A 124,462-nucleotide genomic window follows, 5' to 3' on the forward strand; every position below is an offset into this window, starting at 1 on the left:
ATGGAGTTTTCAGGACTCTTTCCCCATTGTACACCCACCAGGGTAACCCTTGTTTCCTTTCTGAACTGAGCGGTTTATGATATTTCAGGCCTGTTTCCAGAACAAAATGATTAGGTGTGGATCAGAAATTTTTGAGGATAATCTCTCCCTGTATAGCCTACTTCTCTTTCCTTGGGAGAATGGCTGCCAAACTATGTCTTTAATGTTATATATTAATATGTCGAAACATACTTCATTAGGGCTACAAGTGAGCTTGTCAAATACTAAAAAAATGTCGATGGGGGGAACAGTTAAGTAAAAACTAACCAAATCCACTTTACACTTTTTCCAAGTGTCACTATTATAGAATATATCATTTTTCCAGTAGTAAAAAAGGCACCAGTCTATGGTCTGTGACCTCTTTCTACCTACATTTTGATACCAAGATTCATAGCTGGAAGGTAAAATTTTGCATGAGTTAGTGCTGTGTAGCTGACCTGGCACTTCTACTCCATGTCTGCATGGGTTCTCTCCAGGTACTTCAGCTTCCTGCCACACAGTCCTCAGACATCGAATTAGGTTGAATGGTGATTCTGTTAGGCCCGTGGCATATTGGCAACCTGTCCAGAGTGCACCCTGCCTCTCACAGCTTATGCTGTGACCCTGAGTTGGATGAATGGATCGATGGATCGATCTGCTAAATAATGTAAAACTATACTTGAGACTGAATTGTGTTTTGTTGTTTACTGGATATTGTTGTTTATTTTGTTATATCCTGGCCTGCAGGATAGGATCAATTAAGCTGAACTTCCACACAGTTGATAGTGAAATGGCTCCCCCTAGTGCATATCACTGTATATATGACACAGGATTCTCCACAGCATTACATATACAAACATTTCAGATGCAGTGCATGATGTGACTAAATTAGCTTTCAGTGTGTACTGTTTTAAAAGTTTAACAGCTAAGCTGAGGTTTCATGCACTAGTGAAACAATCTGTAACTCTGTGGTGTCTCACTGCGACTCAGAATATATCCCTTAAAACAGCTTCTAAATGGAAATGAAGAGAGTCACATTTAAGTCTTGCTTGCTTATACACTCAAATCCCTCTGAAGCTATGATGATACCTTAGCATTCTGAAACTGATGGAAATCATTCAAAGTTAGTTTAAGGAGAAAGAAAGAAAGAAAGAAAGCAACTGGACTTCTTTAAGTTTCTTGAAAACGTTTCACCTCTCATCCATGAAGCTTCTTCAGTTTTAAAACCAAAATGTGGAGAGTCCCAAGTATTTAATCCCTGGTGGGAGTTGTCCCTTAAGAGGGTCGTAGACCCACTATTGATCATCTGGCTCACCACATGAGCCACGGTGTGAAAAAAGGCGTCGGTCATTATCAACAGAAGTTTCGGGTGAGAGTCCCCGGGAAGGGATCTCAAAACTGCATTATAGGTGGCAGACAGTTGGTGTTGCAAAGTCTGTTCAAAGATTTTTCATTCAGTGGACACAGATGGCCCCTTTCGCTTCTCTTTCAAACCATCTGTCTTCTCTGTCCAAAGTGTGAACATCAGCATCCTTAAAAGAGTGACCTTTATCCTTTAGATGATGCAGCTAAGTCTTGTTGCTCTCCATAAAATCAGCTCAGCTCTATGTCCCCTGACTGTGGATCCAAGGCACAAACTCTTGGGAACTAGTTGGCTTTGTCTGCAACTTAGGTTAAAGTGGAGGTAGTTTCTATAGTCCGTTGGTTTTCTTGATTCCCTTTCATATTAAAGCAACAGTTGCAGTGTTTTCCTCCCAAAGTACGAGGCAATATTTCTGTGTAAGTTCTCAGTCATCCAGGTCATTGTAGTCCAAAGAGCTTAGAAAGAAGGTGTGTGAACTTTTTTGAAGACATTTCACACCTTGGTTGTGGTGAGGCACATGTGGGTCAACAACCCTCTCCAAGGGACAACTCTCACTAGAGATTAAATAGTTGGAATTCTCTTTTTTTTCTTTTAGAACTGAAGAAGCCGCCCAGTCTTCTAGAAACTTAGGTAGAAGAAGAAACCAGTCACTATCTTTCTAAGCTCCTTAGGCTACCATAACCTGGATGACTGAGATTCTACACAGACATTCAAAATTTGTTATTTTAGAGTTTTCCTCATTATGCTTCACTGGATTGTGACAGAATAAGAAATAGGAAATTTGGTACTAAAAAGTATAACTCTGAGAAACTTTAACACCTTCTAATAATATACTAGCTGTTTATAAATATCATTAGAGTTAGGATTTTCCCATCCATCGTCCATTTTTATTTAACCATTTGGGAGTCCATCTCAGGTCCCACAGAGAGAGAGGCAGGGTCCACCCTGGATAGGTTGATGGCCCATGACAGTGTTGACAAATAGATGTCTGTCTCTACGTCCAATTCAGAATCACCAGTTAAGCTAAAATATGTTTGGACTAAAACTATTAAAAAAAATTAACTAAAAGATTCACTCTGCAAACTAAGTTTAGGTAACCTGAACTGAAAATAAAATAAAAACCAAGAAGAAAAGATGAAACTAAACTCTGGACCAAATCTTCTGGGATACGAGATGATAGGAGCAGCAGAGCAATGTGTTGGGGAATTCTTAGAACCCTGCTTTCACTTGCTCCGTGTAGTTCAAGGATGTTCAAAACCTCAACTTTCTGCCGCTGCTATGTTATCATCATTGGGACGACACAGTGGTGCAGAGGTTAACACAGTGGCCTCACATCTGATTATCTAAAAAAATTATTATTATCATTATTCGGTGGATTTGTATGAAAAATTTACTAACACAGGGCTTGGCCCAACATAGTGATTAACTTGTGGAGTTGGTGTGGATTCAAAAGTTTTGAAAGAACTTTATCACCATAAAACAGACCAATGTTAAAAATACACTGGGAAAAAATGAGAGACAGCAAGAAAATATTAAAAACTGATCCTGATACAGATATGCTTCTGGATCCAGGAACTCAATTTGAGCATCCAGGGGACTTCTCTTGTATTGTTTCTTTCTATTCTTTTGGACCAACAGGGGTCACTAAATACACTATAAACTGAAGTATAAACCCGTTGAATACATCTCTGTGCAGGTTAACTTTTAAGTTTTAGCTTAATTATTTTCTTTCAAGACCCGAGCTGTCAGTGTTTATACCAAAGGCAGGTTCTTAAAAGTATAGTGATGATATTTAGCAAAACAAGCCTTTAATTTTGATTTTCCTTAATACTTCAAGGCCCAATTGTCAACATCGAATTAAAGTCTTGACACTCAAAAGTCTGACTAAAAGGCACATCTTTTTCTTCCACTATAAAATGACTGAATGTTTTTCTTTCTTTTGGGCTTTTTAGCCTTTATTTGATACACTCAAAAGAAGTCAGAAAAGCTTGGAGGAAGAGCAAGGTAGAGACATACAGTAAATTAACTTGGGCAGATTCATACCCAGCCCTCACCAATAGCCTGACAGCACAGGACAGATATTTTTTAGAGCCTGGCTTTTATCCAGTAGTTTGCTTGAAAACAACAACAACAACAACAAACCCCAACCCATTTCAACTCAATTTTATTAATAGTACCAACTGATGATGATAGCCACCTCAAGGATCTTTATATTTTAATTACAGATCCTGCAGTATTAGAACAAGAATACCAACAATCAATCAATGTGAGACAGAGTAGACAAAAGTTAGTAATATGTAGTAGGGACATATGGAACAAGTGGAGAAGAAATGCTCAGTCCATCATGGATTAACACTTCTGTTAGAGATTGGTCACATGATCAAGTCCTTTATCATAAAGAGAAATAATATACAGGTCTTCAGATGCAGGTTAACCTGCCAACACCACACTATCGTGGTGACTCCCAATGAAAATCTCCAATTTTACCAACTCCAGTTTGGCATCCTGGTTCTCTGTCAGTGCCATCGTCTCCAAACCATAAATCATAGCAGGTCTCACTATCATCTCATAAACTTTAGTTTTACTTTTGCTGTTTGTTGCTTACACTGTTTGTTGCTTTGGATGGTCAACCCCAAATTTAAACTTATCTGCTTTCACTATTTCTCCTCCTTGCAGCTTCACTGTTACTCCTGTCTCCTTCTCATTCACATATGTATTGTGTCTTGCTTCTACTGTCTTTCATTCTTCTCTCCAGAGAATATCTCCACCTTTCCAGGCTCTCGTCCACCTGCTCCCTACTCTCACCACAGATCACTCATCTGCGAACATCGTAGGTAATTCCTAGGAGACTCCTGTCTGACCTCATCTGTCAGTCTGTCCATAACCACTGTAAACAAGAAAGGGGCTCAGAGATGATCTCTGATGTAATCCCACCCCCACGATGAACTCATCTGTCATTCCTACCACACACTTCACCACTGTCTAACTGCCTTTATACATATTCTACACCACCCTGACAAACTTCTCTGCCAGTCTTAACTTCCCCATGCAGTACCACGGTTCCTCTCTTGATACCTTATCATATGCTTTCTCTAGATCCACAAAGACAGACTGAATCTCCTTCTGCCCTTCTTTATACTTCTCCATCAACACTCAAAACAAAAATCTTATCTGCAGTTCTCTTTCTCAGCATGAAACCATACTGCTGCTCACTGATCTTTACGTCTCTTCTTAACCTTTTATTTTTAACAAGTTTCTTATATCTTCAATGTATGGCTCATCAACCTTATCTCTCTGTAATTACCACGGCTCCGCACATCAACCTTGTTCTTGAAAATTAGGAAACAGTACACTTGCTTTCTATTCCTCAGGTCTCCAAACAGTCTGGTTAAAAAGTACACTGCCCTCTCCCCTAGAAACGTCCATACCTCCACAGGTATGTCATCTAAACCAAGCGCCTTTCACTATTCATCATCTTCCTAGCAGCGCTTGCTTCCTCTATGCTAATTCTCTGCACATCACTAACTTTCTTCCTTCTCTCCTCCTCTCTCTCTCTCTCTCTCTCTCTCTCATTTTTATCATTCATCAGCTTCTCGAAGTACTCCTTCGATCTTCTCAGCACACTCTCTTCACTCCTTAGTACACTTCCATCTCCATCCAATCATCCTAACCAGCTGCACATCCTTTCAGCTCGATCTCTGCCTTTTCTCCTTCCTTAGTGTCCAGGCTCACATTAAACTCATTATATGCCTTTGCCACCACCCCTGTCTACTCCCTTCGTCTCATTTTGTCTTTGCTGAGCTCTTCCTTTGAAAACTTTACTGAGTTTCCTTGTTCTACAACCAAATCTCCTTGTCCTCTGTCTTCTGTCCAAAATACCTTCTGGACACTGAGTGTAGTATAACTTCTGTTGGTATTAGCTTACCAAAAACGCACAGACACACACCCTCAAGACAGTTGCTTTAGCAAGCAAAATAAATTAAAGAAATGATGTCTCATTATGCTAGCTGAGCTCCTACCTGCAACACCTGATTGAACCTACACAAAGGACAAGTGCTTGTTTTTGCCAAAATAAAAGCATGTCACAATTCACAGCAGTTGTTCTTCACTAAAAATGGCTACCAGAGTTTCTTACTGGGAAGGTGAACTGCAGCAGATGCCAGCTGTCTGTATTAATTTAAGGATTGAGAGAAGAGGTAGTTGCTGTATGAAGATCAGGTATTAATGAAACAGCACATTCCCATAATGCTTAGAGGAGGAAGGAGGGTTTACACAGAGGAGGCTGGGATTTGTTTTAAAACACTCCCTCCCTCATCAGCTCCATTTTTTTCCTTCTTATTTGTGCACTTGTTCCTTCGGAGACATCCTCTCTGTTTGTTGTTTTTAGCGGGCGCTGCTGACAGATAAGATTGATCTCGCTTACCTTTACCTGGAAATAACAGAAAACCTGTCTTCTCGTTCTTTCGGCTTCATTTCAATAGCAGGTAAGATGAAACCGTTCTCGGAGTTAACTATTATTGTTTAGCATATGAGCATCAAGTGGATAGAAGTAGTTAACAAGCATGAAGGGATTGCGTTAGCAAGCTAAATTAGCTTACTAACCCCGTAAAACGCAACGCTGCGTCGCGAACGCGGAAAGTTTTAAGAAGACGTGAGCAGGAAAACTGACTCGACTTGAATGTCTTGAATTTGGTCGCTAAATTAGCATAAGTAGTGGGAAAAACAGGAGTCATAAACTTTATAAACAAGGCTGGGATACGTGTTCAGTCACCTGTTGGCGCTCCCTTCTCTCTTGACTCTCCTGGCTTTACACCTGTTTCTGTTCCTTTCGGTGAAAGCAGATTCACTATGACAGGTTCTTCAATAACATACGCACTGAATTAAAGTTACCTTGTCATTCCTCACATTCACATTAGAATGTAGTCGGAGTTTAGTTCGAGAGTTTATAATTATCATGTTTAACTATCCTATGAAATTAAGAGTATTCTCTGAACTTTCCTTTTGGGGTGTCAAGTCACTAGCTACGCAGTGACATCAATCCATAACCGTTAAAAACGGACAAAAATACTGTTATTCCATACGCGGAGTGATATTCATATACAACATCGAACCACTTAAACGCACAGGAATGGAACGTTTTTCCTTTGGCAGAGTGATACGTAGAGCTCTGCCGTTAAAGCTGCACATATATTAAAATTAGGACGTGTCGACCAAAATAACATAAAATAAAAATAAGTAAATTTACAAAAGAAATGTATCTGAAATGACTGAAATCCATAAATTTAATCTTATACAACTGAAAAACCTCAAGTGTCCGCTAAATTACAATTGCTGATAAATCTTGGTGTCCCCTGAAATGTAGGCTAGTCATAAAAGTTTTTAAACCTTGGCTGATTTAAAAAAAAAAAAAAAAGAAAACAAAAAAATACAGAGCATTAAGAAGCTAGTTGTGTATGTAAGCATATAAGTTGTAACAGTAAAAATAAAAACAATGTATGTGTGGTTTTTAAATAATGCCTCTGAAAAATATGCCTGATAGACGTGTTTATGCAGGTCTGAAACCATTAAAACTTTAGATGTAAGTTTGAACTAAGAATTTTAGACAAACCAAACATAATCAGAAAAGGAAAAATCTAAATCTGCTTTACAAAGCTTAACAGTTCTAGTTGGAAGTATAGACTGTATACAAAAGATGGAAGTAGCCATTGCAACGTCATTACACCATTTGTTTTGGTATTTGCAGCCTCAGGTTTAGCGTTTTATTGGCTACCATTTTGGGTTTTGAAGTCAGAAGTGGCCATATTTAGATGAGGGCAAAATGCTAAATTATTACCTAACACCAAAGAGCAAAATAAAATCATATTAAGATCTGAAAGAGTTCAGATGTAGCAGGAAAATTACAGAAGTGGCATATTAAGTTTATTATCCGAGTAAAATTGAAGCACTTGAAATTGGATTAAATGATAGAAGTCACAAATTTACCCGCAAGTTTAAGTTCAGTGAAAGGTTAATCTTTCAAAGTTTTCGTGTACATAAAGCTTAGAGCTGAAGACAATTTTTGTTGGTTTTAAAAGTGAAGATTTGAGAATTTGAAGGACTGGGCTGTAGTTACGTGCTGCAGATAATTAGTGGTAATAAAAGCCCAGAGAGGCAGACAGTAATCACTGACTTTGTAAGGGGCTTGTTCAGATTAAATAGAACTAGATACAAAGCATTAAAATATGTTAAAAATACAACAGCCTTAATAAAAACAGAGTAGTTTGGACCTGGAAGCAGGGTTCATACGCCATCACTTGACAACTGGATGGATGTCTGTGCAGGATTTGATTATTATTTATTTAGGTTTTAAAGAGGACATGAAACATTAATCATATAAAGGCAAATTTAGATCATGGAGCCCTGCTCTTGAAGACTGACATAGATGTAAAACTGTCTGTGAAGCTGGATTTAAGAAATAAATACTTAAAGTTTAAGTTTTAAAAACATGTTTATCACCATTTCTGTCAATATTGAACTACGTCATGTGGTTGGTTGTGACTAATAGACTTAGTTTATGTTGGCTAACTAGTGACAGAATCGGTAACTCAGAGGAAAATGAGGACAATAAAACTAAAAATCTGTTTAAGCGAACCATTTTTGATCTGCACATGGCTGCATCAATGAGTTTTATGTTAAATAACCAAAAATATATTGTCCACTTTCACTCTGTGTCTTTTTAGTAATAAAAAGCACTATGTTGTTTGGCTAGCTGCACTCAAACTGAAAAATGCAGCTATTAGCGGCGATGTTTGGGTTTGTAAAGCACTTTCCATGGTTAAATCAGATGAAGAAAAAATATCCTGGGTAAGTTAACGTGCTTTTTAAGGTCTTTGTACCGTATCATTAATACATCTTTACGTGATATAAAGCTCACATCATCATGTGTTTATATATCCCAGTATGCACTGTAGGTAGGTGGATAGAGCCAAATATTGATATTATCAAATTAATATCGGCACGATAAGATCGATACTTTGTTTCTATCCTCTACCTTTAGTATGTAGCACACTGAATTGTGTTAACATCTTATTATTATTTTTTAATGAAAATATATACCTCAAATTGTGGAAAGTAAAAAACTGATTTAGTTGTCATTAAAATGTTTTCAAAATTTGCAAACTGATTATTCATCTCATAAATCATGACACACTGCTCTCGCCTACATAAGCTGACTTTATAAGAAAAAGTACTGGTATAGGCAGTACTAGCCATTGTATCAGATAACAGCCTAAATTTACAGTAGTGCACAACAATGAAAAAAGCTCGGGCGTGTCTGATAGCAAGAGTTGTGTGTTGCCCTGCGATGACGTTTTAGTATCTAAAAAGGGAGCTACTTCAGCAATTTCCGATAAAGCACAGAACTTTGCAAAGTATGTAAGAAATCCATTCCTGATGAAGACTGGAAACAACAAACTTGTTTGGCAAAAACACACCGTACACCGAGTCTACAAAGGAGGCGATACTATCAACTGGTGATGTGTAGGAATGGGTACCGGTAATGGCACTGGTTCTGACATAAACGGTAGTAACCAGACCGAAAAGCAGCGCACATTTCGGTGCTTTATTTCAGTGCTTTTTTTCCTGAGACGTCATACACTTTGGATTCTAGCCAATCATTTTACCTTTCCGAGGATAGTAGGCGGGCCCAGGTACGTCCGTTCTTTTAGAGCAGAGCTACAGAATAAAAAGTCTGGCTGTACTTCACAGCAAAAGATGCAAACTCAGCAGCCTGCAACAAGTGCTTTAAGGTGATACTGTGCAAAGGAGGTAACACCTCGAATCTGATGAAACACCTGGCGACGCATAGCGTTTTTTTAAAAGCCGAGAAATGTGCCGTATTTGATAGCTTGCTGCGAGACCTCACACCGAGCACATCTACTGCGGGAGTGGTGTCTGTTACCGGACCCGGAGTTAGCAACATCCCCCAAAAACCCGAAGAGGAGAGTCCTGGCCCCTAGCCCTGCCAGTGTAGCAGAAATGATGACGGATGATGATGGCAGCAGCAGCCGTTCTTCTCTGCGTGAGTAGCTTAATGTTGTTCGTGTGTAATTTACGTTTAGTAGGCTAACCACGTTATTACATTAATGCACGTAAGGTGAACTAGCAAACACCGTCATAGTTACATGCGGCTGTCTTCTTGTTTGATGGCAGGTACTCCCTTCACCCTGGCCAAAAAGGCTAAAATGACCAAAGAAAAAGTGGAAAACAGCTAAACATGAGAGGTTTTTAGACAAAATTGGTGTTTTTTCCATTGATTAAGCACTGCTTCCAGCCAAGAGTGATACCATATATGCCCTATAGCTGCAGAAAAAGCTAACATTGTTATCTTTTTACAAAAAAACAGCTGAACATGAGAGGTTTTTGGACAAAGTGTGTGTTCTCCATTCTTTAAGCACCGGTTCGAGCACCGGTTTGAGCACCGTTTAAGCACCGACACCGTTTCAAAAGTACCGGTTTGGTACTGGTATCAGATAAAACCTAAATGATACCCATCCCTAGTGATGTGTGGCCTAAATGTAAACAAATGAATCTGCTGAGCATTACAAGTTGCATTCAACTAGCTGCACTTCATAATGACAGGAAGTGCAAACAGTGGATGATGCGCTTACATGTTGGAAAAGCAGGGCTTTAAGCAGCTGGTTTAAAAAATAAAAGAAAATAATAATCCAAGGAAGTGAATATTTTTTCAATCTTATTGTGTGACATCAAGCAGCACATTTTGTCATGTTTACAGCCGTATTCCAAAATGGAATAAATTAAATGGACCTTTGCTCAATATTTTATTGAAGCACCTTTTGGCAGCAATTACAGCCTCAAGTCTTTTTGAGTGGGATGCTACAAGTTTGGCACACCTATTTTTGCAAAGTTTCTCCCATTCTTTTTGGCAGAACCTCTAAAGGTCCATTTTCAGATCTCTCCAGAGATGTTCAGTCTGGTTCAAGTTTGGGCTCTGGCTGGGCGACCCGGGGGTATTTAGAGTGGTCCTGAAGCCACTCCTTACTGGTGCGCATAACTTTTTTTTTTTCTTAGGTCCGCTAGCCGTAATGCTCCAACAATCCATCAAGCAGTGTGGCTTCATAGCTTACCAAAGTCGTACTAAAACATTTTGACAGATTTTTGAGCGCCGTGTACCACATAAAATCAGTTCGCGGTCAGTAAGCGTAACCAGAATTCATACATAAGGTACACTTTTGAGGAAATGAAAGGATTTTAAGTGCGCCTTATAGTCCGAAAAATACGGTACTGAAAAGGTTCTTGTGCTTAAAGTGCTTCACTGAGCTGAAATTTAAACTTAAAATATCTCAAGATATATAAAATAAAAAGAAAGTCAAAATTAAAAGTGCCTCAAAGGCTTCGAACTGAACATCTCAATATCTGAACATCTTATCTTGAGCATGGGCATCTGAGAGGTTCCTCCCTTGATTATCTCTGATTGGTTTAGACCAAGATATGGGCATAATGTGTGTCTGTTGTTGACCACACAGAGGCATTCAGAGTTGCGGCTGGTCGTACCGGTGCAACCTAGGATTTTTTTGGCGGAACATTAGCACATTGGCGGAATGTGCAGGTGTCGCCGTGCACTATTGGATTATCTTGGGAATTCCCTGCGTTATTTCCCCTTTCTGCGCATCTATGCAGAGATGCGCGTGACACACAAATTGATCGAACAGTAGCAGCACGGAGTCAGTGCTGCGATGCTTCAGTGGCGTGTTAACTCTAAGCAGTACCTTCATGATTGGTTTAGGCCACGACATGGGCATAATGTTGTCTGCTGTTGGCCACATACACTTTCAGAGTTGTGGAGACTGTTTTATATACTGTTGGAAGATGAACAGGTTTTCGTCAAGGACGTCTCTGTACGTTGCTACATTAATCTTTCTTTTGAAAAACATCCCCCCCAACATGATGCTGCCATCACCATGCTTCACTGTAGAGATGGCATAGGCCAGGTGACGAGCGCTGCCTGGTTTCCTCCGCACATGAATTGAAGGTCAGATTGAATTGACCTACTGTTGCATTGTAATGCTGCTGCTATTTCAGTAGGTTCACACCTAAAATTAGGTATTAGGTGAGTCATCAATGACAGTAGCTCATTGAAGAATAGAAAAGGCCTTTCATTTACTTGCACTGATAATGTTGAGTATTTTTGTTTCCATATCGTTAATATTATCTTTATCACAGATTTCCTTGAAATATGATGGGATGATTAGCGGCTGTATTGCCCACCAGTCATTTGTACTACAGGTCCCACTACAGGCTCGAGATTTAGTGAAGGAAGGGCATCCGGAGTAAAGTCTATTCAATCAATTATAGTAATCCCTTTATATGTTATAAAAAATAATGGAGCGGCTAAAAGGGCCTTTTGTTGACATTTAAGGGAGCTGCAGATGAGTGTTGGAAAGGCGTTAAAGCAGCATAATCGGTCTAATGTTTTTTTAAATTGTTTTACAGTACATTCAAGTATTAAAAATTGCACATAAAATACTTTAAGGTTTCTAAGGTTTATTAATCAGTCTCACACACTTTCATGAATTCAGGTGAACCAATGGCAGCTTGAAATGGTGAGAAAATACAGTAAACGGCTGTAATCTTATAAATTTAGACCACAAATGGAGCTGAAGGCATTGAGGTTGGTGTAACATTTAAAGGTTTAGCCGTGCTCTGGGTTATCCGGGACTCTCACTCCACGATGCAGACGCATGCTCGTGCTCCAGCCTCACATTGAGGACTCGGTAAAGGTCGGATTCACCTCTTCATACTGACAGAAACACATTGGCATGCGATTACAGCACACTGCAGTGGAGTTAAAAACACCCTGTTTCTAGTCAATAAGTAAACTGTGTCAAGGCTGCACGAGAGAGCAAGCACTGCAGTATTTCTCTCTCTGATCATATTTTCTACTGTAGTTATGTGTGAAATGTACGTTTTTTGGGTTTTATGAGTGCCAAGAGCAAATGGATCACTGGATTTGTGGCCTCTTCAGGCTCTGAGCTGTGGGTGGCCTTGTTGGGGTTGTCTTGCCAGGAGAAGTCCTCCTGTTGCTATGCTGCTGTACGTCTGAGTAGAGCTACTCTTCAAACACGTCATTCACCAGTATTTTCCCGTCTCTGTCCTCTGCAGAATACTCGGCAGACTTGCCAGTCTTGTTTTTTTTTTTTTCCTTGCAGAGAACGACCTGTATTTCACGCTGCTCTGCTCCCTCTCCGCCCCATGTGGGTGAATCATTTGAGGTGTGGCTTCTGCCTTCAACGAGCTGTTGAATGATACAGCCACTACATAGATAACCATATGCCATGCAGCTTAAAAGCTGGTCTTTAAAGAAAGTGCTGTAACATGATACAGTAAGGCATGATGCTGTCTTTGTATTCTCACTTTAGTTTGTTTATTTGTAACCATTTTGATTTATGTGGACATCATACAAAATATCTCGCCCTTATCTGGTCTTAAAATTGAGTAAATATTTGCTATTTATTACATAAAACTCAGAACTAGGCATCAGTTATGTTACATGTTTGTGCAGTTATATATGTTTTTGGTTTGAGATCAACAACAACTGATTACATCTTATGTACATCCAATTAATTAATCAAAAAATAAACAAATATGCAGATGCAGTGTGTGATTCAGTTGCTGGTAGAGCCACCTTCAGCAGCAGTAACCTGAAGTAATGGTATCAGCCTCTCACATCACTGCAGAGGAATTTTGGCCCACTCCTCTTTATAATGTTGCTTCAGTTCATTGAGGTTTGCAGACATTCGTTTATGCACAGCTCTCTTAAAGTCCCACCACAGCATTTCAATAGGGTTGAGCTCTGGATTCTGAAAATAAAACATAGGAATCAGTGTGAGTGACTCTGTCAGTCATTCATGACCCACTTTCAGTCAGGCTTTAGCTGTTGGGCAGATGTCCTCACTCTTTGATGCTAAAATACTTTGGTATACATCATGGTGCACTCAGTGACTGCAAGGTGCCCAAATCCTCAGCTCTCTACTGATGTGCTGTGTTTGGGTTTGTTTTTTGTTTTGTTTTTTACAGCCAAACATCTCTGCTGTCCAAAGGACATCTGTTCAGATGCAGTTTTGCAAACCTCAGCTGTGCACTTACTCTCTTGGCAAACCTGACAAACAAGCCAAATGTATTCAGTCTTTTTTTTTTTCAATTACTCTGTCATGAACTTTTATGAACTTTAACATTTAACATGCTAACTGAGACTTCCAGAGTCTGAGAGAGAGCTCTTGGGTTTTTTTGCAGTTTCTCTGAGCATTGCACTGTCTGACCTTAAGATTATTATTATTATTCACATTATTACATGTGAATAATCTTTTGCACTGCAGAAAGATGCAGTTCGATTGTTTGGAAATGTCCTTATAGCCTTTCCCAGATTGATGGGCAGCAGCAATTGGTTCTTTAAGATTGCTAGCAAAAACATCTTTTTAGAGGTGCTAACATCTGCTTATTATCAATGAGTTGCTTTTTATTAGCAGATCTACGTCTCACACTCTTAATTTCTGTGGAAGAAATAAGGGGTTACTGAGTTTTTCACACAATGCTTCTGTGTTTTGACTTTTTGTGAAATAAGTCCAATATGCCGCATTTTGTAGTTCATCCGAGGTTGTATTTCTGTCTTAAGACCTGTTTAGCACCAGATTATTTTTGTTAAACATACTTGTGTCCTGATATATAAAATGTTAGAAGTTAAAGGCAGTGTACCTACCTATCTTTTTACTTTGACTGTCTCTAACTTGCTTTTCTCATGCTGTAGCTCTGTATCCTAAAGATCACTTCTGGTTCTACAAATAAATAACATGATGGCAGCCAAAAGAATAATGTTGAGGCTCCAAAACTGCGTCTTTGAAGAGTGTGCTGCAAGTATAAGTTTAGATTTCTTCTTGTTTTACCAAAAAAGAGACAGACGTTTGCAGGCGAGAGCTGTGTGTGTTTATGAGTTGTGTCATAGTAACGTGTGTGTGTGCTTTAGGTGTGTCTGGCTTTGAACAGCTACTGCCTTTCCTCCTTAAACTGTCGGGTGAAATGATGAAGCTTGGGTGTGGTGGGAAACCAGTAAAATTCAGATCTTTGCTGCTAAAATTGTGACCGTTTTCGATGTTTACTCCCATCATCCTTTCAGATTTAAACATTTTCTTCATTGCGTTGTTCATTCTTTTGTCAGACCTCCAGCAGGCTTTGCTGCTGCTGCTGATTAAACACATGTAGGTGTGTGCAAAGACCAGTGGATTGTTGTCGCTGACACTTAAGCACCCATTAGCATGCGCAGGCCACTATATACTTTTTTTTCCTCCTTTGTTTCTGTGCACTGGTTTAAGTCTTTTCTCTGTTGCCCCCCCCCCCCCCCCCCCCCCCCTCCTTATCTCAGGGAAACAGTGACGCGCTTAAGTTGGAAAACGAGCAAGGCAGAAGTATTAGAAGCAGATGAGTCACTCAGGTTCACAGAAAAGAATATGATAAAAAGTCATTTGAGGGACGAGGAAAAGCTGAGTGTAAAAGGATGTGTCCGTAGTTATCTCCCTGCAGAGATGCAGATCTCTGAGTCGGGAGGAAAATGCTGAGCGAAATGACCCTTCAAAGAATAAAAGGAAATGTTGATCTGTGTTTGTGCAAGCAGCTGCTGTACCTGTGTTAATTGAATAAATGACATCATTTGTGCAGCTCCACTTGTCTTGCATCATTTTTTTTTTCTTTTAGTTAGCCTGAAAGCTTGTCTGACTTGAGCTGTGTTGTCATAGTTTGCTAAACCTGTTCCCTCTACACAAGACTAGATTCGTTTTGTAACCGCTTGTTTGCCATTATTGTTCTTTTTCTTTGGTAGGAAGTCTTTCTGTGTAAGTGTCTGAGGACAGAGAGATTTCAGAGCCGAATAATAAAGTTATATTTTACTTTATTTCCCTTAAAATGATAAACTTGTGTTTGAGTTTAAGTTGTGGCTTCACACCTGGCAATAAGCAATCCCGTTGTGACCTTCAGAGGTATCATCTTGCCCTGATTCTACATAAAGTTTCTGTCTAAATTGATATTCTAGTAGTTTGCTTTAATCTCCAGTCACACAGACCTGGAGACCGGTTGATTGGACGGTTGCTTGAGGTTTAATTGCTGTTGCTACGTGAAATAACTGGCCGAGAATTACCACTACATCGAAAGCCTCCTTCCATTGGGTTATCTGCAATGAAGAATAGAGTGAATGGAGTAAACGAAGAATGTTTGCCTTCAGTTGCACACTTCTACGTTGAGGCAGCTCAGAGAGTAGTTGGCGACTGTTTGCAGACAGGAATGAAGTCTTCCAAACAAGTTGTGGGTAACCGCAGCAATCCGCTAGTGACAAAGCAGCAGCAGGGGGACATTTTTGATGCAGCAAATTTGCTAGAGATTCAGTGTTTTAACCACCTGTCACTTTAGTCTGTTAACAGTCCTCATCTTTCTGCTCATGTTTCTCACAGACTGTTTTTTGCTCTCTCACACAGTCCTGGGGAGAGTATTTCTCCCCCAGCCCACAATGGCCTTTCAGCCAACTTCCTCGGTCCACGCATGACTGCCACTCCCCCCCAAAAACACCAAAATCAACCCCTCTCTTCTTACAGCAACACAAGCCCCAGGTGTGTACGTCCCCAGGTTTAGTTTTACTCCTGATACAATAAATAGGCTGTTTTCTAGTGAAGAAACTCAAACCTAACCACACATTCCAAGTTGTGTGATGTTTGTGTTATTCTTTGTGACGTTGTTCCTTTGTGGGATTTTTTCTTTCTTTTCACTCCGTAGAAATTGACAAATTAGCACAGATGGAGGAGACCGATAGCCGGAGAGATCGGTTGAAGCTCTCCAGTGAGGACTTGACTGATCCCATCAACCTCGAAGGTCAGTCGGTCAAGCACGACCTGGAGCTGCTGACAGCTCCTCACTTCTGTCACAGTCGGAAAATAATGGTGGAAACTTCCTGGGTGAAAATACCTTTTATAGTCTTTGTTGTTCTTGTCCATAAATATATTTAACACAGTCCAGTGCTGCTTAGTTTTACTCACTTTTAATATTTTTGTATGCAGTTGTATATAAATAAGGAAAAGACCTAAATATGTTGCTATATAAAGAAAAGTTATTAAAAGCAGATTGAAAAAAAACCTGTGTAACCAGCAGTGAATCACTGACACACACTCATATGACCACAAAGCACAAGCCTTGTTTCATGTAACGTGTGTGTGTGTGTGTATCATCCAGACTCCCATTATACCCTGCTGCAACTCGAGCTTGAAGCCGATGCCCAGAATTTGGTGGCAGACTCCTGGAGTCTGACTGTGGATCAGAACTACCTAAAGAACCTGAGCAAAGAGGAAATAAAAAGACAAGACATCATCTATGGTACGCTGAGCTATACTGAATCAAGTTGAGGCCTAAATGTTGAATGCTGTTTTGCTCTTTATGGGTATTTTTCTATATCCTGTCAAAATATATCCACGCATAAATTCCTGTGTTTATCAGCGTGTCAGAATCTTCTCATGTCAGTCACCCATTGAAGTGAGAGCTCTTTCTAATGCCTATAATTATGATTACGACAGCGGTGGTAGATTCTCTTTACCTCATAGGACCTTTTGCTGAGACACACTTCTGCTGTGACAATAAGTACGATGACATTAGTAATTCTCTTGTCTGCCTTTGAACGCTGCTTTGACCTGCTGAACCTGTCTTTTACGCTGCATTGGGGAAACATTTAGAGTCACAGTGGTTGGTGCTGAGAAAGAAGAATATTTTATCAAGAGTTTTTCTCTTCATGTACTTCCTAGAATTGATCAAGACCGAGGTGCACCTCGTGCACACCTTAAAAATCCTTCTCAGGGTCTTCATGCATGAGCTGAGGCAGTCCCAGCTGATAGAAGAGGGTCGGCTGAAGAGGCTCTTCCTGGGCATTGAATCCCTACTCGTCGTCCACGAGCACTTCCTCAAATGCCTGAAAATGTGCCGAAACCAGAGTCAGGAGGAAGGAAACCCGATTAGCTACCAAATATCACAGATAACAGATGTCCTCATCTTTCAGGTAAGGTGGGAAAGCAGTGCGCCGTATCTGCTTACATGTTCATCATTTACTCATCCTGAGGGTAAAATGCTTTAAGAGTTTTTATGGTAACACAACGCAAACTGATGCGTTAAGGTCAGCTTCCACAAAATACTTTCAGGAATCTGGAAGCTGTTTGTTAGAGGTCCAAAAGGGGAAAAAGGTCTTGAAATTGGAGAATAAACAGGTTGTTCAACATCCTGTAAGGATCAGACTTTTCCTGATTTAAATTCCAATTCCAAAAACAAGCCTATCATCAGAGAGCAAAAACTTGAGGAGTGGCTAAACCAACAGTCTGGATCATTCTTGAAAAAGGAATGCACTGACCAGCTCAGCTACTGAAAAAAGCCCTAACAACCACAGACCACAGACAGACCTTGATAGTCACAGTAGGAGTGATTATCAAGGTCTACAAACAAGAGAAGGCTTTATGAATGGAGGTATAAAGTAGGGCTGTTCGATATAACGATATATATCGGATGGCGATATAAGAACGTCTGTATCGTTTCATTTTACGCTATCGTTTGTTTCGTGGTGTCGCAACATAAACTGTTTACGGCAATATTTTTTCAGGGTTTTGATGGTCACTGTAGTGGCTATATTAATTTCTTAAAGTTCTCTCTTTCTCTTATATTTTATATAACCACACTACAGACAGACAAACGCTTGTTTTTATGCATTGTGGTTAGCAACAACGACGGTAACACCATCGCGTGTCCGCTTGTTTATGTTCCACATAAACCTTTCACAATAAAGCTCAAGATCCTGTTGAGACTTTTCAAAATAAACTGAATCACATGAAAGATGCAGATTATTTACGGATGAGAATTAAAAAAGAGCCGCCAGGTGCTAAGAAATAAACCTTAGACTCAAACGTTAGAACAGGCTTTTCCCCTGCAGCACGCCGTGTAATAAATACTCACAAAGAAAACAGCGGCCTTTACAACTTATGTCTAAAAATGTATAGTTTCATGCATCGGTTAAAACACTTGACTCCAGGTAAAGGACGCGAAACTGGAAACACTTCCCGCAAGACGAGCTGCCCAAGATTCACAGAATTTACAGAAAATGTTACATTTTTGTGATTTATATCGTTATCAGACGATAGAATGCTTTTATCGGGATATGAGATTTTGGTCATATCACACAGCCCTAGTATAAAGGGATTATAACAGGGTAAAAACCACAAGAACTTTTTCCAGTGTAACTCGATGCTAACACAGAGGGTCCATGTTTATTAAAACGCCTACACCTGTTGTTGTTTTCTAGGTAAACTCACAGATCTGTGAAATCTTAACGCAAGTCAGCACATCAGCATATATCAATGTCCTTTTTAAAAAAAAATCTTTTATTTCCAGCATCCACACACCAGGAAAATGTTGTTGCATGAATTCAGCACATCATTGTTAGTATTAACGCCTTCATATCCATTTTTCCCCCCTGAATTATTTCAGTTTTCAGGTTCAATAGGAGATCAGATGGTGGATTATTACGGGATGTTTTGTGGCCATCGCTTAGAAGCCGACCGCATCTACAAAGATCTGATCCAGAACAACAAGCGGCTGCAGGCCCTCGACAGAGTAAGAAATCCACACTCGCTGTTCGCATCAAGTCGAAATGATTTCCTTCAAGTTTTAGCTGAAGAACAAGAGCAGGTCCCCCTTGTTTATCCTTAAATTTAGATCAAGTGTTTACAGTATCGGGTCACAGGAACCATTGTGTCAGCTGCGTTCTTTTATTCCACTTATACAATGTTTAAATAAATAAAGGAACACTTTTTATAGTATAAGTATATACTAGGTATAAGAACAAGTCAGTTGAAATTGTGGGACATCGATCTGGCCAGTAAAGTAGCAGAGAGGGTTTGCAGTGTCCCATGAGCATTAATGACTTTCCAAGCGATAAACAGTTACTGTGGGAGAGCTGGACAGGGCTGAAGAAGGTCTTTAACTCATCAACAGGACCAGTATCTGCTCCTTTGTGCAAGGAGGGACAGGATGAACACTGGTGAGGAGGGGCTGAGTGCCTGATATGCTCTAGTGGGCCCTTTCCTCACTGCTCAGCACCGTGGAGCCTGATTGACATTTGCCATAAAGTACCAGAATTTCACTGTTTCAGTGTTCACAAACATGAAAGGATCTTGAGAAGCTGTGGAGAGCATTATGTTGACTGTTACACTGTTCAACATGATCTTTTGGTGGTGGGTCAGTGATGGTTGGGGAGGCATATCCATGGAGAGACGCGCAGACTTCTACAGTCCTGATGCCATAGGTAACAGGATGAAATCCTTGGACCTCCCAGACCCCTACACTGGTGCTGTAGGTCTTGGGTTCCTCCTGGTGCACGACAGTGCCCGGCCTCATGTGGCAAAATTACGCAGACAGTTTCCAGAGGATGAAGGAATTGATACCAATAACTGATCCACATGCTCGCCTGACCTAAATCCAAAAGGACACCCCTGGGATGTGATCTGTCAGTCACCAGGTTGCACCTCAGATTTTCCAGGAGTTCACGGATGCCCTGGTCCAGATGTTAGAGGAGATCCTCCAGCACACCATCCGTCATCTCATTAGGAGCACTCTCCAATGTTATCGGGCATGCATACAAGCATGTGGGGACCATACAAATTACTAAGTACGGGTGTTCAGGTACTGCAATGGAACTTTGCTTTTTCAGGCTGTCTTTGAATTCAGCCCCTCTGCAGGTTGATCATTTTCATTCCTATCAAACGATGTGGCATAGATATAGATATCCAGTACGATTATTTATTTACTTCTGATGTATTTTCAGTGTTTTTGACCAGTGTATTTCTTTGTAACCACACAAAGCGGCATGTTTTTTCTTATTCTTGAACATGTTCAGAATCAGAATCAGAAAGGGTTTTATTGCCAAATGTTGAGCAGGTTTACAACATTAGGAAATTGCTGCGGTACTTAGTGCAAACATACTGTCATATAACGCTTATATAGACATAAAAATAAGAAAATAAAATAAAATAAAAATAATGTTGTGTGTATCACTTTCTCTGTCTTGCTGTCTACTGTCAAACAGTGTTTGAGACTTTCTCTTCAAATGAATAATACAGGGCAGTCACACATCTGGTACTCTAATGTAATCTCTTGAACAAGCAAATACAGTAACACATTTGATCAAGTTTCTAAAATGTATGAAACTTGTTTTTTTTTTTCTTTTTTTATAAATAAGAAAATACGTCAGCTGCCTCTGGTGCGGAGGTTGGGAATCTCCGACTGTTTACTGTTGGTGACTCAGCGCATCACAAAGTATCCCGTGCTGGTGGAGCGACTCCTACAAAACATCGACGGTAAAATCTCAACAGCCACCTTAAAGAGACTTTCAGTGTTTAACTCAGCAACATGTCTACAAGCTGAAATGACTGAAATCTGCTCACCTTGCTGGCTGCAGGGTTTTAAAAAGAAATGAATGTGGTTGGATCGTTTATTACTCGCTCTTACAGCTGACACGGACGACCACAGGTCTCTCAGCGAAGCATTGGAGTGCATCAAAAACACCATCGCCCAGGTGAACGCTCAGGTCAAAGACTATGAGAAAGCCGCTCGTGTGAGAGAGATCGGTTATCGCCTGGAGCCAAAATCTGTGGGGCGGCTGAACGGAGGCGAGGTCATCCGCAGGGAGGATCTGATCCAGGGCAACAGGAAGCTGGTGCATGAAGGCGCGGTCACCTGGAAGTCATCTGGTAAACAGAAAGGTGTGTGACGAGCTCTAATGACTGTGGCCGTGCGTCTGTGTATGTCTGCGTTTTACTAAATATCCAAAGTATAAACAGTGACTGACGGTCTGGTCATTTTTCCTGAGTCCCGACCTGAAAAGGATAAAAGTTCTCAATGAAAATGTTAGTTTTCAATGTTGATTTGTTGCGATAAATTCTTCATTTTTATTTTTCTTAGTTACACATTTATATGTTATAAATTTATGTTTTATATTTTGTAGACTGTGCAGAGAGACAATAGTTTAAGACATTTTGATCTTCGAGCCGAGCTGCTGAGCTTGTAATATGAAATGACAAACCAGCAGGTCTCACGTTAAACAAGCCTGAAACCTGAGCTTTATTCTTTTATTCTTTCTGCTTCTCTTGGTTCAGCATGATATTCGTGTTTATGTTTATATAAATAAGATTTAGCCACACAGATTCATTTTCAACTGCAGTCCTCAGCAAGTTGATGGTATTTAAATGAATGAACAAAACCAAATGCACAGAAGCACATGAAAATTGTAATGTTAAATAAAACACACACGCATGTAATATATCAAAGATCAAACTTAAACTCATACAGACAAAAGGTGTCACAATCAAACACTTTGATCTAGTAATGGCTGTTTTATCTGTGTTCTGTCTTAAGCACGTTTAATTATATGTAAACTCAACGTGCTTATGACGGAACCTGTGTAGGTTTTTACAAGGCCTTGAGCCATTGAGAGCAGCAAAATAAAACAAACAAAAAAAAGAACGTAAATGCTCAGTATAAGAGGATTGTTTTGAACTGTGAGTCATGCAAAGCTGCTCTGAGCATAATAGAGACTTTAAATCCTGCTGCTTACAGTTCAAACAGAGTGTGTCCTGCTTTGTGAAACAGTTTTACTTCCTCGTGCTGACAGCAACATCCATTAGTGTCGTATTCACTTTGTGCGGCTCTTGCCTTTGAGATATTGCCACAGAGTTAAATTCAGACGGGGGGGGGGAGAATGTGACAAAGAGCATGTCACACGTCTCAGCCAAGTGTGACACACATGAAGATTCCCACAGATTTCCACTCATGTGTCCATATTTATACTTATGCTTTACACATAACTTGGACCCGCCTTGTTTTCAAAATGCAGTGGTGGCTGTGAAGCGATCAGCAGAGGTCAGACGGTAAACTGAGGTGAGCGTGTGTGTACTCTAGTGTGATTTTAAGGATTGAGTGCTCAGTGGATTTACCACTTTGACTTCTCAGTGTGGCTTTTGTGAAAATCCTAAACAATCCGACAACCGGCAAAACTACTTTTATGTCATTAAGCGATGATGAGCAGTCCTGTTGAGTCACAGCATTAAGTGCTTGTGTTGTTTTGATGCTGAGCAGCTTTAATCTCCCCCTGCAGACGTCCATGCTGTGCTGCTGTCAGATGTGCTGCTCCTCTTACAAGAGAAAGACCAGAAGTTCGTATTTGCTGCTGTTGTGAGTTCTCCTCAAACGTTAACGGCTGACACCGTTTACACACCATTTACTGTATCATTTATACATAAAAGGTTTCACTGCATTTAATAATAAGATCAGTGTTTATGATTGTGCCTCGTGCAGGATAACAAACCTCCAGTCATCTCCCTTGAAAGACTGATAATCAGACAAGTGGCCATGGAGGAGAAGGCTATTTTCCTCATTTGTGCACGCACCGTCGGCTTGCCGGAGATGTATGAGATCCACATGGGCTCTCGAGAGGAGCGCATCACGTGGGAAGCCATCCTACGAGAAGCGTTGGAACGGTAAGCCGAGTGCTTCTAGGAAAAACATTCAAACGATGGACGTAGTTTCTGGAAAAAGGAAGCCAGTGCAGTCTTTGGTATGAGGTCATCTTACTAAAATGACCATAGTGTAGAATCAATAGTTCTCCATGTACCCCAGGTCCTCCTTGATGGGTGGACCAGTCTGAACAAAAGTTTGCATCATCATCAAACGTACAGCAAAAACATTTATTATAAATTTTGATTTTATCATCTGCCTGCGAAAGCACCGTTACATTCTGTTTGCTTCTGTTTACATGTGTCGCATTCAACATATGTCACCAGGTGTAAACGTGTAACCAAAATTTAGTCTCTGGGACTGAGTTTTGCTCGAGTCACCTCTAAATATTAGAATGAAGATTTAGAAAAATTGTTGCAGGCTCAGTATCAATGTGTTCAATTAAAGATCAATTCTACTTTGGTTATTGGAGTCACACAGGAGGCTTATCCAGGGGAAACTCATTGGCTAATGATTAGTGTTGGGATTGAATAATTTGCAGTGCCTTAATAATGCTATGCTTTTTATTAATAAGTGCTAAAAAGTTGTATAGTATAGTATTAAGTGGACACAGCCCTGAAAAATAAAAGCATTAGACCATGTGTCCTTGGGGAGTAGAACGCTGTAGACTCTCGCTCACGCTTGCCTGGGAAAATGTAGCGTTCAGTCAGATTCACCCTTCGTTCCACCCATCGATCCTTTCTGGCTTCCTTCCAGTTAGCAAGTTAGTCAGTATAAATGTTACATTTCATTCAGAATTTGGTAACATCACTGATTAAATAGCCTCATAAGTGAGATGTTTTGGGCGTGTCCTTCCAGGAGATCAGGATGGAATCATTGCTGGAGACAGTGATTCATTTTAATTCACTTTTATTTATATATAGCTCCAAATTACAACTGTCACCTCAAGGCGCTTTATAGCGTAAATACCCTACAGTAATATACAGAACACACCAACAATCACACAATCCCCTTTGAGATGGCTCTTGGCGGCTGTGGGAAGAAAAGAAACCCTTTTAACAGGAAGAAACCTCCAGTTTCTCCAGGGAGAAGTTGATCTCTGTTTAGACTGACCCTGACCAGGATAAGGTATAGATGGATTTTATTTGATGCATTTTATTTCTAAATGAAACAAATTCCTTTTCTTAAATCATGGTGAGTGAAAGCCTGCCTATTAAATGAAAAACAAGTCAATTATTTAAATTGTTTTTAAATCTGGCCATCGGTTAACATCTCCCTGATCAAAGTGTGGTGTCTCTTTACTAAAGACTTGAACGTTAAAGCATTAAAGCAGCCAACAGCCAGCTTTTGTTGTCTTTGTGAGATCATACCCATTTATTTCTTAGTGTTTATATTGTGCATGTGTTAAAGTGGCATGTTTCACATCACATTCTCGTCCCTGTACAAATAAAAATGTATAAATTATAATTAAAAATGATACATAAAAGTGGATACTGAGTAGGTTGTCTGTGTTTTTCAGTCATCAGCAAGAGGTGCAGTACAATGAAATGATCACTACTCTGCAAAGGTTTCAAGGTAAGACGGCTGAGAACATCGGCCACTTTTGTGCTCGGCAAATCCTCCAGTGTGACATTTTTGCAGTAATTAATTTGAGGGAAACTTTACCTGATTTTACTGCATACATCTTCATAAAGGAAAGGGATTTAAAGGATTTAAAAATTGCATTTTTGGAAATTGTTTTGGAGATTTGCGAGTTTTTAACTGATTTTGGGTTTGTCCTCACCCACCTTCTTTACTTAAGTTTTTTTTTTTTTTAATGCATTTTCAACCTGTCCCAGCCGGAAGATCAAAGAGTGTGGAAAACGACCTTCTTCCTTCCTCTCCTTGTCATAATGTTAGGTGTACAAAACGAGAGTCACTGTGTGCTAAGCAGTGTTGGGCAAGTTACTTTGAAAAAGTAATTAATTATAGTTACAAGTTACTTCTTCAAAAAGGTAACTGAGTTACAATATTCTAAAAGTAATTAATTACTTGAAAAGTAACTATTGCGTTACTCTAAAAGAAAAAAACTAAAAAAAACGTTTAACCCTCTGGGGTCCAGGGTATAATTGGCCATTTAACTACTTTTGATGTTTCCTCTACATTTCACCTTTAAAAACTATTTACTTTGCCGTGTTTGGTATCATCATTTTCAGCACAACCTCACGTGTTTGAATTTACAGTTATGTTTTCATTTTGACATACTGTATTAACACAATTGATCTAAAATCAGACAAAAAGCATAAAATCAGAGTAAAAAAAGTTATATTTTTTTATTGTAACAAACAAACATGTTTAATGAATCATATTTCATAACTTTAAATGCAAATATAAATGTCAATTTTAAAATCCTATGCACAAGTTTTGCAAACAAAGTTATTTGCATCCATTTACCTTTTACCTCGATTTTTTAAATAACCACTTCAAACTATTTACAGAACCATCAGCTGTTCTGCATTCAATAAGATGCCACACAAATTATTTGTGCCACTCCAAAAAAATAATTTCTGTCTACTATGAAGGAAAACATCACAGCCTGATACCTGCAGGCCTGACAGCAGGTGTATCACTCCTGTTTTCTACCTGGAGACAGCAGTCACCTCATTGTTCTGACACACAACACAAAACTATCCACAACACTACACACTAAGTACACAAGACAACACATTAACTACACACTCCAAACACGCTAAACGTCACAAATCTCTCACATCTCAAAACTTGCTCTCCCTCTCTCACTCCTAAAACTTCCCCTGTTTTTTTTATTTTTATTTTATTTTTTGGTCATAAGCAGAGTGCTTGCTAGCGTGACGAAACTATTGAGGAAAAAACGCCGCGTATATATAGTTTATCATGACTCTGGTTTTACGTAGCCTATCAACACAATTTAAAAACTGGTATCTATCACCTTGTTGCTTTGTCTTTAAGTGGTCATGTGATTGGCTTACCACGACTACTTTATTTTTCCTCAGTCAAACAGCAGCACTCATGCGATTGTTTTGCCCCCTTAGCTCCAGGTGTTGTGCTAGACAGCGATCGTGATTACCGTCCGCGGGAGCGCGCGCAGCTGCTTAAAGCTGTAGCGTCCAGATTACTTACAGCTACTTCCGTGTAACTGATATAAGATGCGGTAAGCTGAACACAGCTTCAACCGTCTGTTTGTTGAAAAATAGTAACGGACCGCGTTGTCTTGTTAGTAACTGTAACGGCGTTGTAACGATAGGAATAGTAATTAGTTAGATTACTCGTTACTGAAAAAAGTAACGCCATTATTCCCATCACTGGTGCTAAGTCTATTTTTCTCTGAATAAAAGGTTTCCACTGATTTATTTATTTATTTTAATGGCGCAAAAAAAGTGCTTTTGTTGTGTTCTGCTGCTCTTCAGTTCATCTTAAGGAGAGGGACGACCGCATAAAGGACAGTCTGACAGAGAAGCAGCAGCTCTTTGCTGCTCTCTATAAACATGTGACTGGGCAGGAAACCCCCTGTGATGGACTGCATCTCGTAAGCGCCAACGACCTCCAGCAGCGGGAGATGCTGTTGAACACAGCCATCGGCGAAGGTGAGGGAGCGACTGAGATGGAGGTGGACTCAGTTTTGTTGTAGTTTCCGGTTGTTTTGTGTGGTGTTGCTGGAAAACAGCTGCGTTTTTAAGGTAGAAGACGTATGCTGAAGGAAAAGTGAAATTCACGTCTCACACTGTTGAATCATGAGTCAGCAGTGATCTTATCTTTTAAGGAAGAGATTAAAGAATTGTTTCTTTTTCTTTTGCCAGTGGAAATCCTGCAGAGCCTGCTTGCCTTGAAGACAAGCAACACAAACGCTCTCGTGGATGAGAGTAACGCACGGGGAGGAGTGGCAGATAGTAAATCTGCAGCTAGCACTTGGAAATGTAAGACTGATGTGCTGTCCTGCTTTGTGTGTGGATCTTATAGCACATGTATACTAAAGTAACACAGCTAATGCAGAATCAAAGCTGTGACATGTTTAACTTGTGGTGACATCAGTGAATGTAAAGTTGCCTTGTACTTTTCTCAGTTACCTGATGGAGGTATCGGTGGAAGTGTGTGGTGCCATCTTTAATCTGTCAGCTCCCTGCTACATAGTTTTTGATTGTACCGATTAGAGCTGATGTGAGCATGACACAACTGGTCTCACATCCAAAGATCGGCAATACGCTTCTTTCAAACGTACCATAACCACTACTCATGATCTGCTAAAAACAAAGACATCCAAAACCTGTAGTGACATCGAATGTGAATGATGAGAGGATTTGTTTTTCTCAGATGGCAAAGAAGCTGATGACCTTGAAAATTTCAGTCCCCCGAATATGAGCCACAGCTTTAGTGACCAGCCGCTGCAGCAGCACTCCTCCGAAGGCCCAGAACAGTCTGTGAGTGATGTGAGACTATGTGAGAACCTGACGTCCATCCTGTGGTGAAACATGAACATTTACACCGTTTGTGCTTTTTCTTTTTTGCTTCCAGGCTGATGAAGAACCCCACGATGCCTCGCTGCTACATTTAACCGAGGCTGAGGTCAAAATCTCATATCTATAGTCTTAGTTACTGCAGTCGTTTCCTCTGTTTTATTCATGAATAAATGTTACTTTTTTGCCCCCCCCCCCCCTCCCTTTTTTTCTCTTTACAGGTTTATGATAGGGTGATAATGCTCGGGCAGATGCTCTATAGCTTAAAAGTAAAGCAGTTTATCTTAAATTCGGATGTTTCTCTGTTTGGTATCAGCCGACTAAATTAAACTTTCCATTGTGCAGGCAATCGTTGCTCAACAGGATAGCCAGAACGCGCTGCAGCACGCTTTCCAGTCGCAGAACCAGCGGGCCGCTACCTTCAGCAATGCTTTGTATGAGTACGAGAAGCAGCGCAGCTTGGAAAAGCAGAGGGAGGAACTCAACAGCTTGAGCAAGCAGCAGGCGCAGCTTCGAGAGGAGCAGCAGCACTGGGAGAAGGAGAAGGAGCGGCTCAGGCGCCAGATGGAAGTTCAGGAGGCTCAGCTGAAGCAGAAGGAGGAGGAGTGCAGGAAGTTGGAGGAGAAGCTCAGTGAGGAGAAGGCCGAACTCGACGTGCTGAAAAAAGAATACCAGCAGGACCTGGAGAGACTGAGGGAGACCACAAGATCACTGGGAAAAGAAAAGGAGCGCCTGGAACACGACAAGGAGCGATTGGATAAATTTAAGAAGAAGTTCATGCCAAGCTACGACGATCCCACACAGGTGAGGAAGGGGATTGGAATTAGATGAATGCAACATTTATCACCATTAACGATGTTATTGTGTATTCATGTGGCCATTTTTTTTGTGTCCACTGAGCTAAACAAAAGGAAATACAATCTCCAAGTATGATCTAGTGAGGAAACATTACACCAAGGCAAATTCAAATGTGAAAGAAAATTTAAATTGGTTTAAATTGCATATTTATTTTTTTTCCCTCCGAAGTGTTTGATGTACTCGTCATTCAGGGGAAGCACCGTGAACGGAGGCACTCTGACCTCACCGCTTCAACTCTACACAAAACCGCTCGATTCTCTGGAAATCCCCCCAAAAGTTCCACCGCGCAGGGAGAGCATCTGCATGCACCCGGCCAAACCCAGCCTGCTCTCCAACCTGGTCAGCACCACCAACCAGGCGCTCAAACCTGTACCCGTGCAGCAGCAGATCCCCACAAAACTGGCCAAGGAGAAGGACAAAGTCTCCAAGAAGAAAACCCACAAGAGGGCCCAGAGCGCAGGTCAGGAAATAGGTTAACGTTTAAAACCTGAAGTTTAATATCAGGAAGAAATGCTGAACTGAAACCATTTCTCACTGTGTTTCTAATTCCAGCCTCTATAGACCTGAGCGAGGTGGCGCCCATCCAGGTGACGGTGAAAGAAGGAGGAAGTCTGAGGTTCCAGAGAAAAACCAGTCCTCAAAGGATCATAAATACAGGTACGACCGGAGAAAAATAAAAATAAAAAAAAATTTTTTTTTTACTTGGTTGGCTAAGAAATAAGTAAAATAGATCTCAGTATGTGCTAAACGTGCACAGTCATGGCTGGAAAAAGCTGCAGGAGACACAATGAGCAAATCAGACTCGAATCCCAGAGAGTATAAACAAGTTTTAAGTTAAGATTTAAAAGACTGGATGGAGGGAGCAGATTTGACTCTTCAGTATTTCACTTGTCAGTATTTTTTTAACTAGAATTATTGTGACTGTGTGCACTAAAGTTGTGAACTCGTTGCCTTTGAAATGAGACTGAGACCAGGTCTGCGACCACTAGCACTTTTTTGTGTTAACACAGCAGTAAAATTGCAATAAGACAGGAGACATGTTCATTTTGTGTGTGTGCTCAGTTTGGCAGTTACTCCTGTAACTTCTGTAATCTGGTTGTGATGGCGAATAGCTGTGAAGAATCAGCCGTCCACATCACATTAAGTAGTTGTATTCAGAGTCCAGCCAAAAGCGCAAAGATCTGAAACAAAACTTCCTCCACAAATAGTGATGTAGTTCCTGCAGGACAGCAGTTTACCTGCAATATGTTGCGGGCCACCTTGCATTTATACAGAAATGTATCCAGAGTAAAAGCAACTAGTGGAAACGCCCATGATTGTATTTGTAGTCTTCATCCTTAGTTCACGAATGACTGAGCAGCACCCTCTTGTGGAGAGTTTGTAGCTTTTCAGTTTGGTGGCACAGAACGGACATGACTGAGGTCCTAATAATGAGATCCTGCTCTCATGTCTCATAAACAGGAGGGACATAAAATTAGAAATGTGGTCATTGCAGTGGGTTGCAGTGCTACACCTGTATAAACTGCCGCTTCAGTAATAAACATCACTGAATTTGAGCTTTTATTTCCCTGGAGTGCTGGATTTGTCTTCTTTCTTCCTTCAGATACTTTCAGTCCTCCAGCATTTGTCCAGAACGTGAAGAACCTCAGACGGAGGAGCAGCGACACTACTCCACCAGCTCCACCTCCTTTCCCCAAGGACATTGCCAAACAGAAAAAAGAGAAGGAAATCTTTCTTTAACCCTAAACTTCAGACCATCGGGCGAGTCTGGAATTATAGATGGAGCTGTGAGAAGACTCCAGGATGACTGTGTGTGTGTGTGTGTGTGTGTGTGTGTGTAAAGAAATAATTGTAAACAAAGCAGATGTTTGATGAATGTATACACCGTCCTGCTAGAGCATGTTGAAAGCGTGAAGACGTTTGGCCACGTTTGTATATTTGAGAAAGATCTTATTTTGTACTTTTATGGCCAAAAAAAAGTGTTCTTTTTTTTTTTTTTTTTTTTTTTTTTTATCATTTTTGTTTTAAAGTACGATCTGTAGCCATGTAACACTCGTGCCTTAAGCTCTTGCTTTTATATAGTCAACGATGGTGTGTGAGTGAGTGAGCAGTATATCTGACAGATTTACCTATTTAAAACTGAACTGTAAAGCATTTTATTTTACTTTTGTTTGAATCAGATATCAATGATTTTAATTTTTTTTTTCTTTTTTTTAACCTGCTGAGCATGTGTACAAATTAAAAGTGTGTGTGGAAGTAGTGTGAGCGCATCGTTAAATGAACATGAACAAAGGCTCAGCAGGTTGCATCCACAACACTTACAACTCTGTTAAAATAATGTTCTGGGGATGTGAAATATTTAACCTCATGTGCCTAATTTTCTCTGGTAGAAACACTCTCACTCCTCTTTGTTTCATGTAAAATATTTGACATGTCGTGGAATAAAAGCAGGCTGATTTTACAGTTGTGTAAATTTTTTGTTGATGTTGTTTGTTTAATGACCTTTGCTCAGGGTTAAACCTCTGAAAATAAAACTAGATGTGAAAATCATTTTAGGCAGGTGGAAGTTATAATTACTTCACTTTTTACTTGGGTAAAGAGTACAAAGAACACAAACACTCATCACACAATCCACTACGAGCAAGCAATGGGTGATGGTGGGGAGGAAGAACTGCTTTCTAACAGGAAGATGCCTAAAAATTGATTATCTTAAAATTCAGTTTTTCTCTTTGGTAATTTTAAGTTAAAATGTGGACTTTTTTCAGCGAGGGAGAAAAGCTAAAACAACCAAGGATCAGTAAAAGTTAATTGAGGATTATTTTGAACAGCAAAGCATGAGTTAGACTCCAAGAATAAAAGTTATCTTTGGGGTGCAAGATGAGGGGATTAAAAACACCAACCTGGCTCCAGAATTTGAGGGTGTTATTAAAATATATAGCAGCACATACGTCACTAAAGGGTCTTTTGCAAAACCACTAATAGTGTCCTGGTTGATCAGATAAGTGACCCAGAGTAAATGGACACTCTCTCCATCCTCCACTGATGAGGTGACAGAGGCTCTTTGTGCTTGCTGTTCATCTCTGCAGGGACTTCTCACAGCTGGAAGGCCACAAAGAAAAGACTCATTCAGAGTCTGGAAGGAAATGTGAACATAAATCACCCCGAGATCAGCTCCTGGGGCGGGGGTCCAGCTAAGCCGAGAAGGTTCCTGGCTCAAGTCTGCTGATCCTGGCTTTCTCCTACAGCCCAAAGGCCAATTTAGACCATAACAAAAGCAGAGTCCCACCTGTCAACACATGGGAGGTGTGGCAGGGCGTACAAGACTTTATAAGCCACAGAGGGTCTGAAAACAGAAAACCTGAGTGCTCACAGAGGAGATAAATTGCTTCTTCGCCCACTTGGAAACACCACAACAGCACCCCTCATCTGCTTCAGCCCTGCTCCCATCCTCATCCTCACCTCGTTCCTGCACCGCTCCACTCACTTTACGGAATATAATGTCAGACGTGTATTCTTAGCAGTGAACCCCAGGAAGGCTTCCTGGCAAGACGCTAACAGCGTGTGGCCACCAGCTCACCCTCATCTTTACCAGAATATTCAACCTCTCACTAGACTGGGCAGCCATCCCACCCTGTCTAAAATCAGCCACAATCATCCCAGTGCCGAAGAAGTCTCCCGTCACTAGCCTGAACAACTACCACCCTGTGGCCCTCACTCTGGTAATCATGAAATGCTTCGAGAGACTAGTCCTTCAGCACATCAAGGACTACCTCCCCCAAGACCTCGACCCCTACCAGTCTGCATATCATGCGAACAGATCCACAGAAGACAGCATCACCATAGCCCTCCACTCTGAGCTGAGCCACCAGGACTATCGGCAAAGCTGAGTCCGCATGTTCTTTGTGGATTACAGCTCAATTTTCAATATAATCATCCCGGATATCCTCATCACTAAACTGGTCACTCTTGCCCTCCCCCCTCTCACATGTGCCTGGATAAAGGACTTTCTCACCAACCGGCCCCAGACTGTAAGTCTCGGCTCCCCACAGGGCTGTGCGCTGAGCCCCCTCCTGTATTGTGTCTACACCGACGACTGCAGTTCCACCTACAACAACCACCTCATCAAGTTTGCTGATGACACCATGGTAGTCAGATTCATCTCAAAGGGAGATGAGGCAGCCTACTGAGAGGAAGTCCTGAAATTGGCAGCATAGTGTTCAGAGAACAACCTGGCACTGAACACCAACTTGTGGACTTCAGGAGGCACAGCACTGACTTAGCACCCCTGTACATCAAAGGGGAGTGTGTGGAGAGGGTCCACACCTTCTGGTTTCTCAGCGTCCTCATCTCCGCTGACATCTCCTGGACAGACAACATCACAGCAGTCGTCAAGAAGGCCAGCAGCGGCTGCACTCCCTGAGGCTGCTGCTGAACTTCTACCGCTCATCCATTGAGAGCCTGTTGACATATTGCATCACAGTATGGTACGAGAGATAAAGTGAGGCTTCAGAGAGAAGTCAAAGCAGCACAGAAGATCATCGGCTGCCCTTTTTTTTTTTTTTTTTTTAAATACTGCTCATATGTATATAGTGCAGCAGAACTGAGCAGCTCACGCCCGTTTCTTTTACCACATGTTTGCACTGCATAGGAGATGCTCTGTATCTCATTGTACATGTGTATAGTGACAAAAGGCATTTTATTCTATTCTATTTTAGATTCAGCAGTGTGTGGATATAGAGTATAGATCAAGTGTATAGAGTAGATCAGTCTTGAAAAGTGTGATATAAGAAACACAGCAGGCCTAATATTAAATACAATGGTTCTTTATTATACATATGCCTGTTTGGAGGCATTAAAAACCACTGAGTGACACCAAACTATCCTGGCGAATGAATAATGTCGTCCAGAAAACTGTTCAATCACATTCGGACACCGAGGCCGGACTTACTCGCAGCACGCTGCTGTCCAACATGATGCCCTCGGGTCAGACAAACAAAAGCAGAACAAATATGGGACAAGTAGGTCGTTACCATGGTTTCCGTATCTTTAAACCCTTATAATTATGCATAAACATACACGTACACACACATAAGCCGACAACAGGCCGTTTCACGAGTTAAAATGCTGTGCAAATGTTTAAATACAAACTAAAAACAACCAGAACCACATACTCTCCAGTTCACACATGAAACTGCAGCACTTTGAGTGCAGCACACGGTTTTCAGAGAGCCTCCCCCCACCCCCCCACTCCAGACGTGGACACGGTAAGGCCAAAAACCCAACTCTTAATATAACACGAGCGCCTCCCGGGGGATGCAGACTGCAGCGCTCAGCAACATTTACAAAGTTATATATCTGGGCTAAAATCAAAATAAAAAAAAGCATGCAAACACAAAATTTAACAAAAGCTTGATGAGAAAATAACAAAAGTGCTTTGGTTCAGTCAACAACCAGGTTAGCACCACATTTTAAGGGGTATGAAAGTTTTCAGCTGCTTCATGCTCTGACTCTGGGACACACGCTTCCAAAGGGCTTTTTAAGGGGATTTAAGTCTCCGTGCGTTTCAAATTAAGTGCTTGAAAACTGATGGGCTTGCAGAGCTGCTGCCATCGCTTTCTTGTGTTATGACCCAAGTCATGATGCTGTGTGTTGTTTGTGCTTATGTAAGTTCCAGGTGGAGGCGGATAATTGGCTAAGCATGGAATGAGGCTGGCTATATAGTGGGACCTATCAAGACTGCCTGCCCCGCTCACTTTCTATTTCCAAACAAGCTGTGCATTTAGCCATGTGTCTTGTGTTTAGTGGTGAGCTGTGTGACCAAGTTACTGTGATGAGAAGAGCTTGGTTGTCTTGTATCGATTGTAAATAGACTTTTCCTTGGTGATCTGGTTGCTGTAGGGGTTTTCTTTTAAAACCTTTTTCTCCTGTTTAGCTTAGTGATACAGGTAAGAGGCCTGTATTTTGTTTTGGGTTTCTCGTCATAGGTAAATCAGTTCTGTTTCATTTCTAGAGTGTTTTGTTTGTTGTTTTGGCCATTCCCTCCCTGATGCTTGCTATCTTTGGAGATTAATAAAATATCTGGTTGTTGTGAAACCGCAATCCTGTGGTAGCGTTGGTCTTTCCTTGGGAGCAGGCAGCATGGGCATTACGTTTCCTTTTCTTTTTGTTTTTTTTGCACTCCAGTTTCCCCTTGGCTGGGTTGTAGCCAGGAACTTTAAAGCCCGGTCACACCAGAAAGACAAACAGCTAAATATTTGGGTCCGAGGCTTGGTGACTGTGGCAACAAACTAGATCAGAGTATCTTTCCACACCTCTCTGTCATCAGAGAAGTTTTAGCACTTTATTCTGAAGACTGAGCAAAATTTTATAATCGTTCGCTAACAGGAGCACCTTGAGGTCAAACACATCTGAGATTTTTACTAGATGCACCTGTGCTATCAATTTGACAATTCTGCATCGCTTCGCTCTCAAGTTATCGTGTTCACAAAGATATGTTTCCACACTGCCTGCCCGGCGGGGTGACACCAATACCCTATCAAAAAATGGCTCCATTTCCTGAACAGTTGATGCTAACTTTTTGTCAAATCCCTTGAATTAAATTTGAAAGTCTGCTCTTCACTCACATAGTAATTGTTTGATTTAGGATCCACTGTGGTGCACAGAGGCAAAAACTACAAAATAAATGTGCCTTTCTCCAACAAATTATGAACCTGGCACTACCTTTAACTGCTAGATAAAAAAAAACAACTGATTGCTATTTAGAATTTTTTCTTTTGTCCAAAAGCAGAAAACAATGTTCGAGATGCCTTATTTTACAAGTTTTGTTTGTGTGATCAACATTTCAAAATCCAAATATACTCTGTTTCTTACACATATATGAGAAGCTGGAGCAAGAATGAATATTTAAATCTTTAATTGTCTGTTTGCCACCTAATATTTTACCATTTCTCTTTTTTTGCCTCATCAGGTTAGTTGGATCCTGGAGTTATTTGTATGAGACTGATCAGGCACTAAATACATTCTTTGATTGCTTAAAGTTCATTAAAGTTGGTTTTCAGGGGTGCAAAACATGCAGCTCACGGCTCACTAATTAATTCATTACCACTATTCCTTTAATAGCGATGCCAGTATTTCTACACAGCAACTACTACTATCGCTTATTTTTTTCTGCTCTAGACATGCCGTTTGAATCGTGAAGCACTAAAACCTCCACATGTGAAGTTTTTTCCCCCTTTTCTCTGATCTGTAACACGTCAGGGTGCTCATTATAAATGGACGATTTATTAAATAATTAAATAGGTCAAAAATATTTTTTTACTCAGGTTTAGATCTCAGCTTTTAAAAGGTCTTTTTTTTTCCTCCATAAACCACTTCTTAAATGTAAAGAAAACCAAAAATCAGGCAGGGTATTTTTTTTAATCTGCCATTTAGCTCTTGTGTTACTGGTCAAGTTATACATTGCACTGTTATTTGCTGGCGTGACGGGGTCTTTAGGTTGGCACAGAGCTGAGCAGAGTGGAAATATTTATTGTTTTCTCAATGGAGTAGTGTAGATTGACTTTTCACTCCCCTTTCGGGTGGTGCAGATTGTATGTTAGTAGGATGGGACTGCTTCTGTTTGTCTGTGCCCGGCTGAGCCCGACATTCAGAAAACACAGATTCGTACTTGGCACTGAGTGCAAACAAGCATCACTATGTGAAATGTCCACTGACTCGGACACACTGTAGAAAGAAAATGAACAAAGTAAACACGGTGAAATGGAAAAGTGCCGTACTAGACGTTATTTCAGTTGGGTTTTTTTTCCTCTTCATTGCTCTCCACCGGGGGAGTTTTCTGAGGCGGGTCCTGGGGGGAGTCTTCACTCTGACTGGCTTGCTCCTCTGCGGTTGGTGACTCTGGTTTAGTTGAGGGCTCCTTGGTCGGCGGCGCGGCGGTTTGTGTGCAGTTGATCGGTGCGAGCACTATGGCAGGCTGCAAGGGACAGAAAACAAAAGCCTGCATGAGTGAAGGGGGCCAGGCTGAACACAAAATTTAATGACAGGAGCTACAGGAGAGCAGAAGGCAAACAGAACCAAACTACAAGCTACACAGGCACAAATTTAACCCCAGCTAAAGTAGCTTTGTGCCCTCAGAGGTATTTGCAGGAATAAAAACGTCCCACTGAGGTTTTTAGCCCCATCAAGCTACACAGAAATAATCTACATCAACATCAGCCCCACTAATGGAGTCAGAGTTTCCCATGTGATCACTACTTTATCATCAATGCAAAAATGAAGCAAGGTTAAGAGAGCAGAGGGAGGTACTACGAAGCAAGTTCATAAAGCCAGGCTTACTTTGTGTTAGCTGGCTCAACAACACCTAAAACCCCAGTCAGAGGTAACAGGTATCTCAACAGTGGTTTTCAGCTTCCTGTGTTAGCTCAGGTTTTCTGCTTCAGGCTCTGAGCATGCTCACAATAAAGAGCAGGCATCTGATGAAAGTTATTTTACAGATTTAATATTCTGTTTGTAGTCCTGATAAATGGACAACAAACAAACAGACCGACTTTCTAATCTGTGTTTTTTAAGCTGGAATTTCAGCAGGCTTGGCAGCAGATTTAAATAAAATACAAAAACAATCGTTTTCTGCATTAGAAAATAAATGCTAACATATTCCTGCCTCTCTTTCGGAGGTTATAGTGAAACACAGCTCTACCATGTATGTAATCACTTATGTATATACATTTTGTTTTTTATTCCTGTCCTAATTTTATTCTTTTTATACAGATGCTGTAACAATAATTTCCCTTGTGGGAACATGAATGTATATATCTGCACATGGCATGTATAAAACCTATTGCTCCAGCAGAGAATCTGAATCTATCTAGAATCAGTGAAAACGTGGCACTTCCAGACAGTTTTAAATAGCTTCAGTTACCATGGTGATCAAGAAAGCCACCCCCGGGACACTGAAAACTCTGACTTAAGGCTCACTAAGCCATGAATTTCACTTCGTAGTACGCCCGTCGGGGTATTTGATGGTAGAATGAAGCCCGGTTTGAATACCTGCAGTGACATTCTGAGCCCTCAGCAGCAGACTAGAGCACACCCACAGTAAAATAAAGGGTGAGGAGTAGTGATGGAGGGGGACAGTGAAAACAGAAAGAAGCAGTTGGAATGGATGGAATTATTTAAAGGGGTTACTCAACTTGAAATTCTACTTTAGTCTGCATGTTATTTAAGCCTAGATTTTTTTCTCCTTTTTTTTTTTTTTAAAGTCTTTTTGTTCTTCCGTAGTAGGCAGTCATATCAAACTGGTATTCACCACAAATCCACTTCCAGTCCAGAACTGGGGCAACTCCCTGCGCCACAGCGCAAGACAGAGGCTGGTGAGCAGAGTGCAAGGCACCAGGTAGAGTAACGCCGGCTGACCCATCTGCATCACGGCCAGCGCCACGAAGGTGATCAGCAGGCCGATGCCGTAAGCTGACGGGAGAGAGACAAAGACAGATGTCACTTTAGCTCCTGCAGGTGTTCTGCAAGCTGGTCCGCTGCTATATTCTTATTTACAGGTCGTCCTTGGCCTGCTTCTACCTTACTCACTGAGCTACAACCATCAGAAAAGTTACTGAAGTCTTTTGTTCCCAGACTTGTTCCTTGCACCCGTTCCTAAAGCCTGTACCAGATCTGGCAGGAAAATGAAATCCTCTCTTTTTTTGCTCTAAAACTGAAGTCCTCAGGAGAGGAAGTGCTGATGTTTTCTACTGGCTAGTCTTAACAATCTGTTTATTACATTACAAGCACCACGGTCATTTTTCTCGGGGTAAAACGATGAGTTGAACTACAGAGCAGAACCTCCCCTTATCAATGTCATTCCCACCTGAATGAGGCTCATCATAACATCAGCATTTCACAGAGTACAGCCCACCTCCATCCCCTCCTCCAGCCCACGTACGTACCGATTGTACAGGCCATGAAGTAGATCCTGTAGGATTGTGTTAAAATGTCAAATCTGTGACAGTACACAACCAGCAGACCTGAGAAAAGAAAACCAAAGAGGCATTCAGAACAAAGGGAAAGACTAACAGCAGTGTTTCACAAAGCTTTCTTAGCAGACTTCCATTTTAAGTATTTTTTTTAATTCTTTGATGAATTTGATGAAGCATGTGAACTGTGTCATCATAAAACATTTGATTTGCATACCTGGTACTAAGATATCTCCGAAGCCAAGCAGGGAGAAGGGGCGGTCACAAAGAGCCAGGGGGGAGGAGTTTAACCGTGGCACTTTAAGCACCATGGGAAGCTGGAGAAAACACAAAAATTAACATTACCATCAACTACTGAGCTGAGAGGGGTGTTTGGAGGACTTAACCGAGGTGTACCACGTAGGCTCACCTTTTCATGTGTGGAGGAGTCAGAGGGACCAGCTGCTACCTCCACCATTATACTTTGCCCACTCTGGAGAAAAGGTAAGGAGTAAAAACACAAAAACAAAGAACACAGCAGACAACAACTAAACTAAAGAGACGTGTGTGACAACCTGACATACCTTTGTGAAGGAAGGTGTAATAAATACGAAGAAAACATCATAGACAAACAGGACGGTCATTAGTAAAGTGCAAGCCTGCATCAGGGAGCAAAAGCAAAGTTTCAGACAAAACTTTTATTAAAACAATCAAACACAGTTAAAAACCTTTCAAAAAATTGTTGCTGTGGTTCAGATCTGTCACCTTAAATGTGGGCAGCCTGACTGTTTTGAGCATGTAGAGACAGAAGGCGATCCCCAGGGCGTCCTGTAACACCCACGCCCACCTGGAAGACACGTAACACATTAGTCAGCCAGCACCATCACCATATCATGTACCTCAAAGGCGTCATTACACACAGACTTTACGCCACCCGACACACACACCCACAATAATTCTGCCCTCTAACCAAAATTCTTGGGAGTGTGCAGCACAGCCTGTAGGAAACCAACAGCTTCAGCTCTTTTGATACTTCAGCAAAAGCATCTTTCCAAGTGAAAGTGAAAATTTCCCCCCCTCAAATATAGCACCTACGGGGTCACTCTGAATTTTAAACCAGAAGATATGGACTTCTGGAGAAGCCCACAATAATAATTCCTTTCTCAAAAAGCTGAAATAGCCCGAGTGGTGACACTTCTGGATTATGTGATAAGGTATCTACTATTAGAGCTGGGCCATATCATACCGTTCACTGTAATACCGGTATAATGTTAGGAAATGATAAGATAAGTGCCTTTGTTTTCATACGCACATGGTGGAAAAAGCATGGCGCCGACGGATAATGAGAAGGGCGAAAGCGGATCGCTGAATAAAACTGATGAAGCAGAATTGGTTTGTAAAAATGCTGCAACTTCACTGGTGTGGAACTGGTTTGGCTTTCGTGCCCTCAGATACACACCAAAGCACATTTTTTGGTAGAGCATGTAAGCGGGCCGTCGTTATTACCGAACCGATTTAATGTGGTATACGCCGCTAAAAAATCTGTCAAAAAAATGTTTTAGTACGACTTTGCTAAGCTACGAAGCCGCACCGCTTGATGGATTGTCGGAGCATTATGGTTAGCGTAGTCGGGAGCCTCGCAGAGTGATACGTACTGTGCTTCAACATAATATTACCGCACTGAGTGTGTCTAACCTCTTTTTAAGTTTTGTGGATATTATACACGGTTATGCTGAGGACATGTCGGCTAATTTCCACTGGAAATGCCTTTTGGTTAAACTGTCAGCAAGGAATTTGCATTTGCACTGTTAAATTTTTATATAACTTTAATGCACATAAAAAATAGCTGCTTGTTTAAGTGAAATGGTAAATGGCCTGTATTTGTATAGCGCTTTACTAGTCCCTAAGGACCCCGAAGCGCTTCACACATCCAGTCATCCACCCATTCACACACACATTCACACACTGGTGATGGCAAGCTACATTGTAGCCACAGCCACCCTGGCTATTTCCCACCGCTGCACATGTCAACCAATAGTATTCCTTACTCCCATTCACCTCAAGTTAAACTTCGTACCTGACCTCATTTTTTGCCTCTCATGATTATTCCCCCATTAATCGCTACAAGCTGGTGAATTTGACCTTTTCTTCTATGACTGTGAAGCCCTGCAGTGCCTTTGTCTGTAGCTGTAGTGGAATGAATTCAATTGTTTTTTAAATTTTGTGTTGTGCACTCACTGGTCTTCGTTGCGAAACACCATCCAGATGATGCTGACACCAATGCAGAGGGCCAACAGCAGCAGCATGCGGATCTGCGGCCGCTTGTTCAGGTACGGCAGGTTGTTCTCCGGGATCCTTTTTTTCCAAAACATAGGTCAGATGTCAGCCACTACACCACAGCCCTTTCTCTCAGAGAAATACAGTCACTGTTAAGCATGAAATGCAACTAAAAAGTGTTTTTATTAGCATTAATCTGCAGATAATCATGTTAACCATGTATCATTTGGTCTACAAACACAAGAAAAAAGGGTGTACAGAAGAAACAGGAAACAACTGCTCAATCCACATTGCTGAAGAAAAAAAAAAGTTCCTAAACCGTTTACTCATCATGCTGTAAGTATAATGAGTATTTAAGTATTTATATGAGCTTTTCTGTTTCCAGGGTGGAGTGATTGTACAGCAGACATCTTTATTGAATTTAATAAATAAGAACTGGGCGAACAAGTTTGAATTTATTTTAGATTTGAGAAGCTCAAACATATATACAACATATATAATATTTGGTTGAATGTAAATCATCAAGTTGCACCTCGAACAGACATAGAAAACATACATGTATGGAGAGAAAAAAACAAAAACAAATGTCATGCTGTTTAAAGCATCATCGCACCTGCTAATATGACCCGAAGACTCACCTGCACTTGCAGAAAGGAAGCCTCCTGACGAACGGCCACAGGCAGCTGTACAGTCCGACAGAGGAGGCCAAACAGAAGATCCTGATGACCCAAATGGCTAAACGGTAAAGAAACAGCAGACAGAAGCTGAGTAGATATTATCGTGTGAGGAAACCCGCTTCTTTGGCATCCCCCCTCCTTAAACGCCTGAATAGTGGTATTGCTTTCCCTTTTGTACACTATTGCCATCCGCAGCTTTCAGCAGCTTTTTAATCTGTTTAAAGGGGAAATGTTATCTCAGCCATTGAGCTCTTTATCAGTGCAGCCATTCTTTACACTCAGCAGGGTTTGACTCTGCTGCAGCTTAATGGCGGACACCAGGCAGCTCTGCGAGAGGAAATGATCTCTGAAGAATCTCAGTTTACCCTGGAGCTAAATGGAGAGGGGATTATTAATTTAATAAGATTAGTTTAGAAGCTTGGACCTTTTAACCAGAAATCCTGTTTTATTCATTTTGTGTATTTTCTTGTTGCACCTGTGTGTGATGTGCATTTTTTTTTTTAATTTCTTCACCCTTCTTTTTTTATTCACAACCTATTCTACTGTATTGCATTTTAATCTTTACTTATTTTGCTCATTTAATTGATTTTATTTAATTGAGCTCCTTTCTATTATTTGGTTTTTACCTTAAGTAAAACACTTAAATACTTGCTTTGTCGTATTGTCTTTTTATTTTGTTAGCAAAATATTTATTCTACTTATTTAAGCTAGTTTTTAAAGGAGGAAAGAGGCAGCAATGTTAAAGGCTTAAGACACTGATGGTGAGCCTTCTATCATCACGGACAAAGTGAGACTGCACAACAACAGGATTAACAAGCCAGCGGACTTTATGAGAACTCACTGGGGAGTTCCACCTCAGCAAGAAATCTACATCTATGCCTGTTCAGTGCCAGTGATTCCTCCTGTGCATTTTTGTCTAAATTTGTTTGGGGATTCTGGGTAATGGAGTCTAATAGACTAAGTTTCATCATCCGAGCGACATACAATGTGCTACCTTCCCCAATAAATCTGCAGCAGTGGTTTGGAAAGGACCCAGCGTACCCCCTCTGTACAGTCCCAGCCACACTCAAGCACATCTTGGTTGGTTGTAGGACTAGCCTTACTCAGAGCAGATACACATGGAGACACAACCAGGTCCTCAGGTGTCTGGCTGAGAAAGTTGAGCACAAAAGGAAATTCATCAACGCTCAACCCTTCACAAAGCAAGAGGAACGTCAGTCAGTCAGGGTAAAACATAACATTAGAAGTTTTGCTGGTTGACTGCTACAGCTGTCTCAGGGCCTCCTGACGACTGTGCGGTTAACCTCATGGTAGTAAAACTAAAAAGAATGAAAAATGTTCCGCTCTTCTTCCCTTTTCTGGGAGGCAGTGGGGAGGTAGAGTGGGCGCTGTCCTCTCTGCTCTCTCCTATCTTATCTTACTTACTTACTTGTCTTGCTCCTCTCTATCACTTTTTCTGTCCCTTTGAAGAAAAAAAGCTCCATAAATGTTAAAGAGGTACGCATTTCTCAGCTGCAGTGAATAGATAGAATAAACTGTAGAAAACTAAACAGGAGAAAGAAGAAAACAATTTTAACATAAACCACTGACACACTCCAGGGCCTGATCAACCCTGGCAGGGCCTCCTTGGATGAGGGTGTCTAGTGATAATGGCCGAAACACCCGATGAATTCAAGGTCCACCACTGACGACGTGTCTAAATTTTAATAATTTAGATCAGATCTCTAATCCCTAAACCTAACCAAGGAAAAATGGCAGATTAGCTTGTGTAAAAGAACAAAAGTTGAGGTACACAACGATGTGTGCCGCTGGTAAAGTTTCTGGGCTGCTTTTCCTCATAACACCCATCCCCCGAGATTTTCTCCATTAAAAGCAATGCATTGTCAGGAATTGTGACATCTAGTCCTTTACTAAATCAACTTGGCTTTTAAATTTATCAGCAAGAGAGCAACAATATAGGAAATAATAACCGTTCTTAATATAAGGACCTTCAAATATCAGTAAATTCCTGGAGGGAGATAGCTGAAAGTATCAGAAGTGAGATTCAGAAACGTGTAAATATGTTTATAAAAATATGTTTTCGGAGGGGGAAAAGTGCCAGCATTTTACTTGTTTCTATCTGCTGGCTCTGCATATAAAACACTGAGACACAACAAACCTCAGCTGCCGAAAACTATGCTGCACAAACATGTAAATGAGCTGTTATCAAGGATGTACTCAGGATGGGCCTGAGTGTGTTTAACCACTGAAGTCCAGCTTGTTTGACTAACATAATTAACGTGCTGTGCCCGGGCGCGGTTCAGTTAGACTCGGTACAGTATGCATGTATCGCATTCCCCTGCACTTCCCTCTTTAAAAATAACTCTGAAAGGAAAGCGTTGCACCGCTTTCATAATCAAGTCCCAAAATCCACAAACTCATAAAACTCATCGGGCTCTGCAACAGTGTTTTAGTAAATCAGAGAGTGACTGTGAGAGAGGAGCTGCTGCCAAGATAAATGTAAGCATCCTCTGGCACAGTGTGAGCACTGGGCAGCAGGAGGACAAGTGTCCCTAATCTGAGTAAGCTACTGCATACTGTAGATAAAAAGAATATAAACTTGCCAAGTGGTGAGGAGAAATTTGACGTTTAAATTAGTTAAAAATTTTGACAATGAATGCCTAGTAAGTCCAGGAATTATCCATACAGGTGTTTCAGTCAAGAAAAACAAGGAAACCTGTAAGATCCAGTTAAAAGCTGCAGGCTTGAACTAAATCAGCTGCTCTGGAACCATTTTTCTGATTCTGACAGACTGTAAAAGTAAACACATCCTAAATTATCACTTCATTTGATTCTAAACTACAAACGCTTATTGCAAAAGCACCGTTCTGTGTTTTTTTTGCACTTCTGGAGGGTTTTTTTCAAATATGTTTTGCTCTATGGTTTTTGTGCACATAGCAAATGCTGTTTTTTTTTTAGGTTTTGTCACATCTTTTGCACAACCTCAATCCAGAGAAAATCCCTACTGAGTGACGCCAAGCCACAGTGAGTAAGGACAAATTAAAAGCTTTGAGAGGCTAACCGCCCCCAACACACTAATGAATACTGGGCAGAAGGAACTGAAACCACCATCATTTACTGGTCCCATAAACGTGCTTCTGATCTAACGGATTTACTTATCTTTTAAATGTTTTCTTCAGCGCGACTAGTATAGCAGCGGTTATATTCTGTGTACGCTTCGTGTGTATCTGCATCGTACCCAGGTGGTCGTAGAAAAAGTAGAGTAGCACCAGCATGTTGCAGCACATGACGACGAACACACAAATCATGATCGGGGTTACGTCTACGGTCTCCTCCTCTTGCTTCTCGGCACTGTCGTCCCGCTTGTGCTTCATGTACCGTCTGCAGGAGGACAAGCAACAGTGAGTAACTCTAAAGACAAAGAGTATATATGCACACATATTTGCTCTGGGGTTTTGTCTTTCACATTGCAGATTATGGTCCAGTGTTTGGTGATTTACCAAAACACACGGGATAACCATATTGCCATTAAAAGTCTATATTTATGGTCATTTGGTCAGCTGGCTGGCGTTCACTTCCATCCTGAGTTGAAAACACGCACTCATGATTCCAGATGTTTTTTTCTCTGCGGTGCTGTGCGTCAGCGACCCCATCTCACTCTGCCCTCCTTCACCTCAGAAAACTCAAAAAAAATGGACTCAGATTGGGTTAAGCCAATGAGTCACCCATACTCAAATAAACAGTGCTGCCCTTTACTGGAGTCGCAGCGGTAAGATGCAGATTGCTTGGTTTGAAAAGAAGAGAAGCACTCATAGTCACCCAAAAGGAAAGTCTTTTGCAATCATGCACTTGTATTTTGTTGCCAGGAAAACTCTGACCAATGTTCTCTGGAGCCTCTCCTGATGAAATATGTCTAATGTAAATTTAGCAGCTGTGACTAAATGCGTCGTTTGCACTCGCTGAAGGAATTTCTTTGATACCCAATACTTGCATCATTGTATTTTTGTATCACTTAATGCAGTTTTGTTCAACCCAGACTAAAATCACTTTTTAACTTTAATTTTTTCAAAACGTCTGAAGACTCTGGCTGTCATACTGCAGTACAGCTGAAACTCTGACACTATGGGATTTTCCACTGAATCACTTCCACAGTAGCACTTTCACGGGACCAGTAAACTTACTTCTTGCTGTCTCTGCTGCCGGCCCAGTAGCCTCCAATAGCCACCGTTCCTACTGCCATCAAGAAGATGATCACCATGTTATAGTCTAACACTGGCTCATTGGGTGCGTACATGGCAACCAGCTGTCCTTTACCAAAGGTCTGCAGAAGTAAGAAACAGCATTAGATTTGCCAGATGTCAACCTTCAAAATTAAATAAAACATGCCAAAATAAGGAAGTGCTACTTAATTTATATTAAATAAACCCTCATTTAGCCTACTTCAAAGTAGATTAACTCTGATGTTGTGACTAATAAGCCTAATTCAGTGCATAACACTGGACTGAAGTCATGAATCGCAACAAGAGTCTCTGTCATGGTGCTCAGTTTTAGATACACTTTTCCACTTAGATACATTTACCACTCCACTGGAAAAACAAATCTGTCTGAAAAGGAGGATTTAACCAGTTGCTTCTAGCTGGATAGACGTGCTATGTGCCGTTTATTGTGTATCAAAGCTTAAACCATCTCTAAGTAGTTCCCTGAACATGTCAATCAGTTCACTGTACTCAAATGGACTCTGCAGTCACCAGATCTCAATCCAGCACAGCACCTTTAGGATGTGGTACAATGAGAGATTCTCATCGTGGACATGGAGTTAACAAATCTGCAGGAACTGTGTGACACTATCATGTCAATAGGGAGCAAAATCTCTTCCAGCACTTTCTTGAATCTGTACCATGAAGAATTACAGATGAAAGGTAGTTTACCCTGATACAAACAAGGTACACATATTAACGCATCCAGTGACACAAAATTAGAAAAGGGATAATAAGGCTAGGTGTAGAGCTTCTAAAGTGAGAAGAGAAATATTGGTTGGTAGCTGACTTCTCACCTTGCTTATATCCAACATATCAGAGTAGCTGAGCAGTGCCACAGGAATGTCAATCTCTTCATACTGAGTCTTGTTTCCTGCTGGTGGTGTCTGTAGGGAAAAAACAAAAACAAAGCACATTTGTCAGGGACCAAAAAACCCTGTTTAATTCTGACACAGAATAGCCGTGAACAGCTGTCTCACCAGTCTGTCCTTGCTGACGATGAGCAGGCCCTTGGCACCATTAATTTGGGCCAGGCGAACTTTTTCATAGAAAGTGCAGTTCCCCCTCATCACCATGGGGATGCGGTTCGGGAAGCCTCCCTCTGGGACCTCAGAGGGTGAGCACAGGACCGATGTTGTCAAGTCATGGATCTGGAGACGTGACTTTGAAACAAAAGGTTTGGAAATACTCTCAGAGGTTTCAAAATACAGTAATTAGAGATGTTGTTTGTTTTAATTAATTACTCATTACGTACTGTTTATTATTCTTTAATGGAACAAAGAAGCTTCCTCATTTAGTGTAAAAAGGGGCAGGCTTGTCATAAAAATCCATGTACTTCTAAAAGACTAGTTTTTGTTTCTCATTATACACCTATATCCAAAAATAAAACCCTCGTGTGAGTATGATCTAAAAACTGTAATTCTTGTATTTATTTCTTGTTGCGTGTATTACTACAGCCTAATATATTCTGATATTCATAAAAGCTCTCCAGTGATTGCGCTTGGTTCAGAAAATAGCAGCTTGACTGGGGCGATTGTGGCTCAAGAGTTGGGAGTTCGCCTTGTAATCGGAAGGTTGCCAGTTCGAGCCCCGGCTCGGACAGTCTCGGTCGTTGTGTCCTTGGGCAAGACACTTCACCTACCGCCTACTGGTGTTGGCCAGAAGGGCCGATGGCGCAATATGGCAGCCTCGCTTCTGTCAGTCTGCCCCAGGGCAGCTGTGGCTACAACTTGGCTCCACCAGTGTGAGAGTGAATGGGTGGATGACTGGACGTGTAAAGCGCTTTGGGGTCCCTAGGCGGGACTAGTAAAAGCGCTATACAAATACAGGCCATTTACCATTTACCATTTTGACTCGTAACAGGCAATAAAAGTAGAGATTATATTTCAGCATCCTGTCTTCCTAAGAAAAGATGTTGTACACTGAGGCTTAGCCTCATTGCACTGTGTGGCCTTGAAGCAATTTGAATTTTTACAATTTTTGGTTAACCCCCTTTGTTAGTGACTTACTGCCTTATTGAGATCCTGAGGTAAATGTGCCCACTCGGAGTTGAAGAATATGCAGTAATCCTTTCCTTTGCTCTTGCCCTTGTCACTGAAATGGGCCATACCATACTCTCCCACCACCTGTCAACATAAAAACAATGGCTGGATCATCTCACATGTCCAAGAAAAAGTAAATTTTTATACCACAGAGTTGAGCTTTAATTCTAGCAGCCCTATAAATGTTGATGTTTCGCTGTCTGCATCAATTTGAGACGGTATAAGCCTATAAGCCTTTTTGAAGCTATGATTAAACTATTCGTACCCCTTTTAGTTGGTTTTTGTATACCCTTCTTCATATAAACGGTGCACACAATATGATAAACCCTTGTATGTATAATAAAGCTCAGCAGCACTACAAACTACAGCCTTCAGTGTATAAAAAGGCTCAGTAACAGCTCCTACAATCAGGGTTTCTGCAATGTACTTGAAGTTAGATTTAAGGCTTTTAAACACATTTCTCAAATACCTCTTCTTTCTTTCTCTTTCCACATGACAATCTTTAGCTAGATTAATAGTTTTTTCACTGAACACAAAACAGATAAACCTGTTCAAATTTTAGTTTGGCTCACTCAGTTATATTGTTTCTGTTAGTGACAAGAAATACTTCACTCTTAAACTCTAATTTCAGACGCGTTCTATATTTTACAGCACTACCGCAGTCTAAGTTGTCAGTGGTTAACATCAGATTCACTGTCGTAATCACTGTGAAGATAAACCCAGTGTCGGTTTCAGGTGAGGTGAATCGGCAATAATCGCCTTTCATTAATGCTGCATCAAAAGGTGAGTAATGTGTGGGTTTCCAGGGCCCAGAAATCTCCGCAAGCTAACAGACATAGCATCTATGCTAACGTTCCCGGAAAACCGCAGGGAAATAAAAACCCAAATCCTTGTTTGTTAACCGCAGGCTGCTACCCGACAAAGACGCACTGAGGGACAGTTTTCGAAGAAACAGACGCGGTCTCTCTCACCTTCGGGATGAGAAAAGCGACCCAAATCAGTGTTTCGGGGACCCTCATGGTGTCTAGCTTGTTGTTGTCTCCCCCATCGACCAACCAACCAAACGCTTGGCTCGCCTCGAACTCCCTGCACGAGAGCCCCCAACGCCGGGTCTAACAGGCCGCGCCCATTTCGTTCGGCTAGGCTTTTTAATTGGATGATATTGTCATGTGCCACTTAACGCGTTGCTGTTTGGATAAAAACAGACTGCCAAAAAACGATAAAAAATAGTAGGGGTCACTGACAGCACGAAAAGCCTAACATGCTTTACAGCTAAACATAATTTTTAAAAAACCCCAACAACAAATAAAAGATGAGTTTTAGAGTTTGGTTAAAAGTTTTTCAATTCATTAGCATGAATACATAAAAATAAATAAATAAAAGGCAACAATTTTTCTTCAGCGCAAAAAATGCAAAACTCTTAGCATGTTTAACCCAAATTTTCTAAAAAAAAAAAAAAAATACAAAAAACCCCATTTGTATGCAGGTGATTAATTCCAATATCTTGGAGGTAAGTGGGGCGGCTGCTCCAGGTACAACTTCTGCCCCTGCTGAGCTCATCACTGGACCCAGTTCAGTTTGCCTACCAACCTGCTGTGGCACCGGAGTCGATGACCGTCATTCACCTCCTACATCGTTCGAAAATCATCTTCAGTGATTTATCCAGTGCCTTTAGAACCATTCTTCCCACAGTCCTGAAGGACAAGCTGGAGAACATAGAAGTGGACCATCACCTCACAACATAGATACTGGACTATCTGACCTACCACAGTATGTGAGAACTCAGGCTGTGTGTCGGACAGGGTCATCTGTAGTACGGGGGCCTCACATGGAACAGTTCTGACTCCGTTCCTCTTCACCATCTACACTGCAGACCTCTCCCACAACTCCACCCAGTGCTTCCTGCAGAAGTTCTCTGACGACTCTGCAATAATCGGCTTCATCACTGATGCGGACGGACAGTGTAGTTTGCTGGGGCAGCAGCATCACTGCTGGGGACAGAACGAGCCTGAACAGGCTGATCCAAAGGAACAGCTCTGTTCTAGGATGCCATCTGGACCCAGTGGAGGTGGTCAGTGACATGATGGCTAAACTGTCATCCCTACTGAACAACAAGATAAGATAAACTAGGTTTATCTTATCGTATCTTACTTCAGTCACTTTAATTTTAAAACTGTGTAATTTTAAAACTGTATATACTGTATATTCGGTGTATTTATTATTTCAATCATATTGCCTGTTCTTATTGTCCTTATCTTCAACGTTATGCTGCTCTGTTGTTTGTTAATACATCCCCACTCAAGTGAGGGTTTCCCATCACCTCGCCGTCCCTGGTGGTCTAGTGGTTAGGATTCGGCGCTCTCACCGCCGCGGCCCGGGTTCGATTCCCGGTCAGGGAACTAACTTTTCAAACAATGTCAACTCTGCACACCTTTGAGCACATATCAAAGTCTAACTATGAACTCCTTGGCTCTTTTAACCGGATTTACGCACAAAACTGAATATCCTACTGTCAAAACCCTAGCATCATAAGACATGGACCTTATGGATACTGTCGTCCTTACTTAAACTTCAATCATAATTTCCAAGAGCAGAGTGTGGAGGATTGCATGGGAAGATCCGAGAAGACATGAGGGTCTACTCGGATGTCTACATACTGTGTATTTTTTATGATCAGTACTTGTCCACAGAAACAAATAAATGTTATTATTAGAGCATGTTTCTACCAGCAATTCCTTACATTTTTGATCTTTTAACCATGTACACTCTCAGAACAGCATTCAGGTCAGATGACCAGATGCGTCCGGTCGCACAGAGTAGCAGATTAAAGCACTGATGAGATCTTATCTCTGCTGTACCTGCACCTAAACTTTGGAACAAACGAGAAGCTCATAGTCAGGCTCATATTCAACACATGTTCAAAACATGCTCACTCTCAGCCTCCATCTGACGATATCAACATTATATGCAGGATTCTGAAGGCGCAGAAATGAATGCCCACAGTCCCTGGTGGTCTAGTGGTTAGGATTCGGCGCTCTCACCGCCGCGGCCCGGGTTCGATTCCCGGTCAGGGAACTAATTTTGAAAATGTAAGGTCGATGAAAGTTCTGTTCATTCCTACCCTGCATCAACCCTCCTGCTAAAACCCCAGCCTATTGCACTAACCAGATGTTAATTTCCAGAAATGTCTCTCTGTCATAGCTTTGAAAACATACTCGTATTGTGTCTAATTACAGTATTTTAATAAATTAGTCGTTATTAGAAAACACGTTGTTATGCGTTCATGTGTATCACTGTCTAATAGTGCGCCTCTTCCCTGCTCTGGCCTCTCTTTAATCTTCGCTGCTGCATGCTCGGTCTTGTTGCTCACTGACGTACTGCAGCAGGCTGATTCACTCAACATGATGTCATTCCATATGTCCTCCCTTCTGTCCGGTGTTTACCTGCGTCAAGATGCGCAACGACAACGGAGCTTAAACTACTTCAACTTTCACAATAAAGGTTTTCTTACAAAATCAAGGCTAAATATTTCTATTTGCCTGATAAGATCTCTGGTTGATGGTTGATATTGTAAACAAACAAACAAACAAAAAGATTGCTAAAGAAAAACAACTGTGAAGCCAAACGAGAGCCTAGCTATGGTTTTGTGGGGCCTTAAATAGAATTTGACATCACCCAAGCTGACCACATCTTGATTGAATTGAAGGTTTGTTTGATGATTCTGTTGATCTTATATTACTGATAAGTATTTATGGAAACATTACTTCACGTTTCTCTTTTTTCTTTTTAGCCCCAGAGGGATAAATCCTTTTGGTATAGAATAGAATAAAATAGATCTTTATAATCACTGTTACAAGAAAAATGAAACATAGTTTGGCATTCTCTGTTGGCACCATGTAGATTTACATTCAGATTGTTTTAGCATAGGAGAAGAAGATAAAAATAGACATAAGCTTAAGGGCACCTTCTCAGGGAATGTGTGTAACACACAATAACGTTAGTATCTACACAGTAACACACACACACACACACAAAATAAAATAAAAAATCTACTTGCAAGTACAGTGTGCATGAATGTGATTTCAGGTCTGACAGTGAAAATTATAACATCAGTAGCATTAAGTTGTCGGTCTATTAACACACTTATGATTAATATTTTGAAAATATTATAATATAATAATATGCTGACAAAAATACAGGCGCTGGAGGTGGCGGAATTGAAGATGTTAACACGTTAATTGGGCGTGACCAGGATGGACAAGATTATAAATGAGTACATCAGAGGAAGAGTTCGAATTGAGTGGTTTGGAGACTGCATTGATTGGCGCTGAAGGTTAATGCTTTTACTTTTGAAGGGCACCGGAAGCTATGTGTTCCGCCGCAGTTAGCCTGATGTTTCTCAGTCGGGGAGTTCACACACAACTACTTGGCAGAGGAATGCAGCACTCGTAGCCAGCCGTACTGTAAGTATCTGTAGTAGAAATCCCTTCACTTTTATGTGACTAAATATATGCGTTGTTGTCAGTATTTGAGTTACTATGAATCCTTTTCTTTGTCTTTATTAAGCGCTGTGTTTCTACGGGACGCTAATGTTAGCTTCACAGCTAAGCTAGCTGGTTTCTGTCGTCGGGATTCCCTTTATTTCTTTCCTTAAATTCTTTAAACGGTCTTCAGATTCTAATAAGTTAACACGACTATCCCGTTTCACGAGTTTTCCTTTGTGTTTGCTTTAAATAGGTCTTCCTTTGTGCCGTTTTTGCCGCTGGCAGATAATGACTTTTTAAAGTCATTATCTGTGTATTGTCAGTTAAACATTGATTCATTTGGCTCGTAGTTTGTTATCTAGCCATTGAAAGGTAACATAGTTGGTTGTGTAGTCCCTTTAATTGAGTCGGAGAGCTGATCCCGGGAAGGACATGATGTAGTAGGACTGGTATGCAGAGGTCTGACATCAGCTAAAAAGTCTCCAAAGCAGTGTTGACTCCAAATAAGGAGGGAAGAAGCCCTAAAGTGCTAACACTGTCTTATCACTTCCTCCATACTCTGTACTCTGTGGTGTCTGTGGCCTCTGTGTCACATATCCACGTTTAAGTTATTTTATTTTTATTTTTTGACTGCAGGAAATCTGAAGGCGTTACTCCCATCATCATCATAAGAGTCAGCACACCATGGCTGGCTTCAGGCAAGAGGATGTTGAGTTATACTACGAGATGGGAGAGGAGCTGGGGAGGTAAGCTTTGTGGGCCTGTTTTAAAACGTTTAATTGAAAGCATTATATGTGAAAACCCTGCTTTCTTCTTCATTGCTGTCCTATCCAGCTGTTGTGCTGTGTGCTTCAGTTCATCTGAAAGTGTAAGAACACTTTTTGCAGTAGTGCTTTGATGGCAAAGTTTGGTTAATTTGTAAGACACATTTTTAATTTCCTCTTTTTAAGATGTGTAAGCGCTGATTTTTCAGCTTATCAATGCTTTCCATAAATAAAAACAGATCTAAATGTGAAATGCTGCTTGAGATGGATTTTAATGCCAGGTTGGGACTGATGTGAACAGGGTTAGATATTTGATATGTGTGAGCAGCACTGTATTAAATGTCATCTTTAATTCTTTTCTGCTGTGCTGGATAGTTTGTGAATGAGTCATCACATTTTTGGAGATGAAACACAACTTTCTGGCTTACCTTTTCTTTCTGCAGTAATGCAGCAAAAGTGTGACGTCACTGCCTCTCAATGTGCCTTTGCACCTCTGCTGTAGTGTAAGAGAGGGGACGGACTGTGTGTGTGTGTGTGTGTGTGTGTGCGTGCAGATACTAAATGGATCTAAACCACACTGTTTTATTTATAAGTCTGTTTTATTCTATGTGGAATAAAACAGAATTTTCTTGTTTTTAGTTGTGTTAATAATTGTTTTGTTGTGCTGACAACACACTTTTGCTTTCTTGAGCTTCAGTCAGAGATTTTAACTTCTGTTTGGATAACAGACATTTAATTTAATTCTGGATGGAGCACTTTTAGTGGCAGAAACCTTTTGTCACTCATCCAAGTAACTTCTTCAGTTCAGTCTCTGCTGACTGCAGATTGCAGCACCACTGATAAACAATGGGCTGTGAGGTCAGTTTCATGATCATTCATATGCAAATTGTCATGACCATTGATCAATGCCCAAGACTACCTTTGTGAGGACGGTGTTCTCTCTGTGTTGTAGTGTCCTGATGACACATTTGTGCTCTAGTGGATGATGAGAGTCAAAACATTAAATACTGATCCGTGTGCGTTGGTTTACGGTACACGTCGACTTTTAAGTGTGCCCCGTTACTGATGGAAATTTCACAGTCTAAGAAGGCTAGCACAGCACAGTTGGATCAGGCTTAAGCAGTATTTACACTTGTAGGCCAGTGGCCAGTGACTCTTTCAATGATGACGATGTACACATCCTGGACAGGGAGCATTTATGTGAAAATGGAAAGACCATCTCGGAATTGAGGAAGGAGCTCAGGGTACATCTTTCACCATGTTACAATGCTATGATTGCAGGCCATTGATCAGTGGCCATGATAATTTGCATGTCAATGATCATGAAACAATTGTTAATCAGTGGTGCTAGTTTTGATCATCATCATTTGCGGTTTGTTGGTGAATTTTGGCTCATGCTTCTTCACTATGTTCATTCTTTTTCTTTTTCAGTCTATTCTGTTGGAGATTTGTTGCTGTGCTTGGGGTCATGTGCTCCATGACCCAGTTTCAGCCAAGCTTTAGCTGTTGGACAGATGGCCTCACATTTGACTGTAGAATACGTTGGTATACAGAGGAGTTTGCGGTTAAGTCAGTGACTGCAAGGTGCCCGTGTCCTGTGGCTGCATTACAAGGCTGGATCATCACCCCTCCACCACAGTGTCTGACAGTTGATGTGTTGTGTTTGATTTTGCTATATGTTGGTGTGCATTATGGCCAGATATCTCCACTTTGGTCTCGTATATCCAAAGCAGATTGTTTCTGAAGTCCTGTGGTTTGTTCAGATGCAATTTTGCAAACCTAAGTTTTGCTGCCATTTTTTTTTCTTTCCAAAAATTTAACAAACTTTAACATTTAACATGTTAACTGAGCTCTCTGGAGTCTGAGATGTAGTTCTTGGGTGTGTTTTGCAGTTTACCTGAGCGTTGAATGGTCTGATGTTAGGGTGAATTTGCTAGGATCTAAATTTATGGGATGACTTAATCCTAAAGATCAGCAAACTCCCAAAATGTCTGCTTTTATAGAGGTCCTCACACTTACTGTTGATTGGTTGATCAAATACATGTGATGACTTGCAGCAGCTAGTTACCCTCTTAATTCCTATGGAAGCAGAAAGGGTGTGCTTTGTTTGCCATAGGACTGTAAATGTGCTTGACTTGGTTTTTTTGTTTGTTTGTTTTTCTCCTCTGGTTAATTGTGAGTTGTATATGTGAAGGGAGTGAAGAAGTTAAACGAAAATAAGCAAATAAAATATTGAAACAAGATAAGACATGACTGCTTTTGACACTACAGAATTTTACTTGAATTTGATCAAAGTTCATTGTCTATACAGGATTTTATTTACAAGATCGGAAATCAAGAAAGGGCAAAAGCAGGAAAAAAAATGACACTAGATACAACTGAGGTTATTAGCTAACAGCATTTAGAGGTCTTTCCTGATAAATATCTATGATGATAGACAGAGATGCAGTGCCTTCTGCTTAAGAAACATCTTTTTTTTTCCCCATCACAACATGAGGTAGGAGAACATTGCATTGACATCTCTCTGATCTTTCCTCTCTGCAGCGGACAGTTTGCCATCGTCCGTAAGTGCAAGGAGAAGAGCACGGGCGTCGAGTACGCAGCCAAGTTTATCAAGAAGCGGCGGCTGTCGTCCAGCCGGCGGGGGGTGAGCCGCGAAGAGATCGAGCGCGAGGTCAACATCCTGCGCGAGATCCAGCACAGCAACATCATCACCCTGCATGACATCTTTGAAAACAAGACGGATGTGATCCTGATCTTGGAGCTGGTGTCTGGAGGAGAGCTGTTCGACTTCCTGGCAGAGAAAGAATCTCTGAGTGAGGAGGAGGCCACGCAGTTTCTCAAGCAGATCTTGGATGGCGTTCAGTATCTCCACTCCAAACGCATCGCTCACTTCGACCTCAAGGTCAGCACTGAGGGGAAACTTGAGGGGCTCTTATACAGTGGTGGTAGATGACATGTTGGTGAGAGCAGACAAACATGGCTGCCCTGATTCTTTTGGGCTAAAAACATGCTAAAATATATTTTGGGCTAAATATCTTAACATTAATGAAATCATATTTTCAGGGAGGACTACTCTCAATGGGGTTAATGTACTGATCTTATTTTTGATAGCTAAAAGTTAGACATAAGCTTCTAATAAAGGAAAAGACTACTAATCTTTATCAATAAAGATATGGTGACCAAAACATTTAAACTGTACTGCAGCATTTAAGTTCACGAGGATAGAATAAAAATCATATAATAGGATTATTTCTGTATTATTTTAGTTGGTGGATGATGGCATGTATAGGAGCAAAGCTTATTTGGACTTGTATGCAAGCTCTTGACAGTGGTGATAAAATGCAAGTGTCACGGTTCAAAAGCTCAAGTAGAAAATGCTGCTTTGTCAGTGTCTAATGTCATCGACTCGCCCTCCTCCTCCTTTCAGAGATATACAGGTTTTTTTTTTTCTCCATTTGTTTTTATTTTTTTTTATCTTTCAGCCTGAGAATATCATGCTGCTGGACAAGAATGTCCCCAACCCCAGGATCAAGCTGATAGATTTTGGGATCGCTCATCAGATCAAAGCAGGAAACGAGTTCAAGAACATCTTTGGAACACCAGAGTTTGTTGGTGAGAGCCTGTGGCCTCCTAAATATTCACTTCCAGCCTTGTGCCAGATTGTTTCCATGCAGTGAGTCAGACCCTGTGAGAGGGTAATCGTGGCTTCAGATTACATCTGCTTTGAATTAAAGGGCTCATTCCTGTGTTTTACAGCACCAGAAATAGTCAACTATGAGCCACTTGGACTGGAGGCAGACATGTGGTAAGATACCAACCTGTTTTTTTGTTGTTTTCCCCCCCACTTTCTGAAGCTGTGGTTTAACCTATCTAACAGTTTTTACTGATCTTTATTTATCCTCTCGTCTTTGCAGGAGCATTGGTGTCATCACGTATATTCTGTGAGTGAAGCTTATAGTTTGTAAAAAAAAAAACAGAAACCACCCGATTCTTCAAAACGGGCTCTAAAGTAAAGTTTCTGACTGGTTACAGGTTGAGCGGTGCCTCGCCGTTTCTGGGCGAGACCAAACAAGAGACGCTGACCAACATCTCAGCTGTCAACTACGACTTCGATGAGGAGTATTTCAGCAACACCAGCGAGCTGGCGAAGGACTTCATACGCCGTTTGCTAGTAAAGGATCCTAAGTAAGAATATCTTTATGATTGTTATCCAATGCTTGTTGATGTCACAATTCCAGAAATGTATTAGCTATAGCTATGGCACATTGTTGTTGTCTGCTGTGATGAGCTTTTTTCTAGACTTGCAGAATTTTAACTTTTGCTTATTTACCTTGATCAATCAATCAGTGGTCGCTCAGCTGCAGTGGGAAGATAAAATAATTCTTAAATACGTAGTGTAATGACTGTAGAACATGCAGAAACTAAAAAATGCAGCACACTAAATCAACAAACACGCACATGGTTAATATCTATATATCTCTCTATATAGGTAGATATATCTATCTATATGAATGTGCAATTTGCATAGAATATTTGTATACTTCATGCAGATGCTGGCACTCACAGTGCCCTGGTCTTCAGCATTTAACCAACACTAATGGATTTTCTTTTGCAGGAAAAGAATGACCATTGATGACAGTCTTGAGCACCCCTGGATTAAGGTTTGCAGTTTAAGTCTTTTTTTACATCTTTATAGATTAAACATTCAGTGAAGTGGGGAAAAAATTGAAGAACTTTCTGTGAAATTTCACATCTGATAATTAGAGGCCAACTGAAAATTTTACTTTTTATTCCCATCTTTTGGTTCTTGTCATCAAATTCTTGCTCGTTTTTCAGACCTGTACCTTTTTACCTCTTCAGGTCATTAAGAGGCGGAACGTACGCCAGGAGGACAGAGATCACAAGACTGAGCGCCGGCGCCTGAAGACTACTCGTCTCAAGGAGTATACCATCAAGTCCCACTCCAGCATGCCTCCGAACAACACCTACGCCAACTTTGAGCGCTTCTCCCAGGTGCTCGAGGAGATTGCGGTGGCTGAGGAAGGCCTGAAGGAGTTGGAGCGCAACCAGCGCTCTTGCCGCGAGGACGTGGCAGCGCTGCTATCGATATATGAGGAGAAGGAGGGATGGTACAAGGAAGAGAACCAGAGCATCTCTGGCGACCTGAACCACATCCGCCAAGAGCTGCAGCGCACGCAGACGCAGCGCAAGAAGTGCCAGGAGGACGCGCGGGTCACTATGCAGTCGGCCAACATCCTCAAGCGCAAGTTCGGGCGCCTGGAGAACCGCTACGAGGTCCTGGCCGAGCAGGTGGCCTCCGAGGTCCGCTGGGTGGAGGAGCTGGTGAAGTCAATATCGGCAGAGAAGGACGGCCTCAGCTCTGGCAGCACGCCGTGAACGGCGCTGACATCCAGCAGTGAGGGTTTCATCATCAAGCTTTCGTCTTGCCTGTCGTCTCTGCTCGTCCACCACACAGCGGAGTTTGAGAGGGTCAGTCGTCATCATAAGCTACGCCGCCGCTGTCGCCCATCAGAAAGGGAAAAAATAAATAAATAAAAATCCTACTTTTATGTCACGTTTGAGAGAACAAGAAGCAGAGAGGCAACATGTGGAAGCCATTCCTCTTTGAAAAATCATTCCTGTGTCAATGAATTTATTTATATTTTTACTCATTTCATGTACTGTAATTCAGCTGTTTGGTTGTTTTGGGGTTGTTTTTGTTTTTTACACATAGAAATGAATTCATTTGTTTACTTGGTTATTATTATACCTGGTTATTATTTTAAAAACTGGTCTTAACTTCCTGTTGCTTTAAAAGCCTTCACTCTCCAGTCATCTGTTCCCGCCTCAGGTCACATGAGAAAGCTTCACAATATTCGGTGTATAGTTTCAGGTTTGTGAGGCATTAGGTGGTATTTATTTTTTGCCTTTTTACATTTCAAATGACTTTAAAATTCATATTTGGGAAGTGTAACTATAAATTATGCAAACCCTCAGCACAAAATAAAGAAAGTTTTAGGGTTTTATTTTAATGTCTGATTATTTTTTATTTTAGAAGTTTATTGAACATTTCTGAGAAAAATAAACTGATTACAGATCAAACAGAGGCAGTTTTTAGACTTTAGGGTTAGTTTTTCATAAGTTACATTAACAAAGGGTTTTTTTTTTTTGTGCACCTCAAAGACATTTTAATGCAAAAGAAATCACCAGCAAAGTAGAGCAATAATTATTTTTAACCAGTTTTATTTCAATCAGAGACTTTGTGGAAATGTTGCAAACGTTATTTCTTATCTTTTACTTTATTTTGCTTAAAGTCAAAATAGTCTGGAAGAGAGTCTCTGTTTTACCTGTAATTGGTATCAAATTACATGCTTTTTCCCCAGTAAGTGTCCCTGGAAACAATTTGTAAGTTGTTCTTGTTTCTTGGATGAAATGGAGCAGTGGGAAAACCAGATCTGGGAATGTATATACTCGTCTTTGCAGTGCCTGTAATCTGATTGACCTTATTGCCTCTGTGAGCACTCATCCGTCACCCAGTGAACATCATCTGCTCAGTGTCTTAAAACGTAGTGACTTTTGCACAAGCAGCTTTGTAAACCAAATAGTGTGCATGGAAACTTCGTACGTATGCTCTAAATCCCTGCGCACCTTAAATGCTCCATCGATGAGTTCCACATTCAGCCGACACATTCCACATGTACAGCATAGAAGGCATTGTTGTATAATCTGTAGTATTTTTCTGTAGAGAAATGTATCCATTTGCACTTATATGAGTGTAGAGGAATTTTAATGTATTTTAATCTGTCTGTTGATGTAAGAAAGAGCTGTAAAGCATCTGTCCAGACTCGTTTCAAGCAAATAAAACTGACACTTCAACCAAAGCTTACCTGTGTGTAGATTATTCATTTTATCACGCTAGCACAACACCATGATCCATACAACATTACAGAAGTGAGTTAAATCGCTTAAAGTGAATGTACTTTGAGAAACTTAAAAATTATGACCCACCAGGTTGCTGTGGATTGTTATCTATCTGTACTGGAAGGTTTAGCCCTGTACACTTCAGCATTCGACCCATCATCAATAAACACCAGCAGTCATGCATGCCCATACCATAATACCACCATGTCTGAAACTTGTCTGAGCCCCTCTCTGTTTATGCTCCAGGAAAAACCACGAGGTCTAGCTCAAACTTAATGCTATCCATCCCATGGTCTCGTGGTGATAGAGCCTTTTCTGTGGCAGGTCCCAGACTTTGGAATAGTCTTCCCCTAAATATTATATTAATATAAAATAGATCTGCACAAACACTTGATCTATTTAAATCACTACTAACGACACATTTTTATGCCCTGGCTTTTAACACACTATGACCCAAGCATTTTGGTCTTATTTAATAGTCTTAGTTATTGTTTTAATTATTTTATTGTCCTATCGTTGCTTTATATTGTTATTATTGTTTTACATTGTTTCTTTTTAATGGCATTTTTATATTGTTAAGCACTTTGTGCAGCATCGTCTGTCTGGAAATGTGCTACATAAATCAATTTGACCTTAAATCAAATTTCCTGTTCTCCAGTGTAACCGGTGGCTTGCACCTTGTTGTAAGCACTCTGTATTTACATCTGTGAAGTCATCTTTTGATTGTAGACCTTAACGGTGATACTAATACCTCCTAAAGAAAGTTCTTGACTTTGTTAGGTGTTGGAAGGCTGCTTTTGTTAACAGTGAAACAATTCTGTCATCATCCACTTTAGCGGTCTCCTGTGGTCTTTCTGGTCTTTGCATTCCTTCCTTTTAAAAAATGAACCAGATGGTTGTTGTGGCCACTTTAAGGTTTTGCTGTCTCTCTCTGATAGGTTTATTTTAGCCCAATCATGACATAAACATTTCTTTGGCTCTCACATTGCGAGTTTGGGTGACTCCAGATCTCTTATGTGCTTAATTTGTCATGAAATAATCAGAGAACAGCTCTCACCTGGCCATTAAACAAACCACTTGTCTGTCAGTTGTCTAATTATTTATTTTGTTCACAAAGTGTCTATTTATTTGTCGTGAGGTTCAATAAACACTATCGCTTCAAAAAACGTTGCTTTAACGCAGCAAATCTCAGTTAGCGAGTAAGCGCTTATTGCCCCGTGCGTGGAGCAGCCCCTTGCAGTTATGCCGTTAACGTCATTTTAATGAGATCAACGCTGACAACACCAGTTTAAGCAAAAAAGTGAAAAAGACAAAGAATGAATTTTAGATAAAGAAATAGACCCTAAATCTCAGGAAAAAAAATTACACAAAGAAAAAAACACTACTGTTTTCTAACTGTTTTATTTGTATATTAATTATGACAACAATAAATAACAATAAATAACCTTGTAGTCAGTAAAACTTTCATAAGTCAGCACAACCGTTTGCTGATGGTGAACGTATCAAATTCCATCTTGAAGACAGGAGGCAATAATCTGCTTTGTAAACAGTGAGATTGTACCGCGTTTGTCGAATGTAATGATGATCATTTGTTCTCTTTGTCTACAAATGGTACAAAAAAACCCATGTAAAAACCATTTTGAAACAAATGGATAACTCGAGTCAGAACTGCTACGATCACTACAGCGAAATGACAAGCGGTGAGAGAAAGAACTGCTCATCTTTGTTGCTTTGGCTCACTTCTCATCTCAAAAATAAATGAAATCTGACCATCTCAGTGTCTGTTAACATCTTTAACTATTTTAGGACATTTAGGGAAATCACTCCTGTTTATCAGAACTAAATGAAACTCCAGTTTTAGCTGTTTTTTGCTGTTCTACAGCAGCTCATAGTTTGTTTTAGAACAGATTTTATGGATGACTTTTAGGGCCCTTCATGGCCTTGCTCCAGGCTATATCTCTATCCTCTGAGCACCATATGCACCAGCATGCACCCGGGGTCCTTGGGCAAAGGCACTAACCTTGCCTGAGGATATCATGTCAGTAGAGTCAGCCACTTCCTTTAAACCCATTTTTATGGGAAGGCTTTTTTATATTAATTTCCTTTGAGACGTCTTTTTATCTCCCACAGTTCACAATCTCTGACATTTTTACTACAATTTATTGGTCTTGGAGTTTGTTTTATTCTGTCTAATGTCAAAATCTCACTGATCTCACAGGTGTAATGGTAGTACTGAACATATTGGAAGATATGTACAGAAAATGAGTGCCATGTCAGTGCAGAGGAAGATATCGGAGCACGTGAAAGTCAACAGGTTACAGAAAGATGCAGGGGAGCTTTTCACTTTTGACATTGCAAATCAAAGCATTTGATGCAAATGTTTAATGAATTTGATGTTTAATTAAAATTTGTGGCCAAAAAAATGGATATATCTCCCCAACCATCACTGACCCACCACCAAACCACACATGCTGAACGCTTTTACAGGCTCTCTACGATTTCCCCAGACGTTTTCAGATCTGTGACGTGCTCAGGGTGAACATGTTCTCATTTGTGAAAAACACAGGGGTGCATCTGCCAATTCTGCAAGTCTATGGCAAATGTCACTTGGGCTCCATGGAGCCAGGCAGCGAAGAAAGGGCCCATTAGAGCACGTCAGTATTCATGTTTGGATTTCTTCATGTTCTATTGTGAGTTTGATCCTTTGTTATATTTTTGAATCTCTGGGTTTGGTGCCTATTTGATTCCTGTCCCAGGTGAGAACTTTCAGGTTGTGTGTGTCCCTGTGTTATTTTCTCTTCATTATTCTAAACTCGTGTTCCTTTTGTGCAACAAATTAGTTTTCTGGTGTCTGTGTTAAGTTGGGGTGAAAAATAAAGAGAAAAAAAACAAAAACAAAACTTTAATCACCTGTAGGTCAGAATTTAAACTTAACTCAAACTTCTGAGAAAATAATTTTCAATAAGATAATATCCCAAATTTTGACTTATTGACAGCAAAAAAATAATAAAATAAAATAGTTTTTCAGTCTCCTGTGTGTTGCTTTGAGTTTTACCTCCTCCCCAGTGATTACCTAGCTTCTCTGCACCTGTGTATCATATCCCCAGCTGTCTCCACTTCCCTGATTACCCTGTGTGTATAAAAAGTCCTTCCCCTGTGTGTTTCTTATGTTGCCTGGTTTCCTGCAAAGAGTTGGATTTTTATATGGTACCTTTTTGGTTTAAGTATTTAAATGTATTAAAATTTTGCATTTTAATCCTTCAATATACAAAAGATGGCAAATATAGCCTTTTGCAGTTTAACTGGTTTTGAGTGATTATAGGAAACTTAAATATGCACTGCTGAGACTTGTAAACGTGAAACTATAAGGAGAAACGAGCCAGAGCAGCTGAGGTAAAACTGTAAAATCATCTGAGAGCGAGTCGACTTTGAGTCCTTGGGTAATGGAAAGCTAAAACCCAGAAAAATAGTTGGCAGTTGTCTTAAAAAAAAAAAAAAAAAAACTGCAGTCAGTTCAACTCAGCGAGCTCTGCTCTCTTTTGTGACAGTGTTTAAAAATAGGCAGTTTAAAGATGAGCAGCACTTCCTCATTGTCTCTGCAGAGGTGAGGAGATCCTTGCTTTTCTTTACATTCACTAAGAGGAGGAATGTTACATTTATGCATCTTTGAGGGAGTTGATGTGTGCGCAAAGCTTCAGTGCTGGTCCCAGTTTAAGGTTCATGGTGCTGACCAGGTGATCCTCTGTGAGAAGCAGCAGAGCCTGCCCATCTATTTCCTGGAAGCGAAACTCCTCGGCTACATCAGCACCACCTGATGGAAAGAGAACCGGAGAGAGAGGTTTCTGCCACCATGCTGTGTGGACCGTGTTCATTTTTATGTGTAAATAAAATAAAGCATTGGGTTGGATTTAAACAAGATCATTTTGTGCTTAACACCTGTCAGCATCAATGTGATACGCATAACATACAGTCACTGGCCACTTTATTAGATATACCTTGCTGGTAAATGTTTGAACCCAGTTTTTGTCTCCTGAACTGCCTTAAGGTTGCCTCAACTAATTCAACAAAGTGCTGGAAACATTTCTCAGGGATTTGGTCCATATTCATATGGTAGCATCACACAGTTGCTGCACATAAAGGGATGGACATGGTCAGCAACAACAATAACAGCAGCCTGAATTGGTGAGACAAGCCAGGGTCAATCCATACTTTATTCCAAATTCCCTACCATCTAAAGCAAGACTCAGGAAATTTTGTCTTTTTGTCTTATTGTCTAATATTGGTCATTCTGTGTGACCTATAGCCTCGTTTTCCAGTTCTTAGCTGATAGATGTAGCACCCAGTGTGGTATTCTGCTGCCGAAACCCATCTCCTTCAGTTTCAATGTGCCAACAGTGCCAAATTTAAAGTAAATCACATTTTTTGCTCAATCTGATGCTCAGCTTGAATTCAAGCAGGTCGCTGAAGATATTTGTGCTAACGAGCAATTGAACAGGTGTACCTAATGAAGTGGCTGGTGGGTGTACACTATGTGCAGTCACCCTTAATCAACCAGCACATGTTCACGTGAAACTTTCATGCCTGCAAATCATATTTAACCTGTCAAAAACTGCGAGAGGGAAGCAAAACTCACCTTAAAGCAAACCCATCACACCAAACTACAAACCGACACAGACGTGCTGCGAGGTCAGAGGTCGTACCGTTAATGTTTGCCATTTCTTTATCGATAAAAGCTGTACCTCAGGAGTGTGAAAAACCGCATTACCTGGCAGGGTGCTGATGTAGGAAAACACTTGCTCCACGTTCCACTGAGACGGACAGCCGACGTCTTCTGTGTCTGAAACAATGATCGTTTCTACGGTCCTCTGCTCCCTCACCCTCTCTTGCGCTCTCTCAGCCTGTTTTCGAAGCCTGGTCGTCATGGGAACGGGAGGTTCTTCCTCCTGTTTTTCCTCCTGTTCTTCCTCCTCTTCTTCCTCCTCCTCCTCCTCCTCATCCTCGTGATGCTCATCTTCCTCTCTCGGTGAACTCTGTTGGGTCTCTTTGGAGCCAAATGACCTGTGAGCCTGAGAAGCACAAAGACACAAAAATTCAGTGTATTTCAGAGCTGGACTTCATACAGTAACAAACAGAAAGCAGGTGTTAGACCGTGTCTTAGACCGTGAGCTGCAAACCTCATGGTTCAAGCTGGTGGAATGTTTTAAGCATCAAATAAACATTTAAATGTCTTTTTAGAAATATTTCCAACCCGTTTCCACCAGAAAAAAAAAAATTCATGCATTACCACCTCTGGAGTCTATCAGCCTTCAAAAATCCATTTTTGTTATACCTAACTGTAATAATCATCAGTCTGTAAGTCTGTTCTTCATATTTTTGAATGAAGAGTGATTTAAAACAGCATATAACAGGGCAACATGCTTGAAAGCTCTGCAGCCTTAACATATATTTTTGCATGAGTCATTTTAATGTTTGTTTCCAGAGCTGATAGACATCTACGAATCTGGCCACCTGCAAAGCCCATTCGGCTGTTTTCATTAGAGATCCCCATCTGCCAGCTGACCCGATCACCCTCGATATATTTGTCCAACATGCTGGTTTGCTTACGAATGTGAAGCTGCGGATCGTTTTGTGTCTGCAGTGTGTTTGTGTTGAAAAGAAGTTGCAAAAGAGATGACCAAGATGACATGCGTTTTTCTTTTTGGATTGTGAGAATAAGTTGACAAGATGCATATGATGTCGTTTTTACTAACTGTCACCTCACAGCAAAGAGGCAAACCCAACAAACCCTACCAATAAAGTCCCTCTGGTAGATAAGTGCTATTAGTAAAACCTCCAAAGCTGTTTTTCTTTAAACAAACAGGATTGCCTTTGTTTGTCATTTAGTCATTTACTGTTTGCCAAACTTGCACACAAACACTTAACTGATGAGTGTTTCAGGAAAGCCAGGGGCATAATTTCCAGGGGTTATGACCCCCCCCCCCCATAATCAGACCTAGCCAATATAACCCCCCCAATAAAATTATGAATTATCTTGCATAAATAGGCTGTTGATTTTTGTTACTCATTTCTGTTAACACCAGCAAAATAGTTGCATGTTTAATCATCTGGGAATTTACCCAGATTTATTTATTTAGACAGAGATCCTGACCCCCCATGTTCAGCACAAAGTTACGCCCATGAGGAAAGCTGCAGAAAGCTGGATATATGTTGTTTTACCCTAGAACATTAACGTGGAGTTTTAGTGACTGCAGAGCTCCAAACCTCCTCTGATTAACATCAGGATAAAAACCGTTCACAGGGAGCTTCATGCCATCCATTTCAGTGGCTGAGCAGCTCCTGCAGGTAACCCAGTATCTGTTTTGTCCATACAGTTTATACATGCATGCATCAGGCCGACGATACTACTGACCTGCATCACGAAGTGCTCTCTGGATGCTCCGTTGACTCGGCTGGGGGGTCGTCCTCTCCTTCCCACGGGCCTGTGAGCCATGCGACCTGCATGCAGCACCGCGATACGCTTGGTGCAGCTCACACTGAACCTGAACAAAAACAGCCGTGAAATGTTTGATTAACCCTTAGAGCACAGGTGTGTGTCCTTGATCCAACACAGCTGATTTAAATGGCTAAATGACCTCCTCAACGGCTGGATTTCAATTCAGGGTCTGCAGCCTTAAAGTAGGCAGCCACAAGGGCCGCGTACTCAAAGACCGCTAGGTGCGAGGCTTGTGAAAGAGGACGGTCTAGCCTCCGTCGCGCTGCCCAGGTTGCCTAGCAACCATGATACTAACAGCTGGAAACGTTTCATACAGCTTTGTTTGACAGAAATGAAGGAGAAAATCTTTTGTTCATTTGTTTGTTTGTTTCTACATGAGCTTTGATCATTCTCTGTAAGATTAAGGTCAGCTAATGAACGGCGTATATTTTAAAGTAAAGGCTTTAAAACCAAGTTAGTACAAACGTCACTAACGTTATTAGTGCTGCACAATAATGTTTAATATTGAGTATCTACTGTTATATTCCCATATATCATCGTGATGTTGTTTATTGTATTGCTCTCGTTTTCTTCTGCTTGTTTTCTTTTTTCTTTCTCAACAGGTGATCCAGGTGATTGATATATGTATTTTTTTTTATGTCTGCTTATTTAGTTGTTTTTTGTTTTTTTGCCTTTTATCCCCGTCCCTCTTCTCCGCTGTTTTCCCCCCTCTTCTTTTCTCCCTTTTCTTTTCCTCATTCAAGTCTGTCCCGTACCTAGTAAGTGAAAATAAAAAATAAATAAAATAAACAATAAAAGGTGAATCACAGACCATCACAGCAAGGCATCACGCCACTTCCTTAAAATTCAGGGAAATGAAGGACGCATTTGAGGGCCGCATTTCGAGCAGCCTTTGAATTGGGACAGCCTTTGTCGTGTCGCTGTGACGTAATTTGCCTTAAAATGCAGCCTTTAAGGCTGCAGACCCTGAATTGGGATACAGCCAACATGTCTTGAAGTTCTCCAGAAGCCTGGTAATGAACTAATCATTTAATTCAGGTGTCTTGACCCAGGGTGATATCTAAAACCCGCAGGACACCGGCCCTCGAGGCCTGGAGTTCGACACCCCTGCCTTAGAGGATCCTGGGGACATGTTGGGCCATTCCATTTTTTGGCGGTGCTGATATTAATCTTATCCTCAGGCCAAAAAATGCCCAATTGAAAATCACTGAAAATACAACTTTTGATGTTTTCTGCAAAAGTGCCTTGCTGCTGAAATGATAAGTGTGTGTCCTACTGATTTTGGATGATGGTGTGTGTGTGTGTGCATGTGTGTGCATGTGTACGATGTCCACCTTCAAGTCTGTTCTCTTAGAAGGCCACACTCGGTGTTATGAACTAATTCGATAACAGTGAATGATGAGAACCCTTTCAGAGCTTCAACAATATCTCAGCAGCAGGAACCAAAACAAAATTGGACTTTATTTTGGTTCTCACTCAAGTAGTTTATGCATCTGCACGGCAGCCACAGTTAGAAGTATGCGCAGTAGTGCAGGAGCAGTCCTTTTGGAGATGGCAAGACTTTACAGCACACACAGGCTCTGGAAGTGATCGTGAACCATGAGTGTTAAGATGCCGTCATCCTCCTCTGAGGACTCTGAGGCTGACATGGAGGAGGCCTCAGAGGTAGAAATGGACCAGCTGGAGTCCAGCTCTGACTCATCTGAAGGTGAGAGTGGAAAGGAGGTGGTTTGGTTGAAGCAGTGACAGGATAGACTCCTCAATCTCTTCTCCATCTTGGTCAACCCCATATTTTGGTCCCCCACAAAGACTGCAACATTCTGCTATGCCCCAGCAGCCAGAGGTTTGATCCCTAGACCTACACACTATCCTGGATGAAATCCTGCAGCAAACTGTGGCCCTGACAAACCTGCATGGGCAACACTCAGTGGCTTATGTGGACTCAGTAAATGCAAAGGCAGTGTGATTTTTGCACAGATGGAAAGAAAAAAGCTGGCAGTCTCGACCTCAGCTGGAGTTCCCCGTCTTTAAAGGGTTAAAACCCAAAAACTATAATAAATTTTTGATATTTATATTTCAGGCTGATGTAGTTTAAAAGGCTGAATCATTTAAAGTGGAAAAAATATTATGTAGTAATATTTTTACAGCAGTTTATGGGAAGGTGGCATTTTTGTCCTTAGGGTAAAAGGAGTGAGGATTTTTAAGGGTTATTTAAGAGTAAATAAATGCTCTAAGGAGCTTGAAAGGAAATGCGTCTGGACTTCTTTAGGTTTTTTGAAAACTATGATGACCTGGATGACGGATAACCTTGACAGATGGTTAATAAGTGCATTCGTCCCTAATGTTATTATATCACATCATCCTTGAAGTCTGTGAATAAGTTGGGAAAGGTAGCATCGGGACTCCGAGCTGTCCTCTTTTTGTTGCTTTGATGGAGACTCAGGGGGAAACCTGGGAGTGATTATCTACTTGCGTCAGCGGGCTGCAGATGTCAGATGATGTAATTTAACTTTACTGACACAGACTGTAATTTTCTGTAGTTTCTGCAGAGAAAAAAATGCTTTGTTGTTAAAGCCGGCAGTTCGTGAGTGTTGCTCATGTTTTCCACAGACTCTAAGACAGTGTGGTGAACCTCAGCCGAATGACACACGCCAACACTGAAAACAACAACATAAAAAGATTCAAAATAATGAATCATAATTGTTCTCACCGACAAAGATCAACTTTTCATAACAAACCATAAAATATTAAAATTTACACAGACTTTGTATTATGCATCGGCCCTGTGTTGTGAAACGCTGATTCTTGGCTTTTTCTTGCCATCATAAATTCTTGTTTTGTTTTACTTCCTGTTTTATTTTGAAGGTGGGATCCTAATGTGGTTTTCCACTACTACTACTACGTCCTTTTACTTCCCATCTTTGCTCTTTTAATTTCTGATTTAGGTTACCTGTTCCCTAAGTCTGCATGTCTTAACCCCTTTTTATTTCATAGTTTGCAAGTGCCCAATGCATCTGCTCCATCTCTTCACATTATTTTCTTCCATCGGTGATGGGAGAGGAGGAGGTGAGGAAGAGACATGAGAACAAATGAGCTGAGGGAACAGGCACTTAGAAAATTGAGTCATCCTCACAAATGTCACACCTCATTTTAAAGTGATGCCAATGAAATGTGTCATTTTTGTTCTAGCAGACCCACAGCTGGATTTTATGACATCATAACCCCCTAACCCTAACCCTAAATAAATAAATAAATAACTAGAATTACTTTAATTTAACACATGGTGCTTTTTTGTGCAGGGCAGAAACTTTGATCATGTTAAATAACGTGAAAAAAGGATGACTTTAAAAAAGAATCCTCCTCCCACTATGACTTGTATATTCCAGCTGTTTCCCACAACTCTTTTATATGCTAAAGGTAAATAAATGCATCCAGTGGACACGCATTTGCATTCTCAATTATAGCTAAAGCCTCCTCTCTCCTCAGTCCTCCTGATATATTTTAGGAATTGAGATTTCCTTCAACATGGTGAAGTGAGATTGATTTCATGGTCACGGGCAGCAGGATGGAGGTGATGAAGCGCCTGTTTTTTCATTCATAGCTTCTTTCAGCAGGATAACACCAAAACCCCAAAGCTCAAATCATCTCAAACTGGTTTCTTTAACATGACAATGACTTCACTGTAAATGCCCTCCACAGTCACCAGATCCCAGTCTAGTAGAGCACCTTTGAGATGTGGTGCAATGAGCGTCTTGTAATAACCTACAGTTTGTTCATGTTAACAGAGTGAATCACTGAAACTATGTTCTTCTTTAGATTTTGACTTTGTTAACTACTAGAAGACTAGAGGAAATATTAGTTACATTAATGGAAACAAAAACACACTCCCTACATTTATTTATTTATTTTTCTTTCCTTTTTCTTTTTCCTTATGTATTTTTTATTTATTTTGTTTGTTGTTTCCTGTTTTGCTTCTTTTTCTTTTCTTCTTTTTCTTTCATTCTTATTGTATGGATATTTTAGTTGTTTAAATATAGAAAAAAAAGAAAAAAATATATGTACTGACAGATAGCTGAAGTTGATGGTATTGTATAGTGATTCTAAAATGTCAATTAAAAAAAAAAAGAAAAAAAGAAAAAAAAAGAAACTATGTTTCTTTGTAATAAATAATTACACTAGAGGACAAAACTTAGTACGTTGTGTAAATGTTTTATTTACCTTCTGACACACGACATGGAGCAGAAGCGTTTGGAGCGCAGAAACGTGCGAGCGTAGCCGCTGCTTCCACAGTACTCACACTGCAACATGTCTGGCACACTCTCCCCGAGCTCTGCAACTTCAGAGGACCAGCTGTTAATCATGCATGTTCACACACACACGCACACGCACACACGCACACGCACACACACACACACACACACACACACACACACACACACGCACACACACACACGCACCTCTCTCACCTTCTCCTGTAGGGCCATCATTTTCCATCTCAGAGTCAGATGAATCTGACTGGTCAGCATCCAGAGGACTGTCGTCTGCTGCGTCCCCATTGGTCGGTACGTCCTGGGGTTCTGGAAGGGAAGCCTGCTGCTCCGATAACAGTGATGACCGACCCACCTGCATTGAGTAGCACATTCAAAAATTGAAAACCTTACACCAATTTTTTAACCCAAATTTCAGAAAAAAAAAAGAAAAAGAAAAAAGTTTTAATTCACTGAAACAAGGTTTCACACAACTAACGTCCTGCACAACGATAACACTGCATGGTGACAGATTACAAGTTGGCACTGACCAGTTTCTCTCACTATAGCCTTAACTAGTTGCATCAAGCTTCCTTGTAAAAAGACACCTTCTGCATAAATGAGCCATGCCAGCAGCTTTGATAAAGTGACAGACATCATTTGTTGACTGTAGAGCATCACCAGTGTTATAATGTAAAGACAGTGATGCACTGTCGTATTTCATTTGTCATATTTACATCTGTTTATAATATTAAAATTAGACATTTACTTAAGTTTTAAATGCCTGGAAAAGTTTTATTCCACCTTCCTCTCCTCACCTGCTCCAGAAATATTTTCATTTTGTTTATACACACATAATTAAATAATTGATTAAAGCTGATTTTAAGTGCTTTTGTAGTGCTTCCCATTAATCAGCAGTGAACTTTCTGCAAAGGGCACCTCCACATACCGGGAACGGCTCCAGGCCCTCTTTGATGACAAAGCCCTCCACGAGGTGTGTGAGGACGTGGGTTGACCTCTTGGGGCTTCCTGGGAGACTTGCAGGGGCAGAAGGAGGCTGGCTGGGGACTTTTGCTGAAGCAGGGAGGAGGGGAGGAGGTAAAGGAGAAGGTGGTGGAGGAGGAGGGTTGTTGGTGCCACTATTGCCGCTATTGTCAGTGGTCGTGAGCTGGGAGGACTCCTCCACTGGAGGACTCCTCCAGTGGCTGGGGGTGATGGAGGATGAATCCGTCACTGCTACACAATAAAAAGCATAAAGAGTGAGGGGTGAGGGGGGTCTCACGGAGGCAGGTTATCCTGTTAACTGAATAATTCTGTACCTGAACAATTTTTTTGGGATGGTGTAGCGGTCCCGTCTTGTTCTGCACTTGGAGGATCTTTCCTTTCCTCTGAGCTCTGACTGTTTACGTTGCACTTTTGCCCCAACTGAAAATCAAACCAAAACAAAACCTCATTCAAACCAACTCATAATCTACTCAGGAGCTCTTCAAAGCAGGACGTGCTGACTCACGGGTGCAGTTTCGTTGTGTTTGACTGGATGTACTTTCAGATCAACAGCCACTGTTTGAGGAGGTGGTAGGTTCTGGTAGGGCATCTGGACCAGAGCCTCTGCCACAGGCAGTTCCCGCTCCGTTAGCAGTACCTGTCCTGACTGGACAGCCAAAGCCCGGACTGAGTGCAGGGATACCCTGTGAAGGGAGGCCGAGGGGTTCTGGGGCAGCCTGGGGAGAATGAGAGGAGGAGGAGGAGGTGGAGGCTGCTGGCTCTGTGGGAATGAAGTCCGACGCTGTGGCGCAGCCACCAGAGGAGGTGGCTGAGGCTGAACGGCAGCAGCTGGGACTGAAGTCTGAGGTGATGATGCAAGCATGCTGGTGACTAATGGGGAGGAAGAAGAAGACAGGGCTGGGGGCTCGTTCCGTAGTTGTGAGTGGGTGCTGGAGGCGGTTAGTCTTTTAACCGACAGAGGAAGAGGATTGGAGTGGGTATCTCGGGGTGCTACTCTGAGGGCAATTGGTTGCAACTGTCTGCTGCTGGGAGCCCCTCCTGTGGCCTGCTGGACGATGAGCTGGTGGTGCGCCACCTGCTGGCCTACTGGACAGGACAGCTGCTGCTTGACTAGAGTGTGGGTTTGCACTGGAGGGTAGGCTGCAGAGGAAGCATGAGGAACATAATAACCAGCAGGTGAGCTGTCATTAAAAACTTAACCTGACAAAAAAAAGCAAACATCTGCATTACATTAACATCAGTATGCTTGCTGCATGGCATGTATCAAACCAAAACCAAGTGTCCACCCTAAGTTTGTCTCTGGCCTCTTACACTTGCAGTTATCTCAAACCGTGGAAGACACACTCTCACCTGGGGTTATAATCTGGGGTCCTGACACCAACGAGGTGGCATCAGATGGCGCTGTTTCTGTTGAGCCATCAGTCAGTTGGGTGCTCTTCAGCCCACAGACTGGAGTCTTGGACAAAGAGGTGGCTGCAGGCAGGGCCTGGGACTCGGTGGAAGGCTTTAAGATGACGCTGTGGGCTGTAGCCAGAGCTCCCGGCAAATGGGTACGCAGAGCCAGATTCTGCAGCGAGTATTAGAGGTTAACAATTAGTTTTCGCAGTTATTAAACGTTTCTGGTCATGGAGTAAAGAGCCAGTGCTGTACCTTGTCCTAACACACTGACATCACATAAATAAATACAGAAATAGTGGACCTATTCTGCTGTTCCTTATATTATGATCTAAAGCAGCGGTCCCCAACCGCCGGGCCTCGGACCAGTACCAGTCCGTGAGTCGTTTGGTACCGGGCCGCGAGAGTTGAGGCTCGGGTGTGAAATGTATGGTTTTCAGGGTTTTTATCAGTTTTCAGTGTTATTTTGTTATCGTTTTTATCGTTAAGTCTGTTTTCCTGGGTCTTTTCACGTGTGTTATGAATAAATCTTCTTTTTTCGGTACCGGTACTAGTTTTATTTTGTTGTATTTATCCGCGACACCTTAAAGGCCGGTCCGTGAAAATATTGTCGGGCATAAACCGGTCCGTGGCGCAAAAAAGGTTGGGGACCGCTGATCTAAATAATGTATGTAATGTTGAAAAAAAAAAAAAAAAACACAACCCGCTTTGCTCTTTATGATGTCAAAGAGTGGAGGGATATCCTTAATGATGAGATCAAGAGGGGCAGCAGATCAGAAGAAAGTAACTTTAAAGCTGCGGGCAGTGAGCAAAGCTACTGCAAAAGAGTCCAAGGACAATAACATGGAGCCTGAAATGAGCATAATAGGTCCACTGTATGTTCTGTAACAGCCTGAGGCACATAATTGTGCAGCACTGTGGCATGATTGTACCTGAGAGGAGGTAGGTAATGAGGAGCAGGAGGTCACAGTGGGGAGGTCTGACTGAATTGCAGCTACTGTGGCTGCAGGAGTTAGAATCAGCTGGCAAGGATAGAAGCAACAGGGAAGCTCAGACGCCACGTTGGTTAAAAATCAGCCATAAACAGTTGCTCATGCAGTCAAAATGGCAACACAGTAAAGCAGCATGAATGCAGCTCGAGATCAAAGATGAAAAGGTTTCTACCATCTGAGTTCGAAGGTACATCTGAGCTTGGTTACAGCTGGCAGGTCTGTTTCCTAGAAGCATGGCCTGCTGAGATATTGTGGCTGCGCTGGCAGTGGATGTCTGAGTTCGACCAATCAGCCTTGCGGTCACTGGAGATGCTGGTAAAGTTATCTGGATGAGGGGCGGCATGATGAGAGCTGTGACAAATGCTAAATAGGCTCAGGCGTCTATTTGTGCTCAGAGTGAGAACACACTTAAGCGCTTACCGGGTTTTGGGAAACACCCGCAGCCTGAACCAAACTGCCTGTAGAAGAAGAAGGTGACCTCTGACAGACTGAAGCCTGAAAAGCAGTGAGAACACGTTTTACTTTCCATTCTTGATCCTCACACAGACACACAGCACATAGACAGACACCACCCGACCTGCTGGATGGCGGCCAGACTCTGCAGATGTGCGGGATGCTGGTGCTGCTGCAGGGCTGCTGTCTGCAGCATGAAGTGCTGCTGCTGGGCTGCGTACATCTGATGCAAGTACTGGGCCGCCATGCTCTGAGGTCTGTTCATGGCATGTTGGATCACCTGTTGGATCACACAATGTACATTTTCTTCAGACTGGCTAAAAGCATTACAAGGCTATTTATCTACTTTAACAACAAAATCTAATCACCTGTTCAAATACACTATATTCCTAAATGTATTCACCTGTCTGCCTTCACACACATATGAACTTTAGTGACTCCCATTCTAAATCTATAGGGTTTATTATGATGGGAATTTTTGTTGATTTTTCCTGAAATGTAGTTTTAGGTCAGACACTAATGCTGGACAGTCAGATTGCCAGAAGGAGAAGACTTCTCCACTGCTTTAGAGTCCAGTGGTATGTCGTGCTTTACACCACCACATAAGACGCTTTGCATTGTGCTTGGTGATGTAAGACTTGAATGCAGCTGCCATGGAAACCCATTCAATGAAACTCTCTACACACTGCTACTGAGCTGCTCTGAAGGCCGCATGAAGTTTGTGACCTTTAGATTTTACTGAAGGTCACAAACTTTGTTATAATACCACTAACGGTTGAGTGAGGAATATTTAGTGACGAGAAAATTTCATGAGCGGACTGGGGCTACCTGATCTTGCATAAATGTAGTCTGGATGCCAGGTGTTGGATTTTAAACACCTGTGGCCATGAAAGTGATTAGAAGAGGTGAATTCAATGATTTGAATGAGTGAGTGAATATTTTTGACAATATAGTGTATATACTATGATGCATAATTACTACTATTGTTTATTCTCTGGACTGTCTCGTAAAAGTATTACCTGATAGCTTGACAAATGACAGTCAATAGACAATTAATATTCAGTATATCAATATGATAAATGCATACTGAGGTTAGTGGTACTGTTCATTACTTGGATCACCTTTAAATCAAGTCCTCTGTGTGCACTTTACAGAAATACTAGGTACTGCCTACAACGCTGACTGTGTGTTTTAAAAATTAAACAGTTATAGGTATTTTCCACAGCTTGGACTTTTTGCCTGTCAAGCACACCGTGCGTAGGGACTGCAAGCAGCTTCCTGTCTATTACCCTGACTCTTTACCTGTGAAGTGAAACTAAGACTTTCTAAATGAGCCACACACATATTGGTCGCAGGTGCAGTTTATTACCTGGACTGCTTGTCTGTCTGGTGGGATGATGCTGAGGGAGGTAGAGGGCGGCTGGGCGCTGGAACTGGGTGTTGCCATGGTGACGACAGATGATGACGATGCAGTGGTTACTGTCTTACTGGTGTCTGCCTGTCTGTCTCCTGGGCTCCGTCTGTCCATGTCCCAGATTACACACAGAATCAATATCAGGAAATCTGTGGAGATAAAAACAAAAAAAGGACATGCATTAACATGTGCAACTTTCTCTGATTCATGTGTAAATGTAAAAATATGCTTTCACTCCAGGCAAAAAAACAAACAAACTAACAGACAGGAGCTGGTGTAGAAAAATCATTTTCTATGTGAAAATATTCCCACTATTTTCAGGAAGTTTCTTCCTGTTAAAAGGGAGTGTTTCCTTCCCACTGTGGCAAAGTGCTTGCTTTGACAGGTTGCTTGTTTTTTTTTTTTGTATTTATTTATTGTTTTTTTGTTTTGTTTTGTTTTGTTTTAAATACTGTTGCATTTTTACCTTATAGCACCAGCGCTTTGAGGTGACTGTTCAGGGTGCGGGACTAGAAAATAAGCCTGAATTTAATATATTTTAATGTGTCAAAACTGAACCCTTCCCTCTTGTCTTTATTTTTTTATGACTTGCAGTGGAGTGACAGGTTTTAAATGACTCCACTTTCTTTTAAGAAAGCCAAATATAATTTTAAATCATTTATGGCAGTTTTACTTCAAGAAACATTTTAATTAAATTAAAAAAAAAAACCTCACACAAATAATAGATACCCTGCCTCACAGGGAGCTTTGATATTCTTGAATTAAAAATGAAATAGAATAAAATAAAACCAGGTGAACAAAACTAAACTTGGACTTTTGAAATAGAAACATATAATCCTGACACTTATTAAATTAGGTGAATTTACAATAACAGAACAATAGAGTTAATAACAGTAATATTTAACATTATCACCAAGAGCCCCTGAACCTGCGTTTAAATGGAAATACTTCACATAATTAAGTTTTTAAAATCTTGTGTGAGGTGGGGTGGCACGCACACCTCTGTAATAATTTAAGAGCATTTTAACAACAACAACAACAATATTAATAATAATACAGTAGCGTGGGTTGTATAAATCACGCCTGTAGCCGCAGAATATCGATTCTTTTTTTCTGATTGATCTTCGCAGTAGATTAGTAAACGCGTGCAGGATTTCCTCGACAAAAACCCTGAACCATCGGATAATCCTGATATTTAATGTCCAGTCTGTGGACCTTCACAGACTACATCCAGCACATCTGGATGACAACCCCCGCCGCTCTGCCCCTCACCGCTCACACTGCGCATTATGCATGCACAACCATCGACCTCTTGTCGGCGATACTTGCCTGGTTTTGGAAGACATGGGCCATCAGGAGCTGACCATATCCCGACACACTGTCCCAGTCATGAAGCCCTCTGATGCGTCAGCGCTGCTTAAAATGGTGATTTAAAAAAAAAATCACGCGGTGTGCTGCGAAGCAGGCAGCATATGATGATAAATAAAAAAAAAGCTTCGGCACAGCACCGCTCGCAGTGCGGGAGGACCCTCCACAGCCACAGAAGAGAGAAGAGGCGATGTCTGACGATCAAACGCTTTTTGTTTTAGAATGAATGAATTTAAATTGTAGGCTCGTGATAAGATGCGTTGTCCCCCTGTTTATCACTAATATCGCTGTCATGTCACATGACCACGTGGTCTTGTGAATTCATTGTTCTGTCACTCAATAATATATGATGGTTAGATGAGTATGTGCTGCAAATTCGTGTCCCGTGAGTACAACAAAGTCAGTTTTCTTCTTTTTAAGTATAGTTGGTTCACTTTTTACTTTTTTTTAATGAAGACAAGCGGTCATGGTCCTTTGGGGACAAAGGTTAGCGTTCTCTGGATGTTGTATTTTTCTTTTTTAAGCTCGTTCTCGCTGCATTTGAGTCCTAGTTTATTGTTTGGTTTCTCGTGTTATTTGTCACTCCTCCCTCCAGTCCTCTGTATCTGTTGTTTCATCATTTGAGTCTTGTATTTTAAAATTGCTTGAAAGCTATATATTCGTAGTAGGTTCTTGCTTTATTAGTTGAAGAATTGTTACCAGCTGACGAACATGAACATTTCTCTGGACTGTACAAGTCTAACGACCTTGAAAGACTGACATGTTATAATAAGTTATAACATGTCAGTCTTTAAGAGCACAGACTGAAGATACAATTATCTCAGTTCAGTTTTTCAGACATGGTGAAGTGAAACGTTTGACTTTGAGGGGGTAAACATAAAACAACAACAACAAAACAAACTATGACTAAATCTCCTGACAGAGGACATGGCCAATTTCACATCCCCAGGATCAAAGAGGATGCTAACACACATGCGCAGAGCAAAAATGGCAGCTCTTGCTTGTTCCTGGTCCATTTTTCTATCCTGCAAAAGTCATTGAGCTTTTGAAAGCTTGAAAATAAGAAAGGAGGCAACTGGATTTTTTTGGGTTCGCAAAGGTGTTTCGCCTCTCACCCAAGAGGCTTCTTCACGTTTTACAGGAGGTTTCTTCCTGGTAAGAATGGAGGTTTTCCTTCCCACTGTCGCCAAGTGCTTACTAGGCGGTCATCTGTCTCTTGGGGTCTTTATAGGGTCTTTAAAGCCCCTTGAGGCGACTGTTATTGTGAATTGGCGCTATATGAATAAAACGGAACTGAATTAAAAACAAATTGTGGAGTCCCATCATCCGTATTCTTCAGTCCTGTCATCTTTGTCAAAGTAGCTTCATTTCCTGTAATGACTGACCCCCTCCCCAGGACCCCAAATCATCCCGGAACTCAATTTAACTGAACAAGCTATTCATCCCAGCTTTTTTAAGAAATCCCAAGCTCAGTTTCAGGGAGTTTGTGAACCCGACCTCCAGTCTACATATGTAGGCCTACTGATGTGTACCCACGTGCGTGAACGGAGCATACTACTAATAATGACACACACACTCGGAGGTTGGTGCAAAGCGTGGCTCACACAGAGACGTCACGGTTTTTCCCAAACTTTATCTGTATTTATTAAAGATTACTTTGTTATGGTTAGGATATTTAAAATAAAATCAAGTTCACTTTGTTACAAACAGAGGGTGGTTTGGGTTAAAATAAATATCCTTTTAAAGCTCTGTTTAACACGGTTGCTATGGTGACGTGTGGAGGAGACACGAAATTTACATCCTATTGAAATACAATCAGGCCACTTAAACACCTAAAAATGTGATATTTTGCGTCAGAATAGAGTTTATTTTACTGTGATTAGATTTGGTCACGGCCGGCTCTCATACCGTGACTAAATCTCAAACTCAGCGAGAGACAAAAATGATGCGAAACTTTATGCTGATTTCATACAAAGAAAAGCTCAAGTTAGCTCTTATATTATAATCTTGTCATAGCCTACGTCTCCTTTTTTGCTTTATCCACATAAGATTTAAAGATTTTTATCTTCTGTTTTTGTCTTTTGTCTGAAAAAACGACTGAGCGTCCATCAGCTGGCACATGTTTTGAGCTACAGCCTTCCAGAAAGCCGGGCTATAGAGATGAGTCTGCTAACGAGAACGAACCATGTTCTCCTTCACCACATCCATATCTGTGTGCTTCCTCGTTTCCTCCTGCCTGACAGCTCCACATATTCAGCATCCTTTGTCCAAAATATCCACTATTCTTCTGCAAATCCACAAACCATCTCAGCCTTAGCTCTTTGACTTTGTCTCCAGACTGCGTGACCTGAGCCGTCCCTCTGATATACTCCTTTCTAGTCCTGTCATTCCCAGTGAAAAGCTTAAAATCGTCATCCTGTCTTTGTCAGTGCTACAATCTCCAAACCAGACAACATAGCAGTTCTCACGTTCACATTGCAAACCCTTCCTTCTGTCACAAATCAACCCTGACACTCGATGTTCCTCTGCTCTCCAGAACATACCTCCACCTCTCCAAGTTCTCTTCCACCTGCTCCCTACTCTCACTACAGATCACAAACACATTTCACAGAAACTACCATCAACTTGTCATCAGCATCAACCTGATCCCTGATGTAGCCCCACCCTTGTCAGGCCTGATAGGCGAGCAAAACTAGTGAACTCAAAAGCAAAACCAAGAGAGACCGTCCTAGACTTTTTTCATAAAGACTTATTTCACACAAAAATGAATTCAGACAATAGAAGACTTGTCTAGAACTCTGGGGAAATGCACTGGTCTGATGAGGCACAGCCACGTGGTCCTACTGACTGAGGAGCGAGAAATCCAGAACTCTGCTCCAGGAGGGTGGATTATTCCTCCCCAACCCGGAGAGAGCGCATGGACCGGGTCTTGACAATCCTAACCTTGAACTCATCTGTCACTCCTACTGCATACCTCATACATGCCCTTATACATAGATTATGAGGAACAACTTTGAAAGAAAATACAAAAAAAAAAAAACAACCCTCCCCCCAATAATTGTCCTCAGTCTGTTTGTAAATATAGTAAACATCTAAGTTGAATTAAAAAGAATATTCTATATTTAAAAGAAGACAAAGCATTTCACGTTATTTTAACCTCCCCCCTTCCTTTTATCACAGCAGCTAACTCGTTTCTAAAATTAGATTTTTATCTTTTTTTAGATAAAATTTTTTTTGTTGTTCTTTCCAAACCAATGCGCTTGAATGCGCGACATGTCTCGAGGGTCTTTCCTTTCCGAGCTTAAATGTTTGAACACGAATGCAGCACTTACCTAGATAAAAGGCCTGAGTTGGTACAGTCCAGTGATGCCAAAAGTTATATTTGACGTTTCAGAGTTTTTGACCGTATCCCGCTGGTTTGTTATACTCGATAAATAATAAATCAATGTGAAATTGTGTGTTTTTGTGTTTTAACAAGATACAATTCAGGATGGAACGAATATACCAAGTTATACGCTCCCCCTGTTACATTCCGATAATGGACTGGCCCGTGGTTAGGCCTTTGCAGTGGGGAGTTGTTTGGCGGACCCCGCAAGTTTTTCTATACTTTACCTGTTATTTTTGTTTGTCTAAAGAAGGGCAAATACTCAGCTTTTGGCATCACTTGCTTCGTTATTCATTTGGTTTGTCGACGGACTGTAAAAATTAACAGTTTAGGGCGTGGTACCGGGCCAAAGTAGGAAGCAAGGTAGATAGGAAGGACGATATCGTTGAGTCGGACTGTCCACGGCTGAGCTTATGATGCCGACGTTGCGGGATGGCACCATGTCCCACCCCGGCGAGAATTCCCACCAAGTCCGGGTGAAAGCTTACTACAAAGGGTAAGAAATAACCATGTCTTTTAGTATTTAATATATCCAATTGGGAATAACTTACTAGCACCAGTTGGAAAGACGGCTAATAAGCTGGCTAACACTAGCTCAGTCAGCTAACGGCTGGCTAATGTTGGGAACCACCGGGTTTTGGTAAACTTGGGCAGGCGGACAGGTGACACTGTCCAGGCGCTCCGCCTGCGAAAAGTCAGTCTCGGTGGTATCTGAGAAATTTTTCAGCTACACGGCGAAGTTGTCATGTGGTTTAAATTAGTTAAATCTGTCTCAGCTTGAAAGCTTTGGAGCTAGTCTCTCAGCAGCGGGCTAACAGTTGCTATCTAAGTTGATAAGGATTTGGCGTCTTGTTATTGATCGTCTTTACATTTATTTTGTCCTATCTCTGGCAGCACAACATGTCCTAAAATACCGCTTTTGTGTCACTTAGGGAGGCACAATGTGATAGCAGGAAATCCTAATAATTGTTGAGCTTTCACAATAACTGAGGAGCTTTGAAAATTCAAATTAAGTAGTGATGTTCATGCCTTTCCAGTTAGGCAATGTAATGTAGACCTATTATTTTCAACCTCTGTTATCCAGTACTTACGTGATATTAGTTACAACAACGAAAACATGTACCACTTTTATATGATGAGCTCATTATAAATAAAAGTAATTAAATCTAAAGATTTGTTTTTTATTTTGTTTCAAAAAAGTATCAAGCTGTAATCAGGTTCTAACTGTGTCACATACAGTAAAGGACACACGAGCTGGCAGTGGGAAGTCTCTTGGTTTACAATTCCGCTTCCTCAAAAACAGCAGCAACCATCATAAATGTTTCTGACTAGTTTAGGAGCAGTTTATCAACTTTTGATGTTCACACTGTAGCCAGAACTGTAACATAGCAGGGTTTTGCCTGGCTCAAAAAGGGGTAAAGAGACTGTTATTGAACTTTCCAGCATTTTATTTCTATTTGTGGCCACTTGCTGAACAAAAATAAATTTTAAGCTTAGTGCAAAGATGCTGTTTGAACGTATTCTTATCAAAGTTTCGGTGATTTTCCTTTGTGGAATGTCAGAAGCGCTCTGATAGGCGCCAACGTGTTTTCTATAGAGGAAAACCCCGGATGATCTAATATTTACATAAAAGAAAGCCTAAACCAAGTCAGTTAGCAAACAGACTTCAGTACAAGACCTGAACAATACATATCTACATATTGTCCATTAATGTATGACATATCCAGGTGGACGGCATTGTCTTTGAGTTTCTGTCATGCTAAATAAGCATTTAGTTTCACAGTTGATTGTCATGATAGAAATAATTGATTACTCGGTTGTTTCAATTATACTTTGCCTCTGTTTGATGGAGTCAAGAGATTGGAGATAAGTCAAGACTTGAAAAGCGTGTAGTGCAAGTCATCTCAGCCATACCCGTGTGACACACCTCAGTACCTCAGTACCTCTGTTATGTGTGTTGATTATTGGGTGGCATCTCGCAGAGAGAGGCATGTGAAATATTTCTGACGCGACGGCTGAGGAATCTCAGCTATGCTGCCAAAGAGAGATTGCAGTGTAATGGTCTCATGATTCTGCTATCGGGATGCATTAAGCCAGGATGTCATCTGAGTTGTTTTCTTTCGCTGCAGAAGTTAAGAATGAAAGATGTTAGAGCTAGTAATGCACCAAATCAATATAGTAGATTAGGCAATAGTACCATGTCGAAGCTGTTTACCGACTGTTTTTATAAGGCCACAACAAAACATCTTTATACACCTTATTGTATGAATCATTGCACAGTGTGACATATGGACGTTGAGAACAGCAATACTTCCTGTGACAAAAGACCAGAGATGGGGAATGGAGCTTTTTGTAGAGAATAAATTTTCAACATTTTCCCCTGTGGACTTAAACACCATGTAACTTGGAAAACTTTCATAATATGAAGATAAAATTTTAAATGATGTCATTTAATCTGTTCACATTTTTGTTTGAGAAACAAAAGAGCAGCTTCTTCTGAGGGGGTGAGGTGGGAGGCACTGATTTTATTTTATTTTTTTTAACTTCAGATCACCCTCTTGGGTTTTGGGCATTGTGACTGGCATTTTCCCGTAAATTCGTGACATTGGTACTGACACAATTCCATTAATTCTGACTGAACCGATTACAGCTAATTAATCCGAAATGAAAATAGACGGTGGCAGTGTGGCTGCTTGAAAACAAGAGCCTCTTTCATGTGACATAAAAGCGTTAAGACTTAGCAGGTTGTTCAAACACTACAACAGCTGATTTCACAGATTAATTCCATATCCGGGGTAAAATCATTATATATGAAGTCATATGCTATAAAACGCCCACCTCCGTGACTTTATCAATGAGCTTACTCTCTTATCTGCTCTTAGTGTGGGGTGTTTTCTGGGTCTGTTCTTCACTGTTTGCATGTTTGCTGTCAGTCAGTGCCAGCAGCAGATTGGTGTCAGCCTGTAGCAGTCACCAACGTGTCTTTATTTTTCTCTCATTCAGGCTGCAAACGCACTGACCATATGACCAGCAACTGATGGCGATGCTTTTATTTTATAGTCTGTTTCTTACGGTGGCAGAGGGTCCCAGGGGCTCAGCTGGATGAGTGGGCTCTTGTTTTAGAGGGGTTTTTTTTTACTGCTCTCCCGTATGATAGAAGAGTCAGACAAAAAGACATACACAATTGAGTATGGAGAGATCTGGGGAAAAGTGACTCCTAACGGGGGATATGTGCATGTGTGGTGTAGACCAAGATAAATCATGAACCCAGGATTCCCCAGCATAACATAACATAGCATAACAGGTCTAGTTGCTGTAAAAATGAGCTAAAGTTCCTACTGTTGAAGGTACCTTCAACAGGAGTTAAAAATAGTTGCCTTCCAGGTGAGATGGTTTGGGGATGTCCTATTTGATGTGGCCCATTACACTCTGGAGTTTCTCTCAGCTGATTCAAGAACATCTCAGTGTACCTGCAGAAGAATGCGAGGGGTGACTATGGAAAGATGGCTTTCCATCTTTTCAGTAGGCTTTAAATGCCACAGCACAGGTAAACACCTTATTAAAACACTTTGAATGTTTGAAAGCTATAGATAAAAAAAAAGCACTAAAATGCATAAATTAAGCAGAAATGGTTTACAAATTCTAACAAAACAGTGTCTTTATATCGCTATAAATAATTAAAAATAAGTGGTCCTTAGTGTGGTAACGGACCTCTTTAAAACGTGACTTGGCAGGAGATTTTTCTGTGTTTTTAGCTTTTAACCTAGTGCTTGTCTATTTCTTTTTTTTTTTTTCTCTAGATTTTTCTTTTTTTGTTTGTGCTGGGTTTGGAGGGCAGCCATCTGATGTTTTCCTCTTTGCTCTTGTTTTAATGATTCAGCTTATCTTGGTTGTGTATTGAAGCACAAATTTAACATTATTTTTGCTTGCCTTTCTGTAAGAAAAAAGATAACCCATAGCTTAAAATGTGTAAACCTTGTATACTTTTAGCTTGTCTTCTTAACAAAAACCTCAGTTTTTTTTAAATTCACTGCACTCTTTTGCCAGGAAAATTGTTTGAAGATTTGCCGACACAAACTAACACAAGGTTTCCTGTGTGCCAGATTAACTTCAGGATTCCTGTGTAAGGCATGTTGTTTGGCAGGAAACTAGGATTACACAGGCCTGATGGAGCAGTTGAGTTATTTTCCTCTTTTGAAAGGATTTGCTCTTCTTTTTCAAAGACTCTGCCATCTGCATCCCTGCTCGAAGGCCCGGCTTTGTTAAAAATATGGCAAGCAGTTCTTCCCTTTTCTCGTTATTTTTGGTCTGAAAGCCCCTCAAGAACTCAACCGCAAAGCCACCCACCTAAACGCCCATCTATCTACCAGAATGCTCCTCCACTGTATCTGATTCTCAGATAAATGTGTGCGATTCCTGCATTGTAAGGTCTATGTTGTGTGTAGCTATGGCTCATGTATTGCATATAGGTGTTAAGCGTAATCTTGTCTCTGAGATCAGCAGGAGTGTGTTTGGCTGCTGTTGTTTTATTGCACAGAGTGACACTCCCTGTTTAGCTCTGCAGGTGAGCTATGTTGCCTGGAGACCACAGCATCCTGCGGTCAACACCAGCAAAGGCCAGACCTGACTGGGAGGATGGACTGGGAGGAATCAGGGAATTATTTGTTTGTTTTGGGGGTGGGGGGCTGTTTTGGTTAAAATTTTGCATGGCTTCATTACACGAATTGTCTTTTCTTTAGTGCGTATGTGAGCTTTATGTTGGAGATTAGCATCTGTCTGTGTTTTCATGAAAAGCTTTGCTGTGCGTGTATATGTGGGTCATGTAAACTTGGATGTGGTAGCGCTGAGTGTGAGATGAATGGTTCTAGGGTCTGTGGCAGCCCTCATAGGACCCTCCTCCATGCTTGATTGCTCATCAGTGATGAATAACTTCATGCTGGGCAGTTGGGACTGCAGAGTCCTAATCACAGCTATCACCCCCTCCTCCTCCTACTCCCTTAATTTAGCCGTGCCGTAGAACAGGGCATAGGAATGCCAGACTCGTGTGGAATGCTGTTTCCTCCTTGTTCCTCACGAGCGACGAGCTCCTAGTTGCTCATAACACAAATCTTCCACCACTCGAAGGAATCCTATAGCACGGCTTCTTTTTCAGACAGGTCACTAAATTTACTTTACTTTACTTCTTTACTGTGTTATTTGTCTCGTAACATGTATTTCACACAAATGGAGTAAATGTTTTGAACCAGACTGACCTACTCTCTAATCTCTGTTAATGGGGTGGAGTCTTTGAAGAGCCACTATTCCCGTAAACATGATAAATTAGCATATACTTAAGGAAAAGAGTCTGAAATGCCAGACATAACAGAAGTCTATGCATTTTTATTTTGCCCATTCATTGAACAAAACCTGTTTGGCAGGTATCAGAATATTTTTACACCCAGGAAAAAAGGGTGTAATTTGGCAAAAGGGTGTGCTGTGGCCGTTTTTATGTGTAAAATCACTCAGAGAAGTGGAAACTGCAGTGTGTCTTTTGTTTTAGTCTCACACAGTGCACAAACAATAATCAGGAATCTGCTCTGGAATCTATTGGAAAAGTGACGATTGGATAATGAACAATGGGTATGGAAAGTGTTTCTGGCCTTACGGCTCAAAAAACAACAACAAAAACAAAAACACATAAATGACAAGTTTGGACACAGATTATAGGTTTCCATTCAGAGATATTGAAGAGGAAGAATTTGATTATGAAAAGGACTGTCAAGGTGGTTATTTTGCCACACACGCTGAGAAAACGAACTTCAAAACGTTTAACTATGCAGAGCACAACATGCATGACCCTGAAAGTAACATTGACCCAGATACCCACTTCTACAATAACACCAATAATACTTGTGAGTACTATACGGATGACCAATTCAATATGAATATTAAAATGGCAAATGCATTGTCGGTCATACATTTCAATAGTAGAAGCCTGTATAAAAAATTTTCTAAAATTACAGAATGTTTAAGTAAGTTAAAAAAGTTTAATATAATTGCAATATCAGAAACATGGCTCGATAATGAGAAAATTAGTGAAATGGGACTGGAAGGATACGAATTATTTACAATGAACAGGGTGAATAAAAAAGGAGGCGGTGTTGCCTTATATGTAGATAAAGTTTTGAAATGTAGTCTGATTGAATGTATGTCAAGCACCATAGATAACGTATTGGAATGTGTCACTGTTGAAATCCATGTTGAAAAAGCTAACAATATAATTATAAGTTGCATCTATAGGACACCAGGTTCATGCCTTGAGACATTCAATGAAAAACTTGCTGCTATGTTTAGCAACCTAAATGATAAAAAAGTGCAAATAATTTGTGGTGATTTTAATATAGATTTGCTAAACCCAAATGGACATCAGAAAACAACAGATTTCATAAATACAATGTATAGTAACTCCCTTTTCCCTGTAATTATAAAACCAAGTAGAATAACAATTGATACAGCTACATTGATAGATAATATATTCACAAATAAAATTGACCATGAAATAGTAGGTGGACTTCTTATAACTGATATAAGCGATCATCTTCCTGTTTTTGCAATTTTTCAAAATTATTTTGGGATTAAAACTAAACAAAAGAATCAAATATTTGATATGATACGACTTAGAACAACAGGAGCCATTGCTGCCCTCCAGGTGGACTTAAAGGAACACAATTGGAATGAGGTTTTTGCAAATGAAGATTCAAATAGTGCATATGATGCATTCTTATCAACTGTAATTTCACTATATGAAAAACATTGTCCTTTAATGAAAATCACTAGAAAGCATCACAGATCAAATAAGCCATGGATCACAAAGGGGATAGAAGATGCATGTAAAAAGAAAAATAATCTATATAAGAGATTCATAAAACAGAGGACAAAAGATGCTGAAATAAAGTACAAGTTATATAAAAATAGATTAGTAAATATTATAAGAACAAGTAAGAAAGAATATTACCACAAATTATTGGAGCAAAGTAGAAGTAACACACAAGAAACATGGAGGATATTAAATAGTATAATCAAAAAGGGCTCAAAAAATAAGAATTATCCAGATTATTTTAAAAAAGATAAAGATATTGTGCTTGATAAAACTAAAGACATTGCAAATGAATTTAATGATTTCTTTGTAAATGTTGGCTTTAATTTAGCAAAAGAAATTCCAGAGTCAAGAAATAATAACGACCTAAATAAACATATTACTCAGAATGTGTCCTCCATGTTTATTGGTGCTGTAACTCATAGAGAAATAATTAACATTGTGAAGACATTTAAAAATAAAAAGTCCACTGACTGTTTTGGTATTGACATGATATTAGTTAAAAGTATTATAGAATATATAGTGCAACCTTTCGCATACATTTGTAATCTGTCCTTTCAAACTGGTGTATTTCCCTCACAAATGAAAATAGCAAAAGTTATTCCAATCCATAAAAACGGAGAGAGAAGTCAGTTTACCAATTATAGGCCAATATCACTGCTCCCACAGTTCTCAAAAATTTTAGAAAAGTTATTTGTTAATAGACTTGATAAATATATTGAGAAGCATAATCTCCTAAGTGATAACCAATATGGCTTTAGAGTGAAAAGGTCCACTTCGATGGCAGTGATGGAACTTGTAGAAGGGATATCTAATGCTATAGATAATAAGGAATATACTGTTGGTGTTTTTATAGACTTAAAAAAGGCGTTTGATACGATTGATCATTCTATATTAATGAATAAACTAGAGAGATATGGCATAAGAGGGTTAGCATACAAGTGGATGAAAAGTTACCTGGATGACAGATATCAATATGTCGAATTCAATAATGTAAAATCTAAGCAGTTGAAGGTAACTTGTGGTGTTCCTCAGGGCTCTGTGCTGGGCCCTAAATTATTTATATTATACATAAATGACATATGTAGCATTTCCAAACTGTTAAAATGTGTATTGTTTGCTGATGATACCACTCTGTATTGCTCAGGTAAAAACCTGGAACAGCTTCTGACTACAGCGGAAAAGGAGTTAAATATATTAAAAAACTGGTTTGATGTAAATAAGTTATCATTAAATATAAAGAAAACAAAATTGATTATTTTTGGCACTAGACAAATGAAAAATGTATCTAAAATCAGGGTTAATGGAATTGAAATTGAAAGAGTGTACGAAAATAAATTTCTTGGAGTGATAATTGATGATAAGCTGAGTTGGAAGTCTCATATAAACCATGTGAAAACAAAAATGTCAAAAAACCATTGCTATTCTCTATAAAACAAAGCATGTCCTGAACAAAAAATCATTATACACACTCTATTGTACTCTGTTGCTTCCATATATGACTTACTGTCTGGAGATATGGGGTAATGCATATAAAACGAACACTTCCTATTTTCAAGTTGCAAAAAAGAGCTATAAGAATTATAAACCAATCAAACTATATAGAACCAACTAACATTTTGTTTATTAATCTGAATACCCTGAAATTTTATGATTTAGTTGAATATAAAATGGCACAGATAATGTATAAAGCACAAAATAGCTTGCTTTGCCCCAGTACTCAGAAGCTGTTCAAAGTCAGAGAGAGTCAATATGACTTAAGGGGAACAGATTTCTTTAAAAAAAACAAGATAAGGACAAATATAAAGCAGAGATGTGTTTCTGTTAGAGGAGTTAACCTGTGGAATAGTTATGACAGTGATTTAAAAAGGTGTAGTTCATTTTCCTTGTTTAAAAATATGTTTAAAAATAGAGTATTAGAAAAATATATATATCAAGAATGAAAAGAGCAAAAAAAAAAACAAAAACAAAAAACAGAAAACCTCTTGATTCTTTTGCTTTGATGTAGTTACTTACTAAGGTGGTGGTGTTTTTTCTTGTTTGTTTGTTTGTTTGTTTTGTTTTTGCTTTGTTTGCCTTCTCTCACCCCAACCGGTCGCAGCAGATGGCCGCCCCTCCCTGAGCCGGGTTCTGCCGGAGGTTTCTTCCTGTTAAAAGGGAGTTTTTCCTTCCCACTGTCGCCAAAGTGCTTGCTCATAGGGGGTCATATGATTGTTGGGCTTTTCTCTCTGTATCTATGAAGCACCTTGAGGCGACATTTGTTGTGATTTGGCGCTATATAAATGAAATTGAATTGAATTGAATTTTATTATTTGCTTCGAGCCCTGTGTACAGGAGTTGCATGCTAAAAGATCTTTTGTTAAAAGGGTTGGCGTAATAAGCAAATGCTTCAGCCAATACCTTTTGATTAGCCTTGTCTCATGCTTTCTTGCTTTGTGGTAAATCTTTGTTCTGTCTTCACTGAGATATTTGAATGCTAATCAATAAACATATCAATCCTAAACAAACCACAAGAACAGCAGTGTGGTTATTATAATTAACTGAAACTAAACTAAAGATTGAAATGGTGTGAGACTCCATTTTATTTAACTTAAATAAAAAAAACAAAAAAAAACAAAACTGCAGCTGAAACGTGTTGTGCTAACAGAACTAACATAAATAAATGAGAATTACTCTGCCAAGGCAGCTCACTCATTCATTGGGACAATTTGAATAAAGTCAGATGTGAAATTAGTCAGAGATCAGTGAGATTGGAAGTCAAATGTGACTAATTGTGTGATATTTAGAATCCCCATATAACAATATAATTTGCTAACTGCCAATACAAACAAAAGCAGTAATTCTAAGCGTAGTTTTAAAGATAAAATACAATTGATGAAAACTTGAACTGAGTTTCTCTTGAAGAAGAGGTCAGAGGTCAGAAGTAACATAACAATTAGAATCCCCATATAGCATTCCCTTTGTGGCTGTATGTTGTCAATAGAAACAATGGCAGTTAGATATGTAGATTTAAAAAAAACAAACAAAAAAAACTATATAGCATTATTATCACTTTGGCCTTCAGATCACTCTGTTGACCTTAAAGAGAGGTCAAATCTTTTTACAGTACGTGCTGTATGCTGATGATGAACACCACACTCATGAGAATCATAGTTATAAGGCTTTTTGTCACTTTTCGACCAATAAATCATTAAGTTGACGTTGAAGACTTTGGTAGATGTAAGCTAAATTTTAATGGATTGTTAACACGACCCTACTCTACACCCCACAGACAGAGTGAAACACGCAAATATTACTTAAAACACAACCTCCTCTGTGGAAGCAATAGTAGTAATAAAAAGTAGAAATAAAAGTAAAACTGCTTTATTTTTAGTCCTTTGTCAGTATGGTCAAACTGAAAAGCCTGAGGGCATTTGGGCTTTGGTGGGGTTTTTTTTGTTTTGTTTTTTGTCACTCTGGCGTGTCTTTTATGTTACTTAGTCATCTGTCTCCACAAAGTGAAATGTTTGTAGTGTAATATCTGTTTTGGACATCTGAAATGTCATTCTTGAAAAATGCCATCTGTATTACAATAATTAAACTAATAAAGACAAAACTGAGTATTTTAAATTGTGGAAACTAAACTGAAATCAGCATAGGTTTCTTTATTTATGTTACACATAAAAAGTAATAATGTACCTAACTGACCAGTTTTAGCTTTTAATCTTCTTGTGGTGCTTTGCCCTGACATCAGGACAGATGGGAAAATTACTAATGCAGTTAACTCCACAGCAAAGTTAAAACTTAAAACTGTTAGTTAACATGTGAAGGTTTCTGTTATGAATTTGCTGAATTACTTACAAGTGAAGAATCCTAATCAAAAGAAGCAGCACGTCAGTCATCAAACAGCTGCCTCGTTGGTGGCCTTGAAAAACAACCTCTTTCAATTAAGTTCAGCACAGTCATTATTGGTTTGGAACAATCAATAGTTTTTCAATTAAAGTTTGACTCAATGAGGACAAAAAGGGAAAATGACCAAAACTGTTTAATAGATTTTCAAAAAAAATGCTGTAAATTTTCTGTTGACCGTGTTGTGAATTGAGTGATTGTTAGATCTTGGCTCATTGTGTCATGTGTGAAAACACATTACCTGTGTGCGGCCTTACTTTAAGTCCTGGTGAGATTAAAAAAGAGAAACCGTTCAATAACAGTCATGTTCATTATCCACAAGTCTGTTGGTTTTCTTTAGTTCATTATTTAACTGATATTTAACTGTTTATGTGAAAAATATCTTAAATGTTGGAAATGTCTAAACTCTGAGAATCCAAGGTGAGGTCTTTTTAATTTGTTGCATCATATTTTTAAAACAAAGAATTCTGTAATGTGAGAGGTAACAAGGTTTTCCTGCATCTTTAAAATAAAAATAAAAACTTTTGAAACCCTCCAGGGTGTTGCCATCCGACAAAGGAAAATCAACTAGGAAAAGTATTTCTAGCAGGACTTGTTTTTACATTAAAAACAAGTAACAGAAACATGATATATTGGTATTGGCATTTATAATGACTGAAAAATGATGGTTAATAAGAAAAGACAGGAGAAACACCCAATCATCAATCAATCATGTTATGAGTGTTGATGTTGCATTGTCCACCAGAGGCCACTCTGCAACTTCACTCTTGGCAACACGTTTGGAACGCAACAAACACAACAACCAGTTGAGCAGAGTTGTGCTCATTGATGTCAAGTAATCCAAGAGTTGCTGTGACTATGAAGCACGATTATTCTTAGGCTGTCATGTTATCTTGTTAGGGACTCATAAATAACTATACATAACACGCGCAAGGGAAATTTGTTTGTTTTGTGTGTTGTGTCTGCGGAAGTGGCTTCAGAAGATGGGTACACTGGGGATGGACATGATCAGCAATAATACTCGGGTGGACTGTGGTGTCAAATAGTCCTTTCCCACTAGCACCTACTTGTCTCAACTCAATGCGGCTTCACTCAACTCTGTTTCGGTCATAGAACCTAATTTGTGTGGATTTGTTGTAGCACACGGCGGAAAGTCCTGTGATATCATTTGTATGCGGCATGAATGCCACAATAATGGAGGACATCAAGGCGATGGTATACCTGGTGCCCGTTGAGTGGCGTTTTGTCAGACTTGGGGACTGCTGTGTGGTTTTTTTTTTTTGGTTTTTTTTTTTAAATGTTTAAATTTTTTTTAGAAATGGCTACTCTAAATTGCTTTAGAGTAGCCATTTCTCTTAATGCCAGGTTTAAAACATGGTGGATTTGATTCTCATAACTCTTTGAGTTATGCCACTGACTAGCCAATTGGTGGCATGTACTCTCTTGAAATCACATTTTTGAATCGTCTCAGATCACTTGGAACCCTGGCAAGGTACTACCACATAATGGAAACCCCTAAAAACTGAGTCGAACTGTTCCGAGCTGATCCGCCTAGGTACTAGTGGAAAAGGGCTATCAAGCAATGCCCAAAGTGTGCCAAAAATATCCTCCACGCCATTACACCACCATCTGAACCATTGATAAAAGGCAAGCTGGATCCCTGTTTTCATGTTGTTTTGAGAGTCACCAGACTCTGTTTTTCTGTTGTCAAATTTTGGTGATTCTTTGTGAATTTCATCCTCAGTTTCCTGTTCTTAGCTGATAGGATTGGCACATGATGTGGTCTTCTGCTGCTAAAGCCGATCTTCTTTGAGATTTGACATGTTGTGCATTAAGAGATGCTCTTTTGCATACCTTCGTTGCAGAAGACCTATCTGAATGCCAGTTACTTGAGTTGTTTCTGTTGCCTTTCTTATAGCCTATAAGCAGTGTGGTGATCCACCTCTGACCACTATCATCAACAATACATTTTCACCAAGACAACTGCTGCTCAATGGATAGTTTGTTTCTGAGATTATTCTTGACAAACCCTAGAGATGGTTGTTTGGGAATACCCCAGTAGATTTCAGTAGGTTTCTGAAAGACTTGAACTGGGCAACCATGCCACATTCAGCATTGCTTAAACACCTTTCTTCACCATTCTAATACTCAGTTTGAACTTCAGTGGCATGTCTAGATGCAGTCCATGTGACTGGCTGATTAGTTATTCACATTAACAATCATTGAAGCAGGTGTACCTAATGAGGTGGCCAGTGAGTGTATTTTTGATCACTGTGTTCTACTTCTTTCCTGTATCAGCTGCAGTCTTTAGCTGAGCTCGTATCTGTGTTAATGAGGAAGTTGTTTGAAACACTGGAGATTTGGCTAAACTTTAACTACAGCGTAGCCGCACAGTATTTAATGAACACCCTCAGCTCTGGTCCAGTCACACGTGACTCAGTTAGTCACTCGCTGGCATCAAAACGGCGCTTGGATCATCTACAGTCACGGTGTTGGAATTGTAGTGCGTGTGTGTGTTCATATACTGTTGAACCTTTGATGTTATCAGGGTTTTAGGAGGAAGTGGAGCTGCCATGCTGGTCCTGGAGGAGAGATCAGACTTGAGGAGTGCTGTTTCCAGTCTTTTTCTCCTCCCCCTCCTCTCACTGGTAATGATTAACACCAGCAGGATGGAGGAAGAGGGTGAGAAAATAGAGAGCGGAAGGGAAGGAGAAGAAGGCATCAGACTGTCTCTTGACGTCAGCATATTATTGCTTTATTCATTCTTGATGTGTGGTTTCGCAGACAGTTTAATACCTGCTGTGCGGAAGCTGTGCGCTGACGAATCATTTCAGATCCTCCTGTTAATGTCTTTCACCAGATTATTGGTATTAATTATGTTTGTTCCCTTTTGAGGACTGAACCTGCATTGACCCTACACACCTCAGTCTGTCCTTGAACTTGTGTAGTAGCTGCCTTTAAAAGACTGGGATTTTATAATTGTGATAAAAAGCTTTCAAGTTGATGAAAATCTGGAACCAGCTGGGATGAAGGCTGTAAAGGGAGTAAGAGGTCTTTGTCCTCGGCTGGAGGTGGGGAGTGCATTTACACATCACGACCTTTTTCCTTGTTTTTGCCCATTCCCTCTTCTCTCTTATTCCTGATCCTGCTCCAGTAGCCGCCTGAGATCAGATCTCTTGTCACCTGCAGACCTGTAAAAGCTTGTGTTTCACATCTCTACCCCCATCTTATTGTGTAGTAAACACAGGGAGCAGGTAACGTCTATCCTTGCGCTAACATGAAATTATGAGTGGAGTGCTGACTGCTTCCATGGGGATAACTGCTCAGCAGTTCTTATCCAATGTTTTTTAATTTAACAGGTACAACACCATGCAGTGTTAAAGAGATAAATCCTGCATTTTATCCAAATTGTTCATTTAAGCAGGTAGAAAAATCTATACAACCATCCAACACCTACATCCCTTTAATGACTAATTTTCCAAATGTGATGTGCCTGAATGGGACCACACAGTCCCCTCTAGTGGTGACACTTGTGCAAATAAGACGACAGATGTCTAACAAATTCATTTAAAAGGAAGTGGGAAAAGGCCGTCCTATACCATGTGTATAGTGCTTTGCCCCTAAGTCGTTTCCCCTCTCTCCTCTCTTACATTGTGACTAATCCTGTAAGGACATTTTCCAGTTTACTTTTTTGTGCTAATTGGTTTGTTTTTAATTTGTCACCCATTTAATTTTTTTTTTATTTTTTATTTTTTATCTTTGCATCTATCTGTTTCTGCCTACTTTTTAGGGTAACTCCCCCTATGGGGTGGCACTCATACCGAGTGATCTAGATGGATGTTTTAAGACTCCTTGAGATGTCTGGAGATGTTTGAGCTTTAAGGGAGGGGTGGAAACTCATCTATGTATATGAAAGAGGGTGCAAAAAAAACAAGAGCTTTGTAGCCAAAAATGCAAAAGAATAATTGTTTTATGCCATTTATATTGTTTTCATAATCATTAGAAGCCCAAATCGTCTGTCAATCCTTCCAGGGTTACAGGAGAGCTGGAAGCAAGAAGCAGGGTTACTCTCTGGACAGGTTCCCAGTACATTAAAGGCCAAATTAGCATCATACATGAGATGAAGGTTTGATCAGCGAGGTCTAGCATTGTCAGAAGTTATATTTGTTCTTGACTGAGCCTCCCTGCTTTTCCATAAAGGGACTGCAGTGGTGGGCAGTGAGCCCTAAACCACAGCGGTCACGGTCCAAGAACAGCCACTATCAGCTGTGCCATTTTGTTTGAGTGCGCGGCTGTCTCGCTCACTCCATGGCAGGCTTTCTCGCTCTTGTTTTTGCTCTTTCTCACACCCTCATGCTGTACAGATGAATGCACACACAAATGTGACAGACTGTGACTCACATACAGCAGTGTTTATAAAAAAAAAAAAAAAAAAAAAAAGAGAGAGAGAGAGAGAAAAAAAAGTGCTCTCTCACCTCTTTTCTCCCCATCATAAGTCTGACATTCTCCAGAGTTTTTGTTTGACGACATAAGCGAGAGCGGGGGACAGATTGGAGGAGTAGAGTGTTTAACAAATTTTTATGAGTAATGACTAGTGCTGCTACAATCATTTATCATTTGATTAGCCAGTTATCAAATAAAAATGTGAAACTTTTCTTCTTTCACTCTCAAATCTTTCAGGTTTTCTTACATTTCAATTGAGTATTACTGTATTTTAGATTACTGGCCAGACAAAACGTCATCTTGAACCTTGGGGAGTTTATGATAGACATTTTTTGTTCTGCATTGTGATATTTAAAGGACTGAAACGTTTGTACAAACAGTAATCAGTAGATTATGTAATAATAACAATACATTTTCTTCTGCAGCCTTAGTAACAATATTTGATGTCTGTGAAGTGGATCATAATATTGTATCCATGTTGCAGAGAATGGATCTATGCATGTACTGATATTCAGATTTGAAACACTAGTCATTCAGATTTGTTGACTAAGGAGGCCATTTGTATGTTTGTGGAAATTAATAAGAGGTATATAAGTACATATAATAAGCAATAAATAGTGTCTGCACTTGGTTTGCACCCACAACTTTTTTTCCTCTCTGCTTATGAAACTTGTTTCTTAAACAATACAGAACAGTGCAGAAAAGTGTACTGTGCTGGTTATGGATGGATATAGATAAGATTACATTGCATGTTTTCAGCATCACTGTCTGTACAAAGTAGCAACGTAATGATTCTCTACATCAGATCATACATTGTTTTCCAGATATATTTAGTATCCAGATGGATAAGTTATAGTTTTATGAAGGGGGGCAGATGTAGTGTAGGCTGTAGACATGCTTTCTAATACTGTAAGTTTAGGCATTTTAACATGTGAGTCCATGGTGATTGGCTCACTTTTGTAATCACCCTCATATGGCCTTTAGAAGTACTACAGCTTTTGGCTCATCATTTTCTTTATTCGCTTTTAACTCCAGAGGTTCTCGGCTGTATAAAATATGGGCCTAACTTCTGGGTCTGAAATTTGAAGGCATCTGAGAAGTACCTTAGACCTGCATTCTTTTTGATTACCACCAGGGGGCGATAACTATAATTGCAAAAAGAACTTGCAAGCTTCACTTCACTATGTTCCTGATATTTTATGGTGTAAATTTTTATTCTAAGCATCAGAGATGATTATCCAGGACATACTCATTGGCTATCAAAGACATTAACCACTGAGAGTGCAGTACAGTCAGCTCTGCCCTTTGTTGGTCGCAGCCACTTTCAAAAGATGAGGATAATAGATATGGAGATGCCAGTCTTGGGGTTTCAGTATAGGACTTCAGAAACCAATGTATGATGGTCACATCACACCCCTGAAAGTGATATGTTGTAGCTGTATTTGTTTTTATTTATTTGGCCTTGGTCTAAATAGTTAATAGTGAAATTAATCTAGTGGAATGACTTTTATTGGCTGTGAATGCGTCTAATAGAAAATGTTAGAGTGGCAGGAAAGTCAAATATTGACTCTGTGTTGGTATTGATCCAGTATGTCTGATTGTTTCAAGTTAAATAATATACTTGTTTTTCTTTCCTGCAGGGACATTATGATCACACATTTTGAACCGTCCATCTCGTACGAGGGCTTGTATGGGGAGGTGAAGGACATGTGCTCCATGGACAACGACCAGCTCTTCACCATGAAGTGGATTGATGAGGAAGGTACGTTTCTAATCAGACTGCTGCCTCCACCTTAAGGTGAACAGCCATCAAAGCTGGGGCTTTTTCACAAATTAACTTATGGAAAAACAACCATTATAGAAATATGATTTAGGAGCCACGGGTTGAATTTGGCAGCATATGATGAGCGCAGGCTCACATCAGCACATATGTCATTACCACTGCATTCCATTACCATTGCATAAGTCTTGTCAGTCTAGATGCATGCAGGCTGATTCAGTCCTTTGTCAGCGAGTTATTTGGCAGAAGTCATTGTGTCATAGGAAAGATGGAGATGGAACCATCAGATCATTCCACTCAGGAGAAGGTCGGCCTGCTCAAACTCATTAGACTCAGATCAGCTTCCACTGATAGCCACCCACGTAAAGTCACTGGAGTCATTAGTCTGTGTGAGGCAGAAAAGCTGCTTGATGTTGTTACTACGTACTCTGTGCTTGCTGTCTCTCCTCCTGTCCCCAAAGTGCACACCGTGAACTCAGGTCATCGTCGCTATAATTACAGAATAGACCTGGAGTTTGTCTGTATGTCTGCCTGCTGCTGATGTGTGTTTTTAAAAATACTCAACTTCGGACACTCAGTTTTCCTATAAACAAAATATAGTACTGGGTTAGTTTAAGTCTTTAATCCATAAAAACGACATCTAACAACCTCCCCTTGTACCCTTAATTTCAAAACTCAGTGAATTACTTTCAGACAGTTTAATATGGCCATGGCACTTTATACTCAATGGTTATGATAGTCTTTTTTATCATTGTACGTGAAAAACTTGCGATACATTGTGTATATTGGATATATCACCAAGACCAACCTGAAATATGATAAAAACTGCTCAGTTCAGAAAAGAACGCCAAGGGTTACTCCTAGTGGGCTTCAGAAGTTAAGGTGACTTCTGTATGTAGGTGGCTTTTCTTCTAAACACAAAAATGGCTTCTTAACAATTACACATAAACCAGTAGGCTGATTTTGAGATAAAGAGTTGAGAGCCAGCAACCTGAATAAATCATTTTGGGCTTTGGGAAATTGTGTTTATAACAAATGACTCATTTGTCAATCCAGTGAAGCAGTAATGAAAATATTTTAATTGCAGCCATAAATATGAAGGGCGCTCCTTACATACACTGTACAAGACATGCTTGAATAAGCTTAAACAATTAAATCTTTCAATATCACAAAGCATTTTAATACGTCACCTTTTTGTCCATGAACTTGAAAAGCAGAAAATTCTTCACTATGTTTTAAAGCCCAGATTAGTTCAAATTTTCAGGAAACATAATAAACCTGATGAACCCATTAAAAAAAACAACAACCGCATAATAAACCTGATAAACAAAGCGTCACTTCTGTCCTCTTCCTGAAACCAAAACTTTGTCTGTACTGATTAAACCAGACTGTCACATTTACCTTTGACACAATAGTTGCTGCAGTCCACCCACTAATTCAACATCCACCTCCAGCAGTTTGTATCATTTTAAATTTGCACAATGTGTCATAGTTTCCATTTCTGTGCTATTTATACTATCAGCATTTTTTTAATTTTTTTTTTTTATGGTGATCGGTCGGGTCGAGCGGTAAGAGCAGAATTGAGCGTCGCCTTGCCCAGCCTCCTCACGAGTGACCCTGGACTTTTCCTGTAAATGATGAGGAAGTAATTAGATCTGTGTTTGAGTGGCATTTTAATTATTGTTCACTGCACAAATAGGCATGTACAATTAAAAGTAAAAATGTTCGAAATGGCATCATCGACGTCTGCTCACACCCACACACTTTCAGTGTTTACTTAAAAGTTCACGTGTGGCGTTTTGTATCACACCTACGATTTGACTGAATTTTTTTGTATTTTAAATGTCAAACTGCCCCGCTGTTTCGTTCACCTTTAACTCTTACAGACTTTTGCACCGTTTACTGGAAATACAGTTTACCTACCTCTTAATTGTCCTTTGCAGCTGCTTCCCTTGTTGTTCTGTGTAAAAAAAAATAAAAAAATAAAAAAATAAAAAAAAAAATTAGCATCCACTTTGTGGATTTTCCTACGGCCACATTTTAAATGCCGTGGTTTCCTTTTTATATTTCTAAGCAGGCTTTAATATTTTCATCTGGAAACTGAAATGCTGATATTTTTGAAAGAACAAAGGAGAGGGGGCTTTCAGACACACCTATTAACTAATTAAATTCCAGTAACAATTTTGGCTTCCACTAATTATTAAAACAAGATCATTGTGATGAGACAATAAATGTGCTAATTTTTGCCCCTTCATAAACATTTTTGTCTCTTAATAAAACACCAGATTTACTCCCTGACAGACTATAGCAGGGTTATTTTGTAAAATTAGAAAAAGAAATCCACTTAAATGTGCAAAATCTACAAAAACCTTTTTGATGGCTCGGGAGATTGACATTGGCTTTATGTGTCTCTGTGTTTCTAATCTCTATTGCTAGTATCTATTCTAGAAACATAGGACAAAAAGTGTACATCATGTACTCTACACCGTAATTTTAATCTTTCTTTCTTTCTAAAGAGGAAGCTCATTGAAACTCAATAAATGTTGTTTTTCTTTCTGCAAGTAGTTTTACTGCAAAGGAAGCAAAAATATTCTCTTGTCCTCCCACGTGTGATTACTCCCAGTAACTTTGGTTTCTTGTGTTCATGTAAATGTGGTGAATGACATCTGGTCTCTCCTCCGCTGCTAGGTGACCCCTGCACTGTATCGTCGCAACTGGAACTGGAGGAAGCTCTGCGTCTCTATGAACTCAACAAAGACTCGGAGCTCATTATCCACGGTGAGCCTTTCTGCTTTTCACACAAGTCCTTTTTTTCTCTTTTTTTCGGTTACATCTACACTTTCAGCCTGTGTTCCTGTATGCTGCTGTTAGAAATGTGTTAATTCAGACCAGTTCTGTAATAACTCTAAGAAAAGCCTGTTATTGTTGACTCTTTGCTTTCCCAGTGGTCTACTCACCTCCCTGTTGGGCTTTTTTATAACAAGCCAAACTGGCAGCATTAAAGTTGTTCCATTTCTGGTCATTAAGCTACAGTAGAACAGCCCTCAGGCCTGGATCGTGGCTGACAGCCAGTACCAACACAGACTGCCACAATTTGACTTATTAGTAGTTAATGTCCTCCTTCATAATCAGGCTCTCCTGCTTTTACAGAGTGAAAAGCGTCAGTCCTTAATGTTGTTTTTAGTTTATAATTACAAACACCTTAGGCACAAGACAAAAGAATTAGAACAGAATTACCTTTTTTTTTTATTGTGAGCCTGTGTTCACTGCAATAATAGATCCTAATATATTTAGATTTTTTCCTTGTCAGAATGAAAAACATTTCCTTGCTTTACTCATTTATCTGCAAGCAATATCATTTTTTTTCCTTTTTAGCATTTCAGAGTTTTTAACGATTTAGATATAAAAACATCAAAATAGACCATGGGACTTGAAAGACACTGACAAAGTGATTTTGCACAATAAGTTACTGTGTAATATTCGTTTGCCAAAGATCTAGTACACACTATCCGGTCCATATCAAGTTATGTTGTCTTTGGATATGAATTCACAGAAACCTCCCACGTTTTTACAAAAAAGCCTTGCAAACATCTTCTGACAAGCAGCAGTGTTCATTATTTGTTAATTTTCAGTGTTTGAGTTTGAGATTCTTTCCTATTTTCGAGCTGGGTGGGGTGATCTTCGAAGAGCCAGCCACCCACCACATCGGCCGATGTGATCTATTTGCTGATAGATTGGCATTTGTAACAACCAGTAAAAGGAAAATTAAAGTAAAAGGTAAAAATGAGACAGAAGAAACGCCCATCAACCATGTTATGAGTATTGATGTTGTGTAGTTTGTGATCTCCACCTTCCCTGTTGGAAACAACCAGCATGCAAGCAGAGTCGGGTGGAGCGTAAATGAGTAATCGATGACTTGTTGTGATAATAAAATAACATTAATTTTAAAGTGTATGATCCTATTTTCTATTTTAAGGACTTATAAATAACAACACGTAACAAATGTTAGAAAAATCTGTTTAGTGCATCTCTGAAGAAAAAATATTATATGTGTCTGCAATAAAAATCCCATATCAAACAGGCTGTAGTCATGGCTACAACACATTTCTATGAGAACTATTATTTTTTGCAGCACATAATAAAGAAAAAAATTTCATATAGTTTGTCCAGCAGAGCTTGCCTGACTGCAGACCGTGTTTGACAGTAAAGTGATAATGTTAATTAAATTTACTAGTGCAACTAGTGTCGGTTTTAACCGACATAACAAACAGTCAACCTAAACATCTGTCCGGTGGCTTGTAGTTTTCTTTCTTTCTTTTCTTTTTGCTTTTTATGCATCAGTAATCATGTTCATTTCTGCTTATGTCTGATCACAGATGGCTAAATAATGCATACAACAAAAAGGCATCCAAACATATGTTTAAATTGCCGCTGAACTGTGAAACAGCATTACTTCTGCTGACGACTGTTTATGGGCCCCGCAGCTAGTTCACCGTCTAAGCTTAATCTGTTTGACATAGACACAACCTCATGAGTCCAGGCTGAGGGGCGATGGTTGTATATGTGGGTAGATTTGATTGGCAGGCTGTGTGTGTTTGAGTATAAAACCTGGGGCTGTGGATAATGTAAAGATTTAATCTAATCAGAGGTGGCGGGTCAAGAGTGCAGCAGATTCAAGTGTGATGACTGAAAGAGGATGAGTGAGACATGAAGGGGGATGTTTAGGAGAGGAAGTGAGGGCTCCGTGAGGGGCCATCAGGTCTGCTTGTTAACGAGCTCTTTGGCTTTAGCCCGCACCTCGTCTCTGACTCACGCTGCCCCCAGTCTAACTCGAGCGGTCTCTCTGCTGTCGACTTCGATAAAAATTGTCTTTTCCCAGTTTGTGTAGTATCATACACAAATACACATCATACACACCTGAAAAAAAGTTTTCCTTTTGCTACAGGTTCACCGTGACGATGATAGAAATGTCTGACTTTAAGACTGTCTAAAGTTAGTCATCCTTTTTCTTTCCAGTGTTCCCCTGTGTACCAGAGAAACCTGGCATGCCTTGTCCGGGAGAAGACAGTGAGTTGAACCTTTTCTTTCTTTATTTTTACCTCATTTTTCGCAGCTGAACAATCCTGCATTTAACTTGTATTTCAAATCTATCACACATCAAGGAAACCTTAAAATGGCACAGTGGTGTAATGGAGACTGTTGAATGTCTGGGTCCAAGTAAGGACGCTTAACGAGTCTGTGCAGAGAAACAGAAGTTTGTAAAAGCAGAGAAACAAAGTACTGTTGCAGAAAATAAATTATCATTTGAATATGATGTGTGCACAAATTATTGTCTCCTGAGGACAGGAAGTCATGTTTGAGTAACCTCGGTGTACAGTGAAAGGCCTGTAGGTTTATCCAAGTGAAAATACAGCACAACAGTTACATAACTGAAAATTAAAAGCAATACATGCGTGCAGGAGATGGGATGTCCTTACTGTATAAAGATACTTTCAGCCAAAGCAGAATGATCCCTGTGGTGATTTGATTTAGATTTTATACCGGATGCCGTAACCCTCCGATATATACAAGCTTGGGCTCAGGACTAGGAGAAAGCTTATGACCTCTAAGGCTGGGTTTGTGTCTCCTTCCAGTCTGCTTCGCATGTAAGGCAAATGGGTTAACTGCTACACCATAGAGCCACTCTGTTTTTCTATAATTTAGAAAAACATCCACCTCCATTACAAACAATGTGATTCAATGGCTGCCTATGAAGCTTTGAGACAGTGTCAGGCTCACACTACATGATATTTTTGTCTGTTACCATGGTCACTGTGTGAGATTAGGTGATTATACACTCATAAAATCCTTCCTTTTCATCACCAAGAGACATGACAGAGTTCCTCTCATAGGTGTCCTACCACAGAACGTGCCATAATGAGGCTCTGCCACTTTTTTCCAGAGTGAAGAAGTGGAATATTCACACTGAATAATGTGGTTCAAATTCACTGAAGTTTATTTCATGCAGGAGAGCCAGTAAAGACACATTGATGGTTAAAAGTCATAAGAGATGCCGACTGATTCACAGCTTTGACTCAACATGCCAGAAATTAATTCAATGTTTTTACCTGTCTAAAAATCAAAGAGAGAGTATCGAACCACATTTATAAACTTTAACTCAAACAGTTTTAGCACTTTTCAACAAACAAGATTACACAGAAAATCCACAAAACATTGCAGAAAGTGTTGTGATGGTGGTGTTTCAAATATGGTTGTGAATTTAGAAAGTTTACATTTTTGTCCGATCACACTAAAAATGCATAGAAACCACACGTGTGAAGCTGGATGTTTTTTTTTTTTTTCCTCCCCTCCCTCCACAGAGTCGATATATCGCCGTGGAGCTCGACGCTGGAGAAAGCTTTACTATGCCAGCGGTCACGCCTTTCAGGCCAAACGCTTCAACAGGGTGAGATGTAATGAATTGTGTAGTTCTCTGCACTGCTATGTCTATTTTTAAGTGTTTTTTTTTGTTTTCGATCATCTAACAGTTCACCAGTAACAATCGAAATACACACTGTTTAGAGGGGCTTTGTGAGTTTCACGTGGTTGCTGGTAGGTAGCATAACAACAGCAGTGACTCCAGATATGCTCGCAAACGTATGGGACGGGTTGGACTATCATATGGACGTATGCCGAGTGTCCAGAGGGGGGCACATTGAGCACAACCATGTATTTTAAAATTACTGCAATCTTCCATGTAATTGTGTCATTCTTTTTGATACATCCTTTATTTCCCTTCTGTTTTTTTTTTTTTACATTAGTGTCTAAATATTGCAATGGCTAAAGTTTTAAACCTCAGTGATTTTAAAGTAGTAAGGGGGTTGATTCTAGACGAGAAGACTCGTTCATGTTTCAGAAGTCATTGTTGTCTCTGTGCCACTCTTTGGATTATTCTGTGTACTTGATTATGATAATGATTTTTACTCCTCTCGCCCACCCGAGCAGCGAGCCCACTGCGCCATCTGTACAGACCGAATCTGGGGTCTGGGAAGACAAGGCTACAAATGCATCAACTGCAAGCTGCTGGTTCACAAGAAGTGCCATAAACTGGCGACAGTAGAGTGCGGCAGACCGATGATCCATGTGAGATCTGTTACCATCAATTAATCAAATACACACTGAACGTTTGTCTCTGTGCTGATTGTACTTTAATGATGGATGTTATTCTGTAGGATCCAATGATGCCCAGCACACAGCCCAGTCAGCTAGACCCACATGAACAACCAGGTAACACACACATTTAAATCATTTAAAGTTTTAAAGCACAGTTTTCTCTGTTAATTTACATAATATAGTCTGTGAAATTAGCCTCAGAGGCTCAGTTATGTAAGACGGCTCCACAGTGCGTTCGTGCGTTATCACTGATGACTGACGGCATCACTGCTGGGCATTGGGCAGGTTAAGTTGGGTTACGTTAGGTTGCGCCTGTTAGAGCAGCACTATCCACCCAACTTGGTTATGAGTGGAGATGCAATATGAAACTATAAATGTTATAATGTGATCATGTTAATTTAATGCATCAATGGTAGGGCTCTGCAATTAACCGAAATTTAATTTCAGCTCTAGCTGCGACTTGCAGTAATTTTGAAAATAAGACCGCTGAGATAAAACAATTTTTCTTTAGATTTTTTTTTTATTTTTTTATTTTTTTATTTTTTTATTTTTTTATTTTTTTAAAGCAGTACCACCCCCAACCACCCGAACACACACATGCACAAACATGCACCCACGCACAGGCTGTATTAGCTCAGGTAGAGACTAGGTTTGAAGCAGACTACCAAACAGTAAATGCCTGTTGTTTCAGAATTTGAGGTATGTGATAAATAATCTTAACACTCACTAGAATTAAAGTAATTATTATTTTTATCACAGTTCAGTGGTCCCGTAAGAGCACCCTGTATCCCAGTGGTTGCAGCAACACACCCTAAGACAGCACTTGTACTCCACTAGAAGCACTGCAGGGCATTTCAGAAGCATCCCAAAAATGTCTTTCTGCTCTGCGGCATGAAAGATGTACACAGAGTCAGTTTTTGATTAAGCCTGTGTGCAAATTAGCACGAGGGGAAGTCAGTTTGGTTTTGTTTTTAAAATAAAAGACCTCATGCAGACTAAGACCTGATTTAGAGTTCTGTGTAGTCATTGTTGAGCCTACGATGTAGCCTTAGTAAGTGACCGGCGTTGTCGGCATTTACACATACTGGTGTATTACATGTTATTTATCGTGTGGGTGTGTCCCCAGTGTTTTATATGTGGTGCTAGCCAAATAAAATACTAGGGCTTTTCCCCCTCCTGGATCCCCACCCTTTGTTGTAGTCAGGTTTTTCTGGGGGGCAAATGCATTCATTTAATTCTTTGTACATTCTCTCACATCAATCCTGATAGTTTCAGCAGTCTTCCTCTAGGAATTTGCTGAGTTTTGTGAGTCTTTATATTGATGCCATGGTTATTATTCTTTATACTAGGGTGATGATTTTTTTTCTTTCATTGATAAATTTAAAGACTGCGGTGAAATGAACAGGAGGAATCAACAATGCTGAGCAGGTCAGTCACAATAGTTGCGGGCTAAGTTGACCCAACGTTACAGAAGGTTAATTTTAATCTTAATTTCCTCCTGAAGCATAAATCAAACACACTACAGACTCGCACCATGTGTAATCCCAGGGATTAGGAACAAAATGTGGAGCTGATTTTGAGTGCCCATTATTTTATTGCCAGTGTTTAGATAACACCGAACTCTGCAAGGAGCTCGTGCAGGGCTTGACCACCTGGACTACACGTTGATCAGCTGATTTTGGGAGCTTACCATCGGCTCCAAATTTAGGTGCAGTCGAGTGGTTGAGAACTTTGAAAGAGGTTAGGATCATTGTTTGCTGTTAGAGGGGCATCTAAAGCTCAGTGTGCCATTATTGAAGTGCAGATGTCCTTGCTTTACTGATATTATGGCTTGATTAACATTAAAATAATTTATAAGGTGTAAAGGCATACTTTCCTACTTATGTATTCACAAAATGGTCTGGTTTTGTTGTATTGCTAAACAAGGGTCAATACAAACTGGCTGTTTTCTTTTCGAACCAAGGAGAGAGAAACTGCTCTGGTGCTGCAGAGCTGTGAACAAAGCGTGTGACTGTCTCTCACCTATTTTCTCTCATCTCTCCTATTTTCCTTTTTCCTCTCCTGCCTCCCCCTCGCCTTCTGTCTGTCTGTCACTCTGTCTGTCACTTCTCCCCCCCCCTCTCTTTCGCAGGCCCTCAGAATAAAGACTCCAGAGAAAGCTTGACTTACGATGGAGAAGAAAAAGAGGTGAGAGAGAAATCTTTTCAAACACTCTTGATACGTGACTCATAATCTGTCAACCTGTCACGCTGACTAGATGGATATATGTATATTTAGAAATTGGTGCTGTTTGGGTGAGAGGGAGAAAGATCATCTGTAATTGAAAGCAGGTTTTCATCTGTGAGGATTTGGGCGATCCTTCTTTCACCTACTGTGCATGCTGGATGCAGAGAGCGTGGAGACGTAGGCACCCGTGTAGTGATGTTGGTATTGATTTCCTTTGGTAGAGCTAATAAAGTAACCTTTTATCACAGCTCTTAACACCAGAGGCTGATTAATGGCCAGGGATGCAGTTTGGAGGTTGGTAGGGAGGATTGTTGGATGAGGCAGGAGAGCTGGAAATAGATAAAGACTGAATTGAGTTGGACGCCGATAGACTGAGATAAAAGAGGGCAGGCCGACTGATGTTATCTTCAGCTCCATGTGTGACTCTGGGGATGGGGTTGTCACGTGAAGGGGTGTTAGATAGATAGGTAGTCGAAACGGTTCGCTACAGGACAGATTACAAGAGAGCAGAGAAGGCGGGCGAGGAAACGGTGAAGGTGGGAGTCATGTTTACAGAGAAGGAGGACTGGGCCTGATCTAATGGTAGCAGCATGATGGTATTAAATCGAGACAAGAAAGTCATTACTAAGATTTATTGCCTAAAAGTGGTGCTGGGAGCTTTTTTAATATCATTTACAAAATCACCCAAAGGAAATCACACTCGTGCTCAAACCAACTCATCAGCTCTGTCAAAAATTATCTTGAGAAAGTCAGAGCCAAAACGATGCGTGATTAATCGGCTCTGAGTTGAATTCATTATGTTTTTGTTATAATAGTATTTCGTGCTCGGCCCCATCACTGGGGTTCCTTACCTTTTTTTTTTTTGAAATTGCACCTCATAGGCACGGAGTAGCAGAGACACAGGGAAATCGACTTCCAGTCTGGGCCTGGCCGACTTTGACCTGCTGCGGGTGATCGGCAGAGGTAGCTACGCCAAGGTGCTGCTGGTACAGCTGAAAAAGACGGAGCGCATCTATGCCATGAAGGTCGTCAAGAAGGAGCTGGTCAACGATGACGAGGTAAATCAGAAGAGGTGTAAAGACTGCTGATCCCTGACATGCTTACCAGACATATAAAATCACCGTAAATAAAGGCAAAGAAAGAAATCAAAGAAATCTGGATAAAATCTGATGAAATGGAGCCTTTTTGTACTTGTGTATCAAGGGCGATCTATTATATTCTTTTTAAGATCCATATTTTTAGTCGCTAGAATAGCTTTGTATGATTCAGTTCAAAATATTTGGTTTATGCTATACGAGACTCCCTCAGATCATCCTCTGTCTCAAATTAACAGAACTGTACCGTAAATATGAGAAAAGGTGGGCAGAGTAAAATGGAGATGGTCTGTCAGAATCTAGTAATAGATCCATGTCCTGATCTAGACCGCAATCCACCTGTTGGTGAACTAGGATTTAGAGCATTTGAAGCCTGAGCTTTTGGCTCACAGGATCTACTTACACATATTGTGATTATTAGAAACTGTTGTAACAATGTCCATGTTTAATATAGGGCAGAATATAAGAGTTCATAATAAAGGCTTCTTAAAGTGTGTAATTTCCACCAAAATTGGGTGATTTTTGTTGTCCTATGCAGTGGTTTGAAACACATTTTTACACAACATCATGGAAAATGATTATTTGAACCAGTGTTTTTGCTCCTTTCTGTGTAGGCGTATGTAAAGAGGACGCAGTAAGGCCGTTTTAACAGCTGCCGCTAATGATCTTCTGTTTTAGTTGCTCATTATTATTTTTTTCTTTGATTAACTGTTTACACAGTAAAATGTTTGAAAAACAAGAAATTGACAGCAAAGTTTCTTAATTTACTAAAGTGGGACCTTCAGATTGTTTGTTTTGACTGTTCAGAAGTCCAAGATCCAGAGTGTTTCAGTTTATAATGCTCACATGGAAGGATTTTCAAGCACAAAGTGGCTTTTTGTTCTTAATGGCCTTGAATGCCAGTAATTATCGAAATAGGTGCAATTATTTTCAGTCAAAACATCATTAATAGTTGACTGATCACTTGAGATTTTAATGTTCTCTTACTGACTCTTTAATAGATAATCAACTGACTCGATATCTTACTGTTTTTGATTTATTCAGACCAGCAAACTCCAGAGGTCTAAAGCTGTATATCTGCGAGGATGGTGCCACTGTCACTAAAGTCCATACAGTGTGTCAAGACACCAGGACACGCTCTGTGAGGTTAATTAATAATGAAGCAATCAGTCTCCTGTCAGTCTAATTAATATGACTAGAACAATCAACGGGAGCTGTTATTTCTAACACGCTGATTGGTGTCATGTGATCCAGCATCAGAGTTAGAAAGACTGGCGGCTTTGAAGAGGTCTGTCAGCCTAAGAACGTGCAGATAAACTATCACGTCATGGAAAATTGATCTCCGTGAACACATGTAGCAGCACAGCCGGTGGCAGCGGGAGTAGTTAGCCTTGATTAGGCGCACTTAGCGTGATTGACAGATTGACAAGTGCTTCTCGATCAATGGCAAAGTGTTGTGCCGTCCCTGCCCTGTCAGCGTGAGCCACATCCGTGTCCAGACATATTATCATCTAGCTACCGATAGAGGCCAGCCCCCGCTTCTACTGGCTCAGCCATTTTCCCCCACCGCTGTCCACCTTACACACAAGTAACTCTCAGGCTTTGTAGGATGGTCGATGGAGCCCTGTGCTTATTCAGCTTTTAGTTAGCTCAAGGGCACTATGTCACAAACATCCCTTGATTGACATTTGGGTGTTTCTTTGTGTGTTTTTGTTCCAGGACATCGACTGGGTTCAAACAGAAAAGCACGTCTTCGAGCAGGCCTCTAATCATCCCTTCCTGGTCGGCCTTCACTCCTGTTTCCAGACAGAAAGCAGGTGAGCTTTTCTATTGCACGAGTCGTGATTATTATTAGTATTATTATTTCTTTCTTTCTTTTGCTAGGCTTTGGAAAAATCCTCTGTAAATAAGAGCTACACCAATTTACAAAGACTGTTTACAGGTCTGAGGAGGGACTGCTGCCTGAATCAGGTTGTGCTGGTCATTTATTCAGATTTTAATTTAAGTTAGTTTTTCTTTCTTCTGATTATCAAACAAAGTAATTGAGAAAGCAGTCAGTGGGATATAAATCCAGAGCACACCTTTCCTTAAATTTTACCCTCCCAAATGAAATGAATATAAAGACCCAGATTCATTTCTTGCTACATTTACATATTTCTAAATTTTCTAAATAAAGCTTCACAAATGCATTGCATGGCTTCTCGCAGAATTGCACTGTACTTGTGGCAGTATTGGAGCCAGGGTGCAAAAAGGGAGGGACACCACACTTTCTTAAATACATTAATAAATATCATTAAATATCCCCATAAGAGTTGGACAGGCAGCTGTCTTTCAACTGAGTTCCTCATCACCACAACAAACATGGTGAACCAGCCGTCCATTTGCTGCAGGTACTAGTTTTCTGCAGGACTCCTGTCACCAGCAGCATTACACCACGATGGCGTTAGAATTTCTGAAGATTAGGCTTTTTGGGGATTGGTATGAACATAACCTGATCAACTTAGGGGTGCACAAGAGGGAAGGGCTGGGGCTACCTGGTTGGCTGAAGGGGATTGTTCACTAGTAAATAATTTGCACCCTTGTTAATACACGTGGACAACACCCACCCTAGAAAAGTAAAGTTACAGTCAGTGAGTAACTATGTTGGAGTAAATACATAAATGCATCCCTGTGCCTGCATACGTTTCCTCCTGCAGCCCAAAGACAAGCATGTTAGGTGAACTGGTGATTCTACAGTGGCTGCAGGATGTGAGCTAGCTCAAAGTGCTGTGTGAATGAGTGATTGGTCCTGGGATTCAAGACTTGGCCTGTCTTCTACCAGTATAAAGTTGGTGGTTCCTACCCACTCGAAAGCATCTTTGGGCAAGGTACCAAACCCCAGATGAGGTCATCAAAATACCATTGTACAACAACACAGTTAAATATGCCGCTCCTATGATTGAGGTATTATTACTTCTATGTAAACAAAACACTTGTTTTTAGGTCATTGAAGCGTGGTAAATGGCCTGTATTTGTATAGCGCTTTTCTAGTCCCTAAGGACCCCAAAGCACTTTACACAACCAGTCATCCACCCATTCACACACACATTCACACACTGGTGATCGTGTTCATGGTTAAGGTTATAGGAAAATCCCTGTTGCGGTGAAACATGTTTTGTGACAGTAAACGTAACTAAAATGACAAAGTTTGGTTTTAGAAACAAACACATAAGCAGTCCCTTGTGTTTCATTATACTTTAATCCCAAAGCAGCGAAGAGAGCACAAAGAACACAAGCAACACAAAATTATTAAGTGCATTTTTATTAGGTCATGTGTAAGACCTGGGTTAGACTTCTGCAGGGAATCTATGTGGGACCTACAGTTTCGGCATGAGTGGCAGACGTCATTGCCGACATTTATGTTTGTGCTCCTCCGTTCTGTGTTAAATAGCTTGTGGTCGTGTCCTGGTGTTAAATGTGCGGTTACACCCACGATGTAAACAAATAAAATGCTGGGACTTTTTCACTTCTGGGTCGCCGGTCTTTGTTGTGGACAGATTTTGTCACTCGAGTTTTTTTTTCACTTCTTTGTAGATTCCCCTTTGATTCCCTTACATTCCAGTAGTTTCATCTATCTCCCACCAGGAATTTGCTGACATTTGTGAGCCCTTATATCGATGCTATAATTATTACTCCTTATATTGAGGCGTCAATCAATATTCACTCACTGATCAATTAAAAAACAGTGGCGAAAAAGGTATCGCGGGTCGGGTTACGGTGTAGTTATGAAATGTTGGTGGATGTATATGTTTGAAATAAAAATGAACTGAAGTATAAATTAGTCAGGCTGCTGTTATAGGAAAATCAGTTAATTTTGGTCATTGTTGGAATCTCTTATTCACTAACTTCAAATTTAAATACAGGGTTATATGGTAGGGATTTTGGCCCTACCGTATAACCCAACTGTCTGGTGGTGCAGGTAGGAGCTAAAAGAGCCTCAGGCAGCAGCAGACTCATGGGAGACTCGTGCAAACCAGCAGGTGGACTGAGAGGCCCTGAATTTTGACTGTCATCAATATTTCTCAAGTTCATCTGAGAGAGCGCCTTGAAGTGCCTTGAGGCGCTATATAAATAAAATTGAATTGAATTGTGAGCCTGATTTAATAGGTCTTAGTGATCGAAGGCTTGCTCTCCGTCATTATGTTTTGAGCTGAACTGAAGAGCAAGTTTGAGATTTGAGTGAGGGGCAAAAGTACGCAGCTGTAAAGGAAAGATGTGTTCTTTTTTTGTGCACGAGAACTTCATAAAAGCAAGAAAAGTAATCGCTTAGTGGAAAAATGTTTTATGTTTTTATCGCCTTTGGAAGTAAAACTTTAATTGAAGCTGTAGTAAATATCCACCCGAGGCTGACTGTGTTAGATGCAAGTTTTATACAGTGAGTGTAATAAAATCAGTAAAGCACATAAGCAGGAAAAAAAAATGAGAGCGCTCATCCAGCCACCCTGACAGATGTCTTATGGATGATTGAAAGATGACTAATTCTGTATTTAAGAGAAATTAACTTCTGTTTCTTTCTGCAGACTCTTCTTTGTTATTGAATATGTGAATGGTGGAGATCTCATGTTCCACATGCAGAGGCAAAGGAAACTCCCAGAAGAACATGCCAGGTACAGTCTGGCCGTTTGCTTCATGTGTGATTAAAGGGACAGATGCGTTTTTAATTTCTTTATGCAGCCGAAGCTGAATTTAAAAACACAGTAATTTCCCTCTTTGTGTTTCAGATTCTACTCAGCAGAAATCAGTCTGGCGCTCAACTACCTCCACGAGCGGGGAATCATCTACAGAGACCTGAAACTGGACAATGTGCTGCTGGATTCTGAGGGTCACATCAAGCTTACAGACTACGGCATGTGCAAGGTGTGGTTTACGGATTAATGTGGTTTGTAATGATACCGCAGTGCACTTTGGATAAAAGCACCTGCACAGCTGCAGACGTGTCGGTTTACAGCCCTCTGAGATGATCTCACAGCTGATGATCTTTCTTTTTTTTTTCTTCTTCTTTCAGGAGGGCTTGAGACCTGGCGATACGACGAGCACTTTCTGCGGTACCCCCAATTACATCGCCCCCGAAATACTCAGAGGAGAGGATTACGGTGAGGATTACGGCATGGAGGCACTTACCAGAAATGCTATCTAATTCTGCAGTTAGAAAGTGTGTGAGGCAAAACTGGGTTTATCTGCACTAACGCACTCAAGCTACATTATATATAAACAATTCAACAACTGTAGACAAACGTAGGAACACTTTTTCTTTGGATGCATATTCGTTTTTTAAATTTAGGATATATTTAATTTATTTAAATGGTGCCCGACATACAGCAGTGATTTTAGTGCCTCAAGGAAAACTGTCACCACTGTCGCCAATACCCCACAATACACAAGCCAGGTATGTTACACTGTCACCATAAACCAGGGCTACTAGTGGGTAGTGACTGGTTGAAGAGTTTTTTGCAACTCCTGGGTTATTTATTTCTTGGTTTAAAAAAAACAAACAAAACAAAAACACCTAGCTGAAATTGTGTATGGTTCTGCTTTGCAATATAAGCGTGTGCAACAGTCTTTAAATGTTTTCCAACAGTTATTGAAGCTGTTATTATTTAAATCAGCTTTATTTTCAGCAAATGTAATGATAAAGTGCATTAAAAGTTTCCTAACTACACCCTGAAAACAGGTTTTAAAAAGCTGTTTTCTCCTGGAAGTTGCTCTTTTAGCACCATCTTTGCTGTTGGGGATTTCTCAACTAATCTAATCTGGGTAATTCAGGACTCCTCTAATGTCTCTAATGGTGAGGCACACCTATTTGCAGGATGGGCTTAATGTGAGAGGGGGAAAAAAAGAGTGAGAGATGTTCTGTTACTCGTGTAGTCCTCTAACTTTCTTTCTGAGGTGTCATTTTAACCTCTCAAATGTAGCAGAAATCAAATTCTGCCGTGCCCTTAGCTTGTACACATGGGGATTTTTGGTCAAAGTTATGGTTTATATAGCATCCACACCCCCTTTGAGGAAAAGTAAAGACCCAGTTGGCTGACATTTAATGTCTAAAAACGGTAGTTTTTAAAGTTAAATAGCGTGCTTGTCTGTTTATTCTCACATTTCGTCTTTATTCTTGAAATGTACTTTCAGCTTCTCTGTGAAATATCAGTTTCTACATCCTCAGTGCTGCGTGTTCGACTATCCATACACGCAGTGCTGTAAAAATAGAAAAGCCTCCTTGGTCACCAAATGTGGTGTCATGGCAACAAATTTCACAGTTAAAAGAAAAAGTTTTTGATTGTTTTTCCCTCCTTTATTTAAAAAAAAAAAAACACATATGAGCACAGCAGCTGTTTTTAGACACAGTAGGAACAGCACACGTGTGAATAATGAAATTAATGACGGCTGGGTTTGATTTTAGCTGCTCGCTCAGCTGTCGTGCTGCCGAGGCTGCTTACAACACCTGCGCTCTTCATACTGTGATGGCTGTAGTGGGAAAGTTTTGTTTTTTTTAAAAAAATGGGCCGAACGGCAAATTGTGTGGACATCAGAGTCACAGCAGGGGCATGTGTGATCCAGTGTAGGTCCACCATTGTTCTGAATGTGATCCTCTTATCATTCAAACTGTTAACCCAATCAATGAGATGATTAAATTTCACTGACTCCACGATGATCACACCCGCTTGTCTTTGTGTACAGAAAAACAAATGTCAGGCCCTTTTTGGGGATTTTGGTTGTTACTTATGAAAGAAATCAGCAAAAAACAAAAAACAAATTCACTGTGTAAACGCATTTAGTTGTTTGTTTGAGTAGAGGAAGTCATGTCAGATCTGACCTCTTTTTTTTTTTTAGTCTTTATTTTTAGTCTCTACACAGAAAACTGCGTTCCAGGGTTTTCTTTCCTTATTTTAATAATAATTTACATACATTAAATTATTTTTAAGTTAAAAAAAAAACTTAATGAAGTCAAAGACTGCATATAAAAGATGGACTTTTATATAAGGGGCGACTCGTGTGGCTGCAGAAACAAAGTCAGATTGTATATATGATCTTCACATATTTTTGTCCAGAACATGAGAAGGAGGGTGTAGTTTAGGGAAGGTCTACCTTGTCCCTCAGTTTTTTGGTCTTCCCCTCATTTATCATGTCCGGTTTCAAAACATCAAGATGGCGATAGCCAAAGGAATCAGTTTGACGACGCCACAATGGCATCTAAAATGTTCTGCTTTCTCTTTCATGCCTGCCTTACTTGTTTTACAACTTTCACATCATTATTTTTTTTATCTGTTTTCTTAACATTAGGGAGATATGGATATTTAATCTGATTGGAGGATTTCCTCCTTGTAAAGAAGAAACTGGAAGTTCTGTTTTTTCTGTAGCCACTTCCATTTTCGATTAAGTTTCTGGTTGACAACATATCAGGATTACTTAAGCTTTATTACTAATTAATACATATGTTATATCCCATATGTTGTGCTGCTCACCTCACATTCATATTGTGAAGATTTATGCAGTTTACATTAAAAACAACCTGATATCTCCATGTTTGCCTTCTCCTTTTATGCTTATGTCATCAAATGTTGTCCTGTTTTAAATCACAGTAACACTACAGTCTTCAGAAATCTGTGATGTGGAGCAAAACCAGATGTTTGAAAGTGCTGTTACAAGTGAAGTGACAGCTAAGATTTGGTGAAATGATGCAGCTGTTTAGCTCCAATGCACATGTGCCAAATTCAAGGCCCGCGGGCCACATGTCTCTTAATTTTTAAATACATTTAGTCTCGCTCCACTTTCTCAGCTGAGGATGAGGTTGAGCATCTTATTAACACTATTAGCATTATTTTCTTGACTAAGTATTATAAAGACTACGGTACTTGTTTGTAGACTAGCTTAGAGCTTTATGTGGACCAAACTGTAGGTGAGAAGGTGGTGTGAGACATACAAATTAATTTACTGGAAATATATCTGTCCTCCATTAGGGCAGGAGTGTCACAATCAGTTAAACTGATTGTGACACTCCTGCCCTAATGGCTTAAAAGAGAGAGAGAGAGAGAAATGGGCAATCTGAATAATGTGCTTGTTATTGAAGGTGTGATAATATACAGAAACACCAACTTTCAAAGTGAAGGTGGTTGCTATAGTAACCCTGAAATGCTGGTGTACTTTGAAGTTTTGTAAGTGGCAATTAAAAGTTCCTCCTCTCTAATTGCAATAAAGATAATTGTGCTGCTCTTTTTCTTTGTTCTTTTTTTTTTCCCCCCCCTTCAGTCGTCGGTCATTTGTGTTGTTTTGGCGTTTCAAAGCGTCAGAGCTGTAACGTACGATATGTGTGTGTGTGCATTTGTGTGTGTGTCCCAGGGTTCAGCGTGGACTGGTGGGCACTAGGCGTGCTCATGTTTGAGATGATGGCGGGCCGGTCGCCCTTCGACATCGTCGGCAGCTCCGACAACCCGGACCAGAACACAGAAGACTACCTCTTCCAAGGTAACACGTGTGCTTCTGCGCTTCGTAAAAAAACTGCTGAGTTCATGCAACACCTTCATGTTGACACCTTTCTATTGGCTTCTCTCAATACCAGGAATATGCCATCTGTTACAGAGAGAAGTGTGAAACCATGTGCCCCCCACCCCATTATTTTAGTATAAATATGGTTTTATATTGTGTTTGTTTCTTATAATTAACAGTGAGGTGGGTTAACAAAAAGATTCATATCTTGGACTGTCGCGAGCATACCCAGCAGGATTGAACTCATAACAGCAGCAGTGTTAGCACCATATCATCTTCTCCTCTTCTTGTCCACCCCTTGACCCCTTTTCTGTCACCTCCTGCAGTAATATTGGAAAAACAGATCCGAATCCCGCGCTCGTTGTCAGTCAAAGCTGCCAGCGTCCTCAAAGGATTCCTCAACAAGGTAAGAGAGGGTCTGACAGGCCTGTAGCAGTGCCACCTCTTACTGTCTTTTTTTGGGAAATGTATCCACTTTCCTTGCCAATTCTCTCTTCTCACTTTCTCCACCTTTCTTCTCGGGTATTGGACTTGTTATCTTTCCTTTCCACCATAGTCTCCCACTTCTCTCACCCTCTTCTCGCACTCACTCCCACAGGATCCCAAGGAGCGCCTGGGCTGCCACCCTCAGACGGGCTTTGCCGACATCATGGGCCACCCGTTCTTCCGAAACGTCGACTGGGAGCTCGTGAGTGATTCAATTTCATCCTCTGCTTTTCTCAGTCAGTTCTTTCAAATGAAGGAAATCAGCATTGGTGCATGCCGCATGTCAGATAGGTCAAAATAAATCCATACAATCGATTGCGGGGGGAGAGGGAGAGAAAAACAAGAGCTGCCGCGAGACCGCAGAAGGTCAAATCTAAGTGCGCAGGGTCGCCGTCTCCTGCGCTCTTTCTCCTGCGCTCTTTCTCCTGCCCTGCAGGTGTAGACGCTCTGTCAATACTGAGGTTATTAGCTGTGGGGTGAGACTTGTTTCTTTGTGAAGAGCAGGCAGCTGGAAACAGACAGGCCAGGCAGAAGACTGACAGCAGCAGATACGATTACTTACACACACACACACAGAGGAAGTTTAAAGACGGAGAGGAAACGAGAGGGGACGGATCACACGGGGCTGATATGTCGATCTCTGCATGTCCGGATTGTCGAGCTGTGGTTCATGTTGACAGAGAAGCCATTAACACTCTAATTTCAGCGCCGCTGTTTACAAATCGTTTCATTCACAAATTTCAGCATGATTACTGGAACCTCAGAGAAGCTCGTAGGTTGGCTCGGATATCGCTGATGCTTTCTCTGAAGCTGCGGTTTGCACTCGTTGCCACTAATACTGAAAACCACATGCTTGACTGGATTCTTGCTATGACTGATATTTGTGTCTGTGTATAATCCTTATTTATAGTTTATGCTTGAAAACCAGTATGAGTGTGAATATAAATGTAGAACGCAGTGCAGGAAATGAAGATGTGGACCTGTATTTACAGATGTTAGTCACTTGTTTGGTATCTCGAAATGACTTGTAGAAAAAAAAATACCGGTGAAATTTAAACTAGGGCTAAAAATACTTCGCTAAAATACTTGCTAAAATACTTATTTCTGTTGCTTCCTGTTATCAGTTTCAGCGATGAGTAAATTATCACCCAGGAGTCTTTTTAGATTCCTGTTTTATGACCCTTAGAACCATAAAATTAGTGTCAGATGAGACTCACGGCCTCATGCTGATATTAGCTTCAACCTTACATATGAGCGCACGAATGAATGAATGAATAATGTATGTATTGTTAATGTATCCAACTGAAGGACTGATGAGCTGATGGGGCCCGAACTGTGCTCATGGATGAGCTACAGCAGGGGTCGGCAACCTTTATGATCATGAGTGCCATCTAAAATTTCCTCAGAAGTCAATCTGCCATATGATTGTTAATATTAACAGTTACACATTATATAGAACAACTTTATACAATTATATTTGTTCGCAGATGTTTGCAGCTATCAGCAAATACTTATCAGCTATTTTGAAACAAAAAAAGACACTTTTTATCCATAACAAGAACTCCATAACAGCAAATGAACTGTACAACAGAAAATGCAAATGCTATTTATGGTCTCCTTACAACAATGCTAAGAAAAATAAACTGAGCCAATATGGCATGTTTGTTAATACAGAGATACACATGTTAATGTGATCTCTGGTCTCCCACTCAGAGACACAGGTCTCCCAGTTTCCAGCATTCAGACGGCTACCTGAGGACACTCTCCGTGTGAGAGAAAATCTGCTCACACAAATATGTAGAGCCAAATACTGTAAATAATGTCCCTGCAATGTTCTGAAGACCGTTAACCTTGTCAGGTAGTGATGTCCAGCAGGTGAAAATGCAAGCTCCATGAACACGCACATCTATGGATTCCAGCTGCGTTCGTAGTTCTGCAAACTTTGACCCCCACAGAGTCGAGCTTTTCAGTTCAATCAGCTGCATTTCAATGTCGCATTAAGTGGCATTAACTCGGCCAGTTAATGCGAGACAAATCCAGCTGCTCATTAAAGCTTTCTGGTTTGATCAGTCTCGAGTCTACAGATGTATCCATGTATTTCCGTGGTGCAGATGCTGCGCTGAGCGGACAACTCCTGAAGCATTTGAAGTGTCAGAATGTGGAAATTTCAACATTGCTTGAAAAAACTGCCAGCTAACAACGTCCTTCTCACCAGTAGGCTAAGTTATTTTTAGCCAATTACAAGTTGAATCTGGTAATTCGGGTTGTTAGCTAAGATACCATCATTAAGAAGCGGCACAACTAATGTGTCTATGCGAACTAATTTGCGATGTGCACCGCTGACCCGGCCATTTATTTTTTAATGCACCTTCTCAGATTAATTCACTGCGTGTCGTGCCCAGGGCTGGACTGGGACAAAAAATCAGCCCGGGCATTTTGACTAGAAAACGGCCCACCAGGTATTGAAGCCTTTGAATGAAAACAAACGCTGTTGTGACAGTGATGTACACTTTCTTGTTGGTATATGTATGATTTCTATACATTTTACGTCAGATAAAAACTTTGGTTGTAAGATTTAGATAATTATTTAATAAAAACTAGATATTTTAAATGAGAATAAGAAAGTATTTCTTTGTGCCCCCCTCTCCCTGTTAATGCCCTACCTGGCCCCCTGGCAAAACTTTTGCTAGACCCGACCCTGCACAGTTACCAGCTGTAAGCTACTTAGAAAAGGATCCTGGTGTTATTTGTCTCTCAGAAACAGTTCATAACTTCCCTTCAACTCATTCATGTCACCTAAAAGGTAAACCTGTTTCTCCATCACCTGTTCAGCTCTGATGATTCAGTAAGGACATCTCCTGGTTTCATCTTCACCTCTCACTAGGATATCCAAACCGACATCATGACTAGCAGCTTTTAAGGCTGTGGCTCCAACAAACATCAGCTGATACTAGAAATTAATATTAAATAAATTCTAACAACAGCTGATCAAGCTTAAACGTGCTGCTGTTGTTTAGCGCAACATCCGCTGGTTTCCTCTTTCTGGCGCAAAGTGGGCGATAAACAAATGAGAGAGAAAAGCCGATCAGCTGATCATTGATCAGTTTCATGATTGAAGTAGAAACAGGGGGGGGGGGGGGGGGTAGAATGAGAGAAGAAGAGGCAGCTGTGCAGCGTAAATACACAGAATAACTCCAGCTTTGTGTCTTTTTCCATTCTAGCTGAAGTACGGGACAAACTGTGTTCCTTTTCACCTCAATACGATAATAATAATAATAATAATAATATTTTCTCTGAATGCGGGACGATTCCGTTTTTTACGGGACTGTTGGCAACTTGGTTTATATCTGACCCAGATATACTGCAGGTCATAACTTCTTACCTGAAGTTCAGTTCACACTCAGACCGGCGGCCACCTCGGGTCTCTCCTCCTGCCTCCCCTTTCCCTCATCCACCTGCTGGCCTCTGTGGGAGCTCCGCCATAGAAAATTAAATAATAAAATTAGTTTAATAATAAATAATTAGATTTTATGTTAAGTGGTTTAAGGATGAAAGTGAATTTTGCAGTTTAGGGCTAATTGTGTTTAATACTTTTTGTTTTTTTTGTTTTTTTTTACTTAATTAGAATGAAATTATACTGTTGTGGTATTTTTAGCAATGAGAACAAATCTGTCATATCTGAATTTGCCGTCACGTATTCGTCGTACTTTACTAAAAAAAAGTTTACATTTTCTACCCGTTTATAAACGTAATTAACTCTCAAGTGACCTCTTCTAGAGTCATTTAGGACACCTGCCACATGTTTATATGTGTCGTGACATTTTTATATTGTAAAAATACTAACCTACCTCCAATATCTTAAATTTCTCATATGAAATTGGCCCATTGATGTGGCATGGATAATGGAAAACTGTGTCATCAAAATATTACTCTGCACAACATGCATATATTACAGACACCTGTTAGGAGTAAGCCTTGAAGCTCTTTTGTAAAGTGATCAGGTTCTATCATATTCTGTCAATACTGTGTTAGACCTCACATTTATTGACTTTATTATAGAGGTCAAGGAGAGGGGTCTCTGCCTATGCAGCTGCCTATGGAAAAACCCAGAAACCGTTGTAATGGGCATCCTCCCTCGTCTTTATTGATATACCAGGAGGTGGTCAGGTGTGGTGTGTATGCTAAACAGAAGCCTGGAAGCAACAAAGGATTAATAAAGCACCCTGACTGTGAAGACTTGATTGTAATTTGTTGATCAAAGTTACAGTTTCCAGTTTGGTGTTAAGCTCCCAGGAAACTGTAATACACAATTCACTCAAACACACCTTAATAATTAAAACTGTCTGTTATTGAAAAGAAAATACAGGAAATTAATATTTGACTAAATTTGTAAACTCTCTCCAGAGAAAACAACATTTAAGTACATCAGAACATTTTAGAGTGTTTCATAGATAAAGACAACTCTTAAAAGCCATTAAAAGCATTACTGTATAAATTATAGTATGGTCATTTAAGTGTTAAACTAATCCAGATTAAACCTGCTTTATATCTTTTAAAGAAGACAGAGCACGTAACATCAGCTTTATCTGCACAGACAGACAGACAGACAGACAGGGCAGCTCGCCAGGATCACCATGACCTCTTTTCCCTGTTTGGTCTGGAGCTGAGACCCAGCACTCGGTCAGAGTGTCTGGAGGATCAGCTTACAACCCTCCCACCCCCTTTCCCCCATGCTGATGTTAAAGTTTGCCCCGCAGTGTGCCCTCTGGCCTGCAGGGGGAGCAGTTATTGCCCTCCAAACAAGTGCAGTAACACTCGGGACCAAGAGCTGCACGTACACTGTGATAAATGAAACCACAGGCAGAGGAAATGAGTGGAAGTCCCTAATAAAAGTTTTTACTCTGTGTTCAAATGCTTTTGAGTGGAGAGGACGTCACTCAGGCCTGATTACAGCTGCGGGAGAGCGTATCCTCTTAGAAATCCTGTTTCTGTCGGACAAACTCATTTACAACCTTGATACAGTCACTATTTTAAGCTTCTTAATAACACTGCAAATAAGGATTGTTTCCATTATTCACAGATTATTTCTCAATAGATTAATCTCTTAGTGTTTAAAAGGTGTGAAAAATATAGTCACAGTTTCTCAGAGACCAAACAGATGCTTTGAAATGAGATTTTTCTGGCCACTCTGAAAAGCTCTTTTTTTCTTCTTCTTTTTTTTCTTTTTTGGTTAATCAATCACAAAAATACTTGCAGATTAATTTTCTATTAAGCAACTAATTGGTTATTTAAAGAATTATTTAAAAACTGGGTCCTACCTTCGTCCTTTGCTTTACTTTCAGCTGGAACATAAGCAGGTGGTCCCTCCGTTCAAGCCCAACATCTCAGGGGAATACGGACTGGACAACTTTGACGCCCAGTTCACCAACGAGCCAATCCAGCTCACGCCTGATGACGAGTGAGTCAGCGCTTCATTTTGTGCTCATTTCGTGTTGCAGTCTGTTTTCTGTCGATTTTAACCAACTTTTTGATCTTTTCTCCTCCATTTTTTCCCCTTTTTCAGGGACGTCGTGAAGAAGATCGACCAGTCTGAGTTTGAAGGCTTCGAGTACATCAACCCTCTGCTCATGTCAGCGGAAGAGTGTGTGTGAGGGGGCGTGGCGTCTGTGCACACGCACACCACACATACACACCCACACACACACACACACACACACACACTCATGCACGTGTTTACGTGGCGTCTCAGTGTCTTCAAGCTGCATGGTTACGAGACAACCCGATGACATCCACCTTCTGTTCGAGGGCCGCACACATGCACAAGTAGAACGCTTATTTGCCAAAACGAATCTCACACTCTGCCATTTATAGCCACTTGTCCTTAAGCCTACCTTCTTTCTTAATTATTTTTATATCATGTAAATCTGCACTGATATCAGAAATATCTCGTCGGGGCCTCTTTGTCGGTGGCCAAAGTGGCTGCTAAGTTCTTCCAGTGTCGCTGTATGTGTGGGGTGGGGTGGGGGGGAAGAGGCATGGCTCCCTCCCGACAGATGAACTGAGCTCCCTCTTCTTCCAGCTGGTGGGGTATTTTCAATGCATATTTTATTTGTACATATATGAAAATACTAATGAGGATAAACGTTAGACAGCGACTTTTTAGCTTCAAGCCAGTCGGACAAGCACTGACATCTTAAAGTTTTTGGAATTAGCTTTGTCACGACGTCCCCCGCCCTTCTCTGTAGAAAAAATCATAACACTAGCCTTTAAAAAAAAAAAAAAGAAAGGAAAAGAGTAGAAATGAAAAAATAAAGAAAAACAATATATTTTCTCATGTTTTGTTTACCATTTGTCAAAGTGTTAAATGTTCGAGCCCTGAGTAAAAAACAAAACAAAAAAAAAACCATGAATGCTCAACATCTGGACGGTAAGGGGCTACTTCAGGTCCCTTCTTCCACAGTGAAGGAACCGAAGCGGCAGCGTAACACTAATAACAAGGAAATGCTCTCAAACTGTGAAATGAAGACGCTCGTTCTGGAAAAATGGCACACAGTACCTGAAAGCTGGAGCACAGGTTTGTATCTTTCTGCGCAGGGGCTGTTTGTGACGCTCACATTCATACAGAACCAAAAACTAAACACATGAAATGTCTTGCTGGTACGTATTAGAGGGTACAAAATACGTAAGGAAGATGTGCTGTCATAGAAATTATATATTTAGATCCCCCTATTATTTTAACACATCTTTCTAAAAACTTATGATCTGTTACCTGTCTTTCTTTCTTTGGTATTCATTCCATGTTTGTCTTTTTTTTTTTTTTGCTGCAAATCAAATATTAAAAGAAAGAAGAGCTCAAAAGAGCAGCGGACCGCACCGTGAAAAGGTTTTAAAGCTGTAACCCATATCCACTGGACTTTTTACCATGTTCGGCCCACAGTTTATTTTCTGAATTAGATATTTTATAAAACTGTTACAAACATAAAGCATCATAAAGACTCGCTCTGTACCCGCAAACTGTAAGCGGGGGTGCGCAAACCTCCGGGTCCTCCGGCGGAGCACTCTGATCTGTTACACTTGTTACTGTTGCTTTGTTGTTTCTTTCTTTTGTGGATATGGTTAGCTTTGATTGTTTGTTTGTTTTTTTGTTCTTTTTTTTTTATCACTACATTGATTCCAAAATGTTACTGGGTGATCCCAATGGAAACACTTTTTGTTGTGCTTGTTGTGTTTTGAGGATGTTTGCCATCCACAGGACACTGGTGAACTTTATTATTAGCGTTCAGAGAAAAAAAGAAAAGAAAAAACAGACACTAAAATAAACATTTTATTTCTCTCCTTGTGGTAATATGTGTTTGTTGGTGTGGCTCTGTCTTTGGTTTAAAAGGCACTAGTAAGTACAAAAGAAGCAGAAATAAATTAGAGCTGTTAAGTATAAAGATACTATTTAGGAGGAAAAGCCTTTAGTACGTTCAATGAAAAGCAAGAATTAAAAAAACAGAACTAGAGGAAGTGGGAGTGAATGCAGTACAGGGTTCAGAATTTCATTTTTGTGCATCAGATATTGATTGTGGTTAAAAATACAGCAACGTTTCTACTGATTTGTTTGGTTCAGCCACTAA

General features: G+C 40.4%; 5 protein-coding genes and 2 non-coding genes across 10 annotated transcripts; 5 read left to right on the forward strand and 2 right to left on the reverse strand.

The window, feature by feature from the left end:
* Positions 1 to 15,900: 15,900 nt before the first annotated feature.
* On the forward strand, positions 15,901 to 30,110 carry arhgef18a (rho/rac guanine nucleotide exchange factor (GEF) 18a). The gene is made up of 19 exons (XM_085139515.1): positions 15,901 to 16,029; positions 16,193 to 16,288; positions 16,646 to 16,786; positions 17,209 to 17,459; positions 18,932 to 19,057; positions 20,682 to 20,799; positions 20,953 to 21,204; positions 22,596 to 22,672; positions 22,796 to 22,977; positions 24,474 to 24,529; positions 26,380 to 26,556; positions 26,770 to 26,886; positions 27,281 to 27,387; positions 27,482 to 27,532; positions 27,645 to 27,692; positions 27,769 to 28,227; positions 28,450 to 28,741; positions 28,834 to 28,938; positions 29,885 to 30,110. The coding sequence occupies exons 2-19, from the start codon at positions 16,213 to 16,215 to the stop codon at positions 30,019 to 30,021; spliced, it is 2,772 nt and encodes a 923-aa protein (XP_084995641.1). The 5' UTR covers positions 15,901 to 16,029; positions 16,193 to 16,212; the 3' UTR covers positions 30,022 to 30,110.
* A 361-nt stretch (positions 30,111 to 30,471) lies between these two features.
* sppl2b (signal peptide peptidase like 2B) lies at positions 30,472 to 48,599 on the reverse strand. 2 transcript variants are annotated; one of them, XM_085139516.1, is made up of 15 exons: positions 48,449 to 48,599; positions 47,445 to 47,561; positions 46,416 to 46,598; positions 46,233 to 46,322; positions 45,361 to 45,500; positions 44,418 to 44,560; positions 41,141 to 41,237; positions 40,464 to 40,580; positions 38,991 to 39,072; positions 38,810 to 38,884; positions 38,656 to 38,718; positions 38,464 to 38,563; positions 38,220 to 38,297; positions 37,586 to 37,746; positions 30,472 to 36,253 (listed from the first exon to the last, which is right to left on the reverse strand). In XM_085139516.1, the coding sequence occupies exons 1-15, from the start codon at positions 48,494 to 48,496 to the stop codon at positions 36,068 to 36,070; spliced, it is 1,680 nt and encodes a 559-aa protein (XP_084995642.1). In that variant the 5' UTR covers positions 48,497 to 48,599; the 3' UTR covers positions 30,472 to 36,067. The 2 variants fall into 2 exon arrangements, 1 of the variants encoding a protein (XP_084995642.1); XR_014870497.1 differs by having other exon boundaries at positions 36,115 to 36,253; positions 37,470 to 37,746.
* Positions 48,600 to 49,804: 1,205 nt separating this feature from the next.
* On the forward strand, positions 49,805 to 49,876 carry trnae-cuc (transfer RNA glutamic acid (anticodon CUC)). Its single transcript has one exon. It is a non-coding gene; the product is annotated as a tRNA-Glu (tRNA).
* Positions 49,877 to 50,480: 604 nt separating this feature from the next.
* trnae-cuc (transfer RNA glutamic acid (anticodon CUC)) lies at positions 50,481 to 50,552 on the forward strand. The gene has a single exon. It is a non-coding gene; the product is annotated as a tRNA-Glu (tRNA).
* Positions 50,553 to 51,806: 1,254 nt separating this feature from the next.
* On the forward strand, positions 51,807 to 62,549 carry dapk3 (death-associated protein kinase 3). Its single transcript, XM_085141623.1, has 9 exons — positions 51,807 to 51,940; positions 52,598 to 52,707; positions 55,270 to 55,630; positions 56,211 to 56,340; positions 56,485 to 56,533; positions 56,643 to 56,669; positions 56,761 to 56,913; positions 57,344 to 57,389; positions 57,589 to 62,549. The coding sequence occupies exons 2-9, from the start codon at positions 52,646 to 52,648 to the stop codon at positions 58,123 to 58,125; spliced, it is 1,365 nt and encodes a 454-aa protein (XP_084997749.1). The 5' UTR covers positions 51,807 to 51,940; positions 52,598 to 52,645; the 3' UTR covers positions 58,126 to 62,549.
* Positions 58,840 to 77,316, reverse strand: phc3a (polyhomeotic homolog 3a). 3 transcript variants are annotated; one of them, XM_085141605.1, is made up of 15 exons: positions 76,978 to 77,316; positions 75,604 to 75,797; positions 74,359 to 74,514; positions 74,202 to 74,276; positions 73,954 to 74,106; positions 73,722 to 73,811; positions 72,745 to 72,961; positions 71,900 to 72,534; positions 71,709 to 71,814; positions 71,339 to 71,625; positions 70,609 to 70,765; positions 70,361 to 70,472; positions 66,059 to 66,188; positions 64,415 to 64,715; positions 58,840 to 63,460 (listed from the first exon to the last, which is right to left on the reverse strand). In XM_085141605.1, exons 2-15 carry the CDS (start codon positions 75,760 to 75,762, stop codon positions 63,306 to 63,308), a joined length of 2,733 nt encoding a protein of 910 aa, XP_084997731.1. In that variant the 5' UTR covers positions 75,763 to 75,797; positions 76,978 to 77,316; the 3' UTR covers positions 58,840 to 63,305. The 3 variants fall into 3 exon arrangements, with proteins under 3 accessions (XP_084997731.1, XP_084997730.1, XP_084997732.1); XM_085141604.1 differs by having other exon boundaries at positions 70,361 to 70,478; XM_085141606.1 differs by lacking the exon at positions 73,722 to 73,811 and having other exon boundaries at positions 70,361 to 70,478.
* A 3,237-nt stretch (positions 77,317 to 80,553) lies between these two features.
* On the forward strand, positions 80,554 to 124,178 carry prkci (protein kinase C, iota). The gene is made up of 18 exons (XM_085141614.1): positions 80,554 to 80,897; positions 97,229 to 97,350; positions 100,057 to 100,146; positions 102,385 to 102,435; positions 103,728 to 103,813; positions 104,353 to 104,490; positions 104,580 to 104,634; positions 106,652 to 106,707; positions 107,628 to 107,804; positions 109,560 to 109,657; positions 112,400 to 112,486; positions 112,601 to 112,736; positions 112,885 to 112,972; positions 116,211 to 116,336; positions 116,684 to 116,763; positions 116,956 to 117,045; positions 122,186 to 122,301; positions 122,407 to 124,178. Exons 1-18 carry the CDS (start codon positions 80,815 to 80,817, stop codon positions 122,492 to 122,494), a joined length of 1,767 nt encoding a protein of 588 aa, XP_084997740.1. The 5' UTR covers positions 80,554 to 80,814; the 3' UTR covers positions 122,495 to 124,178.
* Positions 124,179 to 124,462: the final 284 nt, after the last annotated feature.

This window comes from Neolamprologus multifasciatus, chromosome 18, assembly GCF_963576455.1.
Source record: "Neolamprologus multifasciatus chromosome 18, fNeoMul1.2, whole genome shotgun sequence".
Classification (NCBI taxonomy): Eukaryota; Metazoa; Chordata; class Actinopteri; order Cichliformes; family Cichlidae; genus Neolamprologus; species Neolamprologus multifasciatus.

What these genes read in the sequence shown, in the direction of transcription:
- arhgef18a (XM_085139515.1), top strand. Translation starts at nt 16,213, where the DNA reads ATGGAGGAGACCGATAGCCGGAGAGATCGGTTGAAGCTCTCCAGTGAG. An exon ending in AGTTCGTATTTGCTGCTGTT is followed by an intron (nt 22,673 to 22,795) that starts GTGAGTTCTCCT and finishes TGCCTCGTGCAG; the next exon opens with GATAACAAACCTCCAGTCAT. An exon ending in TGCAGCTAGCACTTGGAAAT is followed by an intron (nt 26,887 to 27,280) that starts GTAAGACTGATG and finishes TGTTTTTCTCAG; the next exon opens with ATGGCAAAGAAGCTGATGAC.
- phc3a (XM_085141604.1), bottom strand. Translation starts at nt 75,762, where the DNA reads ATGGACAGACGGAGCCCAGGAGACAGACAGGCAGACACCAGTAAGACA. An exon ending in CAGACAGACAAGCAGTCCAG is followed by an intron (nt 74,515 to 75,603) that starts GTAATAAACTGC and finishes GTGATCCAACAG; the next exon opens with GTGATCCAACATGCCATGAA. An exon ending in GAGAGCACTTCGTGATGCAG is followed by an intron (nt 64,716 to 66,058) that starts GTCAGTAGTATC and finishes TGTGCTTCTCAG; the next exon opens with GCTCACAGGTCATTTGGCTC.
- prkci (XM_085141614.1), top strand. Translation starts at nt 80,815, where the DNA reads ATGATGCCGACGTTGCGGGATGGCACCATGTCCCACCCCGGCGAGAAT. An exon ending in AGGCCAAACGCTTCAACAGG is followed by an intron (nt 103,814 to 104,352) that starts GTGAGATGTAAT and finishes CCACCCGAGCAG; the next exon opens with CGAGCCCACTGCGCCATCTG. An exon ending in CTCCCAGAAGAACATGCCAG is followed by an intron (nt 112,487 to 112,600) that starts GTACAGTCTGGC and finishes TTTGTGTTTCAG; the next exon opens with ATTCTACTCAGCAGAAATCA.
- dapk3 (XM_085141623.1), top strand. Translation starts at nt 52,646, where the DNA reads ATGGCTGGCTTCAGGCAAGAGGATGTTGAGTTATACTACGAGATGGGA. An exon ending in TCGCTCACTTCGACCTCAAG is followed by an intron (nt 55,631 to 56,210) that starts GTCAGCACTGAG and finishes TTTATCTTTCAG; the next exon opens with CCTGAGAATATCATGCTGCT. An exon ending in GGTGTCATCACGTATATTCT is followed by an intron (nt 56,670 to 56,760) that starts GTGAGTGAAGCT and finishes GACTGGTTACAG; the next exon opens with GTTGAGCGGTGCCTCGCCGT.
- sppl2b (XM_085139516.1), bottom strand. Translation starts at nt 48,496, where the DNA reads ATGAGGGTCCCCGAAACACTGATTTGGGTCGCTTTTCTCATCCCGAAG. An exon ending in ATATGTTGGATATAAGCAAG is followed by an intron (nt 45,501 to 46,232) that starts GTGAGAAGTCAG and finishes TTACTTCTGCAG; the next exon opens with ACCTTTGGTAAAGGACAGCT. An exon ending in CGGAGATATCTTAGTACCAG is followed by an intron (nt 38,298 to 38,463) that starts GTATGCAAATCA and finishes TTCTTTTCTCAG; the next exon opens with GTCTGCTGGTTGTGTACTGT.